The sequence below is a fragment of the Pagrus major genome, chromosome 12 (genome assembly GCF_040436345.1).
Source record: "Pagrus major chromosome 12, Pma_NU_1.0".
Lineage (NCBI taxonomy): Eukaryota > Metazoa > Chordata > Actinopteri > Spariformes > Sparidae > Pagrus > Pagrus major.
In genome coordinates this window covers 21,571,758-21,694,540 of record NC_133226.1, presented here as the reverse complement: position 1 = coordinate 21,694,540, position 122,783 = coordinate 21,571,758, and the positions used below count along the sequence as shown (strand labels likewise).

The following is a 122,783-nucleotide window of genomic DNA, read 5'->3' as shown; positions in this document are numbered from 1 at the left end:
AAGTCTTGTGACGATTCTAGTTACCATATTTTTTTCAAGCTGAATTCTTATAAAATGTGTATTGATACCCAGCGCATCTAGAATGTTTCCACCTGATGTAAAGGCATAAAGACGGCTGCATTTTCTTATTTTAATAATAATATAATAACAAGTGTCAAAAGCTCGAATTTTAACAACGTTTTATGACCTGGGAGAAAAGCTGAGTCACATTATACCAGAACTGTAGACACAAAAACAAGTCCTTGTCCATTTTTGTCCAGTTTATTACAAAAAGAGCACATACAAAAGGATAATATACAAGCCATGAAATAAAATTAAAATTAAAAAAACAAAACAGAACAGTTTGGGTTTAGCAATGCAAATCATTATCATTATTATTAGTAGTAATAATAAATAAAGTACAAAATTCCACCACATGTGAATCTAACATTTACCCATAATATGCTCATCCATTTCTTCATCAACACACTCATCACCATTAATGCGCTATTGCTTTAATATTAATGATAAATAATTCTATTTTCAGATAAAATATCCTATATTGAAAAACATTGCGCAGTCACAGCTAAACAGCAGAGTTTCGTACAAGGATGGCGGCAGCCCTTTCACTGGCACTTTTTGGGATATTTTCTCTTCAGCTTTGTTTTTCAGTTTCAAACAGCGACAAAATTAATAATTTTTTTTTTCTGTTATATTCTTTGTATATATTTTCACCATATACTATTAAACCATTGAGACTATATCGAAACCTGAGAAAACATGCATTTTTAGAAAAGGTTGTGCTTTAAAATCCTCGCCTTCCTTTTTGAACTGTGAAAGGAAACAGAGGACAGAGTCTGAGAGGAGAGACGGACGGTCAAATGAAGAAGAAGAAAATGAAGAGTAGGAGATCGACAGAATAAAGAAGTGAACCGAGGAAGAAGTCGTGTAGTGTTTGTAAAGCCCACAGTGAGACATGCCTCTGTAAAGAACTATTTCCACAATATGTAAATGCTTCAGCACGACACACCAACAGCTGATTTTTGAGAGCAATGGCTTTTGTAGACCTGTCAAATGTTGTCTTGGCTCCTTCGTGACTCATTCTTTTAATTAATTATGCAACCAATAAGGCATGGTGGCTTCATGGACTGATTGTTATTAATGGTCTCAGTAATATGGAAATATCTCCTAACACTTAAAGCGAGGCACTTGTTATGCTTAAAACTACGACAGGAAGAAAAAAAAAAACAACACCAGAGAGATGAAACTTAAAAAGATAGACACAAAGAGTTAAAGCGAAGAAGGAACATGCTTCACAGACGATCATTATTAAGACCCATAGTGCATTGTGAGAAGCAGAGTGTTAAAAAATAAAAGCCAGAGTTCTTCTTAGTGATAAAATTATTTAAACTGTTTTTTGCCAGTGAGAGGGTTCCCATATTTAAACAAGTGAGTGCAAAAAAAAATCAAAAATCAAACTAAAACCAATTCACTTCATTGCAGTTTGTCCACTACATCACAGCATGGGGGATCAGAGAAATTGCATTGAATGGAATGTAACCAAGATCCACAGCACCACATGAGAGAGAGAGAGAGAGAGAGAGATAGAGAGAGACTGAGATAAAGAGAGAGAGAGAGAGACGGAGAGCGGGCTCAGTAGCTCAGCCTTGGACAGTAAACATCGCACAGCCAGCTTGTGGAGATCAAACAGCAAGGGCTCTATATTTTTTTTCTTGAACTTTAGTGTTTCCGAAAAAAGTACAACTGCATGCAAAGCATTCCCATTTAAAACAATGCAAAAATGAGGTAATAGTTTTTTTTCATAGCATTTTTGTGTTATTTCTAAATAAATAAATTATGATTCAGTCGCCCCGGCCCCCAAACAAACTATATAAAATTAAATACATACCCACAATATCTACAGTTAGTAATAAATTATGATTGTTAAATACTTAAGGCATCTCAACTGACAACACCCTGTGTAAACTATGAAAACTTCATCACAGATGACTCCACTACAGGAGGAGGCAGCGTACAACACTGGCAGTGCACACGACAGGGGAGGAGTAATCCTTGTTAATTGATCCCTGGCCCACTGAAAGAGTGTCTGAGCCAAGTCTTATCCTTTACTATCACAGTGCATAGGACAGAGAGGCGTCCTAAAGGCGTCCTTTTCAACCACGTCGACACAAAGGGTTAAAAAAAAAAAAACAGAGAAGAAGATGTGAAAACTGAGTTGTTTCAACAGCCTGGACGTCGTCCTGCTGTCTGTGTGCACTGCGAGAGCGAGGCTGCCTCCGTCGCACCACCACGTTCTACATGTTCTAGCGATACAGCATAGCAACCAGCATAGCAACCACGAGGGGAGGTCTGTCACACAAATAACACAAGATCAATACGCAAGCTCCTCTCTCTGCTGAAACACTGCATGAATCTATACCTAAATATAAACCGGATGCAATACCGAGGAAAAAAACCTTTTTGTTGCTATAACTATTGTCACATGTGCTTGTTCTTTAGGCAATAAGGTAAACATCAAAAAAGAGGATCCCGTCGTTGCCGCCAACAGGGGACAAGGGATGAACACACGCTACAAGTCAGGGGGAGCAGCCACTGACACCGTGCTCATTTTTTTTTTTGTTTGTTTGTTAGTGTTGAGAAGATAGTCACAGCTCAGATTAACTAAGTCATGCAAAGCCATCTCTGTTCCTTTTTAAAAAATCGAAGAAACGCTACCGAAGCTAACAGCCCAAGTCGACGATGAAACATGCATTTTTCAGTTCACGCTGTTCTGCCACTGGCCCCGCGCCAGATGAAGATACAGGTACAAGGGCAGCTAAGTCTTCCTCCCACCTCTCTCTGCAGCGCACCGAGTTTCCTTTCTATCATCCTCTTTTTTTTGGCTTTGTGTTGTATAAGCACTCCAGTGGCCGTTAACCTACAGTGAGTTAAGGTGTTGCCTCGAACCCTTCAAACGCGCTCACATTTACACTTTCCAAACCATCCACTCATTTGTTAGGCAGAGCAAACACACATACACGCACACGCACGCACACACACACACACACACGTGAACCTGCGCGTCAGGCTCAAGCTACACGGTGACGAAATGCATTTTGGTAAAAACACTTTCTACCTATTTTTTTCTTTTTAATTTTTAAAACACACGACGACTCGATCGCTGCTCCGATCGGCTTCTGCGGGCAGCGAAAGAGACCTACTCACACGACACCATCTCACACGACACCAACCCAAGGTAAATGTACAACTGTATTGCAAAATGTCAAAGCTGCATGATAGGATTAAAACACTCAGCTAGCCGGCGCACAACGCGCCAGATATCACTTGTTGGTTACTGCTACTCTACTACGACCACAAATGATCTTTAGGTAGACATGGCATCAGAGCATTTAGTTTCTCGTGTGGCAGAATATTCATTTTTGATTGAAGTGTGTTTGAAAAGAGAGAAATATATATATTTATATATATATAGAAAGAGAGAGAGAAAAAGAGAGAAAGTAGCCAGCTCAGTGTGGGGTTCAGTGTTTTCCACTCTCAGGACATTAAGTCATGGCTTTGAGGACATGCTACACAGCCCGGAGCTACCTACAGTACAACACCACAACAGCAACAACACCCCACTTACGACCAGCAAGCTACAAGTAAACCCTGTGTACATGAGTATGTGTGTGTTCGCGTGTCTTTAGCCTCCAGAGGGGATGTGCTTCTATATAAAGAGAGACCCTCGCGGCCTCTCTCGTGCAGTTAGTTATCCTGGCTTGGCTCAGTAAAGCGTGAGTCAGAAGGGTGATGATGTCACATGAAGTCTGGAGACATTTGGCAAAGCACCCAACGGTGGGGGTGTAGAGGGGGGGAGGGCCGGAGAGCCGGGGTGGAAGGAAGCAGGAACCACGCGAGGGTGATTGACAAGGAGAGGAGGGGTGTTTCATCTCATCAGCTGTCAGGGTTCAGCTGTGTTTCGATGTCAACCCGACAGATTGGACACTTCCTGCTGGTGGCCAGCCATTGGTCCACACAGCCCTGGTGGAAGAGGTGCATGCAGGGCAGTCTCCTGGAGGACACAGAGACAGAGACACATTTTAATTCACTTTGGCAAGCGTGACTCTCCCGGTGCATAGTTGAAGAACTTCTGCAACCAGCAGGGAGTTAATTTTGTTCCTTCAGGCACGCAGAGACGACGTCTGTTGAGTCATCAATCCTACATGCCTTCCAGACAGCTGAGACTCCACACGCTGTAAACCGACCCCCTTCCTTTGCCCCACTTGTTCACCACTGATTTCACTCTCCCACTTAGTTTTGAATGCACATGCACAGTAGGTTCACACAGTCATGTCACTGCTTGTAGGGTAAGTTCACCTATTATTATCTAATCAGCGCTGTGCAGATGGAAAATCAGGTGAAGAAAAACATAAAATGGCTCCATACAGCTCGTCCGCTGTAATCCAAGTCTCCGGAGGCCCCAACAGCTCAAATTGTTTTAAAGAAGATGTTATTTACACCCTTGATGCGCAGTCGAGCTTGTGCACCCACTTCAGATGGTCGAACACTTTTATCTTAGCAGCTTCGGTGAAGGTTTGGCTTAAAAAGGGTGTAAATAACATCTTAGCAAATCAGTTTGGGATCTCAGGGCATCCAGAGACTTGGATTAGGCCAGACAAGCTGTATAGAGCAATTTTATGTTTTTTTAAATAAATGGTTCCGCATTTTGCTTTCTGGCAGAGAGTTAAATGAGAAGATCGCTACCACTCTCATATCTGGCCATATAATTACAGCAGCAGAGCTTTTGTTGATCCCAAGAGAAATTTAGACATATGAAGTGACAGCCAGCAGCTGGTTAGCTTAGTTTCGCACAAAGACTGGAAACAGGTGGAAAAAAATAGCCTGGCTCTACTGAAAGACAGTAACAAAATCCACCTCCTAACTGTCCTATCTACTGTTGTGTCAGCTGTGTCAAGCTGAATCAGACAGATTAATGCTGGACTTGTTATAATACGGAGTGACACTCTATTTCTAATGTGAACAAGAGGGAGGATTTGGCTGTTGGTTAATGGTTTGTGATATAATTAGCATTTGCTGACAATTCCCTGCCCAGGGACTGCAGCTGAAAATTAGCCACGGTGGCTAAACTAGTTACAGAAATGTTTTTAATGTGCAGTACCCCGTAACTCTAAACTGCATAAATAATAAAAAATAGTTGATTAATAGTTGATGGTTTACTGATTTGATATATAATCTACTAATTTAATTAAGTCTAACATTTTTATGTCAACACAAAATCCCACAACATCCCTTAAATTCTGTACATGTGCATCTATATTTCAGTTTATTTATTCAAAAGAATAGTTTGACATTTCGGGAAATACATCTATTCACTTTCTAGTGGAGAGTTAGATGAGAAAATCTGATATAAAGTAGGGCTAAAGCCAGCAGCAAGCTAGCCTATCTTAGCACAACGAATAGAAACAGCTAGCCTGGCGGTCCAAACAGAACAAAATCCACCTCTGAAGCTCCAAATTAACACGTTTTAATTTAAAATGAACCACTTGCTGGCTGTGGCTTCGTATCTATCCTACAGACACAAGATCGGCATCAATCTTCTCATTTAAATCTCTTTAAAGTTAATTTAAAGAAAAGGTGATTCTGAGGCTACGAAGCATTTCTGACCTGACGTCCTCCCCGTCCTCCAGCATGGACAAACAGATTGTGCATTTCTCATCCACATCTGTTTCCTCCTCCTCCCCGATCTTCAGCTGCAGGGGCTTCCTCTGTTCACACATCAGATTACAGACAGACAAAAAGGTAGAGTCAGAAAAACCCAACGAGAATATATTCAGTAGTTTACGTCTTTGTGTCACTGCGCCCCTACCTTCTTGTATTTGTGTGGAAAGGTGAACCTCTCTATGGTTGTCTGAACTGCTCCTCTGCTCACACTCCCCAGCCGGTCCTCCAGCTGCAACAGCTCCTGGAGAGCAGACACAAAGGTAAATAAAAAAAAAAAAAACACTGATACAAATAATAGAAGAGCTTCGAAGGTTTTTTATTCTTAATATGGCAAGTTTTTCATCACTCGAATCGAGGGTCTAAGGACAGAGGATGTCACTCGCTGTACAGATTGCAAAGCCCACTGAGAAGAGCTCAGACTTTAAGCCATGATGGACAAGAAGTCAAACATTTGCAACTGAGCAAACTTGGCTGCTAAACAGTTGCAAGTGGAACTCGAGGTGAGGTTGTTTTTAGTAGTTTGGACCAAGTTAAATTTCTCTATGCAACGCTAAAAAAAAATGCAAATGAGGTGGCACTAGATTTGGAAACTAGTATTCAGAATCTGGTTTACCTCATAACTTTCTCTCACGGCAGTGGCGTGCCTCGAAGGATTCAGACTCTGCAGTGCCAGCAGGTGAAGCTGGGGGTACGGATAGTTTCTGATTTCATGCACAACCTAGAAAAAGACAACGCTTATTATATTAGAGCAATGTTAATACTGTAGTCAGTTTTCCACCACTGCTTTAATGCATCCTGTGTTCATTACTTTAAGGGTCATTATAACTGATTGAAAACTGTGTAATACCATGAAACCCTGATGTTTTCTGAGATGGTTAACGTAAAATAAAAATCTCATACTGCTGTAACCCTTGGCTAGAGGCTACATTAGCCACTACAACCATAGACTCTGGAAAAACTGGAAAAAGTTGTGATATATTCATTGTGAAGAGAAGGCACTGGAAGGAAACTATTTAATTGTGAGTCCAACTATAGAATTGCAATACTAGATCAGTGCAGTACTCTCATAAGTGAATACATTTTAAATTTCATCATTCATCAAATCAATGGAGAAAAATATTAACTTAAACACCAAGACCTCTGTAGAATACAGGACAAATAAGAGAATAATTCTGATAAAACTGAGATCAAACTAGAACTAACGCTGCACGGTTGTATGTCTTTACATCCATAGGTATATATACATATTGTATATATTGTAAAAACGTTAAAGGAATTTAATAAAAGATATTAAGGGAGAAAGGTGCCATCTTCACTTAGAGTACAGAGGACTGATGGAAAGCTTCATCACTTGACCTTTTGGATATAAAATGTCATCACTTCATTATTTTGTTAATTTGTGTGAGACTTGTCTGTCAGAATTAGCGTATGAATACTTGAGTTATGCCCAAAATGGTGTTTTGTGAGATCACCGTGACCTTTGACCACCAAAATCTAATCAGTTCATCTGAGTCCAAGTGGACGTTTGGGCCAATTTTAGGAGCTTTCCTCAAGGCGTTCCGAACATATTGTGTTCACGGGAATGGGACGGACAATCTGATAACATAATGCCTTTAGCCAAGGCATAAAAATAACAGGGTGACCAACATACCACTTGTGCAGAGGATGTGTTCCTGGGGAAGTGGTGCATTCGAGGGGAGGCCAAGTAATGCTGATAGTGCTGCGGAAGCTGCTGGAGCTGGTACTGGTGGTGAGGGAGGCCAGCATCAACACTGAGATCCCTGCAGGCAGACAGACAGGCGACTAAATCATCATCATCACCCGTGCTCGGCAATGTGACAGACAGACAGATGGGTGCGGAGATGAAAGGAGGGGATCGTTATTCGACTTTACAGAACTCTTGTTTATCTACGACGGTGACTCACCAGTCGGTGCCTTCGGCCAGGTACCGCTGCTGCTGCTGTGTCATTGGCTGGGGAACATGGAGGGGAGGGGAGTACTCGTAGCCTGAACGCAGCCGGTGAGGGTTCAGGGGGATACGCTCCTGGGTTCTTCTGCAAAGAGACAAAAGATACAAATATTTGACTTTGGTTTTCTCTTCTCTTGTGCGTATCTGTATTTGCATGGATGTAACTAAGGTACATTCACTAAGGACTTTGGAGTACTGGTAGTAGCTGTACCTGGAGTGTGGGAGAATCCTGCGGTGCTGCGCTTCAAGAAGCTGCTGCTGGATGAGGTATTGCTGGTGTAAGGCCTGAGGTAGGAATGGAGGCCCCGGCACATCCTGGAACTGAGGGGGCGCGGGCAGGGCAGTGAGGGGCGGATGGTGTGCCGGGGGCAGGTGGGTGGCCAGGCCGGCCTGAGGCGGCTGGCTGGCGTGTCCTAGAGGAAACTCTGCTGAGATGGGCGCCTGGGGAGCGCCCAGGTGAAAGTGTCGGCAGGAGGTAGCATGGCTGTGTTGATGCCTGGTGAAGTGTGCTCCTACGGGGGGGATAAACGCAAGGGATCAGAATCGAGCCGGATCAAAACAGAAAGACCAACACAAACCAGTGAAATGACACACAGAAGTGCAAAAACAACTTTCTCACGCACACAGATACACACAAAAAACAATCATACAGAGAACATAAAAACAAAGTAGACCTGACACAGGACGGGACAAGACAGACACAACAACAGATGGAGGACACAGACCCCAAGACCCCCGTGGAGCACCATCTAAACCCACACACAGATTGCACCCAGTGGCCTGCCTCTCCACTTGCCATGGTGCAGCCAGCAGGAAGGATGGATCTTCACTAACAGCCTGGGGTGTTTCCAAGATGATCTACAGCACAGAGGGCTGTCTGTCGACCACTGCTAGTCAATTTTATAGATGCAGACTCCACATCATGTCTGCCGTTTGAGGGAACAAATGTTCAACTGCAGGTTTATCATTAAAACCCTCCACGGCAACAACAAAAGATCATCCGCCTGCATTTCTACCTTCCCCCACCCTTCATATCAAGAGGTGGATGAGACGTGAGATTGCACGGTAGTCCCACCGAATCACCTCGGTATCGAGTTGCACGAAACAATCAATACGCATTACTCCGAGCTCGGAGGAAGGAGGGTGAGGTGGGGACAAACAGTTACTTCTTCAGCTTCCCGTAACTAGCTTTCTGGAACAGGGAGCAGCCAGCCAGCAGGGTCTGAACTGAGGACGGACTGTGCACTGTGCATAATGAGGTATCTGAGCACTGTGCCTTTGAAATAATTGACTCATCTACTGTTGTGTTTTCAAAATGAGTCAGGCAGATTATAGCCGGACTTGTTAAACAGCAATGCGAAGTGGCGATGTATGTCTAATACGAGGAGAGGATTTGGCCTGTGATATATTTAGCACTTGCTGACAGCAGAGGGGTCACCGAGTCAAGATCTAGTTTACGAATTATTAAGTCTGTATTATTCTTATGTCAACTCAAAACCCAATATCTCTTAAATATACATATAAATGTGCATCTATATATTTAGTCCATTGATTTAAAAGGCATAGTTTGGCACATTGGGGGAAAAAAATGCCACTTAAACATGGAATTTGAGGTGTTCCTTGCTTGTAAGAAATCAAAAAAATCCTGTTAAGCCTATTAAGCTACTTTGCCTGTTGTAAGTTTGCATGGTGGCACACTGGTTAGAGTGCAAGACATCCACTGCAACGGTTGTAGATTCAAATCCTGTTATTTCTAGCCCCTATGTTTCCTGGTGCGAATTATCGGTGCCACTTCCAGTACCTCTTCACCGGAACCAATGTTTTCCATAACAGGACCCTGTTTGGCGCTGCGTATCATTAATTTATGAAGATCTAGGTTAGCAAACTTGATCAAGTGAATACAACTTACACTATTATTATTGCTCGTTCACTTGGCTAACACTTCTAAAGGCTTCAATGTGCCATCAGTGCGTCAGTTACTCAGCCAAGCACTAGAAGTTTCACCCGTAATAGTTTCACAAAGCTTCGAACACTTATTTCTAGAATGAACCGACTTATTGTAAGACTTATGTCATGTAGAATTATGTAGATAAATTTGTTGTTTTTAGTCTGTTTCTTCTCAAATCAAGCATTCATTCATTATATTTACTTCCTTCTTTCTTGCACTGCTTTCACTTTCTGAGAGTTAGAGAAGACTGATAACACTCAGATGTCTGCCTATCACAAAGGCCGTAACAACAGCCGACCGTTGGGTACGGCCCTTGTCGGCGTTTTTTTGGACGATTGAGCATGTAGAATCAAAGCCCCTTGAGCCTGTCGCTGTAGTATCCATGACTTCACCAATTTAGTGCAGCCTCTCAACACATTCTCGATTAGAATCGGCTATATTAGCGAGAGTGTTGTCAGAAATTGCTGCTTAACCATATCAACGGTATCAGAGACGTATTTCCTTTCATGCGGGCGCAGAACGTACGACCTTTGCTCGTCTTTGCGGAGTGTTCGAGCACAGCTTTCTGGCAGAGAAAAGTAGACGTAAGGCGGCACAACACCCAGCCTTCATCGCAGCTAGTTCTTGGATGTCGGTTTGGTGTGTCAGGGTCTTGAGGCCACAGCTAGCAGCTGGCTAGCTTAGCTTAGCACAAAGACTGTATACAAGGGGAAACAGCTAGCATGGCATTACAAAGTTACCAGATTTTGTTACCTTAGGCCGGAGCCATGCAACAGAGCCGTTTACTCCCAAATCTAGTCTTTGTGCTAAGCTAAGCTAAGCGGCTGCTGGATGTAGCCTTATATTTAACAAAGGGGTATCAATCTGCTCTAATTCTGTACCAGAAGGCAAGTAAGCATTTACCCCAAAATGTCAATCTATTCCTTTAGTTACTGCGAATATGGTATATTTGTCATGGCTGTTGTTTTTCTCATGTAGCCTCGGGACATGTGAAGCCAGTGAACCTCGAGAGCCGCGAGCAAACTGAAAACAACATTTGTCCGAGGAAGTAGAGCAGAAATGTCAGACTCGGTGGTTTGGATTGGTAAAAGGCTGGACGTCACTTTTGTATAGCGCCTGTGACCCGGTAAGACTGGACTCAGTGTGGAGCTTCGGGTAAATATCACATTATTTGTCTGTGGGCTCTTTCACAGCGTGAACGTCTGACATTAATATTTGACATACTGCAGTGCTGCCAGCAGTAGCAGCCCTGATTTTGTTATTGTTACATCTCTTGTTCCCACTTGGACTTACAGAAAATGCCTGATTGGTGCAGAACAGACCCCCACCCACCCATCCACACACACACACACACACACACACACACACACACTCATCCACCTCTCCTCACCCCTGAGCTGCTGCACAGACAGCCCCTCCCCCACGTTGTGGCTGCGGCATGGTGTCCCTGTTTGAGTGACAGCCTGTAAGCCCTGCCCAGCCGCGACTGCAGCAGTCTGACATCGAACCTGTCTCTCCCTCTCTCTCTCTCCCTCCCTCACCCCTCCTCCCCCTCCTGCTTCCATCTTCCATCACTGCAGCTTTACAATCACACCTCCTCTCTAACATAATCCTGTCTTCTGCCTGGTGCGGTGGTCTTCCACCACGTGACACTGTGAGCCGTGTGTATGCAGACTCTCATCGAAAACCCTCCGCCGCACCAGCTGATATCACTGATTAGCACACTCACAGTCACAGTGAGGGACTAATGAGTGCTATCAGCCTCCATGTTGGACTGAATATCTGCTTACAAATGACTCAACCATGGCACATGCTTGCACGCCACTCTGACCTTGATGCTACACATCGGTCAAATAAGGACAGGGGTGGGTGCTGGGGTGGAAGACAAAAAACATCTGATATTAATGTGTTGTGAGCCAGTGCAGCTACTGTGAAAGACCATATGCATTATGGCTGTTGAGTTATTTAAAAGTCTGTTGCTGTTGTCGGTGGAGAAAGTTGCAGAGCACACATGTCTCAGACACACCTTGTGTCTGCACAGAAATAACTCAAGACTATTTCAGACACCGTGAACAGATGTAAGGCTCAAGTGGCTGGAACGTGACGGCGAAGAAATACCACATCTAAAACTGAAATTGTTGAGTTTATATTTAAAATAACATATACTTGAATTTAGTGACACCAGAGCCAATGCTGCATGTTGTAACGAATTGCCTCACTTTCAAACATTTGACAGAAGCAATGGCTTTTTAATGCATTGTTTTAACAACCCTTAAAAACCTTACATTGAGAAGTAATGAGCAATTGTGGTCTATTATCTATTGTCAGACAATGTAAATATTATTATTCATTAACAAAAAATAATGTTTACTCTAAGCTTTTAATTTAATGATATCACAGACTTCCTGCAATAAATCATCAAAAGCCTCATGTGCGCTTGTAATGTCAGCTGAATTGGGTTTAGTTATGCTGTTGTCACAAGCTATAAAAGAGCGACTGAATGACTTTATTTTTACATTATATACCTGTGAGCAGCGACATGCGTCTTTCTATGACTCAAGAGTTTAATTGTATAAATATGCCAAGGTCTGTTCTGCCTATTAACATGAAAAGGACTGAATGAAAGAAGGTAACAGTTTACACAGAGACACTGGTGACATTTGAAATAGTTGCCATTTAGTGATTGATCCAAATTAATTAACCAAATTAGCGAGACGATTGATAACACTTTTGAGCTGGTTAGCTCAGCTTAGCACAAACACTGGAGACATGGGAAACAGCTAGCCTAGCTCCATCCAAAAGTGGCAAAATCCACCTAAAGCAACTCTAAAGCTCAAAACTGTCCTTTGTTCAATCCATACAAAAATCTAAGTCATTACATGTTCTTATTTTATGGGGGGTTATGGGGACAGACTATCATTTCACAGCCAAGAAATGGTCTGGCACCCAACGCCCCATACAGTAGCTACTGATGTTTTTAAACTAAAACAAGATATAATGTGTGAATTTGCAAGCTTTAGAGGTGCTGCAGGCAGATTTTGTTATTGATGAACACAGCCAGGCCAGCGGTTTCCCATGTTTCAACGGTTTGTGCTAAGCTAAGCTAACCAACTGCTGGTTGTAGCTTCGTATTTAGGACACAGACATGAAAGTGGTATCAATCTTGTCATATAGAGAACTGAAGTCACGCCCCTTCCACTTGACCAACATGGGACCTTGTTTCAGAAGAAATATGTATGGTAGTGAATGATGAGATAAAATAATTTTTGATCCAGTTTGAGTTGTGCCATGAATTACACGTTTGTCAATTTAAAAGATCGAGATTGCAGTTTGTCATAAAACTCATGACTGGTAAAGTATGTAATTAGAAAGACTACAATCCCAAGAGTCATGTTAGGTCATGTTAGTGACGTGAAAAACGCCCAGCAAACCTGATAACTCGAGCCAGGTCCCGTATATTAGCTAGCTCACAGAACTGACTACCTCTCCTTTCGCATAACTGCGGTTGTAAAAATGGCCAGATTTATTGTGAATTTGACCTTTTTTAGAGCTTCTCTTGTGCCGAGGCGGCGGCCATGTTGGGGTTGGTGACGTATATTGAGCGAGACGATAAAGTTCACTGACAACACAAAAAGGTATTTTACTTTCTTTGCGACAAACTGCGACTTTCTTGATATGCAAAATATCTTTCAAATGGAAAAACATGTCATTCATGGCACAATTCAAACAGGATCAAAAATGTACTTGAAGGGGCTCTCTATAATTGTCCAGCAGAAGGCACACAACAGGATTTCCCTAAGTGTTAAAATATTTCATAACATAAACACACAGAATGTACCCCAGTTTAATGTATACAGTATGCAATAAATAAAAAGTTATTTTTTTGTTAAGATACCAAGCAGTCAACACCTCGAAGTAGAGCTCATCGTGAACCATGAGACAATTCATTTGTCAAACCATTTATACCGTGGTGTGTAACAGTTTCATATCTTTGGGTGTATTAGGCCCTTTCCAAGTGCTTTACAGCAATACTGGACTTTTATTTTGTTTTTGCATCAAAGTGAATTGGTTTGTTTGGTATTTATGTTGCTGGATTAGCCAAAAATATTGTGGTTGGTTTATGGAAAAGCAATTTTTCTATTACATTTGCAAAAAATAGAAAATGTAACCATATATAGACATTAAATGCAAAATTACCGTGACAGAGGATTTTATCCATAACGCCTGAGGTTGTTCCAATGTTAAGTGATCACCAATGAACACCAATGAGAGTGGATGTGAGGGAGGCTGTGTTTTGTTCTATAAACCACAGTGTATGGATTAGGAGGGAATGACAGCGTGTTAACATTAAATATCAATGCCGGTGTGTTTAAGAATAAACATGCTTTCTTTTTTTCTTTGAATGCATAGAAATTTTAGTCGTCCCTACTCCAAAGTAAGCAGAGCGTCAACTTGAAGAAACTCTGTCAAAGACAGCTGAGAAATGAGAGCACATAAAGAGTGAGGGGACCGTCTCAGTGACAGCACAGTGTGGAGGGAGGAGGGGAGGAACACATGGAAATCAGCAAAAAGCACACTGAAGGTTAGAAAGAAAACTACAGTCTTTATTGGAAAATATTAGTATGTGTGGCACTGTGTGATAATAGTAATAATAAGAGTAATATCTCCTATATAACCAGAATAATACCATGCAAATAAAGACCAAAGGCAAGGCCCGACCATGCTCTCTGTAGGGTTAACAGAACAGAAGCAGCATCCAATGAGTAGATGTGTATGCTTACAGCACATTTCAGTATAGCAGGGACATCTCTACACAAAGTTTACATTGGAATCTGCTGTTCAATGTGGAAAAACAAAAGTATAAAAATGACCATGCATTAGGATCTAATACAAGAACATAAGGTAGAAAACCACAACCAAAGAATAAAAGACATTTTCATTCTAAAAGGAGATCTACAGCAGTGCAGGATATACACATCCCTGTAAAATGGATAGCATTCTGGAGGTGTCTGAGGAAAAGACTTGAGACGAGGGGCTGTGCATGAGAGTGGATTGAAAAAAGGGGATTTTTTTTTTTCTTCTTTCTCTCAAATGGCAAGATGAGTTAGCCCTGAGTCTCGCCAATTTATTGTGAATCAATTCAGCTAGCTGGGGGGGGAACAAAGGCTTTCACACATGGATAGGATTATGAGCAGCTGTTTGGACGCCACTATAACAGGTGCAGTGGACCATAAAAAGGTGAAAATAACATCACACAAATCAATTTTTTTTTTAGCGCTACAGGTTATCGGCCAATTGGTGAATTACTGTTCGAGAAGGTGATCATACAAGTTGCTTTGCTGATGACTGGTACAATGCACCTTTTGCAAATAGAGGGGGGGGGGATGGAGACGATTTGGAAGAGTTCGATCAAGCCTGGCTGTAATCGAATCGGATCGGGGAGGATCAAAATGTATCCACTTTACAGAAATTTACAGCAGAATGTAGTCTATCCACACTGAATGGGAGAATCACAATGACAAGTCTGTAGTCAAAGTCTAAACGCTACAATGGGTTAATTCACTGAAGAGCAACATGACAGTTTAAATAAAGACAAACTGTTTTTTTCTACAGAAGGTGTTATTCTTTAGTCTGTTACACAGAAGGATACGGTATGAGTGGGAACTCGGTTTTAATGCCAATGTCGTCTTCAGATGGAAAGAGGAAATGAGGAAGAAGGGGTTCACAATACAGCTAGATGCAGAGAACAGGCAGAGGCTACGGCAGACAGCAGCAGATGATCGTTAGCTACACAATGGAGGGGGACAAAGGTCTGAGAAATGCGGAATGTAGAGCCAGCCTCGATACTATGGAACAGGAAAAAAGAACACAAATAAAAGCACAATGAAATCATTGGTGCTACTGCATGTAGTTTTAACAATGCAACGTCAAGTTACTACCATTATTATTACATAATCAACACAGGTAGCCTACTGCAATGGAGGGTGATGTTACTGTTGTTGTTGTTATAAAGCCCAATTCAGCGAGTGTGATTATTCATATTTATGCTGTTTTTTTGTTTTTTTCTTCTTCTGGGCACCATTTTATAGCCCACTTTTTTTTTTTTTTTTTTTGTTAAACACCAGCCATTGCCTCTTATTCAGAGGTATGGCCGATAACACTGAGAGGACCCTTTAAAATTGACATTAACTCATGAATGTTAGAAATCAACAGACTCGGTTGCCAGTTGCGCACAAAGGGGGTTAAACATCCCCCCCCCCTTTTGTCGTGTTTACCAGCACGTCAGCTCAGATCCGAGATACAGCTACACAATTTTTAAAAAAAGACAAATCCCAGACGGGAGATGATGTTATTAGCTAAAGCCGAGCTAAGTGCGATGTGGCTCGCGTTAGCTAGCAGGTAAACACCGCGCAGTGAGAGATAACGAAGCGGACCGCGTTAGCCGAGCACAGCTGAGGATAAAAAAAAAAAAAAAAAGCGGGGCTGCCATTTGACAGCTGCAAGTCACTCGGTTGCCGTAACAGGCCCTGAAATATCCGTGGGTTTTTTTGTGAGATAAAATGTCTCCTCTCATGCTAACTGCGTTTTTTAAAAAAACACATCGGCGCGACGCTACAAGCTAGCAAAGGGAGCTAACGCTATCCACGCTAGACTGTCGCGTTTTTTTTTTGTTTTTTTTTCTTTTCGCTAGCAGGTGTCAAGCTCTGTTTACATCAACTGAGGACATTTAAAAGAGGAGGGGAAATTGCCGAGAGAATTTGTGTTAGGGTTAGGATAAAGAAAAAAAAAACACAGAGAGCTAGTCATACCTCTATTTCTAACTGAGCCGAAGACGGGGAGAACCAGATATCCAACATGTACTAACACCATCCTGGGTCCTTCTTTGTTGTGCGGGCAGCCAGTGGAGACAGATGGTCCATGGAAATGATCCCCCCTCCAGTCCCACAGCACATTCAAACAGGACAGGCTGCGCTGCCTGCACACACGGACCCGAGCAGCCAATCGCTGGACCCCTCCGATCAGGACCCTCCGGCTTTGGCACCCCGCTCCACCAACGGGATGAGCGCCGGGGCGGGGACGTCTGTGTTCTGGACAGCCCGCCCCCCCCTCTGCCATGACTGGATGCGTGGATCCAGCAGCAGCCCTCAGATAAGGTGCTTGATGCTGCTGGTTCCTTATCAGGGACTGTTAAATCACACTGCATGCCAACAATGACACACATGTACTGTTCATTTAGGATCTGAGATGTATGCTACTGAAATAGAGGCATGCTTATCAAAACAAATACAATGGAAATTAAATATCACCATGTAATCTGTAACTTCCACTCCACTGTACATTCATCAGCCAGCCACAGTAACCAGTTACATTGATTTTACAACAAAACCTGATCAGTTTACATCATATGATGCATTATTTAAAGGTGCTATACGTAAGAAAAGTTGATTTTTGAGTCTCCCAACTCGTCAAATACTGAAATAGTACAGAATAAACACTCGACAGTCGAGCCAAACACAAGGAAGTCTGGTCAAAGGTGATTTAAAACAAGAAGACAGAAGAGAAAATGTAAAAAAAAAAGGAAAAAAAAGTGTGATCAATTGATATCATATGATGCATTATTTAAAGGTGCTATACGTAAGAAAAGTTGATTTTTGAGTCTCCCAACTCGTCAAAAATACTGACTTATTGGGATTGTGCCTGTTTCTTATCAGGGACTGTTAAATTACACTTCATCCCAACAATGGGCCACATGTAAATAAATGATAATATAATACACTTTATTTATATAGCGCCTTTAAAAACAGAGTTTTTGACAATCAAGCAAGAGCAGGAAATACAATATTACAGAATAAACACTCGACAGTCGAGCCAAACACAAGGAAGTCTGGTCAAAGGTGATTTAAAACAAGAAGACAGAAGAGAGAGAGAAAAAAAAAAAGTGTGATCAATTGATATCATATGATGCATTATTTAAAGGTGCTCTATGTAAGCAAAAGTTGATGTTTGAGTCTCATTCCCAACGCTTTGGGATGGCGGCCGGCCCAACCGGCCCAATGAGACTCAAGAATCCACTTTTCTTAAAAACAGGACCTTTAAGATTAAAGGATAAGTTCACCCAAAAATGAAAATTCAGTCATTATCTGCTCATCCTCACGTCGATTTAAAGTCTAGTGAAGTTTCGTAGTCCACAAAACTTTTCTGGAGCTTCACAGCAAAACAGCATTGCAGCGTTCTCCTAAACAACTGAAGTAGATGGGGACTTGTTTTAAATCACAGAAAACAACAAAGAGCTTGAGAGTGCTATACATTAGATGTCAAACAGGGGCTATGAGAATTAACTGGGCAAGTCGGAGGCTTGTGTCACTTAACCTCCCCCGGCCTTATCTAGGCAGGCGAGGAATGAATCTCAAATAGCAGAGAATTTTTTTAATTGAATTGGTTCTCAAGAGCCCGAGTCTTTCCATCTGTGCGACTGAAATCCTGTCAGTCATCGTTCTCTGGAAGGAAGGAGGAGAGAGTGATTTCTTTTAGCAATGATCATCCCCAGCATCAAAGATCAAGATTGTTTCACAGCTGTGGGAAAACGCAGAGTGGATTGAGAGCAGCCGAAGATGGAAAGTCCGGCTTCCCTCAAGTGGGATTTTGAATGGAGGACCAGTTCTTGTAGTGTTTTTACATAATGTTTTTTTGTGCTTTCACTTAAGAAAGCACTTCAGCATTGTACACATATTACAGGTTTGTTAGTTTTGACTATTGGTACTCTCACAAAATGCTAACATCATGAGACTTCTAATCAGTAATCATCAGTAATGTGGATATAATGACTTAGCGGGTAAAGGAAGGTATCAGAACAAGTAGAACAGTCTGGCGAGTTCAGAAAATGATATCACTTTACTGTAATGCAGCATTTAAAACCAGAAAGACACAATTCATGCCATACACAATATCTAATGCAGCAGAACCACAGATATCGTCAAAACCTGGTGCCTACATTACCCAAAATACAATGGAATGGCTGACAGTCCGGTCGGACACGGCCGTTGGGGAAATGTAGCTGAATAATCTCCTACAGATCATTAAATAATATTCAACGCTCATCATAACACCTTTAAAAAGCAGCCTCTGTGTCCCTGTGTTGAAGCGTTTTCATTTACAGCAGATATGCTAAAAACTGTCTGTGTCCTGAAAAACTCTGCGCCTTTAGTGTTAAGCCTGAAGGGTGGAGGAACAGATGGGCACGGGGAGGCTGAGGGGGTCACAAAACTCTTAGTCCCATATGTCCTCGTCCTCCACTTCCCACCATCTAATGCTTTAAGCCTGCGGTGCCACACAAAGAGTCTTTCACTGTGCTTTACTATCAGTGCAGGTCACATTACTGCAATTAGTTTCCTTTATTTACAGCTATCACCTTCTACAAAACCTTTATAATAAATAGTATGAAATCAGTAGCTACTGTAATATTTGATTTTCTTGAAAGCTGAATTTTCTTTTAGTCCAAAGTGACGTCTTCAAATGTCCAAAACTCAACATATCCAGTTTATAATGGCACAAGACAAAAAAAAGCTGTAAATCCACTCATTTGAGAAGCTTGATTCAGACAAGATTCAGCTCTTTTTCTCGGTGATTCATCAATTTATTGCCTTTTTACAACAGAAGTAACAAAGATTCATGACAGAAGGAAGGAGAAAGCTAAAGTTGTACATACGTTGTGCTCACTTATAATCAGAAGTAGTCGTATGCGTTTTTGTTGTTGGTGTGAGCCCTCTGGTAGTGGTCATTAGCAAGCGAGCCGTCATTTTGAATAAACCTAGAACACCACTTGTACCACTCAGAATCCAAAGCTGCATCATTTAACACTTAAAAGACATCTGCAAGAGTAAGAATACGTATTTCTGGCTTTTGAGAGTGAGCCAGCACGCTCGCTGCTCTGTGAGGCCACCACTGCCCTGTAAAAATTAGCATACAGCTGATGTTCTGCCCCGGGGGTGAAAAGAGCTGGCTAAAGGGCTTTGGTTTCAGGAGAAGGGCCCCGCGGACTGAATTGCTCCACTCCCTCATTGTCCTCCTCATGTGAACTCCATATGTCCCCCTAGTGGCAGGTGTCACAGTGTGACCTCTGACCCGGCATACCACTTCTGTGGGTGAGGGTGAAGTTGTATTGTTCGCAGCGAGGCAGTTGTCTAGACTGTTTGGCCACAGGATAAAAGCAAACAATGAGACGTGTCAGTACGTGTTGTACCTATGATGGTGATTATTCTCACTTGTGCGCACAAGTACACACTTGTAAAACACTTTTTGATAGACTAAGGCTTCAGATGCATTTATCAGTGTGCTGTAGAGCTGCAACGATTGGTCAATCAAAAGAAAAATAATCGCCAATTATTTTGCTAATTGATCACTTTAGTCATTTTTAAGCAAAAATGTCAAACATTGGCTGGTTCCAGCATTTTAAATGTAAGGATTTACATTACCCTGGGTTCTGGGAAAATGTGATTTTCACAACTTTCTTTTTACTTTTCCTTTGACTAAATGATAAATAGTGAAAATAATGTTTAACAAAAGCTTGAATGACACCGAGTAGAACATATACCTCAGCCTAGGCCCAACAGTCCCCAATCAAGCCTTCATCAGTCCTAATCCAATATCAAACTCAACAGCACTGTATCACTCTCAATTTTAAACCAACTGCTTAATCATAATTTAAGCAGATCTCATTGGGTGTAATAGTTCAAATGCTTGCAAAATGTTAGCTGCTGAATGTGGTATAGTTTGCTCTCCCCACAGATTTGCATCTGCACCAAAATCTGTCATAACTGTTTGGATATACTTCTAAAACTATGAAAGATGTGTTAAACCATTGGTACCCTCCTGAATCTTCATTATCTCAACTGCACATTGGTGGTAGTTGCATGTCTCTATTCCTATTTGTTACCATATAGGAGCTGAAACAAGACTACTCTATGAAAACATATTTAAATCCGCTAGATGCTAGATTTTCCCCTGAGAAATTATCAAAAATGTGGGAAAATGCCATATCTTGCACTATTAAAGAAAGTGAGAAAAAAAAAATCCTGGACCCGTCCCTTTATCTGGATCTGCACCAAATGTTAATGGGGTCTATTCTGGGCTGAGACCCATCCTCCATCCAAGTTTTGTGGAAGTCTGTTCAGTAGTTTTTGTGTAATCCTGATGACAAACCAACCAACCATAAAACAGACAGAGAGAACTTTTAAAAGTAGACTTTAAAGTGGAAGTGTGGCAACAACCAACCAACCAACCAACAACACAGGAAAAAATGTGTTTATTCAATCATTTAGTCTCTAACGGAAACATGAAAGCAGATAGAAATTGTGCCAGTCTGCCAGCCTGACTGGACTGCCACTCAGCCTTCATTTTCCTGCTTGGTGGCAGACAGAGTAGCATGTGCAAACGAGGTTGATGGGGAACCAAACAAACGGCGATGGTGTCATTATCTATTGACATTACATTGTGAAAATCAACATTAAAGATAAAACAAAACACTTGTCTATTACCAGCTGAAGTTACACTGTTTGCAAAAGTTGTTTTTGAAAGGTGCCTGAAAGGATGCAAGGATGTAACAAATTTAATTGTCTCCAGTTCACAGACTTCAGTCCCAATTAGACTTCTTCTGACAGCCACCATGACACGGACCCATCAAACTAAACATGGAACAACAAAGATAAATCCTCACCAGTTCAATTTTCCTTCCCTAAGCCTGACACTAGGCGTCCTAAAAGTCACAGCACATGAGCAAAGACATCACAGCCTGCTTGTGAAATGAACCACTGTGTTTTCTGCAGACAGGAGAATAAATTACAGAACAAAGGGGTCATTAAATAATGCTCTATTTATTTAGCTTTAAAATAGTTTCTTTTTGTTCTACAGACATATTTTCAAGGAAGTCGAGGACTTGCAGAAGCAACAAAATAAACACCTTTTTTTTTTGTTAATTTAAAATACTGACAGTAAAATAAAACAAAAATAACAGAAGAGCGAGGCTAAATTACTGGTAATGAGGATAATATCTGACTTGAGGTTAAAGATGTGACCAAACATGCTATGTGCAACCATAGTCGAGCATCACTGCCCTTATTTTCTACCAAACCTCTATCACTAAAGACACGAGTCTCACTAACAATTCATAATAATCCTAATTAACAATAGCAAAAGGGATTTTGCAAGCAGAAGTGGTCTGGTAAAAGAATTGTTGTTACAGTGGTAGGTGCTTTACGTGGAAAGAACTGGCCAAAGGAAAACAAAAATAATCACATTGTACTGTCTGAATTCATGTCACCTCATTTCACAACAAATGTACGGACTTCCAAATGAAAAGATTTAGACTTACAGAGCAAAGACCGGAAGCAAATTTCAAACTGGGAAAAGAAAACAAACTGAAAACATAAATTCCATTTAGACTTTGGTTTAGTTACTTATATTTAAAATTTCCCTTCCCTTCTGTGACCAGCAGAAGTAAAATAATTTGACTCTACGATTCTCAAACATGGCATTGGAAAGTAGGTGTTATTCAATATGCAATAAAACAAATGTGAAGTGTTAGCACAGTTTGTCAAGTTGGATCATTGATAAAAGATTTACCAGCCTGGCTGCCGTACTGCATGAAGACAAAAATAAGACCACAGGGGAAGAGAGCAAGCAGGCCCTGAGGATCAGGGTAAAAACAGTTCACACAGGAAAAGTGTCTTCTTTTTTTTTTTTCTTTTTTAAACGCCACAAACTCAACTCCACTTTTTACTCTTTTTATACGTGTGCTAAATTCACATCTATTATTAAAATATTTATTGAGATAGCAAAATTGACTTCTTTGTAAGGTAAAAGAATAAGCTTTATACGATTCTAAAAGAAAATAGTGCACATTTCAAGGCATTCAGGCCATCTTGCTTTGCAGTATTCAATGGAAAATGCATTTCCTCAGTTGTTATAAAGGGGTCCCCAGAGGTTTTAAAGGTGTTTGCATCCACTCAGGATAAGCATGCAAACAATAAGTGCACCCAGTCAGCACTGCAGGGTCATACATTCACTGATAACTACGTCACCTGGGACGCTCGCAGACTCCCAACACAAAATATGTCTATAAACAAAACATACATCATTTCTATTGCCAATACACCACCACATATAGTAGTGCTGTGGTGGAAGTGAGTATTATTTTGTAGTGTGTTCGTAACAAGTGTGTTTGTATTTTCCCTAAATCTGGGTATATAACAGTGGTTTTCTTAAAAAAAAAAAAAAAAAAAGAAAAAAAAAAGAAAGAAAAACTTTTTGTAATATGGCAGTAACAGAAACAAGAACTATGGATTGAATTATGATATTGATTGATTAAAAGAAATTTTGGGAAATGCGTTTAATTGCAGCTACAAGGAACTTTCACTATTTGATGACTCTGGCGCCCCCTGTGGCCGAAAGCGGTATGAGCACCACCGCCAGCTAACGGGTGCCTGGTAGAAGCAATTTTGTTGTGAAAGCTGAAGTTAACATACCCGATTAATGTTTTGATTTTAAAGGTAATCTGCCCCAGTGACGGCTTTAGAAATAACTTAAATAGCTATGAAGAAATAGCCAATCATCTTGTTAATGGTTCTGTTTACTTATGTGGGTCCTGTAGAGGCATCGGTGTTAAACTGAGATGGTTTCATAACCAGTTAAAAACTCTTTGTAGTTTGTTTAAATATGAAGCTACAATTAGCCACAGATTAGAATAGCACAAGGGCTGCAGATGGGGAAACAGCTAGCCTCGCACAATGCCTGGCCAAGAAACAGTTCAGCACTTAGACACTTGAAAGACATTTTTTTTACACTTACGTTTTGTATACATTGAACAAAATGAGACAATGCATTAATTAGAGAGCCTTCGAGGTGCTGGTAGGTGGATGGATGTTGTTACCTTTGGACAGAACCAAGCTAGCTGTTCTGCTCTGCTTCTAGACGTTGTGTTAAGCTAAGCTAACCAGCTGCTTGCTGTTGCCTTACTGTGTATTTAACAGAGAGACAGATGAGTGGTGTCAATTTTTCTGGTCGAACTCTTGGCAAAAAGCAATTAAGCCCATTTCCCAAAATTTCAAACATTCCTTTTAGATAAATCAAACTCCTGCTCTGCAGCACCAGAGAATAGGCTGGACCTAGGCTGCACAGAGGATAGTAAAGCAAAGCGATCCATGCAGACTGAGCTAAATGTGAAACCAGTGGTGAGACTTTTGAAAACAAAACTGACCCTAGACATCAATCTATGGTCTACTGTACAACATAAAGTGTACCAGCTGCCATTTTTGTCTTGAGCGCAGGTGACTGCGGGTAAAAATGCCGAATCAAGTCTGAAAAGATGTCATTCAGAGTCTGTAGTGAAGCAGGTCAACAGCCGTGTCATGATACTGACCTGCTCTCAAGCAGCAACGTGAAGTTTTCACTTGACAGCTTGCAAGCACACAACACAAAATTACCACCTACATCCGTTATCAATGGGTAAACTGAGGTATTAAAAGAAGGTAGGATATTGCTATCATTAACAGATCAAGTCACTCTTGCGTATATTTCCACCTACGCTTGAAGTGCTGTGCCATTTTATTAAAACTAAAGTCAGAGCTGAGGAGCCAACATCAGGGAATCACGTCAGTAGAATGGCTTTGATACATATGATTGTTTAACAGTAAGTTAAAAACAAACAGTGCCCTGGAGCAGGAAGAGTCCACGAGCGGTTACAGGCGAGGCCGCAACTATAGGAAGGATTTCAGCCGTAACATGGAGGCAAGGCGAGAGGGACGAGAGGAAGAAATGAGGAGTCTTCAGTGTACAAGTTGTTTAAAGTAGGTATTTGTGTCCGGCGTCCTCGTCGAGTGTGAGGTCCACCACTTCGGGAGGGGACACCCAGTTGGGCTGAGGGGAAACAGTAGTCCAGAGCTGTGGTTGATTTGTGCTGTTTAACTGCTCCACTGAGCTCTCCTTCCAGGTGGACAGACTCTTTATCACCCCGCCGCATGGGTGGGCACATCTGGAGTTAGACAAAGACATTTAAAAAGTTGAAATCATTTGTAACACCAGAGAGGGAGAGGAGAGGGGGCAATTCACACTGTCAGTAAAATGTTTCCCCACTGTAAGTCTTTACCGTGCTTTCTCTTGCACTCCGACTATTTCCACCTCACTGTCAGAGGAAGCAATGTTAATCTGGCCCTTGTTGTGTTGAGAACTTTCCTTGTGCGACAGCTCTGCCTCCGCGTGGCCTGAAACAAACGAGAGGAACAGAGTCACACATTGTGAGGAGGACCGGAGCAGCATAGAGCTTCAGGCCTCGCTGACACAAAGACTGCAGCTGCTTTGACACAGACAAGAACAAAACAATGATGACTCTGACACTTGGGTATAAAATGCTTGCTGGATAGCAGGGACTGACACATTGGACAGAACATAAATTGTGAACTTTATGTTCATGTTTCGACAATGCCGGCTAGTCAGTTGCAAAAGGTCAATTCTGTTGTCTTGAAGCAAGGAGGAAAGACTTTTATAGCACCAAATGTAAGCCAGTAGGATGAAGGCAGTTGTACTTCAAAGGCGTCTTGCTGAGATAAAAAGACCATTTCCCCCACATAGCACATTGCTTACTGGTGACACCCATGCCTCTAAATGTCCTGTCTTCACTGAGAGGAGTGGAAATGATCAGTTTTGGATTTACCGGGTTTGTAACTGACCTGAGATAGAGCTCAGAGCTCTTATACACCCAGAGTGAGCTGCCATATCCTGGCCTCTGTGTGTTTTTAGCTCATGCTTTATCACCGTGGGCCGGACTGTCTCCACACTCATACTCTCCTGGTTAGAATCAGTGTCTGAAATATCATAGTGACCCACTACTGGAGGCCCGTCTGCAGAAAACAAAGAAAACACTTCATTATTCAATTCATGCCTGGGAATAGTAGGAACTGGACACTGCATCCATAGTTCTACTAATAGGAACAAGGAAACACACCATATTTTCCGCAGATGATAGCGAAGTAAAACATGTTGGGCTCATTTAGCTTGATAGCTCTAATATCGTGAACGGTTATAGAAACCTTCCAGGTTTTCCAAGCTACACCAGCGAGGCTTTTCTCTTTTTATAACCAGGGTTGTGTTTGCAGTGTATTAATAAATCTTTTGCAGCAGCTTTTTTTCTCTCCATTTATTGCTTTTAAAATAACAGCCATTCACATAAAAACTACACTAGAATACAGTCATTACAAAACACTTCAAAATGATCTTACTCAGTGAATGAAATGTAGTGGGGGTAATAAAAAGCCAAACAATAGATTAGTAACTCTGTGGAAGAGCAGGTACAGGTATCTTTGTTCTACCCTGTAAAAGAAGTCCCTGGGAGAGAGAGAGACACGCACACACTGCTATCCAGACAAGACAGTGGGTGTGTGTGAGGGGGTTCGTCTGGACAGCATGTACTATGAGAGAGAACGCTGCCTATGAATAGCTGATTGGGCTGAAATAGGCAGGTACCAGGGTTACCAGAGAAACCGAGGACTTGCCAATGTAAAGGCCATGTATTAGAGATAGAAAAAGGACTCATGTAAACCAGGATTATCTCTTTGGTAAACAATGGACTGTCCTTAGTGTTTGTTTCTAATGCACACAGTTTGTGATTGTATGCACAAGGCTCCCTTTAACTGTGTTGATCAAACAAACAGTTGATTTAAAGGTCATTTCAGTCGTGACAAATGCAGGACAGCAGTCGTTGGAGTAATTATGCACCATGAAACAAAAACAACAATTTTCACACAATTTGAAACAAAACCATTAGGCTAAGAGAAAACAACCAAATAGATAAAATGTTCAGTCGGTCACCATTTATCAGCATAAGCAAAGCTGCACCTTGCACACATGCTGCTGATGAAAACTAATTTGGCCTTGCACATTCTAGTTACTAATATAATCACATGCAAACAGGTGGGAGAACTTTCCTTCCAGCTTTCAGTTATGTAAAACTGACAGTCATGGGGCTACATATACACATACAGAAAATGTAACACTCTTTTTTTTCTTTTTTTTAAACATCCTAACTATAAATATGATTAGGCCTGTGATGGTTAGATAGTGTTAGCAGTGTTAAGAACTGTGACACTATGGTCATTTACATCAGCAAAAGGAGTTTGAGGAGAGGGTTGAGGAGTGTGTCCACCTCAAAAGACCACAGGATCTGAACCAGAGAAGGCCACTTGATCTCTAAGTTTTTAGGAAATCGGTAAACATTTGCCATGCACCATACTGCAGCTGTATTACTGCAGTACATTTGTTAGTTTGATGCCTGGATTTTTAGTTTAAAGTCAAGCTGCAGAAACACACAGTGCCTTGTGGAGACACAGGCCAAGCTGGCAGACCAGTGCATAACTAAAGATAAACTAGGCGAGTATTATGTGAGTGAAGATTTGAAGCTCTTGACATCGCAGCTAATAACCACAACGTAGGAACCCATGCCTTATCTGATGTCCATAATCTATACATAGGCTACTAAAAATAAACATTGGGAGTCATTTCTCCCTCACTAGTTTCTTGTTACTGCACAAAGGCAGTGATAGCAGCAAATGTAACAGAAAGGCAAACATTTAAAATGTAAACTTCTAATCTAATTATGTAATAGGATTCTAAAAAGCAAGAAATCGTGTAGGTTAGTATATGTGTGTTTATATTTATAGGCAAATCTGTGTTTTTAAATGTTTTGATGTTAGTAAAGCTATGCCACCAAAATAAAGGTTGTCACAAGATTTTAAAAGTCATGAACCATTTACAAGCAAAGTGCAAACAGTTCAGGAGGAAGAAGAGTAATGTAGAGTGTTGAACCTAATTTCTAAAGAAATAGTACTATGATGCTCTATCGTTCCCAGCATGAAGTTAGAATGACAAGGCACATGCTATTAAGCAGCAGCACGCCACATAGCACTGTCATGATGGCTGCCCAGGTGCTGTAATGCACATTCTGTATGAATGACATATTCAGCTACTGTGTGTGTGTATGTGTGTGTGTGTGTGTACAGCTGGTCAACAAAAACAAACAAGCCATACATTAAGCAATACAATAAGAGCCCTGACTCAACAGTCTATTGAGATTTGCCCCGTGTCCGTGTCACAGATGCTGCAGAAATCAAACAGGTGAGTTGAATTATTCTGAATGTCACATCTCACAGTGATTCAGTGCCAGCAGGTGCACCGGGCCTCAGGTCTGCACACAGTCAAGTCCAAATGACCAGCTCAGGCCCAGCTGCTGTTGATGGTATATCTGTTTAGTGACCTCACATCATTTACCTATATTAATACCCATTGCCATGCTTTCTGCATCCACACTTGGTAAGATCAAAGAGCGAGGAGTGAAGTAGAAGTGTAATCTAAACATTCAAGAGACCAGGGTCTGGAACACCTAGATTTCCATTCTGAGTGACCACTTCAGGTAGGATGTTGTTGTTTATGGGGGTGGGGGTGAGACTGTTGTTCTCTCGTGCCAACATGTAGGCAGCCATAGTCTCAGCAGACTCTGACGAGGGCAAATAGGAACTGGGCGGGGACGGACGTCCCCCCTGGGGGTGCTGCCCTTCCAGGGCATCACTTGAGCGTTTGGACGAGTCGTTGTCCGAGTCGAGGTGTGCAAGCTTTTCCATCCAGATGCGGAAGCGCTCCTCAGTCTGTCGCTGCATCACAGCAAAGCGCGTCATGGCCTCCTCCAGAACACTGCCGATGCCGTTCCTGTCCCACGTACTGGTGTCCAGCAGCCCATGAATCTGGGCGCCCACTCTGGATCTCTCCGATGCACGTCTGAAGCCAGCTTTAAAGACATTGAGGCCAAGCCATAAGAAAATACAGTAGCACGTTCATGCTTCGGAGGTGGACTTTTGTATTAAAAGAGAAAATGAGTTTGTTTTTGGTTACGTGCAGATCGACTCTTTCATGCTGATGGACTACATCATGCAGTTGTAGCACTCAAATCTGTGTGCGGAATGTAAAAATGGTTGAAACATTTCATGTAGTACGGATCCCTAATGTCAGAAAACTGGATGTCTCGGGCGACTGATTCAGTGACTGCTTTGGAGAAAGTGTTAACTGGAAAGACTTAAGGTAAATGCACCCATTTCTGGCAAATTCATTACAAAACTATGATAGAGATTAGTCTAAACTACATTTTCTACTAAAATGAGTCATCTTTGTAAAATATAAGGTAGGGTTAGTATCAGCCAAACCAGGCACCTTGAATTATACCACTACAAAAACAAAAATGGTACTAGATAAAGTGGTTCCACAGTAACAACTGATTTAAACAGAGACCTTGACACAAGACAAGCTTAATTCTGAACTTCATGGAAAAGAAAAACTGCCTACCCGAGGAAACCCAACATGTTATATTCTAAGAAATACAGTGAAAAAGATCAGCCTCAACACCAACAGCAGCAGGCCTGAAAATACCACCCTGAAGCAACTTATGGAAAACTCAACTCACCCAAGAGGTTCTACAACCATCTGAAAACATTACGTATACTGAGGAAACAAACACCGGGCCAATGTACCGTCCATACAGTCACTGTGTCTATTCTTATTAGATACTTCTGTGCTTGAGTTTAGTCTATAACTTACAGCCATCCTCAGTCAGAGCAGTATATGCATTAATATTTTGTAGTCTGTTGCATAAGAGCTATCTGACTCAGGGTTGCTACACAACCCATTACAGGGAAGAGAAACCACCTGTTTGCAATTCTAAAAAAGCTTCATCGCCTCCTGTGTAGGCAGAGTGAAGTGTATGATAGACCTGAGGAATATTCAAACGCTTCAGTCAGAGAAAGAAAAGCAGGATATACTAAATGAGTTGGAAGTTAGACTAGCACAGTGACATTATACATCATTGTCTATTTACAGCAACGGCTGAGGATATAAATGGCTCACTTGTTGAATTGCAGAACTCACAATTTAGGTTAGATTAGCACATCTCCGTTTATATCAGTCCATGAGTTGAAAAATGTCCACTAGACTTCCACAGCATGCAAACGATGAGACTAAGTTCCAACAAAACATATGTTGTCGTACTACAAGTGACTTGGCATAGGCCCTTCTAAAACATACAGTCTGTGTGTCTACAGACAGGGTGAATGAAGACAGGTGATGGGTGAGAAAACAACCAAAAGAAAAAAAGGAAAAAAAGACAGTGATTTATAGAATTAACACAAACAAAACAGTGTTTGTACTGATCTGATGACTTTCTACAGTCCCATTACATTCTTACTATATGTAGCAAGTGAAAAGGTTGGTTTGCCTGAAAATTTAAAGTCATGCAGGCAACCTCTTATTGTTCAGCTCTGTGTTTGACTCTTAAGGCTAATCACCTTTGATCATCAAGCTGTGGATCTATGTTTTTTCTGTTACTATGTGACGTCTTTATATGGGATATGTAAGTGGATGTTACAATTACCCTGAACAGTGGAAGAAGTACTGTACTGTAAGCGTGTGTAGTGAACATGGGATGTTACCTGAAATATCTGTCTTGATTGTCTTGCTACCTCCTGAAGTGTCATCGTCGTCGTCCTCAGAGGAGCTGGTGCTGGAGTCACACGTGAGCTCGCTGTCGCTCGTACTGCTGTCCTGCAGCAGGTTATACTTCTTCCGTGCTGCTGCCTCTCGTTTCTGCCTCAGCAAACGCATTCGCTCCTTGTGTTTCTGGCTCCGGTGACCTTTCACTTTCGCCAACTTGCCGTTGGTTTGTTTTTCCTGCCCTCCTGCTGCTACCATAGTGGGCTGGCAGCGGTTTTTCTTTGCAGCCATTGCATTAGGGGGCATCTCACTCTCCGAACGTGACCGCCGAGACTTCCTCCCCCCTGCGCCCGTGGCAGATGTTTGCCTCCCTGTTGCCTGCCCGGGATCATTTGCAGCTTCCATGCTGCCCCCCTCCTCTGCTCCTACACGAGGAGCAGCACCTTCTTCCCCTGAGGACAGTGTGTCTGAGTCAGCAAGGTGGCCACTGGATGAAGGGGAGAGCATGCAGGGGTTTGAGGAGTCACTCTCATAGATATGACGAGATACAGGCTTGTCACTCCCTGTGGAGGCATGCTGGGACTCTGGGGAGTCTCTGCGTAGCTCCTGCATCAGGCATGGCATGGAGAGGAGACTCTGCTCACCCTCTGTATTCAAGGGGCTGTCTCCCTCTTTTTCCCTCGGTGGTGAGCTGGTACTGGTGGTGGTCTCTGTTTTCAGATGGTCATCCTGCTCTCCCTGAGCAGACGTCGTGGCTGATTGTGCTTCATCAAGGCACTCTATGGGGCACTCAGCATCCACAAATTCCTCTGCCTTCTCTGAATCAGCCATCTTCATGCTATTAAAGCCCAGAGCCCAAAGGTCCAACAAACATGGACCAATGTGCCTGGACCAGAGCTCACCTGCTGGGATAACAAAAACATACCACCAATTACAATTCACAGTTTGAATGACAGCAATATGTGCATCTGTGCAAGAGGCGTCTGGGAGCATGGGGTGTGATATCTATTTGGTTATTTTCACAAAGCAAACTGCGTTGCCAGTCTGGTTTTCTGCATCTGAGGAGATAACCTCAAATATGTGTGGAATAAATCCCAACATATTATAAACGATAAACCCCAGAGTTAGCACCAAGGTTTACCATTACTTCAATTAGTCATTTTGCAATATTTATGGGCAATATTAAATATAGTGGACATTTCTTTTGAAACATGTAGATCTACAGTTCAGCTATATAGATACACACTGGCGGCATGTTCAAGCTTTCTCATCCCTTTTTCCAAACTTGTGTGGCTTTAAACTTATTTTGAACATTTTGTACTGGTTTAACATGCTGCAGGACCACTGACTGTTCAGGTCTCAGAAACAACAGATGACCTCATTCAACTTGATGCAACAATTTGGCCAGAGAGAAATCCCATTAACGACATTGCTAGTATGCACTTTGAGTGCAAAAACGCTACTTCACTTTGATTTTTGATCAACTTTTACATCTCACACAGACTGAGAATGATTTCATGATAGCCTGTTTAATATCCTCAGCCACGATGAACTAACTGTATTTAAAATGCGACATTTATTGGTGATAATTCGTGACTTTAACGTTAGTTAGTTGTGTCTGTGGTTAGCTGAGGCTAACACAGGCTCGGATCCAGACAGTTACTTTTAGCTGCGTAGTGAAGCTAACCTCGGTCATAACCTTACGCCCAAAAACTTGGCGAGAAAAAGACGACTAGTCATGGGAACATTTTCAGGTCGCAGGGCAGCTGCCTCGCAAGAGTCTATAAATGGAAGCAGTATCTATCCACCCAGAGGCGTAACAAGCAGGATAATGTCAGCAGCTAACGCTAGCAGCTAACGCTAGCTCAGTCAAAGCGATAGCCAACTTAGCATTTAAAATCGGCTGCGCTAGTTGTAACTTACCGCGGCGTTAGTTGTACTCTTCTTTTCCCCGCGTCAGACTTATCGACATCTTCGGTAATTTGGAGCCTCTCTGATTTGCGATGCATAAACAATGCACTGATAAATACACTTTATTAATTTGCTACTTGGAAGAATCTGAATGTGTTTTGGCGCAGTGTGCTCGCAGCTTCGCGAGCTCTGTTAGCCGTTAACAGCTAGCTGTATGTTTATTTTAAAATGTCTCCATCATGGCCGCCGTCTTTACAAAGCTACATGCGCCACTTCCGGCCTTTTGTTCACGGTCGAGCGCCCCCGTGGGTCGAGTATTGGTACTACAGCCCAGTCAGTCCAGTCATACTTGAGTAAAAGTAAGGATACTGTGTCAAAATACGACTTTGGTAAAAGTGAAAGTCACCCATACTAATAGTACTTGAGTAAAAGTCTTCAAATCTAATATTTAATGTAGAATACATTGTACTATATAGTATAGAGTATATTATGGTCAAATTCACATCAGCTGCTGTGTACATTATTTTTTACTGAACTGTGTTAATTACCCCAGATTTGCTGTTTGGTAATTATATCAGTCACAAATTAATCTAGAAAATGGCACTATTATCAGCAAAGTATGAGCTCAGATAATAGGCATTAAAACTAGATTTTGATGCCCATTTTTTAAGACAAGACCTCAGGATCAGATAATAAAGTGCTTTTTAATCAAATCTCAAGATCACACTAATTGGACCCATTACTTTATTTACCATCAAAACAAAAGCAATCTATATTTTTGGTGTAAGTTTGGCTTAATCTAAAGCATTGAAGCAAACATGTAAATTATTATAAGATGTCTGTTTTTGACCTATACTATTACATTGTCCTGGAATCAACCAAAAATTGCTGGAAATATCCCCAAGCTAAATTTTGATAAGTCGGATGGTTCATAATGATAAAATCATATTAATAAGTAGATACACGTTTAAATATAATATTTGTCATATCTCCTGTATATTTTGACTTATTGTAATAAATCATGACCTACCTGGCGTTTGACAATATCATACTTCATAACATTTTGAAAATGGAAAGAAAGAAAGAAAGAAAGGAAAAGAAAAGAAAAGAAAAGAAAAGAAAAGAAAAGAAACAGAAGTAGTACTTTATTTTGAAGTACTTCCGGGTCACCGTGACCTTTCTCCTGCTCGCCTCCGTGTCCGCCATCCTTCTCTCTCCGCTCCGGAGCAGGACAGATTGAGCAGGACACCGACATGCTGTCTGTACGCGTCGCAGCGGCCCTTGCCCGGGCCCTACCTCGCCGGGCTGGATTTGTAAGCAACTTTAAATCCTTCGTGTTTCGATTTGTGTCGCATTTCTTCACCTAATCCCGACTTAATTCAGTTAAAGCGCCATGGCGGTGTTGTGCATGCACACGTCTTTGCACCGGAGGACACCGGGCCCTTCACAGAAGTTAGCTAGCTAGTTCCCACATTTGTGACAGACGGGAACCTCCCGCCCACTAAACCGTACATTGCATTTTTAATAGTGACTTCACGATTAAATTGACTTTTCAGCTGCGTGTTACGGTGCTAATGCATTGCCAACGCACGTGACTAAGCTAAAGTGCAGTAATGACGAATGTAATTTGGTAGTGAAGGTCAGGTTTGTGTCACTCCGCATGCTAGCTTTCACTGCAAATGCCAAGTTTTTGCAAAGTTGATTGCAAATAATGGGGCGATATGAAGCTTAATCTCATTCTGTTTTTTCTTTTAAGGCTATTAGCTGTTAGTACAGACTGTCCTGTGACTCTGCAGAATGCACGACCTGTTTTATGTTTTGGAAGTAGGATTGTCTACATACAGATTTTGGCTAGTTGTGAAGCTGTTTCTAAAAATCTTCATTGACTTTCAGTACAATCTGGATTTAAACAGTCTGCTGTAGGATTTAAAGAAAGATTTACAACCGGTTCCCTAAGTTGTAGCTCTGCTTCCTATCCAGATAGTTGCAAGTAATGACATATGGCCTTGTTTTTGTTTTAAAGCATTACTGATCAATGCTCACACATTTAGCTGATATAAAGAAATCTTACATTTTTGGTTCATGTTGTGTTAATTAAGTGAAACATTACAGAGTCACAGCTTAGGAAATGGGATAAAAAATCTTTTTTTATTGTGCAACCAAAACCCAGATTATTAGGATAGTCCTTCGTAAACCTTGTGAACAGTTTTCAAACATCGCAGAGTGTTTATCTTCCATAAAAACGAGCGGATGGTTAGTGATAAATCGCCCTTAAGAATTCAACTAATTAAAAATGTGTTAACCAGCAAAACAGGTATGGGCACAAAAAGTGTCTCTTTACAAAATAAAAGTACTTGTTCATCAAAAATATCAAAGTAAAATACAAAATAAAGGTATGACGGATGGGAGCTCCGTGATTATGGTGCAGCCATTACTTTTTGTTTTTGTTTGTCATTCAGATTACTTGCTTTATCTGTCCTTTTAACTCGTATGTTGTCTATTCTGATGTTTTTCATCAAACATGGTCTGTGGTTTTCTAATGGAAAAACATCCCGACATATATTATTAATGATGAACTGATACATGAAAGGCTCAAGCTGGCTATAAGTGGGTTAGCTCTCATGTACTATGTGACAAAGTCGAGACAAAATATTTTAAACGCCTTTCAGTAATAATTCAACACAAACTGCATCAGAAACTTAAAATGTCCATAAAGTTTAACCAGTTAGCAGTTTAAACAAAAAACTGAACATTGTCTAAGACTGTATTAGTGTTAACAGGGTCAATAAATTTGGATTTGTCTGATTTAATCGTGTGATTAAGTAGAAAAACCAGCACTAACTTCCTGTGGATAATATGATTTCTTTGCTTGTTGTGTTAAAGGTATCAAAGAACGTTGCTGCAGCATGTGTAGGAGCCAGGAATCTGCACACCGCTCGTCCATGGCTGCAGAAAACAGGTGAGACCTTTTATTAACCTGTTGCATAAGAAAATTAATTACCCAATGGGGTTTCAAACCTGTTAATTAGTGGACCTTTCTTGAATAACACTTTACAACCGTTAAAGGCACAGCCGAGGTGTCGTCCATCCTGGAGGAGAAGATCCTGGGAGCCGATACCGCTGCCGACCTGGAGGAGACTGGCCGTGTGCTGTCCATCGGTGATGGTATTGCCAGAGTGTACGGTCTGAGGAATGTGCAGGCTGAGGAGATGGTGGAGTTCTCCTCTGGGCTGAAGGTAAGACTGATGATACCACTGACCTCTACTGCTACAGCTTGAATGTTTTAGGAGAGTAAAAGCTACGTTGTTAAAGGTAATTGGCAAAAGGCAGTATTCTCTACTGTCTCAGAAACTGCTGTCAGTGTTCCTTTGGTAAAGTTCATAGGCACTGCTACTGAATGGTAGTAACTGTTGTTTCTTCTCTTTTCCAGGGCATGTCTCTGAACTTGGAGCCTGACAATGTTGGTGTTGTGGTGTTTGGTAACGACAAACTCATCAAGGAAGGAGACATTGTCAAGAGAACAGGCGCTATTGTAGATGTGCCTGTCGGTGAAGAGCTTCTGGGCCGTGTGGTTGACGCTCTGGGAAATGCTATCGATGGAAAGGTAAATGATGATAATTAGCTATATGATTATATTTCTTTGTACTTATAGTAAAACAATTAAAAGATGGATGAATATATGCATAGACAAGATAGGAAAAAATAATTGGTTGATTTTAAACCCATGAGGAGATAACGATGTCCCTGCGTTCCAATACCCATACTATCATACTATTTAGTATGCCAGAAAAGGATTGAGTATATCCCAATACGAATTATGTAAAATGTGGTTTGCCAAAAATATCAGGATGTCCTACTACATCCGTGGTCGGTGTTTGCAGTATGCAAGCCAACATGCTTTTCCTGCTATTCTGACCCTCAATCCTCTGCGCAGCGGAAGATACATCTCGTGTCACGGTGTGTTGCGAGAAAATAAACTAAGCAGAGAGAGCAAAACATTTGACAGCTCACTGACAGATGACCACTCATTTGACAGAATGACAGACACTGCAGTGACAGATGAAAGCGTGTTTAAGTACCTTTTATTTTGCACTCTAAAATTACGCACTAAGGCTGCGACGGATATAGGAGAAAGGGTCAAAGTTCAAGGCGCACTGTCATGACAATTTTAGATTCATTTAGATTCCCTTAGACCCTCAGACTGTTTAATAGTTTAGAGTCTAATAAACAAAAGCTGCCTCTCCATGCCGTTTGTCACTGACCACAAGAACACTTAACAAGCGTGAGGGAATTAGTAGGCACTTATTTTTTTTAGATAAATCATACAGATAAGATGGAGGAAAGCCATTGACCTTTTCCCTAGTGCTAAGTGCAAATGACTCACTCAAAAAATCTCTCTTACAGATATTTTCCCATTAATTAAAAACATTTTTTTTAATTTCACTGCAAGGAGTCCTTAATCATCCTCAAACGTTATGTCAGAGATACATGCAATCAAGGTGTTGATCATCCAGAGATATGCAGCTGGGTATCATCTGCATAGCTATGAATATTAATGTTTAGCATGAAAGACTAAATTCATATGCCAAGCTAGTTTATCCTCTAATTTCATGGCTTGTTTTCATAAATTTCTCTCTGTTATAGAGTGGATTTACAGTATCAGGCCTTTTTGATTGAATAATTCACTGGTCATGAGAGAAATTATTTGATGCTTCTCCTGATCTTTTTGTTCCGCTATTTACCTCACAGGGCCCCCTTGGTGCCAGCATCCGCAGGCGTGTGGGTCTGAAGGCCCCAGGCATCATCCCCCGTATCTCTGTGAGGGAGCCAATGCAGACCGGCATCAAAGCCGTGGACAGTTTGGTCCCCATCGGCCGTGGACAGCGTGAGCTCATCATCGGCGACAGGCAGACAGGGTAAGAGGACTCTGCTCAAAGGGAATAGTTGAACACATGACCGCTTCTGATGTTGTCCCTAGTGCCACTGAAATGCTGTCACATTATTTTTTCCTTCTGTTGCTGCAATGTAAGGCGGTGTCCTGATTTAACTTTATTTTTAATGAATTAAAACTGGAGAGTTCTGAACTCCAGAACACAAGATTGATATTGTCTAATGTACAACATTTGTGTTGCAGCAAAACCGCCATTGCCATCGACACGATCATCAACCAGAAACGCTTCAACGAGGGAACTGACGAGAAGAAGAAGCTGTACTGCATCTACGTCGCCATCGGCCAGAAGAGATCCACAGTGGCTCAGCTGGTGAAGAGGCTGACTGATGCTGACGCCATGAAGTATACCATCGTGGTGTCTGCTACTGCCTCTGATGCCGCTCCCCTGCAGTACCTGGCTCCCTACTCCGGCTGCTCCATGGGCGAGTACTTCAGAGACAACGGCAAGCACGCCCTGATCATCTACGACGATCTGTCCAAGCAGGTGAGTTGGAGGGGATTTAAAACGAAGAAATCCAGTCGTTAAGGTAAATTTGCAGATGAAGTCAACTTGATGTGGTATCTCTCTGCAGGCCGTCGCCTACCGTCAGATGTCCCTGCTGCTCCGTCGTCCCCCTGGTCGTGAGGCTTACCCAGGAGACGTCTTCTACTTGCATTCCCGTCTGCTTGAGAGAGCTGCTAAGATGAACGACAACTTCGGCGGCGGCTCCCTCACAGCCCTTCCCGTTATCGAGACGCAGGCTGGTGACGTGTCAGCCTACATTCCAACTAACGTCATCTCCATCACAGACGGACAGGTGAGTGTGTGACTCGCTCCAGCCCAATTAAAATCCTGAACCAGTCACTTAAAGCTGTTCTCTCACTCAGATCTTCTTGGAGACTGAGCTGTTCTACAAGGGTATTCGTCCAGCCATCAACGTCGGTCTGTCTGTGTCACGTGTCGGATCTGCTGCCCAGACCAGGGCCATGAAGCAGGTTAGTCTTCCTTGTAATGACCCATCTCCCTATTTCTGTCACAGTGAACGTCTTTGATTCTGACTCGTTGATTTCTGTCAATCATCAGGTGGCTGGTACCATGAAGCTGGAGCTGGCCCAGTACCGTGAGGTGGCTGCCTTCGCTCAGTTCGGTTCTGATCTGGACGCAGCCACTCAGCAGCTGCTGAACCGTGGTGTTCGTCTGACTGAGCTCCTTAAACAGGGACAGTACTGTGAGTACATACATTTAGTATTACGTTGCCCTCAGTAGGCATCTTTTTAAGATGTCTCCATTCTACAGTTGTCTTATGTATCGTGACTGTATGTTTTCAGGTCCAATGGCCATTGAAGAACAGGTAACAGTCATTTACGCTGGTGTGAGGGGACACCTGGACAAAATGGAGCCTAGCAAGATCACCAAGTTCGAGAAGGCCTTCCTGCAGCACATCCTGAGCCAGCACCAAGACCTGCTGTCAGCTATTAAGTAAGTCCAAGAGCTTCTCAGCAACAGCATGTGTGATTTTTGTTTTTTTGCGTGTATGTATTTTTAACCAATCTTTTCTTGATTGCAGGGCTGATGGCAAAATCTCTGAGGCATCCGATGCTAAACTCAAGCAATTAGTGTTGACTTTCCTCTCCAGCTTCGAGTAAAGTGATACTTTTTGATCTGGTTGTTTTCATGTCTTCATAGTGCATCGTCAGTTATACTTTCTATGAACTTTAAAAAACAATTCAAGCAGCACTTGATCTTTAATGTACAGATATCTCTGAACGGAGAATAAAGTATTCCAACTAGTTGACTTGATTGTGTCTTCTTGCTTTTGGAGTGCTGTTGGGTCACTTTCTATTTTGATTTACCTTGATGATGAAACTATTATTTTTGATATATATATATATATATATATATATATATATATATATATATATATATATATATTATAGCCACAACACTAAACAATTTGCATCTTAAATTCCTGCTTATTTGTTAAGCACAGCAGTAAGGTTGAGACGAAGAACTAACGAAAAACGGCTCAGAGAGATGGGACTTAATGTATGAAATTATTGCTAAAATCTTAACGACTTGTCTTAATTGCAGTTTGAGAGCATGTGCACACTTGAGAGCTGCTGTGACTTCTGTATTTGATTCCTTGCACCATTTTAAAACAAAACTGTTGTGGATTAGACCATTTTGAATTAAGTAATGGGGACAATGTGATGGCAATTAGGGCAAACCTCATTCAACTAACATTTTTTTAAATGTATTCTCAATGTTCATCTCCTTTCTGCGGAGTCCCCTAAGGGTCATGGTGAGATTCTGTAGTTTAAGTTACTTCTATGGCTCAAGACTCCACTTTGAGGGTTGTGATGGTTGAAAGATCAAAGACACAATCTTCCTGTAGTGTTAAAAACCCAACAGGAGCCACCATGCTTACTTTTTCTCTATATTATATTCATGACAAGCATTAAGCATTACATCAGGCAGACTCAATATCTCAAAATGTTCTGTAAGCCAATAGTGAATGCATCCACACCAACCATACTACAGTGCCCTCTGCTGGCAAGGAGTAGCATATGGCAGATGTCCAAATCTTGTTAAATTATTTGGATTAATTTAAAAACATGTTTAATGTCTTTAAATCCAACAAAAGTAATCAAAAACCACTGAACTAAATTCAAAGTAAGACTTTATTGGTCAGAGTGATTCAAAACATTTCAAACAATACAAGTGAATATAAATCTTCATGTGAATGTTTGTGAAAACCAGAAATAGTGACTATAATTTATAAGTGCACAGTATAACTTTTATATTAATTTAAGTGACGGTGTGTTGGGAATATTTAACAATTTGAACATATTCAGTGGCAGAGTGCGTTCTTCATCAAAAAAAATATCAGTTTGAACAAGTGTAAAGTCATAGTGATTATCAGTGAGACAAACTTAACTAAATGAAGCTCTCCAAAAAAAAAAACAATATTTAAATTAAATAAATAAGTAAAAAAATAAATTAATATTAAAACCACTAATCACACCCGACAGCTGCGATGCGTTACACCCAGTACTGTTTGGTGTGCACCGCAGGTCTGTGGTGTTTATGTTTAGGGACGTTGTTCTGTTTGACGTAGCACGGGTCATAATAATCCCACTCCAACGCTGAAGCCACGACACCGTTGGACAGACTGTCGCTGTCTGCTGACAGAATCCGCAGGGACACACCTGAAAAGAAACTTTGTTTTTATATTTATGTTTTAATTCATAAGTACTCTCATGTGAATAATAATTTCCACACAGTATCCTCAGTCTAGCTGAGTTTTTTGCCAGTTTGATGCAGCACCAACGTCAGTTCTTAATGACAGCCATACTGAACAGAGTGCAGCTGAAGGAGGCTGAATCGTACCTGCACTTGCACCAAAGTCGCTGTCCAGTCCAGAGCCCGCTGCAGATGTGTTCAGGCAGGACGCCTCTGAAGGCGGGTTGGCGTACTCACACTCCATGTCTACTTTGTCAAACACGTGCACTGCAACACCTGGATTCACATCTGTCAGCATCTCGTAAGTGCTGCTCCGATGACCCACATGGTTTGTCTCGTGCTGCGAACAAAGGACAAAATATAGACCTCACTCTCTGGACAAGGAATAAAGATTTTTTCATGCTTTAGACTGGATCTTGGGTGTTATTTCTGAAGTGATACTCTGAATATTGGTGTAGGGCGTTTGTAGCAACAAAACCCAGATATTTTGTGACGGGAAGTCGTTACATCTCCAGCTCCAAACAGGTATTTGAAAGCCAAAACGTGATCTTTTCCTAACCTTAACCAAGTGTTTTTTGTGCTTTGACCTAACCAGACCATTGACCTGGTGGATTATCAGGGCCAAGATTCAGCATTTTTCTGATCATCAGTATCAGTGTTTTTTGTGTCTGATTGCAGAGTTAAAGTAATGTAATTTTGGCTCTGTGGTCAAAATCATGTCCCCCCCACAACACATCTGATTGGTTACGCGTCACAAGTAGCTCGTCAGCACTGAATAATCTGAATCTGCAAAGTTAGCAGCAACTAAAGGGGCCCGGCAGGTCACTTTTTTTTGCCCTGGGGCCCTCAAGCAGCTTCATCCGGCCCTGCTGCTGAGTGCACTCACTAGATTTGTACCTGAATGCATCACCATCTGTCAACGTTCAATGGTAAAATAACATTTAAGCAGTTTCCTGTAGGTGTTCTTGAATGAATACCCATAATTTAGTCACAATGCCCCCTAACAATGACCCATGAGTCATGAGTGATTCCCACTCACCGCTGGAGAGTTTGGCGGAACCAGGTTCACTCTGATCTCCGCCTCTGAGTCACTGGACTGCGGTAGAACCGGTGCGCTCTGGCACCAGCCTGACGCTTTGCTGACGCTGTATATCCGTGAGCCGGAGGCCAGGTCGAGTCTCTGGCTGAACCCGGCCGCAGGAGACGTGGCCCGGATGGTGCTCGGCGCCCTCAGGGACCCTGAGCCGGTGGCGCCGTCCGGCCTCAGGAGCCGGAACCTGTGATCCACCCCGGCCCTCTCCCTGGATGAAGCCCGGGAGGAGGTGACAGGATGGGGCAGGACAGGCTCCGACAGGGACATGTAGGCTCTCCTCCCGTCCTGCAGAGGAGGGAAGGCCACGTCGGACAGTCGTCTGACCCTGTGCAGGGTGGACTGCAGGAGCATCTCCTCTGTGTCCTCTCGCTTCAGTCTGCGCCTCTTTGACAGGATCAGCAGCTTGTAGCCCAGGAACAGGCAGTTGAGCAGGAGCAGGATGACCACACAGGGGATCAGCAGGAGGACCACCACAGTCAGGGTTGTCACGGGGTAACCTTCAGTCAGATCGGATGCTGTGGTCTGACCTATCTGCGACATTTCATAACAGAGGACATGGGGGGTTAATTTTCAGAGAACTGCTGATCTCAGCTGAGATTCACGTTGTCTCTGAGCGCACAGGTGGCTCAGTGTGTCAATCAATGTGGACCACTGTGTGTTTGAAAGTCTTGTGTATCTAATAACAACACAGCAGCCTGCTGCTTTAATGTAAACGGCCTCCAGATGTGCCTGTCGTCTTTTACCCCCCTCGTCTTCATCATTGTCGACTGACACTGTCAGTGTTAACAAAGCAAAGGCTTGATATGAGACGACTATGCAACGAGGACGAGGACCAGCCACCTGGATTACAGACCAACAGGTGTGTTGTATCATGTGCAGGATGATTCGTTGTCGTAGCGACCAATCGCCGCTGGATGGCAGCAGGTGGCCAGACTCCTGCATCACTGCAGCCATGAGGACTGCAGCCAAGTAAAAGTACTGATACTACACCAGTCCTGCATTTAAACCCTAACACAGATATTTAAGTCTTAAATACTGTTTTAATTTTTTTTTTTTGTGGCGGACCCTGCCACCTCTCTAGCTTCAGACAGTGTTCTGGGGACCTTCTTTTCCTCTGAGAACAGCTTGTTTATTCAGTTATGGAGAAAGATAAATGTTTCTGAGTTTGTATTATTACCTCATTAATTGAGTTTGAATTTCTTCTCCAAAACTACACAGTGACCTTTCAAAGCTGAGATCTCGAGGGTGTAAACAGTTCGGGATCTCGAGGCTTCTGGAGACTTGGATTACACTGGAGCCATTTTCTGATTTTCTTTTGGGTCGTTGTTTCACATTTTAAAACTACTTCAGTTGTTTAGGATAATGCTGCAACGCTGTTTTTCTGTGAAGCTCTAGGAATTTTTGTTTTGAATCCAGTTTTGAATTAATTTCTTCTCCAAAACTACACAGTGCCTCTTTAAAGTATCGAAAGTAATTGATATGGAGAAATGGTCCCAGTTTCATGGTCAGATAATATAAGCTCAACCCCTTTGGATATAATGATTTCGGATGAATCTTACTGGTGCTTTATTGTGGTGTATGTTACATTCCACTGCTGTAGATGTGTAAAGCTGAGCTAATTTCCACTACTTTGTACGCTTTGGGGTCGTTTAATCTACAGCAATGTATGATTATTATTATGATCGTCATATGTTTGTAGCGTAACTGTCCAGTGAGAACCACACATCTCTAAAAAATCAACTTGTCATGAAAAATAAGTGCAATATCTGTTCATGTGACTGTTCATGGCACTGCTCGCATGTGTACATAAGATGCCATTGTGCAGTGTCCCTTTAGTCTGATGAAGAGCAGGTTTGCTCCAAACATCGGTACTTTGGTTCATTAAATAATCTCAATATTGGAGCCCTGCAGTGTGCGAGCTGTCTTTTTGTGTCATGTTTTGCTTACATTTGACTCAGCACCTGGCCGTTTTGGCTTGGATGTGCATGTTCACTCCTACTCTTGCATTTATGTTTATGCATTATTGCCTCCATGAAGCGCCACATGATGTCCCTGCTCTCTAAAGATGCTATTTGTAAGAAAAGTTCATTTTTGAGTCTCATTCCTAACTCGTCAAATACTGACACATTGGGATTGTAGGTTGTGTTGGCATCCCAGTGCTGATGTTTTCTTAAATACAGGACCTTTAATTACTAACTTACTTATTTGCCTTAGACTTGTAGTGGAGTGGCAGTAAAAAAAATGGACCATAAATGTACTTGAGGACTTTTGTAGTCCACTTATTGAAGAACGCTGCCTCGCACAGCACAAGTTTGTCACAAAGAACAGCAGAGAACAGAAGTCTTTAAATGAGTTTTTCTTTATTTGTCATGCCTCCAAACATGTCTCTCTTTCAGGTAATAATAGTACATCAACATTGCTGAATATATACAAACATTGCAAATAATTCAATAGAACATTTGACAGATGAATCTCTCTTAGAGACAATGTTTTTGCATTTTGTACACAAAGTAGATCTTTGTAGACAAGTATACTATGCTATTGTAATAAATCAATGCAAAAGATCAGTCATATGAACACCATATAACTATAATAATAAAGTTGTTGTTTTATTCTTATTATGTTTCTACCATTTAGGTTTAAGGAAGTCTGTACAGACTTGAATAGCACACTGATATCCTGCTGTTGGTTTGCAAGTATAACAGTAAGGATCACCTTTTCATTCAAGAGAAAAGCTGTTGAGTCAATGGACGCCCTCAGATACCAAAGACCCCATTCATCAGTTCTGAACTCACTGCAGCACAGCTGTTGTGCGTCGCGCCTGCAGAAAGTCACCCTCCCTTGCTTGAACACACTTAAGCGCTACTTGCCGTCTCCAAACACAATAAGAGGTTGTGATTGGTTGTGATGCTAGCACCTTGGGCAAGGCTGTGTTTGTGAATTGATAACAACATACACACATGGTGAAGCTGCCTCAATCAGGCGATTAGATGTTTTTTTGTTGTTTTTTTTTTTAATAAAAAGCAGGCTAGCACTGGGCCAGGCTGTGCTTGATGATCTCTCGGGACTGTGGTGGGATCCTGTCGGGGAAGAGCACCTGGAACTCCACCACGAGGTCGCCCCGCTGGGACGGGCTCTTGGGCATGGGCAGGCCTTCGCCCCTCAGCCGCCGGACAGCACCTGGTTTGATGACGTCGCTGCATGGTAGAGGCATCATGCGGTTGTCAAGTGTTGGGACGTTTACTGTGCAGCCGCAGAGAGCCTGGAGAGGGAAAGGGAGGAAGAAGAGAAAAGGAGGTTAGTTATGTAGATGGGTTACATTCAGAACAGGTTTCATAAGGCTTTCTGAATGACTGGGATAGGAACAGTTGGATGCTTGATCTATAAAAGTGTCAAGTTGCATAACCGATGTCTGTCTTAGTGGAAGCATAACCATTTTCTGTGTTATGCAACAAGCCGGTGTTACAGATGTTATAATCGTTGCTCTATTTACTGGCTCTGTATGGGAGTTAAGTGCTTTAGTGACTGAAAGGAGCCACAGGAAGATGGAGGAGCTCTTTTGAAATGCCAGTCTGTGTGACTGCTACCCTGCTAATCTGTGTGTGGGTTGGTAGAAGTGAGAGCCAGCGACTGAGCGAGCCAAAAAAAAAAAAAAAAGAAAAAGCGCTGCCACTCTGGCCTGCCGTGTAGAGGCAGAGGAGTCTGCAGCACACATAGTAGTTGAGAGAGAGTGAAGTGCGATTCGTGGGGGCAGTCAGCGCCGAGGCTAAATTTAGCTCCTGCTTTCTCTCACTCTGCAGGGGCCGATGAGGTAACCGAGGCGTTGGCAGGCTGCTGCTGCTGTTCTGCTAGCGGGGGTCTGTCAGCCCCATTGAAAACTGGGGGGCTCAGATACCCGTAACAGAACACCATGTTCTGTTCGGTTCAAAGATATTACCTTCGCTATATTTGGCAGAGATTGTACCTTCTGCTCCTGTCTTATTGATGCCTTTCACTAATCGATTTTCTCCGGAGTGCATCACTCAACGGTTGTGTAACAGGACAAGAAGTGTTGGATGGATGTGAGCCTCACTCTGTGTAGGTTTAAGTGGTATGTCTACTTATAGGTGTTTCGTAATAAATCATCGCTCTTAACCCTGATCGACCTCTCAGTGTGATGTAAATGCACCAAACTCACCTCTTTAAGGGTGATCTGGGCTGTGAAGACGATGTTGGAGCCGTCTCTCTTGTACTGGGTGTGCTCCTTGTCCCTGAGGATGAAGGTGATGTCGGCAGGGGTGCTGTTGGGCGTCTCGTCTCCCTCCCTGGGGAAGGTGATCCTGGTGCCCGCCTTCCAGCCCTTCTTCACCACCACGTTCAGCACCTTCTCTTCGGACCGCAGGCTGCGGCTGTCGGGGTTGAGGCGGCTGCGCGTGATCTTGACGTGCTTGGTGCAGCCGTGCATCACCTCCTCCAGGGTCACCAGCAGGTCGTGCACCACCTCGTCGCCCTGCAGACGCCGCTGGCCTCGCCGCAGGCCGCCGTCGTGGCAGGCGGACCCGTTCACGTGGCTGAAGGGGAAGCGCCTGAAGGGGTTGAAGAGGTCGTCGTCGTCGGGGTCGGAGCCGAAGAAGATGTCGAAGTGGTCTGAGCCGTGGAAGAAGGAGGAAAAGGTGGCGTGGGGGTCGCCGTGGAAGTTGCTGCGGAAACCTTGGCTTTGGCCTGTCATTGACATCCCATTTTTAAGGCCTGGAAAACACAGAGAAAGCAAGAAGGGGGCAATTAAAATCTGCACACTTAGAAGTTTTGAGGAAAAGTCTTTTACTGCTCGCTGAATAATTCATCATCCCCACAGCTGTCTGTGTTTAGCTACTTTAATCAGAGTGGAAGAGTTCCTCACATCAGTATTTAGCTTTGATATTGACATGAATAGTTAATACGCCAGCCTACGCTACTATAATTTGCCAGATGGCAGCTACTATTTCCAACTCCCTTCCCTCACTCTCACCTTCTTCTCCAAACTGGTCGTATATGCTTCTCTTCTTGGGGTCGGTGAGGATCTCGTAGGCCTCCGCGATCTCCTTGAACCTGTCCTCGGCGTCGGCGTCGCTGTTCTTGTCCGGGTGGAACTTGAGGGCCATCTTCCTGTAGGCCTTCTTGATCTCGTCCTCGTTGGACTCGGGGGTGACACCCAGGACTTTGTAGAAGTCCTTGCCCGTGGGCTTGATGGCGAGGCAGGGCGTGTCCTGCTCAGACTTGCTACTTTCCTATTGAAACAAGAACAAAGATGCACTCATGAGTAAAAATCTGGTCAAAATTCATTTTATTTTTTTTTGCACGTGTCTTAAAACTGAATCACTAGAATCACACGAGCATGTAAACTACACACTATGGGATGGATTGCGTCCAACTGCTGCACAGTTTCTGCTCACGTGCAGAGATTCAGACACTGCATGGGGGAAAATACCCTCATCTCTGCACTGCTGTGCCACTGCATAATCCATGCAGTTTTTCTAAGCTGATGCACAGCACAACGTGAGACAGAGAGAAGAGGGGGGCCAAAAGATTTTCCCCCAACGACCGAGATCCTGTGCAGCGATTGGCTGAGCGACTCTTGCCATTTGAATGAATCCACAGCAACAGACACAGAAAGATGTCGGTACAGCAAAATCGCTTACAATTTACTGATATAACATAACCGACAGTGTATTCAACAAATAAAAGATGATTTTAAAAGGCAGATAATTTGTACTCACCGCTGATGAAGACGAGCCCGAGCTGTCACCTCTGTGCATAACCCGCACTTTGCACTTGACATTGACATTTTTGTGCTTGACGCCGAACTGAGTCCAGATGAGAACCATGATGTCTGCTGGAGAGTTTGGGTTTTGTTTGTAAGTTAAAGGGTTTAAAAGTGGCTACTTGTCGCTGTCCAGTTGCTGCCGGTGCTGAAGTCCTCTGTGTCCGTGCTGCCTGAGCTCTCCTCGGCTGTCTTATAAATACCGGCCGCGGCAGCTCCTTTACTATCCGCTCACCCTCCCACGCGCCGTGACAGAGCTTTCCCCGGGACCGCCCATTTCCTCACGCGCGGCAGGGGATGCCGGTGTCCTCAGTCGGCTCGGCGCGAGGCCATTGGTGCTCCGGAGATGATCACGCGGATGTTGCAGCCCTCCATCTCCATCTCGAGACTTGTTTCCGGAGATCTTGAAGGCAGAGCCGAGCAGACAGTCACGACTCAGGAGGAGTTTTTCTTTTTTCTTTTTTTCTCACTTCTCTTTCACAGACAGACAGAACAGAACAGAACATCCAGACATGCAGCGAAAAGGACCCTGCTGGCTGCCCAGACAGCCTCCAGACAGCCGCTAATGTCCTCAAACGACTTTAGATGCACATTTTGTGGATTATGAACCCACGTGTTTGATAAATTAAGGCTATTTAGATTCACTGCGGGTGAGGGAAGGAAGAAAAATGAACATGATTCTTATTTTAGCTGGTTTTCAGGGCTACTTCTGAATAGTTATCTTGGTAACACGCAAAATGTGAGTAGTTAATGAGGAACGAATCAGGAACGACTTGATAGTTAATGAGGAATTCCTGAATAACTATGATCTGAGTACTATATAGTAGATCATGACTGACTGGGAGATGCTACATTAATGACCCCTTTTCAACCAAGGCGGTTCAGGTGCTGGTTCGGAACCAGTGTGGCAACAACACTTTGCTGGCCTAGAACAAAGAACCACTTACATCAGGGGTGTAATTAAGTTTGTTTAGGCATAAAAAAAAATCAGTCAACACACAGTGCACCTTTTAAGATGAACATATTTCTGCAGTGATACCCGTGTGCCAAGTTATATAGTCAGACATGTGAAGGAGTAGCCTACATCCACGTTCGGCTAATGCTTACATAATGTTTGCACACAATTTTATGAACGCCTATACGGTTTCATGCAATTCAGTGATTCAGTTTAGCAGTAAAAGAGGTGGGAGAGCATTGTGAAAAAAGCCACTTCAAGAATAAGTAAAAAAAAATAAATTAATATGAGGTGTTTATTGCTTGTAAAAAGTAAAAAAACAAGTCTAAAAACAGTCCATTTATCTCACTGAAATGCTCCTTTCTAGTAAGTGTAATGAGATATTTTTGAAGACTTTTCATGGTGACATATCCAGATCCTTTACTTAAATAAAATCAAAACACTACTCAAAGGAGACATTATGCTCATTTACCAGGTTCATAATTTTATTTTGGGTTACTGCTAGAATAGGTTTACATGTTTTAGTGCTCACAAAACACATTAGTTTTCTCCTACTGTCCAGTGCTGCAGCTCTGTATTCCCCCTCTGCTCTGTTTTAGCTCCTGTGTCTTTAAGATTATCATGTTTTTCAATCATATTTATGTGTCAAATAAATGTAGTGGAGTAGAGAAATAACATAAAATTGAAACAGTAGTGCTAATGACTTGAGATTGCACTTGAGTGGATATTGGAAATGGAGTAGTAGTTGCTTTCCACCACTGACTGACAAGGCAATATATATAGAGATACATATACCTTGGTGAAGTATACATATAATTGTTGTGGGCTTGTATTGCATTGTATTTCCACTCTCCTAAATATAAAAAAGGATGTGGGAGAACCAAATGTTCACCTTTTAATTTAACATAATCAAGCGCAGCAAATGACATCCTTAAAAATGTCCATTAACCAGCACTCGAAATGTCGCCGGGTTTATTTCCTGCCACTGAAATTAACTTGGACCCACACTGTTCTGTTAATGGACTTTCACAGTAAAATGTCAATAAGCTTTACAGCCGCCGTGTTTATTTATTGCTTCCTGTATCCATCCGAATGCGCAGGTGTTCATTTAAATGTGTCCGCCCACGTAGTTCTGCATGGCAACTATGTGCATAGTGCCGCAGACAATAATTGCGAACTGATGCAAATGAGGCACCTAATAACCAACAGTAAACAGCTGTGGAAAGGAAAGTGCAGTTCCAAGTTATGTAACTGAATGTGTTAAAAGCCTTGTTCTGTTTGGGAAGTGTTCAAATATCTTCTTGCTGTGAAAATCCAAGATAACACCTCAAAAAGCTTGTTGACTGACTGAACGATGCCGATTACCTAATCAACACTTCTTAGAGTGTCATGTTGAGTCCATGATGAGAGAATATTGACTTGAAATGTGACTTTTTAAAAAGAAGGACTCATAAAACAAGTTTAAGTTGTTTTTTGAATGCGTTACTTCACATGAATGTATTCGATTTTCTTTAAGTAAAGGATCTGGATGCTTCTCCCACCTCTTTTACCACTGTTTCCTTGAATTGCATCAGCCTGTAAAGGTGTTTTTTTATAACCTTTATAACCTTATGCACGCATTAATTGCTCTTATAGCCGAAACCTGGATGTACTCCTCCACACATCTGACTGTTTAACTTGGCACACAGGCAACACTGCAGGATTATAGTCTGCTGAAAATAACTACTGTATTCTCAAAGTAGCCATAAAAGCCTAAAACGGTGAGTTTAATTTCCTGCAGACTCACATCCACAGCGAAGGTACATAACCTTAATTTATGAAGCGCGTGGGCTCAACAAAATGTGAACCGTCTCAAGTCTCAGCGGTGAGGGGAAACACTTATCAGCAGTAGAACAGGTTGAGCTGTGCCGTATACATTACATAATATACACAATCTATATGATACCTCCACTGAAGCTCTGTCAGGGTGCAGAATAGAGTGAACAATGTCATGAGATTATGTTTAATCCCTTCTCATTATGAAGATCCATGTCTACTCTTTCTCAAAACTGACATTATTGCCCTACTGGCAGTTATACAGTGTCTTTATAAGACACGTTACCATCAAAATCTATCACAAATTTTAACCAAATTATTAGAAAACCTGCAAAATAAAATGCGAATGAAAGCTAGTTTCCACCCGCTACCTTCATGCGATTATTAGGAGTTAGTTCATCGAGATAAGCGGTAGGTGGCGTCGATTCTCTCGTTGGAAAACCATTGAGCGACAGGAGGGTGCGACAAGACGACAGGATTTAAAGAGTGCCTGTTAAACTTCAAACAATGAAAAACAAGAGAAAGCAGATTGGAAATGTGACTGTTTTAATCTGATGAAATGTTTGTCTCTTCGGTGGAACAGTGGGAACAGCTGATCAGTCGTGTGAGTTAAGTGTTCGCAATGTCAGAGCTTATTCGGAAAACGTTCCCATCTCCCAGTACAGCCCGTTCTCACTCCTAATACAGTCAAACACAGCAGCCTGGTCAGTAGACCGACACTTCTAGTTTCTGTAGTTACCCCTTTAGCGTCGCTTCTTGAAGTGCCCCTCCAGTGTTGTAGTACAAAAGAGCGAGAAGAGTCTGAGTCAGGGGCTGGTCGGGGCTGGATCTTCCACCCTGAGACTTGAGGTTTGTATCTTGTTATGTAACGTAAGTAAGTTGACAAAGCTAAATAATGTAACACATTTAAGTAACTGATGTGACTGAATGTAGTTATTTTAACCAAAAATACAATGTTTTCCTGAACCTAACGGAGTAGTTTTTGGTGCCTGAACCCATCCAAACCCCACAAACCCCACCACTAAAGCGTTTACATATGACAGGATACATCTTTATGGTTCATAGTGCACACAAAAGGCCTTTTTTTTACTTAAATATGTTTAACACAATTCTTTTTTTTTCAGTAAAACTGGCAAGACCCTCCCCCACTCTCTCAAAACAATCAGGCAACCCTCCCTTCAGCTATAAAAAAACACATAACCCTTCCCTTTCTCTGAACCCAGCTACCTTTTTAATAATATATGTACAGTTCCAAGCCAAAAATATCCTTTGTAGGGATCAGAGAATTCATGGGGAAAGTCTATTTATGAGGGCTTGTGTGGTGTTTCCGATAAATAAAACAAAGAAGAAATATCTAAAAATATCTCACAGACCCACAGTCTTGTCGACTCAGAAAATCATCACTGCACAGCAAGTCATCTGGTTGAATGGCGCTTGAAAAGGACTCACTATCTATTTAGAGCTCACTACTCATACTACAGGATTACCACACAGCGTCGACCATGCAGCCGGCACTGCAGCCATGGATATGGAAATCAGTGTCACAGGGAGCGTACATACATGGCAGTGCTTCCTCTGCTGTGATGCTTCATACATCCAATGAGGGCTGGAGTTTCCTGTGGATTCTCCTTCCGTCCTACAGGAACCGGCAGACAAATTTGGTTTGAATGTGTTGAGCCAGGAGCGTCACGCTCCAGATAGCAGCTCTTACATATACTATTCACAGATCGAGCAGGAGAGAGTGAATCAGAGCAGACTGTTACATAGCGCTCATTTTTTCGTGCCCACGGGAACAGTCTGACTGTGTGTTTGGCCTGTTTTTTTTCTTTTTCACACATTCAAGCTGTCTCTCTCACAGAAACACATACAAAGTTGCCTGTCAGTCTCAGAGAAAATTACTGCTAATTACGGTTCCAAGCTCCACTGACACTGTTATTGTAAGGTGACGCGGAGGCGGACAGCTTACAAGCAGCCCAGTGTTCTTACAGTGCTGCCTGATGTTCTAGTAAATGTACTGAACAGCCACTGTGTCCTTTTGTTACTTACCCCGGCTTTTATCTGGAGGGCTCCAGTTCAAGATGTGCATTTTTATTTATTTATTTATTTTTTTGCCATCAAATAGTTATTTTGTAACTGGAAACACAGGTTAGAATACCTTCTTTTGTCTTCCTTTGCATGTACATAGCAGTCATGAATACTACCCAATGACAATATCAGTTAGTTGGTACACAACTTTAGTCCAGACTGAAATATCTCAACAACTTTTGATGGATTACTGTGGGATTTAGTACAGACATCCACGGTGCCCAACGATTTAATCCTGATGACTTCTGTGATCCCCTGACATTTCCTGGCGTGTCACCAGCAGGTTAAAGCCGGTGATCCCCCGACCCTTCCACTAGCATCACCATGACGTTGACATTTTTGTAAAGACATTCTTGTCCCCCACAGACTGACACAGTTATGATCCCCTGACTTTTCATCTGAGCATTACAACTGCTATCTCAGCTACCTCACCTATACTTCCATTTCACTGCTAATCAGCACGTTAATAGCACGCTAACACACAAAAACTAAGATGGAAAACATGACACGTGCTTAAAATATGTATCCTAGCATTGAAGAAGATGCACTTCATTAATCCCTTTACAGAGAAACTCCGTTTCAGTTTTTTTTCACTCTCACAAACACTACGTTAACACATGCATAATGTATGGAGGAGTGTCAAACAGAGGGGGCTGCCCCATGTGAGGCGCCAGGAGCAGTTAGGGTTTCGGTGCCGTGAACTGGCACCTTTCCAGCTACCAGTCCGGCCACCGTATAGACTGTTCTGAGCGGATCTCTGAACAGGCAGCCTTCTGGTCCCTGTGGACTCGACTACTGCAGTCCTCTCAATGTGAGCATGTTGCCATCAGCATTCAGCTCAAATCACCATTATTCTGAAAAATAAGAACCCTGCAGTTGTTAGTTCAGTGACTGCCGGGCCCTGTCCATGGTGCTGAATCAGTAGGGGTTTTGCACATAATAGGCTATCTTTCCGCCGAATGACATGCCTTAACCCTAACCCGAACATGACACTAAAATATTCAGGCAAAAAGCTCCAGGAAGAGTGTATTTTTGAAACAATGGATTTTGAGAGCAGTTGGCTTTTTGTTTCTGGATAACGGGCCTGGTTCTCGGTCCAAAGGGACATTTTTTGGACGGTTGGGTTTTGGAATAATGGGCTGTCGGAAACAATAAGCAGTCCCCAAAGCACCATCCAGTACAGCCTCACAGAGCTGCTAGCATGGCTTTATACTCTTTAGTCTTGTTCATATTTGATTTATTCAGTTAACTTTCCCAACATGACAGTCTAAATATTATTTCAAAGCTCTCTGCACACTGCAAATATTAACATTCTGGTGAAGAGACACATTTATTTATCTTTTTTTGTAAGCTAAATATATTGAGGCTTAAACTACTTGAATTATCCAACTGAAAAAACAATGAAATGCTGATTGGTGGAAACACAAGAAGGCAGGCTAACGTAGCTTAGCCTTACTTAGAATGAAAGTGGTTTGGGGTAACACGCTGAAACATCCCCCGTTTGAATCTTTCCCATGTTTGCAGTTGTCTTGCTATCTGATAAAGGAATAAAATTCAATGAATTAATGGTGCAACACTCACAACTAATCTTACTCCCCACTTAGATCCACACATCTATATTGCTAACTTGATGGATTCAATAAACAGAATTGTAGAAATTAGCGTGTGTTTGGCCAATGTGCATGTTAACCCTATGACACCAACCATATGTAGGTTTTCTTGTAGCAAAATGTGAACTCCAGACCTGTGATTCAACTCATTTAGACCAAGTCTCAAGGCATTTTTTTCTTGGGCAAGTCAAGTCACAAACGACCTCCGACATGGAAAAGTGCAACGGAACGGCCATCCAAGTCAGAAACTCAGGCAAGATCTGCTCAGCCCGTAGCTTAAGTAAATCAGCCCACCCACTTGCAATTGAAGGCACCATCAAGTCCCAGACAAGTCATTCCAGTCGAGTCCAAATTGAGTCACTGTTCATAGAAAACTGACCTACTTCTCCTGTTCTTTTGTCTTTCCTGCTGTCGTTATCTTCTTTCTGTTGATCCAAATTTAACTACAGTTATAAAATACTTTGGCCTCCATTTTTATATGAGACTTTCTATTCTTAACTGACAGACAGCGGAGGAGACAAACTGCCGGTACAGCACAAGCTCTCTCTCTCTGCATATATGCCGGTGAATGTGTGACTGTGTTGTCTCACTCTTTCCTGTTAGGTTTTGTGGGAGCAGTAGGTGCTGCCTGCAGGTGAATCACACTTCTGTGAGCACACAGCGCTGACACGGGGAGGGTGACATCTCACATCGTCCCACTCTGTCCTTCAAAAAGGTCGGCGGATGAATCAACGCTGTGTAAAAGGCCGAAGAAAATCCACTGATGAAGGTCACTTTAACCTACCAGTGATGTTCTGGGCAGTTTTAATCACCCGCTGTGGAGCCTTCCTGTCCTGGGCAGTGGATGAACCATGCCAGTTTGTGATGTTTCCAGTAAGGATGTTTTCTGTTGCTCCTCTGTAAAAGTTGATCTTGCTTGCAGGATCTTAGCCGGCCTAAGTTTCTGTAGGAGGTAGAGCCTTTTCTGGGCTTTTTTAACCAGGGTGGTGATGTGTGATGACCAAGACAGGTTCTCAGTGATGGTAATTTCAATGAACCTATAACTGTTCACCTGCTCCACCTCAGCTCCACTGATGTAGACAAGGATGTGTCTTTGCTTTCTTTTTTTTTCTAAAATCAACAATAATGTAATGTTCGTTAATGAAATCAGGACAGCTGTTGAAAATATGCATATAATAAAGCTTCTGTACTTAATTTGCCGTACTTTTATTATTTTTATTTGAGCGAGCAATCTTAAATACCCCAAACTCACACATTTAGTGTTCTCGAAACATTTTGGGATCCAGTTGTCCAGTTTGAAACTGTTTGACTGTTTGTGTATGAAACAAACAAACAAACTGGAATCCACATTTGTTTCAGTTGTATATGCAGAGTGAAGAGGGTGCTTTGTACCTCCTTTCTTTATTTTTTGATCAATTAAAAAAAATTGACATGATCAACATCATCTCCTGTGTCTGACAATATTTTTTTTAAGTAAAGCTAACCTTCCCTGAATAAGTAATGGTTAATAAGCCATGTTGTGCAATTATTATTAATAATTATTAAGTAGGTGAGAGTTAATATTACTCACTTTTTATAAGTAATCAGTTGTGTAATGTATTGAAAAATGTTAGGTAGACTTTACCTAATTTCTTTTAGTGTGTCATAGTTGTTAAATTTAGGTACAATTCACTCAAAACATGTGATGAAATCTACCCAAACAAACAGAGTGCAAATTGTTACCTCACGCTTATAGAGTAGATTATATAGGTTGATTCTTACAGTGTACAGGCGGCAGCGGATAAGAGAAAGTAATCTCGAGCAGCATTGAGGAAAGTTTCCCCCTGTGATTCCTTTGGAATATTAAGTAGACAGCTGTCTGATTTGAGGAGGTATTCGGTACAAACGGAGAGCAGAGAGAATAACAAGTCATATTTTATCACCAGGCAAGGAAATGAGATGTTCTCATTTTCAACTTCTTCCCCCTCCCTCGTCTCGCACCTTCCCCCCCGATGGATTGCAGCTCCCACACATGTCCAAGAGTGTGACTGTTACGTGTAGCACTGGCTAGACTGAAGCCATGTGCCTCGGTGCACCAGACAGGCAGGTGGCAATAAAGATTTACTCATCAATGTAAATATAAATGCAGACACCAGACCCAGACAGAGTGCTGTGTGTGGTTTTTTAATCGCTTGACATCTTGGGAGCTTCTTTTCACAGAGATGAAAATCTTCTTGCTGCAGGGGAAAAGGAGACCGGCTGTCCTCGAAGGAGCAGATGAGGACAGAAGATGAGAGAGAGAGAAGTGGAGGAAGGAGATAACGAAAAGGGTTTATAAAAATGTCAAATTGAGGGAGAGGCAGTGTGAGAAAAAAAAAGAGAGGTAAAGAGAAACGATAAGAGGAAACAATAGGACAGCTTGGAGTACAGAAGGCAGAGATGGATTGTGCCTGGCAGAGAAGAGGGTGTTTTGCTGGGGGAGCAGTTTATGAAATCTCCCCTACAGCTCACTGATGAAACGCTCTGGCTGCTGCATTTTAAACCATCTCAAAGTGACCGCTGAATTTGTGCTGTTGAGACTTCGAGGAAATCGAATAACACCACGTTTCATAGGATTTATATTATTGCAAAGTTGGCATACATAATTGTATTCCTCCTTAGTATTTTCCTCAGTGTGATTAGATTTACATGCATCAACGGTGGTTCTCTCTTTCCTTGTCAAGTGCTGCCCTCTGCTGTGGAAGAGAGCTCAACTGCATGAGAAATGATTTGCCATTTCGAAAACATTTCTCACTCTGATGCCAGCCATTTTATATAAGAAATATTGTTATGTAAGAGATGAAATGCCAAAGCTGTATACCGCCAATGCTGTTCCAACAATTAAACCATCCGGTAGGTAAATGTCAGGACAATCATACAAATTCACTGCAGTCCACAAACTGGACGCTTGGCCCTGTGCTCTCCCTCAGCCGGGCCTCTTCTTGGCCTCCGCTCTGCTGACTGTGCTGAGCCTTCTCCAGGGCCTTTAATTGTCTCTGGTAGCGCAGATTCTCCTCGGGGTAGGAGACCGCCGAAAGAGGCAGTCTGCAGATGGCCGGGATCTCGGAGGAAATGAGGAGGAAGATGAGAGTCGACAGGCAGAAAGGCCACGTGCAGGCTGGTAATGCAAGCTGAAAGGGGGACATCATAGGAAGGGAGTGCATGACACATGATATGAGAGACATCTGGGTGTTCGGATGACGTTTATCGAGTTTGACTCAGGAAGGAAGCTTCTTACCGCGGACATCAGCTTTGAGATCGCTGCAGTCATGTATGCGCAGAAAAATGCTGCAAAGAAACATACTTTTTACAATCGTGATCAAACATTTCCAGCGCAGTGATCCTGCTGTTTGTCAATCTTACCACATATTAGAGCCAGGAGATGGGTTTGCCATGTTATGACATAGAAGACCCCTCCAATGGCGATGCAGGATAGGGCGCTGTTATATCCCCACAGCCCTGAGTAAATGTCTTCATGAGGAGCTGCCAGAGCAAGTCCTGCATCACACACGAGAGAGGAGTTAAACATTCCCAATAAAACTCATTATCCAATGGCACAAATGTCAGATTTGAGTCAACAAACACAGTCTACACAGCATCATTCGAGAAAACATCCTCAGCAGACCTTATGCATATTTCTCTGCAAATGAAGAGTCTTTTTACCAGACAGGATGCCAACAGCAGAGCCCAACATGGCATGATAACAGATAGTTGGTGAGGAAAGCAGCAGGGCCAGAAGGATGAGACCTCCTGTCCAAGGACTGTGGCAGCCGTACACCTGGCCAACACCAACTGGCACTGACAGGAAGAGCTGCCAGTGGAAAACCTCCATTTACTTGCATTTGAAATAATAAGCTTGATTTATTAACTAGGATACGACATGTGCAGTATAGCGGTTGTAATGATTTCAATTATGAGGAGACTTTCAAAGACCTGAGAGATGTTGAGACTGTCCATGGAGTCATTACGAAAGTCCAGATTTGACCTGAAATCCACCTTAAATTGCAGAAAAAAGGTTAAAATTTCATTTGCATCATCTGCGACTGTGTTTGTATATAGCAGGGCTGTACTGTACCTCTGGAAAGTAGGGGTGATAGGCTCCTGTAGCTGCAACATGAATACACACCAAAATATTAAAGGGCAGGGTGAATATGGGGAGGTCCCATTTGCTGGCAACTGAGGACAAAGCACTGGAGACCACTGGGCTGTGAAAAACAGGAAGCAGGAAATGGATTATTGATTAGGAGGAAAGGCAAACCATAGTACACACTGACCCCACCAAGATCGCTTACGTTCACCTCAGGGTTGAAGCTTTTTTTAGCTACTGAATTGAGTGAAACGGTGTGTTTGTCTTCCCCAATGTAAACTGCAAACATTAGCGTGTGAAGGTAACTATCTTACTAACAAAACAGTAAGATAATCTAGCATTACTTTCAAAGCCAAGCGTTACTTTAGCTAAATTTAGGGGTTGATTCGACTATAGAAACCAGCAAAAGCTACAGTTTCAAAGTATCCCACCTGCTCCAGGCTGCCTGTGGCTAACTGTATCAACAGCAGGAGGTTCACATATGCCAATGATGCTATATACACTGATTAACGCTGAAAACAAAGTTTCTGAATATCTTCAACCTGGAAGGGGTTTTCCAAAAGACCCAACCTAAAATGCTATTATGTGTGCAGGAAAAGGCCAAAACGCAGAGAAAAAGCTTTGTTTTAAAAAAATCCCTGCGTACATGTGGACAGGGCCTCAGTCAGTCAGTCACACAGTCGTCCGCTGTAATCGGTCTTTTCTTTGTTTGTTCGACCATGACCATCAACAGTAATGCTAACTGTTACCTCCCAACGCTAGCAGAGACCAGGACAAACGAAACTGTTATATTGCGTGCGAACCACCTACTCTCTCTGTCCGACTAACCGCTGCTGGGTGAATGCGTCACTAACTGCGCCCGCTTGTGATATTTTCCAGGAAAGTCGCCACTGACACTTCAGTGTACATCTTTGGTATTACAGCAAATGCAAGGGCTTTCATCAATGGGCCGTAGGCTCAGTCATCCTTGTGTTACCTCATTCGGCGATAGACAGTGACTTAACAGATATTTACATGAAAATCTTCGACATTGTTACTTTAATTAGCTAGCTACCTGTAGCTGATGACAGCATTAGTTAGTTAGTCCTTTCAGCCGGGACTATTGAGCTAGAAACAACAAGCTACTTTTGTTTATCTCTCTCTGCAATTAAGGACCCATTGTTTAAGAAATTACTAAGAACTTCAAGTGGTTAATTTGCCACCGATAATACTGTAGACTGCAATTTGTGAGAAAAGAAAGATCGACAGGCTAGCAACAGTAACTAAGGGGACTAGAGAAATGGTCACCTTTGTCTCTTTCCAGTTTACAGGAAAGAGACAAAGGTGCAGTTTCCAACTGTGTGCAATCAAATGAGTCGGATGAATTTTGAAAGAACACTTACCACAACATGGACATGAACACATTTGGCAGTAACAGCCACCAGTACCAGCTCCCTTTGGCTGAGAAAACAGCCATCAGCATCCCCACCAAGGTGCCGTTGTAGCCATATAAACCGGCTGATACGGCCTCCCTGAGGTGAATGTGACAGATGTTGTCAACATGAGTGAAAAACACAATTAAGAGAAAAACACACTGTGAAAATAGCACAGTGTGAAAGCTAAAGAAATTGTTGCCCCAGGGAATGAAAGCGGAAGAGATGGCGATAATGGCTTTATGGTAGGAGGAGAATGTTTTTTTTATTCTTTGATGAAGTCACAAAAGAAAAGGGAGACGCCATCTGACCTGTTTTGTCCCAGTAAGATGGCGGACGCTGTGGACACTACGGTGCCCAGCAGACTGTTCAGAGCCCACCAAGGGTCCTGCAGGAAGAGGCCGGTCGTGATGAGGAGCCCACTGAGAGGGTTATTGACGAACATGACCTGGGCCACTCCTCTGAAAATCCAGTCCAGCAGTTGGATTACCAAAACCTGTCCTGTCAGAGATGGATGGACTTCATTTTAACCGTCAATTACAAAGAGACTTAAAGGGGAAGTCCGTTATTTTTAAACTTGGGCCTTATATTTACATGTTTTGGTGTGTGAAGACCAATATGAAATCATATAAGATTTAAGTCTGATTTTTTCAAATCGAGGTTATCACCTACGTTTCATCCATTCTCTGACGAGATGCATGTCCCCCGTGAGAAGCCCGACAGCTCTGAGGAGACGGGAGCGAGCTGGAGCTTCCTCATGTGAGGGCTGGTTGTTATTGTCCATACGTACTGTAAGTAGAGTTCATCACAATTGTCATTTTTGTCTTTTTAGTTTCACTGAATGTGTGTTTTATATGTTTTCTGGGTTTTGTGTCTTTTGCCCTTTTTCCAGTGTTCTGTTTTCCCTCGACACCTGCACTGCATCTCCCTCATTAGCCCTTCCTTCCTTCCTTCCTTCCTTCCTTCCTTTTCCCTGCCTATCAGCCCCTTCCCTGTTTCTAGTGTTTTTACGTTCCTTTCCCTCACCTGTGTTTCTCCGCCTGATCCCCTCGTTAGTTTAGTTTATATCCAAGTCCAGTCTTTTGTCTGAGTCTGATCCTCCCTGCCCCATCTCTGAGTGCTTTTTCTGGCTTTTGATTCCTCGTGTTTTCCTGGTCTGTGCTTTGCCTTTTGTTTGCCTTTCTTTCAATGATTTGTCTGCCTGTGTCTCATGCATTTGGGTCGACCTCTCCTGCTTCCCCCTAACCCTTATATGCATATGATCAATATTACACCCGCACGCATTGTCACTGTGTGCATGTTTGCTTGATGTTAATATTTAGCTCAAGGCCGAATGTGCAGCCTCACGGAGCTGCTGGCATGACTTTGTAGACTCTTGAGAGTCTTGTTCTACTTCTATAGCTTTTTGTTTGATGCCCAACAAAGCACCCCACCGTCTGTATGAAATTATTCAGATGTTGTGTTCATTAGCGTTTCTGTTCTAGTAATTTCGACCGTGATATTGTCAGATATTGTCAGCCAAAGTCGACGCCTCCCTGCACAAACTAAATCAGCGTGGGTCCCTTTGCTCCCTGAGGTGTAAACAATTCCAGCAGAGAGGTGTGAGCTAAAATCGAAACCTCGCTGCCAGTTTGCAACATCGTTTTCTGTTCCTTTTATATTTTTATATCTTTTTGAAGGAGTGATCAAAGCAGATTTCCCGAAGAGTTTCCCACTGTTACCGTCAAACATCCTCAGTCACAGTTCTCTGCATGAAAGCCCGCGTGTGTTGATGCTGCCCGGTGAGCTGTGAACCTCTTGATCTCACAGCTCTGTCGGCTGCCTCTTTTCTTCTGCGCCACAATACTTCTTAAGAAACAACAAATATGGGAGCTACTGAACACAACTCTGCACAAACTTTTGGAATTGAACGTGTAATCAAACATAAAACAATCAATAACACCTCTTATAAACTATCACTGAAACCATGAACGTGTCCAGAGGTTGTTCAGACCTCATACTGTTATGGCTTTTGTTATTATTACCTTCCCTTTGTTTGAGCATCTCATGAGGCCCCTGGGAGTTGCTGTTTTTCCCTCACAGTACTGCAGATTGCTGCTTTTGCTGTCAAACTGTGGTCACACTCTTTACTCTTAAATACCAGGCGCAGGGTCAGTGCTGATTTGTTCGTGTTGGGATGAAAATAGCTTGTTGAGTGGTGGCAGCACCTTGTGTTATTGTCTGCTTTCACGCAAATCTGTTTTTTTCAGCCAAATTCAGCGACAGCAACAAAACATCACTCTTCACATACAATCTGCAGGAGAAATTTTTGTTGTTCATGATTAAAGAACTACAAAGGCGTCGCATTTTAGTTAAGCAGTTCGTATTTATATTTTCGTTCAGCGTAACGCTTCGTACAGCCATTGATCACCATTAATCACCATTGATCACCATTCATCACCATTCATCAATCACTCATCCCAACCCAGACCTTCAGTCAACAACAGTCGACACAATCAATAAACATATAGATCAATTATCAACAGATGAATAGAGAAGTCTTTATAACACATAATGAGCATACTTTTAATGCATTATAATGCACCTGTATAATCATAGTTATTAGCACTCATTGATATTTATAATGCTTTATAACAACAGTAATCTTAACTCATTATCACCCCAATGTCTACGATGCATTATAACGCATTAATGACAATAATTGTAATGTGTTATAATGTGCCTTTAGTGCCATATAATCCTAGTTATAAGCAATCATGAATATGTCTTTATTGCATAAAAAAGCATACTTACAATGCAATATAGCGTGCCTATCTTATACAATATTATAAAGCATTTCACAATGACTTATAAGGTCAAGTATCAATACTTCATGATTGCTGGTCACTCACTGTTTTTGCACGGATTACAGTGTATTTGAATTCTACATTTCATTTTAAAGATGATGATTACAGGCTGATTATAAGTGATGATACGTGGTCATTGTTCGCTTTAAGTAAAGTGAAAAAAAGATGAAACACACTAACATACATTATGTTAACGTTTATTCATGTTTGTGATGCATTTTAGACATCAGTGTAATACATAAAAGATTTCTGAATATTAATGACTGCTTATAACTATGATAACACGGCACTATAGGTGCATTGTAACACATTATTGTGCACTGTTGACAGTTCATTATGTTTTTTGCAGCCAGCATTATTTTCTGATTCATGGTGAGTTTGATGTATGAATTTATAAATATTTCCAGCATACAATACAATAAAGTAACAGAGTGGTCAAAAAATGTTCTGTTGTTAAATTTACCAGTCACATAGTATTATGTCTGATTACTATTAGAGCACTGCCACACTGCATCTGTCATTACATTTACAAGTGAATCATTTTAATACAATAAAAATCAAAGGCTTTTTTCTTCTTACCTCTTTGAGTTGAAGATTAATCACAGCACTCTTATCTACCAGCTGAGTTAATGAAGGCCTACATGCTTTCTTTAAAAAGAGGACAGATATAAAGGACTCTGCATGATATTATGCAGCCTCCTTTTGTCGATAATAACACTCCTTATTGTCTCCTTTCTGCAGGACCCCTGCCAGGAGCAGAGACCAAAGTCTCTCTATTCATCTCAGCAGCTAATCAGGGAGAAGAATGTTCTTATTAGGAAAGTATTTGCTGCTGGAGCCAAACAGTGGCCTTTGTTTCGTGTAGTGTCCGCCTCTGAGTGAAAGGGAAATGTGCCTGTTTCAGGAGCACATTAGGGGATTGTTATACGTGGTCATTTCAATGCATTCAGGTGTTATACATGTACATGACTATATGATTTATTGTCCTTTAAAACATGCACACATTTTAGAAGAAAAATAAAATGAATTCTGATAATGTCACCTTTTAAAAGGTCCCATATTATGCTCATGTTCAGGTTCATAATCTTATTTTGGGATACTACTAGAATATGTTGCTTTAATGCTCAAAAACACATAATTTTTTTTTGTCCTGTCCAGTGCTGCAGTGCAGTCTGTTTTAGCTCCTGTCTCTTTAAGACCCCCTTCTGATGACCCAGTCTGCTCTGATTGGTCAGCTCACACATGCCTGAGCCAGCACTTTTTGCAACAACAGAGCAGCTGTGCTAAATCAGTTCTTACCAGCCAAACTAGCCGCTAGGCACATATTATGCAAATGTATGACTCTGTGACGTAGTGTGATGTCACAAAGTCCCGGAATTAAAGGCGGGACTACTGACGAGGCGTTTAAGGAGCAGTATTTTCTGCAGGACAGAGGAGCTTCTGCTAGTGCACAGTTTGACCTTTTTAAAGTTCAAAGATCTTGTACATGCAACTTGTATGAAACACTGAAGGAAACGAATAAGTGTCTTTTAAATCAACATCAACATGGATTTAAACACATTTTAAAGCCCTTTATTTTGACCAGGTTCATGACTACATAGATATGAAATGATCTTTAGGAGAAAACAAGGTTACACTGAGCTTTAAGTTAATCATCTACAGTTAGTGACACAAGGCGCAGTCGGTAAACTTGGTCCGTTCATCCTCTCCACAAAACGAGGAAATATACCATGTTGATGACAATGCAACCAGTTTAAAATCTACTGTGTGGAAGCAAAATACAGTTTTTATAATGATGATGTTACTTTTATTTTGAAATATATGCAATGGCGGTACTGAGATACTGAATGTTAGGATATCCATTATTAGCAATATGTGTAGTTGCATTACAAATTCTTATGTTTGTCATGTTGCATCGTGTTCAGTAAAAAACATTATAACTTACAATCTTTAGAGTCTGTAAGAGATGATTAAACAGGGACAAAACATAATAATATGCACATACAGTACAAACTTTGTGGTCATATATGCACAGGAACTGTACACATAAATACACAGACGGACTGATGCACAAACATACAGTCACGCACGCACACAAACTCTCACACACACACTTACACACCCACACACAGGAGCATTCTTTGGAGATGCGGTGTCATATTTTTGTCTCGACTTTAGAGCGAGTCGACGCCGTGCTGAGTGCTGAACTCCTGGAAGTCCTCTGGGATTGTGTCTGTGGAAGGGAGGTATCATGAGACGCGTTCAGAATCTACAATCGAGTGAGGCCGAACTATTTCTATTCCCGGCTGCAGTCGATGTTTATGCAACAACAAGATAAAATGTAAGTATTAATGCTGTCCCACTTTTCAGACACCAATTAAGAAGACATGTATCGAAAACAAGTTCTTTGAGAACAGCAGGAAGACACTGCAGAAATTCAAAATATAACAAATAATGATATATTTGGACTTTTTGATGATCTCCTTACCATTGCAGCGGTATTTCAGATTGGACCAGATGATGTTTTCTTGAGAGAAACAGAAAACACCAAGTCGTCCTCCTCTCATGGTTGTGTCAATAGTCACGCCGGAGTCTGCCACCAGTTCTGTTCCTTCATAAAACCGGGCCCTAAACAAACAAAAGATGGGATTTTTGACTTCATTCAATCTATGTCAACATTTTAGGAAACACACTTATTCACTTTTTTGTTTCGGCTCTCGTTAGATGATAACGTTTGGAGCACCGTGACATTTTCAGGATTAACCCCGGTGCTACCGACGGCCAGCCACAAATAATGGGAAGCAAGGGGTGCACCACCACTTATGTTTTTACACTACAAGCGCTGAGAAGACCATTCTAATATTTGAACTGTAGCAGCCAGTTAGCTTAGCTTAGCATAATGAGTGGAAACAAGGGCAAACAGCTAGCCTGGCTCAATCCAAAGGTAAAAAAAAAAACCCTCCTATCAGCACCTCTAGATTGAACTAATTTATACGAATGACATACAGTTTGTATAACTCTAAAACACATTGTGAAAAAATATTTATTTGCTGACTTCCTGGAGTTTTGCTGTCCCCGTGATGTTGCCAGGTCAGTTAAACGGAACCACCGTTTTCCAACAGTACCATTCATTCCTGAAGATCTAGTTTAGCTAGATATGTAGACAACTACTTTGTTTTTTGTCGTACCTGATGTATCCAACCTGTGGGCGATGCTGCAGGTACCAGCGATAGGACACCTTGTCCTTCCAGCCCACGTTTCTTGGGTCTTTCCACAGCAGACGAACCTGATCGTTGGTGTCTCCCGTGTGCCACAGCGAGTTTCTCAAATGCTCCCCGGGGCCTGATTGAGACTTCACAGCCTGACAAACAGCGACGGGGAGATGAAGAGAAGTGAGGAGGAGGAAGTGCAAGCAGACAGACAAGAGAACAGCAGAAATGCAGAAAATATGTTGCGGGATAAAAATAGCGAGAATCTGCTCGTGGGGATTCGTGACATGACTTTCACCTTAAGCTGGATGCCGGGCTCGGCCACGGCTCTGAAGGGTGTTGCCTGCCAGTAGGTCTGTTCGGTCTGCTTCCACATCACCACGTAGAAGGAGGACGAGTCCTGGTAGCCAAAGATGAAGCCGGCATAGTCGTCGTCTGTCACTGTGTTTACGTGGAACGTGCCCTCAAAGTCCACTCCGCTGAAAGCAGTGTAACCTGACAAAAGAAAGTGATGAGTATTATTAATATTTAGACTGTTTTTCAAGGACATTATGTATTTTAGTGACTGATAAACACGTCTTACCAACAGCAAGTCCTGGGTCACTGTTCATGGTCTGCACAATTTCCATTCCCTGTTTGAACAAGAGACAGACGGTGATGAGGGATTCTGCACCTTGATGCCCTTATTTTCTGAAGTCTTATTATAAGGGGTGTCACGATTCAATCTGACTTTTTAGTTTAAGGTCACTTTACGTTTTCCCATTCTTCTTTAAAAAGATAGAGGTATTTTACAACAGCAGTTTGACTTTATCCTGGTGCTGTTTGCAGGTTACAGTTAGACAATTTCAAATGGTATTCACCAAATATAAAGAATCCAGAGTTCAACAAAAAAAAACCCACCTTTCATTTATTCAACCATTAACAACAAAAGATAGAGATTCAGTTTTTAATCTGCGAGTGAACCCTCTGCTTATCAATAAAGGATCTCTGAGACATTATCGCTACTACAGTTGAATTAGATTGTTGAAATGGAACGCTCATTTCCATCGATTTAAAATCTAAATCGTGACACCCCTACTTATTATTATAATTAATTGCATTTTATGTTCTATCACATTTTGTTTTAATAAGATTTAATCTGCAATAACAGATTGTTTTGGCCACTTGGGGGCAGCGGAAACACGTTTCGAACACTGACGACATTCCTTCTAAGTTGATATGGTAAACTTGTTAGCAAACAGTTGCTTACTGACACATCCAGCGGTTAAGAAACAACACTATCGTTCTTTTGGAGTCATATTTCTGGCCACCTAGTCAATATCAGCCCGATTTTCACTCTCATTTCGCTCAGTTTTTGGTCTCTACCATTTCCGATATCCGCGTCTTTAGAAGGCACAAAGAAAAAAATATCATTGTGTAAAATTATTGCCAAATTAACAAGAAGGTCCACGTAGTTAAGATTGTGTTGTAGACGGCGTTTCACAAAGATTATATAGATTGTCCGAATGCAACAACTCTCAAAATTGAGCATTTTTTTAAGGGAGTTTGGGGATGAAGTAGCCCATATTAGTTACTGATTACTGTATTTGTAAAAAGTTTACCGTCAATAAGGTGTTGTCATCTTTCATAATTTTTCTGTAAATGGTGAAATCAGCTTAAACAGTGTGTTCAAACAGCTGTTGGATGTAAGACGCACTTTAGACACAAGCAGACAGACTGGTGCAGCGATGCCGTGACTTTCTAACAATTTTTATGAGAGAAGAAACAGCTTACTGTCTTGAATTTCATGCCAAATTTATAAGAAGATAGTTAAGAATGTAGCTACTTCACAAAATGTTTTCCTTTTCAGGATGACAGTTGCATAGGCCGGAGCGAGAGAGAGAGACGGAGAGTGATTCAGGTGATAATTCTCTGTTCACTCATCACTATGACTGACGGCCCTCACGTTACAGGTTGTCATTCATTGATGGCATAAAAATCTTGGTTATAGCTGCTGACTTGCTTTAGTTTCAGCTCTCGGTAATCTCACCTGGTTCAAAACAACCCAGTTGGGGTCAATCTGAGCGTCGCCCTCAGGGTCCAGCACCACCGTCTGATAGGCCCTGAAGTCAGTCAAGGTGACCTCGGCATTCTCGGGACAGTTGTCAATCCTGTCAATGACTTTGTCCTGGTCGAAGTCAGACTCACACACATCTCCGACTCCATCATCTAAGGGACAACAGAAGAAGGATTTAGCTGCCTTGAATTAAAGTAAAAAGAATATTGTTTCGTGATCACGGTTCATGCGCAGACACTTGTTAAAGTAAGTTTTTGATTACAGACACTGGGGGGGGGGGGGGTGATTTTGTTCTGCAAAATGATACGCTCCTTTCACTCCTTTTTTTAAACCCAGCGTGTTTCCTGCCTTGTCACAATGAGAAGGAATTCAACAAAAAATGTCAAAAAGACCTGCCTCCGAAGAAAATTGATGTCCTTTTCAAGAAGCTGCAAGGCCTGAATATAAAACACCGTCAAATATGCTGCCGAAGAGCAAAAAAACTGTCCTCTCTGAAAGGGCTATTCACGTTTTTTTAGCAAAGTAACAAGAATGTGTGTCGCATTTTTGATGTAATTTTGACGGATTGTATTGAAGCTCGCTCTTATCTGTACCCGGCTGAAATTGCTACAGTGCATTTGCAGTGCTGTGGCTTCTCTCGCACATTTAATGGTGTTCTCGCAATATGCCATGTGTAGCTTCTGAATCTGTTTGATGATATGGGTTATTGAATGGTTGGAAATAAATTAGTTTTTTTCCCCCCATATTTGAGTCATAATACACTACTAAGACTGTGAATGTACTACAGCTATGACATAAAAAATGTCACACACTCGGTGGTTCGTGGCATAAAAGCTTCATTCTGTGCTTTTGATGCTCAATGTAGATGCGTCAATGATTCACGTTTTAAAGGGGCACTGTGAAACCCAAACTCTGAATTTTAATATTTACAATATTAATGAGGCAATAATACAAACTCAGAATCTTTTTTTTTTCATTACTGAATAAACAAGCTGTTCTCAGAGGAAAATAAGGTCCCAGAACACTGTTTGAAGCTAGAAAGGTGGCAGGGTCCGCCAAATATAAACAGTAAAGTAAAACAGTATGAGATTGTGTTGTCCTTTAAGGTCAGTTCGTTTATTCAGTCGTGCTTTTTAAGGCATAAAAGAACAGCCAATGAAGATCTCTCTATCATACTTTTCAAAACAAAATTAAAGTCGTGCGTTGTGAGGGACGCCCTGAAGGTCTCTCTCCACTTTAATCACCGAACTCTCTGACTGCCAACAAAAAAAACGCCTCGCCCCACTTGATTTATATTGACACTCCGCTCCCATTGACTTCAGAGCCAATTTTTACACAAGTACTGTCACAATGAGTCACAAAAACAGGCGCAGGCGCTTTCAGCCGACAAAATTGCCACTTAATCTGCTCAAGGTTGTTTTTGCTTGATGTGCGTGGGTGTGAAACCGGGGGCCCAAAAATGCATGTAAGAGTTAGTCAGGAGCAGAAGGGAAAATATGAGCATTTATCTTTGAGCACCAAGCCCTTTTTCAGCCAAAGAGATCAACAATACAATCTAAACATTGCTGTTTTGATTCTGTGGCATATGAAAGTGTGATGTGTTTGAGATGAGCGCTCACTGTTGTCGTCAATCTGGTCAGGGTTAGGCACCAGCCGGCAGTTGTCTGGTCCCGGCGGCAGAGTGTCAGGGATCCCGTCGTTGTCGTCATCATCGTCGCACTCGTCACCAAGCCCGTCTTTGTCGGTGTCCAGCTGGGAGCTGTTGATCACGAGTGGGCAATTATCCTTGGTATCCTGGTGACCGTCGCCATCACTACAAGAGACACAATCACATGACGTAAATAAAAAGCTGTAGTACTGGCGGGAGTAGCAGTGGGGAAAACAGTGCATGTATGTACAAGAACACAACGTAGAGACTGAAAATGTTATGACCTGTCCTGGTTTGTGTCGCAGGAGTCTCCAACCAGATCATTGTCAATGTCAGACTGAAACAAGAGCAGAGAGAGCAGAGTAGATTAACTGGAGAGGAAGGATGGAAGAAAAACAAAGCAGATTTGAATTTATTTTTCTGATTTCTCTCTGACATTTGCTTTTTTTGTACAATACTACTGTAGATACTTTAACCTCTTTGAGTCTTACGTGATTTTTTTTAAAGGTGTCATTTGTAAAATATGGCCAGATTTCGAAAGGTAACTCCAAAAACACAACGGGCAGCATAATACCGGACCGTGGAACCAGCTTTATTTTGTTTGAGTCAAGTTTGAATGAAGTGTTTTACAATGAGTTAATGAGGCATTTCAGCTTGTCTTAGTTTGGTAAAAGAGAGAACCTCTAATTAAGATGGTGCACGGTTGTATTTTTCTATTTGCTGAGGAAAATAGATGTTATTTCCTTTTATTTTTTGCCTTTTTGAGAGTTATTTTGTTCACTTATTACACTAAAAGCTAAGAGAGCTTGTGAAACACAGCAAACCATCCATCCATCCATCTCTCTGGCTGTGACTGACCTGGTTTGGGTTGGGGATGTCGGGGCAGCTGTCGCAGGCGTCTCCCACGCCGTCTCCGTCCCGGTCCAGCTGGTCTCTGTTCTGGACACGCTGACAATTGTCCAAAAAGTTCTTCAGGCCTGCAGTAACAACAGAGGGGGAGGAGATGGTTCGTGTTACATGCTGAATATAACTGATGACTATTGCCATGTATAATATATATTTACCGGCGGAAGGTTAAGCTATGCTACCTTTTAAGTACAGAGAATGTTTGTTTCGCAAAACAGATACAAGAGAATTGTTATGATGAGTGTTGTTTGTCAAATATTGTATTTTGTTTTTGTTGTTGTGTTTTGACACTCAGGGCCACCATAGTTTTGGGCTATTGGTCAGATAAAACAAGCTATTTGAAGACGTCATCTTTGACTTTAGGGGACTGTAAAGGTCATTTTTCAATATTTTATGTCATTTTTTGTGAATGAATGAAAATAATCGTGGTTAATAATAATTGGATGTTTACTTAAAGGGACAGTTCAACACAAAATAAAAAAATATATATATTTACCTCTTGGCTTTCCTCTTGGACAAGAGGTTTGTATCTGTCACAGCACAGGGTTTTCAAATTAATGGTGTCCTCCTCAGCTGAGCTGTAACGTGAGCCAGCTTAGTCGGCTCGCCTCTCATCCTCTCAGTGTAGTTCGGTTGAAAGAAGAAAATACTTTCTCCTTTAAAAGTCATGAAGACGCATCGCTGTTGAGAATTTCTTTCTTTCTTTTTTTTTGGCTCTATTATTTTTGAGGGAAGGTAACTCACACCAAAAAAATCGAAATGGATAAAAAGCACAACTGCTCCTTTAATCAATTTGATTTATTTGAATTGAGCTATGATCTCTATAATCAATCAAACTGATTTTATTGCATTATGGTAAATAAGATATTCACTTTCTGCCGCTTTCTTGACAAACTGAGTTATATCTGTTTAAGTACTTTGTAAATTTTAATTCATACGACCATCAGCGAATTTATTTGATCAATAGATGCTCAGAGAAATTGAGACATAACGCCCAAACTACTGTTTGGTCATCTGAATGGTCTGAATGGTGTTATTTGTAATTTCACCACTAGGTTGCACTGTTGCATTTCCTATGTAGGTGAACAGCAGTTTGTGGTCAGATGCTATTTTTCATTCCTCGCAGGGAGGCAGCAGCAGCACCACAAACACATAAAGGTCAAGCAGCAGCGATAAGGAGAAACTATCTTCTCTCCTGTGGGGCTTTTTGAGGTGTAATCATACTCGTGAATGATCAAAGCTTGTGTTTCGCTCTGGGGTCAGGCTGCTGCTGGCCTTCACTTTGATTTATTTATTTATTTTCTGCAGTGTGGTTTCTGATGTTCACCTGGCTTATAACGAGCATCCATACTACATAACAGGAATATATATCCCAAACATGATTTAGAGAGAAGTGTGCTGGAAAATCCGTCTGCATGACTGCGATTCTTGAATAATTTAATGTAAGAGCAGGGTGGAGATGTGAAGGAGAGAACAGAGTAATAAGTCATAACAGTGAGTGCCTTCAGTGGTGCTGGTTATATAAGCATGAGCGTCAGTGTTAGTGATGTAATTTCTCTCCATACCATCGCCATCCATGTCGTCATCGCAGGCGTCCCCTTTGCCGTCGCTGTCGGTGTCCCTCTGGTCAGGGTTCTCCACCATACGACAGTTATCGCAGGCGTCGCCGTGGCTGTCCTTATCGCTGTTCCTCTGGTCCACGTTGGGCTTCAACCAGCAGTTGTCCTGAGACGGACAGAGAGCACAAAGGTCTCATTCACAGCCTGTGTATTACTGTCAGTATCAAAGCTTTACATCTAGTACTCAGATCCTTCATTTATCAGTGTTATCAGCAAGTGTACTTTAAGTATAAAAGTACTCACTGTGCAATAAAATGATCCCTGTCAGTGTTTCACCATTAAATGTGACATTTTTGGATCAATATTACTGCTGCATTGTTTCATTTTACTGCTGTAACGCCACAGGGCTCAATTTTCCTCAGAAAAATGGCACAAAGTGTCCACAATTGCGCAACCGAAACTGGAAAAGACGTTGTTTTACGCGGTTGCTATCCTCAGGTAACAGTAACACAACTGGAATAACTGTGGAAACGCAAAGAGGGCGAAGAGTGCACTGACGTCAGGGACTCTAGGTAAAATTGGGATTCTTCCTGTTGTTTGCTTTGGACAGTAGTCGGGCCGCTAGCGTTAGCCAAGTCGCTGACTACCACAGGAAAACACTTAGAGGGGGCAGTACAGTACTTGAGTAAATGTGCTACATTTGGGTGTTACAGCAAGTTTGTGCGTCTGTGTGCGTCAGAGCTAAAACAATTAGTTGATTTTCTTCTGTGATGATAATTTTACTGTTTTCGAAGAGTTATACGTCAAATTGATGCCACTCGTGTGTCTGCACTGGCTCAGTTCAACGCCAACAAAATCTGCATACCAGCCCATCTAAAGCTCACAAATTAAGACATTACTCATGTTTGTTTAATTCTTACTTGTTTAAAATTGTCTCTACTTACTAATTTTGTACAGATTACAAAAAACAAAACAAAAAAACATTAATTAGTGCAGCGTAGGCGGAGTTTGTTGCTGTTGGAGGGAGCAAGGCTAGCTGTTTCCACTTTTTATACTAGGCTAAGCTAATCGTCAGCTCGCTGTAGCTTTACATTTAACCAACAGACATGGAAGTGTTATTGATCTTCCAATGTAACTCTTTAAGTAAGTTAATAAGCCTTTTTTTCAAAATGTCAAACTAATCCTTACAGCCAACAGTCTCTGGTTGGTCCATGGTTCTCGACAATGTCCTTCTTTGCATGCGTTCGTTAAAGCAATCCCACCAACCTGCTCATTTGGTATACCGTCACCATCTGCATCATCATCACAGGTGTCTCCATAACCGTCCCTGTCAGCGTCCTCTTGTCCAGAGTTAGGAACGTAGACGCAGTTGTCCTGTGAAGAGACGTTACAGTAAAAGAATGAAGAAACAGGCCTGCCTATCACAGCACAAGTGCATTTTTTACTCTGCTTACCTTTTTACAGTTTGCATCTTTGCATTTAAGTTTCTCATCTGGGTATCCGTCGATGTCGGTGTCCTTCCCGCACAGGTATCCGTTACCGGCCCAGCCAATTCCACACTGACAAGACAAATGAAACCCTTCAGAAACTCAGACAGCACATGTGTGGAGTCGTGAGTGAAAAAAGTGTGAAATCCTACCTGACAAGTGATGGTCCCGTCCCTCTCTGATATACACTGGGCGTTGATGTCACAGGGGTTTGTCAGGCTGTTGCCACAGCTGAGCTCCGGCTTGCAGCCCTTCACCTGATCTCCTGTGAAGCCTGTCTTACAGCTGCCGCAGTGGTACGAGCCCTGCGCAGGAAAAAGGACATCTGGTTTCTTTGGACAGCGATTGAAAAGCCACACAAAAGAAATAACCGCCCCACACGAGCCAAAGTGTTCAGATAATGCTTGACGGCAGTCTCACCACAGAGTTGTGACACTGTGAGTTTGCAGTGCAGCCTCCGTTGTTGGGTCCTTTGCATTCGTCAACGTCGTCACAGACCTGAATCAGGAAAAGTGATCAGTGATGGAATGTAACCAAGTAAATGTATTCAAGTACATTTTTGAGTTACTTGTACTTGGAGTATTTCCATTTCTGCTACTTTATACTTCTACTCCGCCATATTTCGGAGGCAAATATTATACTTTTTACTTTACTTTTACTTTAGTTCTGAGTTACTTTGCAGATCGCATGCAGCATCGGAGTCAAAGTAGCACATTTTAAAATGTACTTAATATATGTATGATTTACTTGTACCTGTACCTGAGCACATTTAATACTTAATACTTAAATATTTTAACACAATATCGTTACTTTTATTCAAATATGACTTTCAGGTACTTGTTATAACACTGAAAACTGAAAATGAGGGACATGAAATAAAAATAAACCTTTAATTTTCTTCTGATTTCAAGGTTACTAATATGACCGTATAAAATACATAATGACCAGTGATGGTTTTTATTTCAAAGAGTGATTAGTACTTTTTACTCCACTACATTTATCTGGCAGCTATAATTACTAGTTTCTTTTTAAAGCAACAATATGTAGAAACTGGCATTTTGTGCGATTTGGCGCCCCCCACAGTTTCTGAGTGCAACACCACTGTTGTAAATACAAATCCCAGGTCTGTAACAGATGTCAGATGTAACGTGGGTGCTAACTACAAACAAAACTCATTACATCAGAACAGTGTTATGTGTTGAAAACTTTCATGTTGAAGTAAACGTGTCTGCAACGCTGTGATCCTACTACATTTATTACATAGTGCAGAAACAAGAGACACCATTCACTCTATTACAAGACACTGTACCATCAAAATGACTTTGAAGATGTTATTTAAGGTAAAAAAGTGGCATAATGTTGCTTTAAATAAAAAATAAAAAAGTTTATAAAATACAACAAACAGCCAAACACTGAAGCAGTGGCTCCCAACCCTGTTTTGAGGTTGTGTCCAGTTGGGGCCTCTTGTCACATTTCAGATGTTTATGAGTTATTACCAGCTCCATCAAAAAGAGATTTACTCTTTAAACTTCTCACATGGTTTCATTTAAATAACTGTTCAAGTCCCGAGGAGGTCAAATGATCCAATAATTCACAAAAAAAATCAAAGATTAGAGAGAAATCCAAAGATTTTTCTTGTGACCTTTGGAACGACTTCCAAACTGTATATGAGCAGAAGGCAGAAAAATAGCCTCACCTCGTTTTACTGCCCACGTACACTGAACTTATTCTGTAATACGGAACATTCCTCCACATTTTTCCTTCCTCCTTATTCCCTCCCCTTTTGTCCTCTCCCCCTGTGCTAAAATATTTGTCCTGGCATCGACGACGAGTAAATATTTCACCGTTATGCAACTAAATAATTACACCAATTATTCACGGGGGAAAACCTTTTCTTTCATGTCCTTGTTGATCTCTGCTGTAATTTGCTTTTAATAGTCTTTGTGTCAAAAGGTCTTTGCGTCCTCCATATTTTACCTGTTTGTTGGTCTGGGCGAACAGAACACCCACACCCTCCACTGCCAGGCCGCTGTATCCCAGCGGACAGGCGTCGCAGCGGTAACCTGGGGCTGTGTTCACACACTTCACTCCGGGGAAACAGGGGTTAAACTGGCACTGCAGAAAAGGAGGACAGGAGCGATATTGAAGCTGCAAAATGTATGTGATTCTCACAGGGCTTCTCCACGAAAGCTTTTAGGTTTGATGACACTTTTGCTCATGCAAAAAAGAGAATGCTGAAGGGGCAAGTCCTCAGAAAAGGGGTCAGCGCAAACACGAAAAGACAGACAGGCAAACACACACGCACTTCTATCCTCACGAGGACATCCCTCATACCTTAACTGTAGCTGAAACTTTTACCTTTACCTGTGGCTTTTATTGCTGAACCTCATTAAAACATATTAGCTTCTGTGAAGTGCCTGTAGACCCTGTGGGCCACTTTGATGATCCCATTGCCAGATTTAATTTCTCATGCCCTGAAAAACTGGTGAAAACTGCAAGTTCTCATGTAGCTTTTTTTTGCTCTAATTTCTTAATTCATGTCACCTCCCAGTCCGGCAAAACCAAACACATTGTGATCAGTATTTGTTATGCGTATGTCACCTCTCTGCAGCCTTCATTTGAATAATGAAAGACCATCCAAAATAAATAACAGTACCTGCAGGCCCAGTTTATTGGTTTGTCTACACGGTGGCAGAATTTCTGTGTGGAAATATACAAATTTAATCAACAGAGCCACAGCCTCCGGCCCAAACTTCCCTCATATGGATTGAAAAAAATCTGCACATTACCAGCCCTCACATTACATGGCTATTTATCTTCTTTCATGCATCAAATTGTGGGAACGGACAAAATGTTGGCTGGTGGACTCCTGCTGTCAGCCGGGTGATTGATCGAGGTATTTACTGCTAAATTGTACGTGAGATATATTTTGCAGTGAAGATGCTCCTCTTCTATACACAGTGCGTCACAAACAGATGCTTCAAGGCCAAATACCTGCAAAGTGTATACTATAGTTCAATAACCTCAGTAAAGTTCAGCAGTATGGTCATATTATTACTTCCTCCTTCGGTTTGGCTGACTGGTAATTAATTAACCAGGTGGCCAAGGTGTGATGGATTTTGGCACTTAACCGTTGAAAACAACCAGGAGAGATTCGCTACTAGAGCAACTTTTAACCGTGCCGTGAAGAAGGAAAACCCACGTCCAGCTCTGTTTTCTACCTTCCTAAAAAACTTGAACGTCACTTGAATCCGAATTTGAAATACTGTCATTTAAAATGTCTTTATATTGTGGTGTAATTGGGTTTATTTTCAAAAATGATTATTCATCCATTGTGTTCATCTGGCACACATAGCGTGTGGAATGATGGCACCTGGGTGGTCCAAGTCTGGGTCGGATTAACAGGTCTGGTGTGGGCCAGATCTAGGCCAGAACAATTTTGCTATCCGGGTACATAATTAATTCTGTGAAGCGATCATAAAAAAAAAAAAATAATCTGCGTCAGTTTGCCCTCCCAAGCAGGTGCAACTAAACCTCTCTGCTCCGGCTCAATCTGCCACTTTTGAATCTGAGCCAACTCGTCCTTACACAACCTTTCATAATGAGTTAACTCACTTTATATTGCCTATATCTGATCTCTCTCTCTCTCTTTCTGCCCCATCATGCTTGTTAGTGCTTTCATCCACTGGTGAAGACAACAACATGTCTTTTTTTTAATTCTCCAACTGTTTGAATCCTACGCTGCCGCATTTGCAACGTCATTCCACCAAGACAGATTCAATAAATTCGCCTACTGGTTTACGATTGTTTTTTGCAAACTGGTGACCTCTCTCCCACTTAAAGCCATATTTCCCGAGCCTTTAACCTCTGTAACTATAATCTAAATGACAAACCAAAGCTCTCGCCCCTTAAAATACAAGAATCGAGATTGGGCCGGGTGGTGACGCTTTGTTAAAATCGACTTACTCAAACACACACAAACACACAGTGAGTCTCACCTCGTCCACGTCGTCACAGTTGAACCCGTCCCCGGTGTACCCATCAGGACAAGGACCACACTCGACACCATCCGCCGTCTCTATGCACATATCGTCGCGGAAACAGACGCCTGAGGCACACTTTGGTTTCACCACTTCAGTACCACCAAGACCTTTAAATACCAAAGAAAGAAAAAACACATTTAATTTAATATTGGTTGTCAAACGATCCGGGCATCACTTTTACTGTTGAGCGACACAACTGTTATTGGACATGATCTTACCGCAGGCCTGACACTCTGAGATGGTGTTTCTCAGGAACGAGGTCTCTTTGACCTGGAAAAGGTCAAACATAAACATGTTTATATGCAGCCATGCAAGCTGTCGGGGGAGGTCAGGGGTGAGAAAGCAGGGATTAAGTAGCCTCAGAGGAACTGTTAGGAGGGTAGTTACCTGCTGAATGAGGACGTCTTTCAGCTCATTAATCACCTTCGTTAAGTCCAGCATTTGATTGGACAGCTGCTTCGTGTTGACCCCTAAGAGAAAGGGACTGTTATTTTGTTAAACCGAGGCAGAGCTGGGGGGATTCTCTGAGTTTGCTCTCGAGTCACTCAGACAAACACTGACTGTTGTTTTCCTAATGCTGGGTTTGTTTTCCTAGGGAACATTTGGCCCACTCTGTGGGCGTTTGCAACGAGAGGATCTTACCCAGAGTTTGGACGGAGTCTCTTTGCTGGAAATGGCAGTCTTGTAATGAAGCAACATTCTCGAATGAATCCCCAACCACCAGCTTGAGCTCGTCTAAACTCTCCTGTTAGAATAAAACGGGTCAAAGTAGACAGCTAAGCCATTTGGAAACCCGGGACAGAAACAGATCCATTATTGTATGTAAATACTGTAAGTGAGGGGTCACCTGGTCTCTGGCTTGCATGGTCTTCAGCTCCACCATACCATAGCCTGCTGGCAAACCCTGGAAGGCCGCTGGGAGATCCCTGACCGTCTCCACCAGCCTGCAGTCCAGATGCAGCTCCACCCCGCCTGGCCCCTGCTGCTGCATGCCCCTCAGGTGGAACAACAGTCGGTGTTGTTGGCCGTCTGCCAGCACCAGGTTGTTGAAGGTTACTGAGCTCATCCTCTTGTCACTTCGTTGGTAGCGCAACACGGCTTTGAGAGGACAGAGCAGGGACGGCAGCAAAGAAGAGACAATGGTGAGAAACAGGATAGGAATAAGGACTATTGGACCACTGAATGCACGCCCTGTTACTGAACACATGTAAATTCATTGTCTATATGCAATTTCCTGCTTTCCTGGTAAAATAAATGTTAAATAAATAACTTTTAAAAGTAAGATTTACAGTGAGCATTAATTTTAAACGGTCGATTCATCCAAATTGCAACAAGACAAAGAGCCTGCAGCCTCGCTAATGGCTATGTGGGGCTGTACTTGATGCTAAATGGTAACGTCAGGATGTTAACATGCAAAAAATGACAATACCTGCACCCAGTACAACAGAGGTACATTTTACTTTGAACAGCAAATTATAATTTAAGATTTTGCAACGCTTGTCTCCGAATAATCCAGACCTCACTGTGACCTCTTTCTATTCTATAAACTACTTAATTAAGAAATGGAAAGAAACATTTGGAAGGAAATTTGTGGATTATACAAAATCGCAGTGAAGTCTATAGAACATGGTAGTTAACATAAGCAAAAACAATAGCCACTTTAGAGTAAACCCAATTTGTCGAAGGTGAACGGTACCTAAGAAATCATTCAGCCATAAAGTGAATTTTGTTTTGCTGCCATTCTTCTTTTAAAACAAGATGCCGGTGCTGCGAGCAACACAACCTAAGAGGCAGAAATCTCAGAGGCATCTCAAAACCTTAACATATTAATCTAAAGCGATTAGCCAATAAAGGTAACTGTGGTCAAGTTTTGATAAAATCAAAAATGTGGAACTGAGAGAGATAAAATATCCACTGATAAGTTTCTGACTGAGATTTGAATATTCACCAGCTAGTCCCTAATTGTTTCCATCTGCTGTTTGGTGTTGAGGATATGGTGTACAGTTTTCAGCGTAGATGGGATGTAAAACCAAAACAATGAGCTGAAAGATGCTAAAAATGCTCCACAGAACTGAGCGACCCCTTCCGCTTTTACACACAGTTATTTAACCCACTGTTAATATAAGATGATTAGTGCGGCTTTAAACGATACCAGAGCCTCTTTCATGTTCTCCTACCTCTGTTGAGCTTCCCCATCACAGTGAACTCAAAGTACTTGCTGTTGTCCCTGGGGTTGTACAGGCTAAACACAGAGGTTCCGGTCTTGGGCTGCAACTTGAAGGTGGTTAGGATGAAAGCCTCGTTCACCCCTTGCTCAGCCAGACCCCCCTGCAGCAGGTCTGGCAGGCAATCAGGCGAGGTGAGCAGATCATAGACTGTTGACAGGGATGGGGAAAGAGAGAAGTGGTAAAGCACATGAGTAATGGATGATGAGATATGAATATTTACAAGCTGCAGCCGCGCTCCAATCCCAGAGTAAACACATCCTGAGTCGACAAGGAGAAGATGATGATGTTGACCCAGTGTTTGTTGCTCTTGCGAGATGCTGTGTCAATCAGTCGGCGCAAACTTGGCAGGCGGAGTTGGCTCGGAGAAATCACAAAGCTGTTCGGAGCAAATCAGAGCTGTGTACTGTGACGGTGAAGTGCATGGTGTTTATTATTATTTATTGGGTCGACACCGAGGCTCTTTAGCTGGTAAAGTGTATATAACCTCACAATTCTCGCACTGTTCTACAGGCAGAGGTATGTTAGTATTGGTGGGAGTGAAATGCCGGAGAGACAATGTACACTTGCTCACATGGTTAGAGTCTTCCTTTAATACAGTGGCTCGGGAGCTGGGCAGGCCATGAGAGGATGTGCGGTGAATCTCTAGTCCACCATCTGCTCGCATCATGAATACACAAGTACCCTGAAAGCAGTCTGCGAGGCCCGCTGTCGTGAGGGAGCAAAATTGCTCCCAAATGCTCAGAGATTGGCCATTGTCAGCCAAGATTGCGAAGCATGATCCCCAGATGAGATCTTTCCTTTTCCCCCCCCCCCTTTTTATCTATCTCCTCTGCGAGTGGTCCCTCGTGTTTTGTCCAGCACATGCTGAATTTCAGAATTACACGGGGGCTTTAAAACTGTGCGCAGCTAAATGTGACTAAGCCACAGACAACGCCTGCTTACATGAGATGAGCCTTTTGTATTCGTGATTGCCAAGATCACCTGGTGAGAATTACACAAACAGATAGATCACTTTATGACTCGGTGGGACTTCGTGCTCCGTGAAACTGGCGAAAGTCCAAAAACGAACAAAACAACAAGAGAACAAATCAACCTCGATGCACGCTTCATGTTGTTCGAGTTACTGTATCGCTGCGAAGACACACAGTCAGATGAACGCTCGCACATAAAGCACACAGTCCTGCTGCTGTTCATTAATCTTCTGGACAGAGGGCTTTCTGGGGGTCAGGGTCGTCTTCCACCAGAGATGCTGAGAAAGTGCCTCATTTCACCCCATGATTAACCTCAGGTTTCAAGCTTCGTAAAACTAGTTCAGCTGAAAGCCATAAAGTAATCCAGTGTCTTGTCCTCTCCTTAACACCAGCATATGAATCTATCACAGCATGAATGGTCGTATTCCTCATTTTACTGCTTAACAAATCATCAATTTTGAGTGCTCGCACGTTGAGAGCTGTGATATATTGTAGTGTTATGGTTAGAGGTACCTAGTCGAACATTAGCAATGATGAAGCATCATCAACATCAGCTTGTGATTAACATAAACAGTGAAGTCACTTTTTCTCAACAGCCATGAGTAAGCTACAGAGTAGGAGCAGAGATCCATTATAGGTCATGATGTAATGGTTTAACACTAACATTATGCTCTCTCCGTTGCATTCGCTGGCCTGAGTGAAAAATATTTATACTTCCAAAGGTCATTTATAGGTGATTTCTGGCAAATGTAAGTCCCAATTTCACTCTCTTTTCGCTCTGTTTTTGGTCTCCACCATCTCCTGAAGGAATTATCTGGCTCACCGGCAAGATGCTAACTTTATCTGTCGGTGGTTTGATGCTGAGCAGGTAGTGTTCAGCGGGTTTATAGTGCTTTTTTGTTGTTGTTTTTTGTGTTGTACCCTTTTTGGGCCCTAGTGCGTCACGGGACGTTGTAATTACACGGTTTGGCCACTAGGTAGAATTGGCTTCAATGCATATGTTCTCTGGAAGTTTTAGCAACTATAGGACATAAAGGAGATATGTCCTACGATATGAAACGCACTGTAACTTTGAATAAAATTAAGAATTTCTCTGGGTCTGAACTTTGTTGGAAACATTTGGGACAATAAGCACACAACTCAACAAAATGAGACAGTCTAGTAATTTTTATGCTCTGTAATGTGGAGATTTGACATGATATACCTTTAAAGATGTGCTTTACCCTGAGCAGAGAGCCAGTGCCAAAAGTAGAAAGCGAGTTTTGAATTCCAGGAATCTCAGCTCCCTGTGAAGTCATCCTTGAGACATTAATATTGATCAATAACCTCAATAACCCTTTGCAGAGACAGAATGGCTGTTTTTGTGCGTCTAAAATCTTACTTACAGCGGCTGTAAATTGGCCTCCCTGTTTAAGAACGCGGTGAATTCCAGTCATGCAGACAATGAGCCATTTGCAAAAGAAATGGTGGATGATGAACTCCATTAATTTGGACTCGTTTTATATATAACATTAGGCAGCCATTGCCAAAAGATTGTCGGGATTTATGGGCGCACGAAAGCTCTGCCATCAATCACCGGAGTGGTTTATAAGAAGCTGATACACTATAAACACCAATGCTTCCACATGTCGTCTGCGGCTCCGGTCTGTGCGTGACCTTGAACAAATTTGTGTGACCGTAAGTGGGTTTCAGAAGGAGAGAGAGAGAGAGGAGAGTTTCTGTGTATGTGTGACTTGAAGTGCAATACTGCGCACAGATCATCTCTGATTATTCCCATGTGTGTGACCCAGCCGGGACTTTGAATTAATACGAGCCAGAAAGCTGAACCTCCTGAGCCGGAGTAATCAAGCAGGATCTGGCTGGATAGATATGAAAAGCAGGGTGACTTTACTTCAGCTGGAAGATAGTGGGCTTAAAAGTCTGTATACTTTTATTCCTTATCTTTGTCTCCCTCCTGTCACAAAAACAAAAAAATGTACTCCAATGCCTCATCTCTCCTACAGCTGACAGGATATTTAGCATTTTATTCGTACCTCAGTGAGTATCACACGCCATGTCTAATCCTTTGTGTTCCTTGGGTCCGCATATGATATTCTCTTTCACAGTGTCTGCTTTATCCATTATGCATTGAACTCATACATAGTGTGTTAAAATACCCAGTGGTGGAGCCATTAAATCTTTTCTGACAGATAATGAAAATGGAGGATTACATCACAGCCAGGATGTCAGAAAAATGCAGCATTCAAATGAAATCAAAGACATCTATCTTTTTATTGTGTGTGTGTGTTAAAATTTAAACAAGCAGAAGACCTGAAAAGATTTTCGTTTTGTGTCATCCCCACCAGCAACCACAACTGCTGCAATCCGTTATCTCCAATCAATATGACACATTTTTGCCAAAAACATAAATAAAAAATGTAATGATGCTTAAATAATTGAGAAAGCAAATTCAAACACTTCAAAATAACACTCACCCAAAGCTTGAGCTTCCACGTGTAAGCACAGTTTTAATAGCAGCTGTGAGGCCAGAATCAGGGCCGTCCAAACACCCATTTTGTCCTTCCAACTGGACCCAGATCAGCAGTTTCTCTGGAGTGTCTTATCAGTATGTGACACAGTGGCGGTTTCCCGTATGTCTGCGCCTGCTGTGAGTGGTGCCTTTGAGTCCTTGCCTCCTATTTGAATCATAAGCGACACAAGACTGTCATTTTAAGCCTAATAAAGTTTGCTTTTGTGTGTGTGTGTGTGTGTCTGAATTGGTGTGTGAATGTGAAGATCGCAGGAGTCTCACTGAGGGAGGAGCATCGGGGCCAGAACCTGCTTTTAAAACCTTCCTCAGACGGCCACATGCAGAGAAGGAGTGACCTGGGGAAGCTTTTTGCATTGGCTCCCACTGGCTGCTACCAATTCCCACCGGCTCTTAGACAAATGTGCTGTACATGAGTAGCTCCTAATCCAGTCTGTCTGGACACTGAAATCATGTTTCAGCCCATAATATTTTTAGACTCATGAGTTCATGCTTGGGGGGGGGAGCATTTCTGAGAAAGTGTTTCCAACCCTCAGCAATCAGATTTTGAGTTTTTTCTTCACACTCTCTGAAACACAGGGAGATTACTTCACTTTCCTCACAGGGATCAGATGTGACACCTTTTCTGTGCGCCCTTGCTCCCCCCCCCCCCCCCCCCCCCTTCATCTCCGGGCAAAGTCAGGAAATGAGCGCTGTGGAGCCTGCGCCTTAAAGGTGACATAATATACCCCCTTTTCCACGTGTTAACACAGTTCCCTGGGGTCTCAATGAAATGTCTGTAACACGCTTCAGTCAAACTACCAGAAAGGATCAATCACCCTTTCCATCCTGTTTAAACAGCCTTGTTCAGAATGGCTGTGTTAACCGGCCAGCCGAGCTTCAGACAGGCTTCTGGCTCAAACGGCCTCCGGGTCGTCAGCATGTCTGGCACCACATTTGGCAGAGATGTGGAGGCTCAGGTCCTAATGATGTTTGTTTTTCCCTTTTTTAACTCGCCTTTTGCATCTTACTTCTGAAGCCGACCGAGCCTTATTCCACGGGTGAGCAACTGCCATTGGGCATAAAAAAACCAACCTAAATCTGTATTAATGATGTTTCAATCCTTCACTCATACAATAAAAGTCCCAGTGAGGTCGAAGTTCCCACTTAAAAGGGTAAACAGGAGTATCTATAGCAACAAACAGTAGCAAATGAGTCATAGTTTCCATACGTCTACCACAGGTGTGCCTTGTGGTTCGTCTGTGCGCTTTGGTATTTTGCTGTGCACCAATCTGAAGTCATCAACAGGACACCCAGAGTTTTATCTGCCATCTGATTGGCTTTCAGAATGAGCCTTTACAGGCGTTCAGGTTCTGGATCACAGAACGCCACACAGACCTCCATGCATGATCTGCAGCTGCGGTCCTGAGCTCAACAGCCCACATCAGTCTGCTGGAGGACCTGGGCTGAGTCACATTCATGGTGCGGTTGATGAGGTCAGACAGTGAACGCTGCAGCCGACTAGGAGATAAAACCAAACCCCAAATGTCTCTGACACCATCTCCTGACTATTTTAATACGTGGTACCAACACGACCCGATCCTGAGACTCGGGATATTCACGCTCAGCTTCTTCACAGACATTAAAAGTTATAGCGTTGCTGCAACGGCGACGACAATAAAACGTATTGCATTACCGATGAGTTATGCACGGTCCATCTGAGGCAGAAGTTGAAATGCAGCACAGAAAAGACAGCGAGGGCTGTTTGTGCTCTCGGGCTGACAATTAGCATTTTTCAAAACCTTTGAACCGAAACGGAAAACAAGCCAAACTGGTCAGAAACAAGGATGATTAAAGGTGAATAATAGGAAGCATGTGGTACGTTAACAGCAAAACAAAGAAAGATGTTTTGGAAGAAGAAGGAGAAACGTGCATGACCTACAAATATTGTATTAATTGTATTTATTCTCAGACCCACCCGACTTTTGGGGTTATCCAAGTTTCTTCAGCTAAACTCAACATTTCCATTAACTCATAATAAACAAATTATTGTTTTACGATACAGTCATGATGTTGTTATTCTTCTTCTGGTGCATTGTTCCAGGATCATTTGGATTTATTTGTCTGGTGTGCTGTTTAATTAATTTACTCATGCACTATATAAAATAGTATTACTCACTGTCACTACAAATATTCTGCCTTTTCCTACCTAATCTATTCCCTTTTCTTCTCTACGCACACGTAATGGTGCCAGGCCGTCCTCATCAGAAAAGCAACCATGTAGGTCGACTATAAAAGCAGCTTATTATGACCCATATTTACGTTTCCTGTTAGGCGGCAACCTCTAGTGATTATTGCAGCCGAGAAAGCCAGTCGGGTTAACCAGGCACAGGGCTTTCATTCAACAGGGCGCCGTTCATGTCCGCTTTGAAACCAGAAGTCAACTATTGCTGTCGCTTTTTCCAAAAATCAACGAGCGAAAAGAACAAATGTGAAATGACACGCAATGACACTACATTGTTCAACCCAAAATACTTCCACACACTGCTTCTCAGATATTTGGTGTCCTTACTGTCCGCTCAGGACGGCTCAACTCGCTATATCCCTCCATTTTCCTGGCAATTACATTTCAAACAGGTTATTATAGCTGGAATATGAACTTTTCACCTCAGCTTCAGTGACAGCCCAGTCAACAGTGAGCTCTTTTAACTCACTAACACAGTTAAGTCAAGTTACTTATGTAGCGTAGGTATGTTTCTAACAGAAGTCATAGAAGTAACACATTTATTTGAAACCTAACCATGTTCTCTTGCTTAAACCAAACTGCGAGCGTGCGACGAAGGTCTGGTACACCTGTCCCCGGTATGCTGCCAACGCTCATGTTGTTTTTGGAACGGTGATATACAGCATGTCGTTCCAAGAGTCTCGATTTGTTCAGCCGTCTCGGTATGAGGATGTGTTGAATGGTACACATGAAAATATTTGTCAATGGGGCATTATTTGGTGTTGACTCTTTGGGAAAACAAACTTTTAATGTCAAAGAATACACAGTGTTAAAGAAATAATTACTTTGGCTACATGAAGGTTCCTTTTCACAAGACGTTCTTTCATAAAAACGACTTACATCAGAAGCCTTATGTTTGAGGAACGGACGCAGACTTTAACAACACGGCAAACCACAGCTGGTGGTGACCATAAGTCTCCTCGCTCCTGCGCTGAGTGCTTAAGTGCTCATTACACTGTGGGATGCAACGTCTTACAAGCTCTATACTGTCGTACCTGATGAAGTTACGTAACGGCAGCCAGTCAGCAAGTCAAAGGGGCCTGATCCAACACCTCATTAAATCTGCAGCATCTATCAAAACCTTTACCCCGTCTGGTCGAAGGGACACACTCCAAACCTAAATTACAGCATTAAATTGCCTGAATTTTTTAGTGTTAGACAGACTGTAACTCTGAACTCAAGGCACAGGCTTAATAAATGGACCCACATCCTGCAGCATATTTAGGCTGCAAACTCTTGAGCCAAATTGGTATGTCATGGTGGATAAAGCTGTTGAGTTTCCTGGAATCGTCTAACACAGCATGGAGGGCATGAATACAAATTATACATCAAGTGTTAGAGATCCAAAATTAATCAGAAAATTTATTCTGAACTAATATGGAACAGAAAATCTTTAGAAACGAAGCGCTGCTCATTACAATTGTAGATTGTTATTGAGTCCTTTGCCTTGTGGTATTCAAACCAAATTAATGCATAAACACATATTTGTTGGAGAGGAATCTGAGTTTAACTATTAGTCTGGGTTGTGTTTAAAAAACAGGATTTTTCACATCCTTACGAAACCAACTTTTGGAAAATTACAGGGAAGGGATGAAACCATCGCTATATTTCTTCAATTCCATTTACCTGACCGAATCGCCCGCCTTCACATCTCTCTGTGAAATCACTCAAAATGCTCTCAGTTGTGGACACTGTAACATAAACCTGAACGCCCTTCTTGGAAAAACATGGCCATTACGCTAGAAGATTGATGATAGGTGCATAAGAGCATTCTCGGAATAGCCTCGGTGCAATGGGGGAACGTATCGTTTCTAAAACAACAATGTGGTTTCAGTGTCTCACTGAATTTCTCAGTATCATGCAAGTGTACTTAATGAAGGCCCCCGCAAAGCCGCGGGTCAGAGTTGCGGTTGATGGTTTTGCCATGTGTAAGCTGTGAGTTCACTCTCAGACCATCTCAGACTATCCGGTTGCTCACTTCAGTCACACACACCAGCTGGATACGTTCACACTCACTCACTCGCTCTCGATGCGTGTCTCACCTACACCTTACCACGTCATGCCGTCGACGGAGACGGCTGTAAATCATCGCTTTAGATACTTGACACCAGTTCAGCCACGCAGCTCTCGCTTTCTCTGTTTTTCACACTGACACTCCCAGTGCTACCTTTTCTCATTTTTATGACCTTTCACTTTTTTTCTTTTACTCTTTCTGCCACGCTAGCAGCATGGCCCTAAGGATGGCAACATCAGATCACAGCTGTGATTAAATCTGATTCATGGTCTTCAGAGAATTAATCCAAATGGCCGACGTGGTCGCCGTTCTTTTTCTGTAGCTCTACACAGGATTGAGGATTTGGTGAGAGATTTTGACAAGTTTTGGATGGATTACCACAAGATTTTGTACAGACGTAAACCATGTTCACACAACCGCCATTTAAATCTGATGTTATGCTCAGGGTGGGAAGCTAACATGCTGTTGTCAAAAGGATCATATTGTATGTAGGTAATCTGACATATCATTATCACCTCAGCTCCCCGGTTAATCAACAACCGATAAGACAATGTATTGTGACAATCTGCAGGGACATTCGGGCCACGTTTAAAGCTAAAAGAACACATTTTATGACCCATTAGCTACCGTTAGCATACTGTAGGTAACGTAATGACTTTCGTTGACGCATCACGATGCATTTAAAAGCCTGCTAGCCATCTACAATGCCGCCTCTTTCTTAACTGGTATTGTATCGAAACCTCCTCCACTGTCGCCATTGCTTGTGGTCGAATCTCTCGAGATGGATGTATCTATTTCCAACATAAAGGGGACATAAATAAGCTTTTATGCTCCAGAAGAACTGACGATGATTTACCATCCAGCAAGCAGTTTGTTTCCTCTCCTCAGCATCCATTATAAACCCACGTACACTTAAATGTCATAAACACTGGCCTATTTTACTCAGCTCAACATGTTTGTGAAAGATTCTTTGCAGCAAAAAACATATCAAACAATTGCTTCAGGATGTGAGGACAAAACACGCCTACGCATTATTGAGTAGCGTGTTGACACAGCACGAACAGCACTGCATTGTGCTCCATTGAGTCTTATTCCAGGTGCTCTCATTAATCCTTCATAGTTCTGGCACATTGAGACCGAGCGTGTCTGGTCTAGGAAGGTCCACTGTATGGTGACAGACGGCACATAGTGGGAGAACATAATGGGTCATTTGTTCAGACGCCGTCAACACGCTGGTGCGTTCTCAAAAATGACACACAGTATTAAAAATGCAAGAAACTCTGTCTGAAAACAACCATGTTTCCATCTAATTAAGTAAATTAAAGCCAAACTTGTCGCTAACAGTTAGCATTGTCCTGGTTCCCTTGACAAAAAGCCTATAGCATTTCTAATTAGAAGGAAAACACCTCTGTGGCAAACACAAGTCTAAAAATGAACACCACTTATTTGCTGTGGGAATGAAGTTTTAGGGCTCATTTCTATCAACACTCCATTTTCTGAAATAGATGTAGCAATGGAAAAGTTTGAGTTTGAATATTTTGTGATATTGTGTTATATTTTTAAAGATGGACAATGAGTAGATGAGTGTCGGCGCAATGACGTTTAATATCTCTGACAACCTCTGTAGTCTCATTTAGCCACTTGTTAGCAACCGCCTTTTTTGAGACATGTAGACGCTTTAAAATTCACCAGTGGGGTATTTACTGGTGGTGGTCGTATTTTATGGAACAAAACCACAGCCCTTATTTCAGGCGTCTAATCAAAAAACCTATTGACTTTGAAACAAGGGAACCAGAAGTGCAGAAATGCTAACCTGTTTCTGCATTTTAGGACTCCTGCGGCACTATAAGTTACCCCTCCTAGCGTTTCCCTGTAGTATTACTGTTGGCACAGCTGTCGCAAAGACAGCTAATGGTAGCAATGTGGCTACCGTTAGCAGCCTGGTTACTTTCCAAAGCCAAAAAACAACCATAAGAATGCAAATTTGACCAAGAAAACCAACGTCAGTGCTATTAAAAGGCAAAGAAAAACAGCTGGTGGTATTAATAAGGCAGGTTTGTTACGTACTGATCTTGTTGACTGACCGAGTTATACCTGGAGACCACAGGAAAACAATGCCTCTTCCTGTTTTGGTTGACGCACTTCCTTTGTGCCGTAATTCAACCTTCATAATTCCAGGAAAAATCCAGCCCGGTGGCGGGCCGAATAGCACAGTGAAAGCGAGGTTTATAGGGAACTAAATATATATTGGATGGTGCCTTTTTTACTGTGCAAAGCAAAAAAAAGTTGTCGATTACTAGTTCAAGTGTTCAAAATCAGCTTCAAAACGTGTATAAAACATGTTGATGGAAAGACGGCTAATGTTTCCAGCAGTTCAATCATCATACATCATCACTGTCAGATCGCAAAACACAGTGATCTGCCCCTACAGACTGTATTTACTGGACCACATATCAAATAACGGAGATTGTCATTAATGTGCATGAGTGGGACTGTTTGAGCCCCACACCACGAGAACATAAAAGTTGTTCACTCGTGTGGCAGTGCAGTGGTTTAGTAAGCTATTATGTGTCTTGATTTCTGAGAGGAAGTACGTCATTTTGTTACGTGGAATTATAACCTACTATTCCTTATAATAAGTGGTCATGAGCGGGATGTGGGCCACATGTGGTAAAGTGAAGTTACTTGAGATGGAGGCTCAAATTAGTGACCTTGTTTGAATGTTAAGGCGCGGACGCCGTGCCAATTCAACCGAATTTCTTTTGTTACATCCAGACTCTTTGAAACTGGACTCTTTATTTCCTGTCTAGCAGTATAGGAGCAGGAATATAATGCATTTCCCAGAGAGACAGATGTCAGATCTCTAAACTGCAGTCCAGGAAATGAATAGATTTCTTCCACATTTCAGCCTCGGTCCCCTCCACCTTCGACAGCATGAGGTTAGGATTCAGACTTTATTTCGTAATAACCAAAATGCCCAGACTCCTGCTTATCACCACGTGCATGCGAAAGTCTGCTATTTCACTTTTACGCTCGGAAAAATCACATGTGGCATTTACGGCTGTTCGCTGTTGTAACTGTCCCCGTTTTTCAGGGAGGACATTACAGGGTCGACGGATCTTAACGCAGTCCCCTGCTAAGAAGAAAGTCACGAAGGTTCACAGCAACAGGGGATGAAACTGTGTAAGAACATGGTGATTTACAACAGCCTGTCCCACCTGTGACTGCCTGTTTGCTGAGGATAAATGGTTTTGGGGGGGGGGGGGGGGGGGGGGGGGGCTGAATCTGACACAAACCGCAGGCCAAAATCCACAGCTTAAAGGATAACTCTGGTCTGTTTGCATAGCTTTCATTTCTCTTCTTCATCAGTGGGGCAAAAGAAAATGATTGGACAGGTGGGAATAAAGCCAAGTTAAGCCAGATTTGTATTCATTTGATTAGTGTTGGTTTTAATCTGGTTTTTAGTCAACACAAACTAGAGTCTGCAGCTGTCACCAACCTTGTGTACAGTTACAGTACGGTTAAAGCCAGCAGCTCAATAGCTTAACTACTAGAAGGTGTCTGTGCCGGCGTGTGTGTTTACATGGTCCCAGCTCCTTGTCTAATTTAAAAGGGACTGCGGATGCATTTATTCTGTAAGTACTATTTCCGGAAACGGTTACGCTAGCCAACATTTCTGGCAGAGATATACTGAAATGAAGGATGCTGTATATTAGTAAACACGTCCAGCAGCTAAGGCTTTTGAAGAAGAGACATTTTGGGCTTCTATGGTCAATTAGGAGCGTATTATATGATTCTGAAAGTAGAGGCGGGTTGCTGAATAAGACTGTTTTAATGTGGACTGTCTGAATCTGAACCCCAATTGTCAATATAATAATCCCAGTGGACCGAAAACCCATTTGTCCAACAGCTTGTTGTCCCGAAAACAAAAGCCCACTCCTCTGAAGGCCCACTGTGCAGAAATACAAAGTCTGCCTGGAATTTTTGGCCTTAAATTCTCAGCGTATTTCATATTTTTGTCATATTTTAGTTTTGAAAGGTTATATCTTTTTTACTTTAAGTCTTGTTTAAAAGACTTAAAAGAAAAGTTCACCCAAAAATGAAAGTCAGTGTCTACTCACCTCATGCCAATGGAAAATCGTTGCTGTTTCATAGCTATCAAAACACTTCTGGAGATTCACAGCAAACCTGAAGTAGATGAGGAATGATGTTTGAATGCATAAAAAACAACAACCGTAAAACTAAGAATGGCTCCATCTCAGTTCTCCTGAGCCCCCAGAGCTGTAGACGAGCTGTATGGAGCCATTTAATGACTTTTTGTTGTTTTTTTTTTACATTTTAAAACAAGCCCACATCTACTTCGGTGGTTTAGTAGAGCGCTGCAACGCTGTTTTGCTGTGAAGCTCCGGAAATGTTTTGTGGACTATGAAACTTTACCTGACTTTCCATCAGGATGGAGGTGAGTAGATAATTACTACATTTTCACTTTCGGGTTGACTTAACCTTTAAAAGCGATCTAAAAATACTTCATTAAGTCATTAAAACCCAAAATGAGCCCACCTAAAGTGTTGATAATCGTCATCTGATGAGTACAATATCACCAAAAAGTCGCCCAAAAGCAGTCCAGGATGATGAATGGACATTTTACAACCACTCTCTCATCAAAGTACTTCCGTTTGTTCCTTGTTGTGTTCAAGTGATGCCCAAACATGTACTAGTAACTAGGCATCGTTCGCACGTGTGCATGTGGGTGTGTTACGTGAGGATGCCTGTGAATGGAAACCAGGTGCTTTTGTGCTTTGCCAAGACGGGCTTGTTGTTGCATCGTCAGCTCGGTGTGTCTAGAAGTAGCTTAATGAGCTCAGCAGGACCCCTCACATCAAACACTCCGCTAATGGCTGATAAACTCATTGGGCTCGGTCAGGCCGGACAACAAATGGGCACGTTTACGTTCGAGGCGGCACAGAAAAGGACCTCAGCGTGCTTCTCGGGCCCACCATTCAGAATCCAGGCCAAGTGTTTTCATGAGATGTTAAGAGGAAACGGGCTTCTGCTTTATGGGAAGGCAATAAAATGTGAAATCCTTGACTGGTCAAAGGAGCAGCTTGTTTAAAAAAAAGAGAAAAAAGACAGACTTATGTGAGGTAAGGAATGACAAAGGCAGATGGAAAGAGACACGCTGGTGTGATGTCATAACGTTTCCGTAAGAGTGAGGTTAGACGACAGGAAGAGTCAGCACTGGTGGGGTATAAAAAAACACCAGTGAAACGCACACCAAAGAGCTTATCGGGACAAATCAACAGTGATTTGCAGTGATCTACCTCGTATGGAAAAGAGAATAAATGTTAAACAGATGCTTGTGGTTCATTTGCACGTTGTTAACAACACAGTAGGTTGTCTTTCCTTTGAGTTTTCTACAAATACTCTCCAGAGGACCTAAAAACTAATAACGTTGTACACATACAGTATAAGTTACTGCCCCGAGCTTACCTCAGCAAATCTTTGTGCTTTCCCTGCGTTTATTCACCAAGATGAACATGTGTACAAAAACCACTGCCAGGATGGGACAGGAAGAGGAGAAAGAAAAAAAGACCCAAGAGGCACATTAAGGTTTTGAGGAGTGAAGTTTAATGGGATCATGATTGTCTTTGTCAGAGGTCAAATATTTAATTGGTTTATGGGACAAAAAGCACAACCAGAGCCACTTCTACATTCACTCAGCCAACTAAAACTCTCTACATTAGATACACCATCAGGGCATAAAACCCACATGAACCACTTTTAGCAGCTCAGTCTCACAGAGGGTCATTACTTTTGACAAATGACAGACATTTTGCTTTTTCAAAGGTTGGGGCGAAAGGCTACCACATATTATCTTTCTCATTTCGTCTGAACACACTGTTCCCACCGAACCGTTTTCATCTCTTCCTATCAAAAGGATTTATTGTTCTTGCTGGGTGAAACTCTCTCTCTCTCTCCTTTTCTCTTGTATCTGGGCAATCTCCTCTCTGATTATGCTTTAGCTGGTTGAGATCAGTGTTACTCTCCGGGAGAGTAAAAATGACCTCAGTCTGACTCATTGGTCGGCATCCATCCGCTCCCCGGGCCCTACGACATGCACAGACTGACAGAGAGGTTGACAGAGTTAGACAGACATACAGATGAACAGAGAGACAGAGGGACAGACAGGCAGGGTCCTAAGGATGACCCTTGACGAAGAAGGAAGGAGGCAAGTAAGTGCAGTAGAGAGGGCGGACTGTGACCTTATTGGCCAGACTGTGAGCGGATGAGGTCACTGGGCTACAGCCGACGTCACAGCGTGCTAGTTGTCGAAGCGGCCAGTCGCTTTCCGATGTAGATCCTGAAAAGAGAAAGACGCAATCGATTAATGTCCACCCAGCTCAAAACACTTTGGATTTCTCGACATGTTTAAGCTGTGTGAACGAGGTTGCAGTGAAATTAACGTCTGTATATGAAGAATTTGTAGGGTGGTGTCTTTTTTTAGACTCAAACCCAAGAGCAAAAGTTGTAGGAATGCATTAAACAGTGTGTTTATCTGGTCTAACAGAGCGGTTCTGAAGTCGCAACCACAGAAAAATCAGGATGCCGTTCACGTCTGAATAACGAGAACTTTTGACTTGCCAATTGCAGAACCCATCAGCTGTTGTCTTACGCCGATAGAGCCACCAGAGGCAATGGCCAGTGTTTCGGGGCTTCCGGTGTGGTCAGCAGATGCCAGATAACAAATATCTGGGCCAAGAATTCTGCTTCTGTGTTAACAGTCTGTTTTAAACACATTGAGTCACGTCTGTCGTACGTAATGTGCTATATAAATAAACTTGACTTGGTTAGCAACCTGAGATACGAGAATGGAGTTGGAGACGACCTTCGGGCTGATCTCTATAAACAGGTATCTTACTCATGAGTGTAAATAAAACAATGTGTGACCAATGAGCTCCGTCTCTTTTGTCTCTTCTCCACGATGACCTAAGCCCGCTTAGACACGATTGTTGCTACGGACTACAAATAGAAACGAGACCGCTTCCGTAACCAAAATACCCCTTTTTTGTGTGTGTTTTAGAGGTTTATATTATATTTAATGTGTCTTTTTTTCTGTATTTTGTGGGCATGTAAACTTTTATGTCATCTCATCTCTTGTCATTTCTTTGTTTCATTATTTTTAAGTAGTTTCACCATGTTATTATCTGGGTCATGTGATTGCCTCCTACTGGCTATTTCTACTGTACTGGTGAAGCCACATCATGTTGTTTGTTGGAGCCCTGCTGAAGACCTACTGGTCCAAACAAACTTTTTGAATGACTTGCCTTGTGATGATTTAGCACCTATAATAAAGGCTTTAAAATATTTCCTTCCTCTTTTGATACATTTTCTTATATTTAGAGTGGCTGGATCGCCTCTGATTTTTTAAATCCCTTGACTAAGAAAAACTACATGAGAATCTGGAGTTACAGCTAACATTAAAACAACCTTGTTCACTAATAGCACATTTCCTTTTAAGTAATACCTTATTCGGTACTAGCCGCGATGCTATCAGAGTGTTTAAGCTAACGTTAGCATCTCTGTCCCGCTCTTTATTGGTTTTAGGGAAGTCTGCATTCCAGAAACTGCCCCATTCATTTTATTACTCAAGCTAACGTTTTTATTTTTTTATTTGATCTAAGTTTTTTCTTTTACTAGGACTAACTAGCTGCATGCTGTTTAATTCCTCTTTTGCTACAGTTTTTTTTTAGCAGGATAGCACTTAGCCACTTAGCCTAACACAAATTTAAGACCCTTTTACAGGGATGTAATTGGAAACACGTCAGCTGGAAAAATTAAAAAGTCAACCACAGACAGTGTTTTAAATCGACTCACGGATCTCCCATTAATTAGCTGTCTAGCTATAGTTGATGAACTTCTGCCAGCATCACTTGATATTTAATCCAGGAAAATGAATAGTTGCCAGCTAGAAATGAGAAACTTCTTTTGTTTACCTCTCTCTGAAATCAAGAACCAGTTGTTTCAAAAATGACTCAGAGGTCAGTCTCCTGTCTTTACATACCATGTGAGAATGACTATCTCGACAGGCGTAGCAACAGTAATTAAGCGAGTGGGGCTTGCTACTGTCACAGTTAAGTCACATACAATGGGGGGAAAAAAATTAGTCTATGTGTGTGTGTGCGTCTCACCCGACTCCAAGTGTGAGCAGGTGTGAAGCCAGCAGTGAGGGACCAAGGATGAGGAGGACATCGGAGGAGAAGATTCCCCTCTTCATCACCTCTGTCTTCCTAACGCTGAGGGAGCTCTGCTGCTTCGGGTGCTGAAACACAAACTCTCTGCAGAGAGGAAGAGAGAGGACGAGGAGCCCGAGATGAGAGATGCAGGGAAGAGGGAAGATAGAAAGTAAAAGATAAAAAAAAAACAAAAAAAACAAAGTTAATGAGAACACAAGAGAGAAAACTCAGAATGCAAGGAAGGTAGCAGAGCTCAGAGAGTCTGAGACCATTAAGAGCTACTGCCTGTCAAACAGACTTATTGTATTGCAGAAGATTAAATGTCAAGTGTGGCAGTGTAAATGAAAAAACAGGGTGATTCATGTGTTTTTTCAAGACTCAAAGGTGTAAACAAAACTTAAAACACAGAACTGCTGTCAAAGTCAAACTGAGGAGACACAACAGACAACAACTAAATCACAATTTTTTTTTGGGAGCAAAACAAACCTTTTTTCAGCCGGTGCCAAAAAACTAAAGCGCTGAATGTTTCTTTAATTAAACATGAACACATTTTGTTTGGAGGGATTTATGTAGGGTAACTTTTTCTTCACAGTGTCTCCTCTGACAACTCACACAGTAATGATGAGACTCACTGTGCCAACAAACTGTTACAGCATTTAACTAACCATAAAACCACAAATTGTTGTTTTTATATACCGGTTTGTATGTGGATTAAACAAACAACATGTTAATTGGTGAGATTTAGCGGTGCTCGTAGGGTGAGTTTTGAACTTGAGAGTGAGAGACTCGCTGTTTTCCACTGCTTTCACTCTTAGGCGAAGCCAAACGAATCACTTCCTGTCTCCAGCTCCATGCTTTAAGGGCAACGCCACCAATTTCACACATTAAAGTGTGTTTACAGGTCTTGGGGAGGACTACTGCATATGTAAAAAAAAAAAAAAGAAGAAGTAGTAAATAGCCTTTTGTGGCTCCAGAGGAAGCTGCATGTAATCTGATAAATTGTCTCCAGTGATGTCACTCAGTGGCTATGTTGCATTGTGGGTAATGTAGGTGCCATGGTTTGAAAAGCAGTCCACTGGTCGAGCATTGCACCTTAATAACACAGTTGGACTCATTATTGACGGTTTTAAACGATCTTTTTCTTTTTTAAAACCTGGAGCCTACATTGTCCACAATGCAACTTAGCCACTGAGTGACATCACTGGAGGCATATATACATATGGTGTAGTACTCCTAAAGACCTGTAAACACACTTTAATGTGTGAAATAGGTGGAGTTGCCCTTTAATGCACAAGAAATGCTACTTCTTCAAACTGTCACATACCTGTACATCTTTGCAAGTACTTATGAGTACTCTAATGACTTATGGGTGTAATAAAATACTACTGCAAACATAAATAAATATAAAATAAAGTACAATGAATGACTTTAAATGAGCTGGCCTCACTTTGGTGGCATATTTTCAGGTCTACTGGACCAATCCCAGACCCAGTCAGTGTCTCCTCGTCGGTCAGCCTCCTCCTGCAACGTATCGGGTCAGATGAGGTAAAACAGGCAACAGACAAGGAGGAGGAAGGAAAAGTCAACACACAAGAGAAAATCAGGTCAGAGTGATACAATGCAAACTCAGCACATGTATATTGCTGGTGTTGATATTCGCTTTGAACATAAGTTCAAACGAGGAAATATCAAACAACACATCATTGAGCAAGAAGCAAGCGCTCACATGCAGCGCAAAACAGCAGAAAACTGGTTTGACTTTCTTGGATGTCAGTGGGTTTTTAAAAGAGATGGATTAACTATCGAGTGAGCAAGTAAGTAAATATCTCTGCAGCCTGCTTTTAAACTGGAGATGATGGCTGGAAAGTAGGAAAAGTGTCTAAAAAATGTTCCCTGTGTTTCGGTAAATGGTCGCCAATAATGTGAAATAATATGTAATTAAATTATACAGTGTGATTTGGAGTTAAAAGGGTTATTAAACCACCAGTATGGTCCTTTCACAACAAAAATACATGTCTGTGTATTTTTCTTTTTTTGTGTGTGTGACATATTAACTTAAGGGAAGATGAAGTCATTTGATTAATATTAACATGTCAGTCGCCGTGGTTACATGACAACATTTCTTCAATCTGAGTGAAATCTTTCTGATTAGAGATTCCAATTTAACGCTTTACATGGACACTAAACGAAGTGATCAGATAAGATCTGCATTTACACGCCTCAAAGCGTTTAATCAGAACTGAACTTTTTTGACATGTGCAAAGTGGTTCTGCCGGCTGCGAGGCGGCTAATCTGCCGGAAACATAACAGAAGAAGAAGGATGAGAAGTTTTCGTTCAAACTTTATCGAAAAAATTCAATGCATTAATTTTCTCCGTCTGCCAATAAAATTTACAAAGAACCCACTTTGTATTCTGGGAGCAATATTTGCGTTTCCGGTTCGGTGGATTCTGGCTTCGTTAAACAATTGTTTGAACATTTAGTTGTTTCGAGCCTTTTCCAAGATTGAGGCGTTTAACAATCTTTAAAACACAAAAAAAACCTCCACGGACTAGTTGTGTTTTGTTTTTGTCCCTCCCAACATTGGTGAACATGCAAAGAAAGAATTTATTTATGCAACCAGGGAGAAACGATCGGCTAAAGCGTTTATGGATGGATAAATGGATACCTGTATGGTGACACAGTCACTGTCCTGATCGCTGGAAGGTCTTTGGGAACCAGTGGACTGTGGAGTCCCCACCTGTGGAGGACTGTGGACCGGAAACAGACATTTAACAATGTGGGTTTAGTACGAAGCAATGAACACCGCAATTTAATAATTCTACATTTGGGTTAGAACAAACAAACACAGATAAAGTAAACACATATTGTGGAAAAACAAGCAGAGTTCCACAGAGCAGAGAACGAAACTCATTACTGTGCAAATTATTTTTACACCTCGCTGTGCAGCTCCAACCCCCCAAACCCCCGAACAAAACAACAAACTGAATCCACACGAACAGTCTGCACTGTTACCTGTCTCTACTCCTCTCACACTCAAGCTGTGCCTCCAGAAGGATCCTCTCCAGCTCCCCCTGCAGGGCGGAGGAGATGCTGTCCTCCGGCCCCGTCAGACTCTCCCTGCGGCTCACGGCTGCGATCAGCTCCTCCAGCTCGACCCAGGAGCCTGATGAGGAAACAAGACGAGCAGCAGAGTTTGTAATGATGCTCAGACAGTCAGAGGAGGCAGAGAACAGTAGGGCTTCATGCACATATGTTAGACTGCAATGAGCCAGAGAGGAGTCGTGATGAGGAGAGTAAACAAATCTATGGCCTTAAAATTGAGTGTTTGCATAGAGTGGATCTGTCACTGGAATCAAATTATGGCATTAATCACATACAAATCAACTATCAGCTGAAGTATATTGAGCAGATATGAGAAAATAGTGCCACTCCACCCCCCTATCACGTTTCTGCACTATGTAACTTCAGTGAGAGGGTCGGATCACAGCGTTACATACATGTTGACTTCAACGTGCAAGTTTTCAACACATAACATTGTTATGATGTAATGAGTTTTGTTTGTAGTTAGCACCTACATTACATCTGACAAACTGTTACAGACCTGGGATTTGTATTTACGACAGTGGTGTTGCACTCAGAATCTGTGGGGGGCGCCAAATCACACAAAATGCCAATTTCTACATAATGTTGCTTTAAGTACAATTTTGAGGTAGGCCTACATGTAAGCATTTGCATTTGCCGCTACTTCCACTCCACTACATTGTGGAGGCAAATATTGTACTTTTTACTCGCTACGCTTATTTGATAACTTTAGTTACTAGTTACTTTACATATTCAGACTATTATTAATTTATTATTATTTTGCTCAAGAGTCACAGTAGTGCGTTTAAAAATGATTTCTCTGATAAAAAAAAACCCCCACAGACTTCGATTGCGTTCAGATCCGATAATCTGCTGATATTTCGTCCGTCCCTAGCAAAATGACGTTGATGATTCTGAGCAGATTACAAAATCAGTTATTGAAGTTTCTGCAATGAAAGTTTTGTTTGATAAATGTGAATAATATCTTTTTTATATATTTATATTAAAAATATTGTCAACGGCATTAGATTTTCTCTGAATGATGCACAGATATTTTCTAACTATTCTCCATTTGAACACCCACACACACATTCCTAATTTTTATTTCACTTTCTGGATAATATGAAATACATGAAATGCATAATATGGAATTTCTGCTGCTCGGGGCTCACTCAGTCAAAATTCTGACGACAAAAGATGTAGTTTGGCGACTTCATGATGTAAAAAAAACATGATTGCTGATGAAAATCCTTCTCATGTCACTCACTGACATATCCATCTGGTGTTTCCCCATAAATTATAGCAACAGGTGACCAAAGGAAATGGTTTCCTCTGGGTTCGAACAGTGTTGGAAACTTGTGGGATAATGTAAATACACTACCCCAAAAATATAATTTAATGCAGAAATGTTTGTTTTTTCCCTGATTATTCCTTTGTATTGTCAAAATCTTTGGTTCTTTTGTTTGTCATATTTTTAAGCAGTATTTTTAAAATCACTGACCCCTGCAGCTTGCGTTGTCCCCAAGTAACCGATTAATCCTATTCTGAGGCAAGTGGACTTATTTGAACCATATTAAAACGTAACAGCATTGCTGTGAAGTGGACAGTGAGTGGACAGGTGTGTGCGCTGACATATGGTGACTTATAAGCGGCACCACAGATGTCCTGACGTGACATCCGATGACCTGAGAGACGCCGAATGCAGGACGGACATCCGGCTGGACGCTGCTCTTACACACACATGTACAAACACTCATGTGCTAAAACACACACGCAATGAACTCAAGAGTCTGATTCCCTCTTTTATCAATGAGTGCCGGACACGCACACAGCACATGAATGACTGGACGCAGGTTCACCGAGTACATGAGCAGGAAGCGATTGACTCATGCACACACATGCACACTGGTGTGTATGGCGTGTACACATACCCAGAGCCAAACAGTAGGGCAGGGCTAACTCAGGCTGACAGCATGGTTGCTTACGTAAGATCTTATTTCTGTTAGAGATTAGCCATTCACCCTCTCTCCCATCCTCCCCTTGTTTCTCTCTTGTCATGCTGCCTGTATCCCTCTGTGACACAGGCAGCATTTACAAAATGTCAACACCTCATCTGCCTACCAAAGTATCACTTGTCATCTCTCTAATCTTCACTTTTTTTGGGTTTATGACACTGCAACAGCAGCAAGAGAGGGTAGAGACATGAGTGGGAACAGAGCTGGAGGGAGGCAGGGGTGAGGGAGGGGGGGTGAGGGAAACTGTGCCATTGCCCTAGTTATTTTTCAACAGAGGGGAGTTATGACATAACAAGCGCCTTGTTGCCTGACTTATCTATCTGTCGCCATTCTGCGGCACTAAATCAGTTTCTATGGTGCAATCCTGTACACATTCATCTGTGCCACTGCCAAATCAGCTTTATGTAATGTGGACGAGCGCTCGACGCTCAAAGACTCAATGAACTGCGGCGCAGCGGAATCATTTCTGATTTCTCGGGCTATGAACGTCAGCTTCTTCTCGCTGAAGGGAGGGCAGTCAGATTGTTCTAGGAAAACGTGTTTTTTCTTGACTCAGATTTATATTTTATTCGTCTTTTTCTCGCATGATTTACAGACAAAGAGGCTGAGTGGTTACACCGAAATGATCCGAGAAATGCCTCTTGTGTATGACACGAACCGCAAAGGAGCATTTTCCCGTATGAAAGTGACAACAAAATAACTTTAAGTGTGTTTCCATCCACCTATGTTATGCTCTTTTTTTAACTTTACAAGTAAATAATGTCGTTCATAAAGCATGTCAACTTACGTAGCATTGCTAACAGTGTTTATACTGTTAACGGTGGAATATTTCTATTCACCTGTTTGTTCATTTATTCTTTTTCTGGTGCAATATTCTGCTGTTGTTTGTAGCATTTACTATGTAGCATTTATTTATACTGTTTCCCACTGCCAATTATTACATAATGCAATAATCCATATTATCTACACTGTAGTTATGGTTTAGGACAAGGCACATGTTTTACATCTCTATTTCTGGTAGCAATTCGATTTCAGAATGTCAATACATGTATATCATTGTAACATTATAGTTTAAAAGGTACGCTATGTGACTTTTTATGGGCCTATGAACAGAGACGGGGTCTTGATACTAGGAAGAGCAGTTTGCAAGACCTAACATGAGTTTTAAATCTACTTTAAAGGCACATTTTTACATTTGAATTTGTAAACAATAGAGCAAAACAGGCTTATATTTGGATTTAGGATGGGGTGACTTACAGTTATTTTATACTATTTATTTGTGTATTTTATTTTTATTTACTGTACTCTTATTTCTGTATTCTCCATTTATATTTTATTATCATCTCCCTATATTGTGGTATTTCTATTCTAGAAGAGCAACTGTAACATACATACTAAGTATTTTTGATTCTGAAACGTCACTCAAGCTTCCACTGAAGAGACGATCAGGAGACTTTAAAGGGGCACTATGAAGGTTTGGATAAGAAATTTTAATATTTACAATCTTAAGGAGGTAATAATACAAACTCAGAAATATTTATTTTGCCATAACTGAATAAACAAGCTGTTCTCAGAGGAAAATAAGGTCCCCATAACACTGTTTGAAGCTAGAAAGGTGGCAGGGTCCGCCAAATATAAACTAAGTAAAACAGTACTAAGACGTGTTGTTCTTTAAGGTCAGTTTGTTCATTTAGTTTATCCAGTTATGAAAACCAAGAGTTTGTTTATTTAGTTTGTTGAGGGATAAAAAAAAAATCATTCGATGAAGATCTTTCTCTTCTGATTAAAATATCTTCCAAAACAACATAGCGTGCCTTTAATGTCAATAAACAGAAACAAACAGGCCTCATTTTCACAATGATTTTCCGTCGTCTGAGCTTTGATGGTGCTCTGTTAATTTTATTTTGTCATCTTCTTCTCCAGTGATCTAATGGCACCCAACTGGAGACAAGGCACCACCAACTGTTTATCTCAAATCACCAAACTCCTTGTTACTAGAGCCCTGCTAATACTTTATTTTGTGAAAAAAGTGATTGTGATTTTCAATACCGACATTGAAAGGTAAAAAATTCCAATGTCGATATCACACATTTTATGCAATGATCCATCAGATGTGGTTATCAAACAATTATTTAGTTTATTCAGTTTAACAATACACTTTATTGTCTAAAATCACCAGTGTATTGAAAGAGAGAACATACTGGGAATTTAATATTTGGAAATTATCCTGAGCATCTGTTTCTTTTATTATTATAAAAAGAGAGTTTTCATACGGGCACACATCAGCAACATAAATGCCGATACCGATGTATTTGTTATAGGTCAATATCAGCCGATAACATTGCCCAACCGATATATTGGTCGGGCTGTACTTACTCTTGTACATCGTCTAACATTAGTTGGTGGACACTTGGATTAATTCACTTTAGTTTTTTATGGAAATTATATTAAAATATGGATGTAAACTTGACTAACAACCATCCATTCAGTAGATCTCAGTTGAAAAAACAGAGAGAAGCTGGACTTCTTCTGTAAACACCACGCGCTCCACTCCTGATGTTCACATTCCCACATCCAGGAAGAAATCCACGATCGGCTCCCTTTTTGAAGTATAATCCTCAACCCCCTTACATCATTTTCATACGGCCCCTCGGTGCCCTGCTCTCCATAACATTGCACCACATGTTTTTACCCAGCATCCCTTGTGCCAAGCAATGTGCACACAGCACAGTGGGGCTATAAGCGTCAGGAAATCTCCACATCTTAATTGGCTTACAGAGATACAAACAGGTGAGTCAGGGAATCCGTTTACACAATGACACTGTCAGTGGCAACAACAATGACATCTATTAAAACTGACAGTGCCTTTCTTTCCTGTGTGGCTGCTGCTGCTGGCACCATGTCTGCAGCTGCTGTTTGATATCTGCACATCAGTCCTGTTAACACACTGAGCTGATGCATGGAGGGGAGGGGAGGGGAGGGGATGGGGGTCATTGCTCACATTGTTTATATTTCTATTTTCAAAATAAAATGCAATAATGTGCACACACATGGCAGCTTTCACACTGATGCTGGTTAGCTGTTTAGCAGCTGCATGTGAGCAAAAAAACAAAACAAACAAAACACCTACGTCATGGCTGTGGAGGTAAACAAAACAAATATGAGGCTACAACAAGGAGGAGGACAACGGCCTGGTCCGTGCACCACCACCACCACCACCACCAACACTCACCGTAGAGTCCGTCCTCGGGTGTCTGCGAGCCGGACAGAGACATGCCTGAACGCCGGGGGGTGCTGGATGGAGGCAGAGAGAGAGAGATGCTGATACTGAGCGAGGAGGACAAGCAGGTGCAGACGGGCTCCTCTCCTGTGCGCGTTTCTCTCAATCACTCTTGTGTTTGTTGTAGTCTAAAAAGGACACAGGGCACCGACGCTGCGCTAATCCTCCTCCTCCTCCTCCTCCCCCCTGCCCTCCTCTCCCTCCTCCCCCTCCCTTTCCCCACGTGTCAGCAGCGAAGAGGTAAACAAAACAGGCTCATGACAACAACAACAGGGTGCATGAGGCAGCAGCAGGTGAGTGCCCTCAAGTCTGCCCCTCAACCGCCAGCTGCCATAAAGATTCATTAAAAAAATAAATATTGATTTACAAAAAGTGATCTAAGATATAAGATTATCTGTAAGCTGCAAAGTGCTTATGTAAGAAACTGTGAAACAGTTTTATAATACACGTTTGATACACAAACAAGCGCTTTAAATCCTACATACCACACACTCAGTCTTCTCTCAGCTCACTGATGATGATGTTACATCATCTATTGGAGCTGTTACAAAACTGGAGGGATGAAGTCAGGTCACTTTTATGGTAAGATTGGGTAACTCTGCCTTCTGTAAGCGGTAAGTCATGGGTTGGGTTTCTGGTTTGGGTTTCCAGCTTTACAGATTTCCGTCAGGCTGGTCTTTATCCTTTATATCTGCTGATAAAAATAGTTAATCAAACAAATATAGTTATGGATGTTGGGATGTTTCAGTGTTTCTGAACTTGATGATTGTTTATTCTGTAACACTGTATTTGAAATGTACTGCCCCAAACCCATCCGTGGTCCTGAGTATCAGCTGTCTGAAAGTCGCTCAGGTGAGCTCAGGTGAGAGCAGGCTGTTTCTGCGCCTGCGCCTTTAATGCTAATGAGCTCCGTCCTGCTACACGCGCCTCTCAGGGAGAGGATGCCGCTTGGCTAGCGGTAGCATGCGCTAATGTTTACGGTGGATGTATCACTGTGGCTCGCAGAGATGCTGTCGTTCAACCGCACCAGTTTGACCCAGAATCGGAACCAGAAGGAGAGGCTCAGAAAAATACAGACTCTGCGGCTGCAGCAGGACTCCCCAACACAACCACCCGGCTCCCATCCCCCACTCACCTGCGACAGGTAACATCTAAAAACAGCTAGCGAAAGCTGCGTTTGTCTCCAACACAGTCTCCAAACTCTTGGACACTGTTCGCATAGTCTCTGTCTCCAGTCTGCACATGTTTCCAGACTTTTTACTGTGACAACCAAGCTCCCTCGTAATATTATTAACATTAAACTCGCTTCAGACACCGTTGCATAGCGACCGAAGCGGAGCTAACTAGTTAGCCAATGTCAAGCTGACGTCACCATACTCGTAGGCAACTGTAAATACTATCAACACGTGGCGACACTTACCTGTGGCTCGGCTCCTCTCGGGTATCTCCGGGGAGAGGGGGGGCGTGTTTTCGGCCTATGACGTCACTCCTGTCGTTACGTCACAACAGGAGCTGGATCTGCCTGTAGGAGCCTCGTTTTACCAGCGGGTGGGCTGCAGAGAGATGCAGGACTCATTTGCTTTCCTCATTCTGGGAGTTGGGAGGCTCAGGGAGGACCAGTTTATATATGTAGAGACCAGAGAAAACGTGTTTTTCATAATATGGGACCTTTAAACTCTGCGTGGGAGTGACCTTACAGAGTCATTAATGCCACTTGTGGGTCGTTGACCCAACCGGCCTTCATGTGGGATGTTAGGGCTAGGTGAGCTCAGGTGTGAATGGTTTTTAAGCTGTCTGGGGAGTGAACTCAGTACAGCACTGGAGGTGGGTGATAGGTAACGTCGTAGGCCACCTCCTCTGTTCAAAGACATAGATGGATTATTTTACTCCGCTTTCAAACCATCTGTCTTCTTCACTGGAAGTATTTGTGTCATTCGCCGAGCTTGAATTCACGCAAAATATTTGCGTCCTTGCACTGTCTTTGTATGCAATCTGGACGTGAGTTCAACATAAGTGAACTTTGCAGAGCGAAGTTGCAGCGACAACCGATAGCACAGACGTGTGTGTGGTTGACCCCTCGAACTGAGTTTCGGTTTGGTGTGCGTCACTTCCTGCTCTGCCCAGAGTCAGCACTGACAGGTGATGGCCAGTCGCCTCAATAGCAACCCCATGTCCCATTTTCTTCATATACTCACAGTATATTTCCCAGAAAAGAAGCAGTTTTAATTTTGTTATAGTTAGTTTATAGGTTTATAGGTAGTTTTGTCAGGTTGTCGCTAAAACCAATGGAAAACGTCCTCTGAGGACCATGAATGTCAATATAAAATTTAATGGAACAGCATGAACACTTTTATATAAAAGATGGACGTGGAGATGAATATGCGTGAAGATGATATTAAAAGTAAAGACATGTGTACCCTTTTCTTGAGGTGAAAGCACATCCACTTACCTGGAGCTACCAGAGCTTCATGATGATCAACAAAACAGTGAAGTCAAACCAAAAGAGCACAGACATTATATAAATAAATACAGTAATTATGCCTTTAGCCTTCATCATTGAAGTGCATCTTGAAACTGAAGACACGGCTTTTTCGAAGCATTTCTTGCGTGTGTAGTAAAAAAAAAACAACTTAAAGATATGTCACTGGAATAAACAACAAAATTAAAAAAATATTTCAACAAACACATGCAGTAAATGTGGTCTGTTTTTGTTCTGTGATTGTTTAGATTTTCCTGAGCTAATGTTAGATCCCCGGGCTGAATTATTATTCCAGTCCAGCCCCTGCATAACTCCACTGTCGAGCAGTACACATCATTTATTTGTCAGGTTCATGGATGGATTATGATCCAATGAGCCCCTGGGCACAGACACGGAGGCAGGCCTGTGTCGTTTTCAGCCGCTTCGCTTCTCTTTCAGCGACATTTTGCAGGTCATCCATTACTCTTAACTGCTGCTGCTGCTGCTGCTGGTTGAAAACTACACCTGAACTAAAGCATTTTGTTACAGTAATGACAAAAAGAGGCTGGCATGTCGATTTATTTTCAAAAACATTTTAACGTAAAATGAACCTTCATCCTCGGTGTCATCAAAAACACATAACAAACAAAGACTTTCCTCTGAAGGGCGACCATTAGACCCACCTGTTTTTATAACTAATACTCATGTAGAAAACAGTGTTATGGCCGTTGGTGAAATAGGAACAAATCAAAGTGCAGGAATGGGACACTAGGATTCCTGGTTTGTGTCCAGTCTGTGGTTAGTTTCAGGCAACGTGAGCACTTTGGGTGAGGTTAGACTCAGTTTATCACTCTTGGTTGGTCCTGTCTAGCTCAGAGATGATAAACACCTGTATGATTTCATCCACAAATCCCTTATTGGACAATCACCACCCGACATAACAGCTATGCCGTCCTGGACCACGGGACCCTCTCAGACTCACTCTAACTGTCTTATGCTTCGAGTCCTGTGGGTTTATTCTGAACTTGGAAAGTCTGCCTCTCTGTCCCTGGACAATTCAAGATGATAATCACAAAACACTTCAACTCAGTGTGCAGTTGTTTTCGCTGAGTATTGTTCTTTTGAAATGTTTTAACTGCATATTTTGGTGTATCTCGACATCATTGCGAGGCTTAAATAAAGGTCTGAATGAATAAAAGGGTTAGAGAAAGATCTTTTTTGTTTATGAAACAGTCACAAAATTGAATCTAAAGGATCGGCCTTGGTTAAAGGGGCTCAATGTAACGGTATTAGTTTACATATATTAATCACTTTTTATTGGTCATATGTGAGCGGATTGTAACGTGAAAAATGAGACCTTCCCCCGTCTCTCTGCTGCTGGACTGTGGATTTCTTTGTGAAGGACTGGGATCGGATTTTCTGCGACAGTCCAAAGGATGTGTCTGTATGCATGCTCTCGAGTGCCTCGTCTAAGTGCCTGTCTCTGCTCTGCTGACAGAGAGCAACAGTAGCTAACGTTAATTTAGAAATGGAGTCCACTAACATAAACTAACGACCGGCTTCCACCACAACACAGAAGTCCCACAGAGCCCATTGAAGGTTAGAGATAGATCGTGATTTCAGTTATTCTACAGGATTTGTATTATTTGAAGTTGTGCTGTCACGAAAAAAAAGGTGTCCATGAGCAGGAATTCAGTAGATTAGGTGTCTTTTTTATTGTGATAACACTTCTATTTTTCAGTACTTGAGGTTATGTTGAGCGTGACAGCAAATCATCAGCCTCTGCACACATCAGTACTCTTGTTTATCCACATATATCATGAAATTCATCAACTACCTGACATTTTGCCCCTCCAGTCTTTAGAGTTTCTCCTCCCTCCTTCAATCACACATGGGTAAGACAACCACGAAATGTGAAAAGACTAAAATATGGAATAAAAAAAACGTATACTCACCAATACTCATAGATATAAACGGATATGTACACAAATATATGTGTCAATGTCAAAAATCTGCCACAGGAGATCAATGTAGTCCATATCTTTGTAATGTAACATTTCACATCTGAGTTATATAACTTGATTTTACTTTTCCCAGTGCCTCGGACAAGGTGTCAGTTGTAATTCCCTTTGCACCGTTGATTTGAGTTATAGAGACTTCCAGAGAGATAATGTCTAATAATAAGAGACTCCATTGAGAAATCTGAAGTCTATGTGGAGCCTTCCACCTCAGTCCTTCACTTTTCGGTGGCTGTCAGACCGAAAAATAGAAGGTGACAGAGATCTTTGACTTTTACGTTACTTTTCACATTTTCACATTCAAATCATCTTTCCTCGTCGATGCGTGAAAAGATTAAACCACAACCTGTTTTGAAAAAAATAAACCTCTTCACCTCTGTGGTCTATGCAAATTGTCCTCATTAAAGATCTTTCTCGCCGCTGTTCAGATGTGTGTCTGTTCGGAAGCCAAATTATTCCGAGTTCATCTGTTATATTAAAAACAGTAATGCTTACTATAATAAAATTAGTTTAAGCTTATTGCCAAAATCTAGAAAATATTAAAAAACGCTCTCCCTTTTTAATCTCTGGCAGGCTGCAAAAGGCTGGAGAGCCTTTGATGTGTGCCTTAAAAACATCAAATGAAATGGACCAAAGCAGATCAGGATGTTCATGGTTGCTGCATCATCACTTTATCAGCATCACATACCTGGAGAACATGTGAGAACCCGGCGCTATATTTAAACATTTCTTTAATGAATTAGATCAAGAAGTGTGTTTCAGATCTCTCTGTTTGTATCGAATGAGCCCTGCGGCCAATGATTCATCTATTTCTGTGACATTCCTTTAAGACGCTTGGCATCGGTGACATCAGCAGTGCACAGACTCAGTGCTGGATTTCATTCATGTAGCCGAGAGCAAACAGAGACATAACGCAGGAGGATGCGCCTCTCATGCAACAGCAGTGCTCATCATTGTAATGTTTATACCCTTTTTTTGCTTTAGTGATTCAGTGAACACAAAAACAACAGGAGGTCAAATGAGATATTTGCAGGAAACACTTTTTTTCTTCCCTGAATCATTTGGAAAGTGAACCCTTGCCTGATACTTTAAGAACAACATCACCACCTGGTGGAGAGAGCCACCAAAAAAAGCACATGTCTTGAGGCAATTTTATGTACCGGCAGCATCGAAATGAAAACTTTCATGTTGCTCAGCTCCGCAGTGATTGAACTACGACTGCGTTAGATCCTCTAAACTTTTCTGCAAATCACTTTCCAAGACTTATCCGAGGTGGACAAGAAGACCGAGCGCTGAGAATGATGCAATGCATTGTTAGTGCCTTCTGATACATAGCAGCAGCCAGAAACCTCTCCACTCTCACAGTCTATCTTCTCACCCATTTATTATGTTGCCAAGCAGCATTTCTCTTCTGACCTCCAGCCTTGTTTCTAGACAAGGGGACAGACACAGAAAGTCATTAATCGGCCCAGAAACAAAGCAGCGAAGTTCTCTCATCCATCAAAGGAACTTAAGATCTTTGACAATGTCCTGGGCCCGGCTCAGATCAAAGAGGGAAATGCCAGCTGTACTCGGTCCGGCAAATGGCTGCCAGCCGTGCTCATCCATCATGCTTGGAACTGAGATAGCAAAATAATAAAATCTTTTCAGGTAATGGCCACAGTTAGATCTCACCATTAGACACGTCCCCTAAACTACAGCCTTGTATTAGGCTGTGATTGATGACTTGATCCGAGTGTACATTAAAGGATCTGCTTAAAATTCACCTTTCTGCAGCGGGTCACACACAGAGGCTGATTAATGAGTGCCAGTGAAACTAGTGCTGGTCTTTGGTGGCTCTGTGGGCACTCCGAAAACACAGTCTGATTGGCTAGATGCAGGGAGCTTTTGGATTATTTTGATGAATAATAATTACATTTCCCGGGCTCGCCCCGAGAGGATGAGGACTGATTCATGTGGACACACAAAGCCAGGGAAAGAGTGAGATGAAAATAGATTAAAAACAGCTACGATGTGCACTACAGACACTTTAATATGACATGTTGGCCATTTGTAGGAGAACAAGACATGAGTTTACATGCTAGCGGCTCTGTTAGACTGCATGAGGCACAACAGTGATTTTAGCTAAATGCAAACACCAGTGTGCTAACATGCTAACCATTATGCTAACAGTATGATGCTACACAGGCTCCAGGTATAGGTATACTTTAGTTAGCTATTTAGTTACAGAGAGTGGCAGTGATGACATATTTCTGTTGGCTAACCAGAAGTTAGCATCGCCCTGGTTCCTTCAACAAGAAGCCTATGGGATTTTTGAATTGGGAAGATGGGCTCTGTAGCAAACACAAGTTTATGATACTTACACATTTTGTTCAGCAAGATAATCTTCACAGATTACCACACAATTTAATGATTTTTTAAGCGTAAACTCAATTGCCAGGAGTAAAACGCTAACGTAAGGGTATGCTAGGCTACACCACGGCCGCATAGCTTCAACGTCAGAACCGCTAAGCTTCCTTTTTACACAAAACCATCCACCCTTTAAGTTGTAATGTTGTAGTTAGAATAGTTAGCAACTGCAGTCTGCCTGTAAAAATGGACTACTGGGAAGAGTCTCCACTTTGGAGTTAATGACGCTTAACGAGCCCGACATCTTCTGTAGTCTCATTTAGCCGCTTGATAGCAACCACCTTTTAAGATACGTAAATGTTTTAAAATTCACAAGTGGGGTATTTATAGATGTATTTTGTCGTAGAGTCAAAACTTGGAAATGGCTCAAGCTTGTGTTAACCACAGACCTTATTTCAGGCATTTAACCGAAAACCAAAAGTGCAAAAATGTGAGCTTCTATCATGTTTTAGGACCTCATCCTTACTTTCGCTGCCATCTAAGCTTAACATGTGAGCATGCTGTATAATAAAAATATATTGCAGTGATATGACAATGCTATCTTATCCACTGTGTCCTGTAAACATCTCCAAAACACATCTTTTCAGTCTTGTTTCAGTTCCCCGTCCTGTCCTCGTGTGTTTCCCGCCACTGTGATTTTCTGCCCTGCCCTGATGTGTTGCACCTGTGTCCATTATCCCCTCCTGCCCTGTGCATAGTCTGCGTGCTCCCCTGTTGCCAGTTTGTCTTTAACTCTTAGTAGCGAGCGTTCCAGCATTCCTCCTGCTTTTCGTGTTTTTGACCCTGTTTTGGATACTCTGCCTTTTGCCCAGCCTTGTGATCTGTTTGCCTGATCTTTTTGGATGTCCTGTGTACCGACCTTTTTTGGCCAGTAACCTCAATTTTAAGAAAAACCCTGAACTGTGTCTGAAATATGCAATAAGTGCATCATATGATCAGTGAATATATGGCTCTTAAAATGCTGTGATGGTAATTGATATGGTTTTGAAATGGTATTTTCCAAATATCTTTGAAGGAGAAAACAACAGTATGAGTCTAATGTGGCCTGTTAGCATTCTCATCTCTGTTTCATCTCACCCAGCCATGTGTGGACAGCTGCTGTCTGTGCCTTGAAGTCTCTAAAACTATAAAGAACGATGTTTTTTTAACTCTCCTAAGATGCCTTGACCTTCACACAATATAATCCCCACTATAATCACCAGTGGGACAGTTGAGATGGTGGAGAGCTTCAAACGTCGTCAAAATATAATGGACGGTAAACTAAACACCACCTATAAACGCTGCCAGAGGAAACTCTTTGTCGCCTGTAAACTCAAGGTCCTCTCTGTAGCCGATAGACGCCTCCTGTTTGGAGTCTGTCCTCCTTTCATACTCCTCCACCGCTCCATCTGCTGCTTCAACAGGCTGACGGTCTCCAACAGCCTCAAACATGCACTGATTCTGACATCACTCGTCTTTCAACTCTCACAGACGTCAAATGAGCTGCCGAGCAAAGATCTCAGTGCAGCGCACGACCCTGACCACCCCGTCGACCAACACGTCACTCTGCTTCGATCCGGCTGCAGGTGGAGATTGTGGCGCCTGTTCCTGTGTTATGTGTAGAGGTTTGCACAACAGATATTCATTTTTATAATAGTCCATGTTGTAGATTTATGAGGATCCATGTTTTACTGAGCAACAATCTCCAGATCTTGTACTGCTTTTTGGAACAGGCACGTGAATTGATATGAAATTAGCTCCACCTTGACTAACTACAACATTTAACCAGCACTGACGTATGGGACCGAATATTTTTGGTGTGGCATTTTTGCTTTTACCATAGAGTGATACATGGCTCTGGATCTGTAGCTGCTAAATGTGTTAATCAGCTAGTCTCTGTGTGTCTGCTGTTTGCTAGGATTGTTAATTATCACCATAACCGTGTTAGCGCGCTGATGTTGGCATCTTACATCAGTCGAGATCCTTTTAACATTATAACAAGAGGTATTGGATATTATTATATATAATCTCATTATTACTAACAAGATTTATTACAAATTATACTTCTATTATTGTTTAACCCATACTTAACTTTTGTGTTGCTTCATTAACATTACAAACTTTTTTATAATGCTCTTATTAGCAGTAAATTATTTTTGCAGCTGCCAGATCTAAAGCAAAAAATACACCTTGGTGGGGTTAATAGATTTTTAATTAATGATCAATACAAGTGCTTATAGATGTCTTATAATCTAACAATAAACATGTTTTAGATAATTAACACTTACATAGACTTATTCATGTTAAAAAGCATTTTATAAGGACTCTTAAGGGCCTTATTACCTATTAGCTAACGCTTACAGGGACCTTTTATATAAAGCGCTACCTGGTATGTTGTTATAGCAGGACATCTTCTGCAGATTTATATTGATCACTTGTGCTGCTGGATCGTTACCACAGTGTGTAAGGAGAGATATATTGGCACTTGTAAAATATAATGTAGCCTAGTTGTGCATTCACTGTGTGGTATATTTGAAATAGCTCAAAGGCCTGACTCTGTATTCATATATACTCCATGTATTGCATAGGCATGTCTTATTATATCCTATTATGTCTCAATATGGCGGCGGATGGCCCGTCCGTTCGGCTCCTATTACTGTAAATTCTGTGGGAGTAATTGTGCACTTTCCATGAAATTGTATGTGAAATCCATTCAAATGACGATTCCCAGAAACGGGGTTTGAAAGTGTAAAAGTAGAACATCTGAGAGATGTAAAAACAAGATTCAGTGGGATGTTAATGTAAGTCTGATAGAGAGAGAGAGAGGAGATAGGACAAGATAAGTGATCAGAGCTGATAAAATGGGATGAGATGTCTCAGCCCTTGAGGCATGTAGGTGTAGACTTTATCTCTCTGTCTCCGCTGTATGGAGTGGTTTCTACTACCCGGCCTCAGGTGACAGCGATGATGGGGTCGACGTACGACAATTAAAATGAAAAAAAAAAGAAAAAATCAATTTGTTCTAGTCATCAAGCCTGGACAAAAACAACACATTCCCTCATGCTCAGAACTTCAGAGCAAAAACTACGTGATTAATTTAATACAGATTTTCGCCCGTTTTAATTTGCATGCACAACTGCGAACACTTACGCATATTAATTTAAAAGAGGCCTGAAAACCCAGGAGCGCTTTAACCTTCGATGACTGTGGATCTGCCTCTGCTTCAGAGGGCCATTGTCCATGTGTCTCTATTATCCTGCTGGTCACGGTTCCCCGGCTCTGCCCCCGTTCATATGGGAGATATCTGTAGAATAATTCTACCTGTCTGTTCCTATCTCCTTCTCCCTCCTTCTCTCCCCCCTTCTTCCTCTCCCTCTCTATGCATGACCTTTCTGCATCCCCCTCCATCTGACCGTGGTGTCCTGTCAGCTCTTTCCTTTCCTCCACCTCACACTACTAGCTGCTCTCCACCCTAAACCTCCAGTGCCCCTCATTTACACCCCCTACTGACTGCCTCTTCCCTCCCTGTCCCTTGGTTCCGCCCCCTGGATCACTTTGCTCCCCTCTCTCCTCCCCTCTCCTCCTCTCGCTGTCTCCCTCTTTGCCCTCTGCAGCTGTACATACTCTGCTTTTTAATTAGACCGACTCACTAGCTCCACCTCCCTCTGCCTCCTACTCTCCATCCCACACTCCTCCTCCTCCCCCCCCCCTCCATCCCTTTGCTCACAAGGATACAGGGGCTTGCATGGCGACACAGAGAGGGGGTCATGATGGAGAGACGCAGCGAGAAAGGGGGAGAGAGGAAAAAGGAACAAGACAGGGAGAACTGAGAGGAGCATCTGAGAGGATAACTGCCTGTTTGCTCACTCTTGTCTTCTTGCTCCCCCTCCTGTCCATTCACTTCCACTCACAGCACAAACGCTCAGACAGCTAGGTAGGCACAGCGTAGAGCTCAGAGCTCTGAGGGATGGATAAAGAGGTTCCCACGTGAAAGGCATGAATCCACGGGAGGAGAGGAGGGCGAGCTAGAAGAACACACAACCAAGAGAGGAGAAAGAGGGGAGGAGGAGAGGAAAAGGGGAGACAAGAGAGAGGAGCAGATGGACTCTGCACAGAGGAGAGGCAACGGTGTGAAGCTCACCGAGCAGCAGTGACAGAGAGGTGGGAATAAAAAGCAAACACGAACGCCAGGAGGGATGGAAGAATGGGCTGAAGAGCGGTGAAGGAATAGCGGAGAAGAGGAGCGAGCGTTTGTGGGAGACAACACAGAAGAGGGAAACAGGAAGAGAGAGATGTGGTATGTGTGACTCAGTTCTGTGTCCTGATGGAAGATAGTACAGCAATCTCCCCCATCAGCCTCCTCTCAGCATCACCATAGAGATAACGAAGTGGGAAAGATCCGAGCCCGAGACAAGATTTAAAAAGCATCACAGAAGTATCTGTTTTTATTTTGTGCAGCGATGAGTGTCTCTCACTTACTGTTTTTGTTTTGGCTCTTTCCACATTTGGCTAAATTACACAAGGGGGGAGAGAGACGGGGTATGTCCTTGCATGTGTGCACACACGTGCATGCATACATTCTGTTTATGTGTTGGGAAGGTGTGCGTGCGAGCGCGCGCGTGTGTGCGCACATATTTATCCTGACAATGGGGGTGTGTTAATGCACTCACAGTGTGCGCTGTGTTTGTGTGTGTGTGTGTGTGTGTGTGTGTGTGTATGAAATTTAGTGAAATGGGATTGTACGTGCGTCTGTGTGTGTGTGTGTGTGTGTGTGTGTGTGTGTGTGTGTGTGTGTGTGTGTGTGTGTGTGTTTGGATGCTGGGATTTGCTTTACTGCAGGTGTGGGAGTTATTTTCCGAGATTGTGCAGCTTTATGAGGAGCTTTAAAGAGTGAGGAGCTTAGATTGGTCTGTCAGTGATGTAGCTTTGCAGATTCCAGCAGCGTGCTTTCATTGCTTATTTGTCATGAGAAGGACTCTGTGTGTGTGTGTGTGTGTGGAGGGGGGTGTACGCAGAAAGTTTGAGGAGGAGGAGGAGGAGGAGGAGGTGGAGGAGGAGGAGGCACTGAGTGAGGGAATTCCATTTGTATGGATCTCTGTGTGTGTGTTTATGTATAAGTGCAATGCATGCTCCTCTGCCCGCATTAGCATCTCATTTTCGAGCAACGTGGGAAATTATTAATGCATTTCAATGGCACTAATACGCTTTAGCATTATGATAACTCATTTAAGAGTTTAACATCCCTCTTGTTTCTCATTAACTCATCTCATAGCAATCTCCTCACTGACACGGATAATACAAATATAATTGCACATGCGCTAACTCACGCGTGCACGCACTCTCCACGCGCAGGTGCACATTTACACACACACGAGCACACACATTCGGCGTGTGAATAAAAATGCTGTGCTGTTAATCCTGCCTGTCGTCGCACAACTCTTTCCTCGTTCTCTCACTCCCACTGCTCCACATTACAGTATATTTCCCTTTTATCTTATCTCATCAACGTGTCTTTTAAGGGGTCAGCTATCTCCATCTCGCAGCTTCCTCTTTTTTTCTTGATCTACTATTTAATCCTCTCCTCACATTGCTCATAAATCTGTCTCCTCCACTTACACGTCTCTGGAGCCGACACCACACTTTTATACTTTTGCCGTCCTTTACTTTTCTCCGCACTCTAAGAATCCGTCTGTCAGCTGGCCAGGTGTTTACGTCAGACTGACAGAGGCTTTGCTTTATAGGTAACGCACTATGATGTACTCTTGGGACATTAGTTTGGACAGGGACATTGCAGCACGACGGCCCAGCAGAGAGTAACCCCCCGGGGAGTGGCTTTCGCTGTACGTTCCTACATGTTGAGTGCCGCTGTGCATCGGACGTGTCAGTCGAGCAACCTGTTCTGTTTTGCTGCTTACATCCGCACAGAGACCTTTGGAAAATGTAACCTTTCTGAATCCTGTGGCAGAGCGTAGAGAGAGACACACAAAAGCCGAAGCATAAAAGAACTAACCAGCCAGAGAAACAAGACAATTAGGCATCAAGAGAGAAAACAATGTTTACTCTGGCTTCCTTTCACCAGATACTCAAACATCCTCAAATTTGCTCACAGTTGGCTAAGTATGCTTATCACAATCCATTGGCCTACATATAGGGATTTCATATTAGGCAGAGGATTTTGGTCAAAAGAGGACAGATGGAACAAATCATTTCTGGCACTCACACTCGAAAAAGTTAGAAGTAATCCGGCCATCCTTCAAGGAAACTGGAACAAGGAGGGTGGCCGCACTGTCCTCTTCAGTGATGAGACGGCCGGTCACTTTACAGGCTGACGCTCGTGTCTGATCGCGTGACAATGTGAGGGGTGTTTAACCTTGTGTTGTTAAGTGAATTATCGCATTGTGAATTATAAAAGTCTGCTTTGCGACAAGGCTCATTGAAGTTTTCACATCCAAAGCGGTAAAGTTATGCACAATAAGACTTTTTGCGTTTTCACCTGTGTAGCTTGTTGTTTGGTTGGTTTGTCAGCAGGATGACACAAAAACTACAGAACGGATTTTCATGTAACTTAGATGGAGGATTGGTCTCGGGCTCAGCCCAGAATAAACCCCATTAACTTTTGGTGCGGATCCTGGACCAGGAATTTTTTTTAACATTGCGAGATGTTTTGCAACATTTTCGTTAATCTCTCAGGGAGTAATGCTTGGATCAGGTGTATTAAGGTGGTTGGTATCTATGAGCACAATTTGATGCAGATCCTAGATCTTGTGAGCAGTTATGGGTAGTTTAAGAATTAGAGTGGTACAAGGCTATCGAGTTTGATATCGGCTTAGACTTGATTGAATTAAAGGTGACTGTTGGGCCTTAACAGAGGTATGCTCTTTACCGAATGCATCAGCTTTTCAATTAATTCACACACATTTCCCCATGACCTATGAACCCCTTTTGTAAGTGATTCAAATAGATATTTGAAAAATGGTGTATGAGAAGAAAAGGAAATATATCAAGCTATAAACATTAGACTGGGGCAATATGATATTGTCCCGGCCAAATATCGCGAAAGCCGATATTATCATCTTGATGCAAAGGCGACTGGTAGTCTCATTAAAATCCCTTGGCTTGCCATTTTTTCCCGCTTTAAACCTGCAATTCTGCTTAACTGGTGATCTGGCGTTCTTCTCAGAAACTAAGTCCTCCATGTCTGTATGTTAAAGCGCTGCGTGCATGACGCTACATCGGGCCAATTAACCTGTGGTAACCTCTACGAGCCTGGTCCGCAGCTGCTGCCATGACAGTTCAGCGTGCATTTTCTTTTCAAAATAAAAGCCCGGAGATTCCGTAACAGCTGTTGTAAAAAATAAAGTGCATATGATAGCAAATATTGCGATATTTCGCTAATATCTAATATTGGCTCAAGCCTAATGAACATACATGCTAACCTGACTTCTTAAACCTGCAATAGCTGATTTTTCTGACATTTGGTGGCGGTAAAAACACAACACTGACATATTATTACCTTGAAGTTTGTACGGCAAAATTACTAGAAAGCTGTGTCATATTTAAACATGATGCAAAATGATCATTCATATTTAGTCTTTGGAGGTTTCTGGCCACCTCCGTATTCACTCTCTGCTGGGTAATATTCATTCTCCACCAATTCCTGAGGGAAATATTTGGCTCTTTAGCTGCTTAACACTTCAACGGCTAATGTAACCGTGTCTGTCTTTGCTAATGTTAGTGGCTAGAGCTGCGGGACTAAAATACACGTAGACACATACTTGTGTGGGAACTACACCTTTGTCACACTGTCGTTTACAGCTCAGTTGGCACCTTCTGCCGCTTCCATGTTTGCTTTAACGCTCATGCCAGAAACTTCCAAGCTTCCTGTTTGTCGATTCTGATTATTTAATACTCACTGCAGATAGCACCCGCCTGGTGAAATATGGCTCGCTGCGATGTCTGACTCTAAGTGCCCAAATTGGATGCCAGTACACAGTCATAAACAAACAAACAAACCAGCGTTTACATCTTGCAGCTATTACACAGTAAGCATCTGACAGGAATAACAATGGTTGTGTTCGCTACGTTGCTTCAGATATATAATGAATTAAAAATCTTAATTTAATTTGTGTTTGTGTAATTTAATTTGCCATTAAGCATGATCGGGTTTAAGATTTCATCAGTCAGAGGCGGCTAACTCTGTAACACTGCATACACACTCTGAGTATCAGCAATAAAGGATTTTTTTCTGAGGAGCAGATCCGATACCTTTACCTATTTCAGTCTCTTAAAGCCAAGTTGACCTCTGCCTCAGTATTGCTTATGCAGGCGTGTGGATCTGTTTACACACAAATCTTTGTCCCCACAAACTCCTTTATGGGCTTACATCTGCATTTTTTAATGTGCCCGCTGGTTTTATTGTATCAAATAAAACGAAACATCCTCCCGTTTGAGGCATCGCCGCCCTGCACTGCACTGCACTGCACCGCACGCAATGCTTACCTAACAAAATATTCATCTACAGGCGACTCTGAGGGAGTTGTACCTGAATTTGAGATCTCTTTGGACAAGAACCCAAACACCACAAAGCGTTCCTGCACTTTGCATCTGTTCCGTGAGCTGACTGCGCCGCAAATCCCTCTGACAGAGCGCAGGTATAACTCTTACCCTTCCTTTTGCTCACAGGGCCAATAACTGATCATATAGCTTTTCTTAGTTCCTCTCCAGTTCCCCCTTAAATGCCCTGACACGCTGATGCTCCTGATTTACCACTTCACTGAACCCTAACCATGACATTTCCTCTGCTGCCAGGGGTTGTTCCCTCCTGCTTTGCTCCCTGTCCCCCCCTCCACCACCACCACCTCCGCCTGTCTGCCTCCCTCCCTCCGCCTCTTCTCCCTCCTACTTATTCAGATTCCTACTCCTCTCTGTTTGCTATGTGTCTCATAGCATCTCTAAATATAACCGAGCATGTCTACCTCCTCTCCTTCCTCTTCCTCTCTCTGCCTCCTCTTCATCTCAGTCCTGTCTGACAAATTTAAGCGTGCCTAGACAATCTGATCTGACATGCCTTTACATAACAATTCAATCCACAGCACCTTCCACCTCCTCAGCACAGTGAGACCCAAAGGTGTGTTATTGGCATGGATGCAATTCTCAACATCCCTGAAAGACTCAGGCTCGGAATATTATTAGATCTGCGCAACCAGAGTCGTGGCTTCTTGTGTTGTGAATGCATCAGATATGTTTCTCAGAGTCGGCACGGCTGAGCACAGGGAGATCAGATGTGACCTTAGCATTATCATCTCACACGCACACACACGCAGCCATAAAACCACACACACAGGGAAGAGGATAGGAGCCTATAGTCACAGGAAAGCCTTTTTCCAAGAGGTAGGCAGCTAGCAATGAGGCTGTAGTAAATCTTAAATAATAACTGAAAAGAGTTATGACCCTTGCTGGCATTATGCCGTCGCACACCTTCCTCCTCCTGCCTGGTGATTTATCTCTTGTCTGCCAATAGAGCTCGACATGAAAATGTCACATGTGGGAAAGAGCTGGCCTCAGCCACACGAGTGAGCCCATGCAGCATTAAGAGGGTCCGGATTCATTAAACTGTCAGCGTAAATTTTGATCCGAGGGGTAGTTTGCAGATCGAGAGGGAGGAACTGTGGGGACGTGGGACAAAAAATAGAGGCAGCGGGAGCGAGGAGGGAAGGAAAAAAGGAGATAGAAGATAGAGAGAAGGTAGCATCGGGATGACACTCCACTGAGGGAGTAAGGGTAATGGTCCTGCGATGGATGGATGAAACTCGGAGGAAAATCTGTCAGGGAGAATGTTGAAAGTAGAGAGCTTTTTTACAAGAGATGGGTAGGAAGAGCGACGACTGGAGTGAAATGGGATATTAATGAAAAAAAAAAAGGAGTGGAAACGTGATTTTTTATCCAGAAAGAAGAAAGACAATCATCAAGGTCAAATTGGGCAGTGTAGATCAAAGCAGGTTAATAATGTGCTATAGATGCACCTTTTGCTTTTGTCTTTCAGCCTCTGTAGTGCATGATTCAGCCCTCCTCAGTGTACTATTACTCAGGGCAGTTAAACAGCTCATCTGTATACGCTGCAGTGATAAGAAAGTAAAATGAGAAGGAATCCCTTGGTTTGTTTCTTATTCCGAGTGTGTATGGTTGATATTTTCCCTCAAGGCTCATGTCGGCTGTGACTTTAATCACAATTTATCCTAATAACCATGTTTTTAAAGGGGGTTGACGGTGGGGGCGCGGTTGTAACAAAGATCCTACTCTTCGGAGCCACGAGAAGAAAGAGAGGAAAACAGAGGACGTAAATAAAAGTGGCAGCCCCTCGGGTATCTCTCTCCCTAAATAACCTGGGAGCTGTGAAGGAGTCACTAATTACCCCTCCCACAGAAGAGAAGGGGAGCAGAGTAACGGCCAGTCACACTCGCACACAGAATTAGCCCAGGCCTGTCAGTGTCAGAGGCAATCACAAGGAGATAACAAGGCGTGGATCCATAGATCGTGTAAGGCAAACGACAGCATCACGCCTGACTGCCAGTGGCACAGACAGGAAATGGAAGTGATATATATACATATCAAGGCCATAGATCGTCAAAAACAGAGCGCAGAATCAGAATGACGAGAACATACTACTAAATACAGCAAGGCAGACAGACTGTCACACAGTGACCAGATGAATCAGAAAGGATGTCAGCATGGCAGATCATCAAGGACTGATAACAGGGCCACAGACTGTTAAACATGGAGGAAAAGGAAAATCTGTAAGACACACGCAGACGAGGAATACAATAACAGTCTGACTGGGCACCAACGAGCAGGAATAATACTGAATACCACCAGAACTGCTGCTGCTACCGCAAGACATGCACTTTAAACAATAATGTTAGTAAATGTAGGGCTGGGTATCGAACTTCGATTGGGGCTCTGACTGAATGGACTAAATTCGGGATAATGTTATGCTGCAGTGTTCCAGGTTGTAACGCGTATAAACGTAGACAATCTGAAAAAAATGTTATCTTTTCACCACTTCCTGATTGATCAGCAACTAAAAAGATGATGGATAGTGAAAATCTAGTGGGACATCGGCCATATATCGGCCGGCAGTGTTGGTGGTAAGGCGCGACAAAAGTAACATGTTACAGTAATATATTACTTTTATCAGTAACAGAGTTTTATAATGCATTTCTAATAGGATTTGTGGTAATATTATTACAGTCACTAAGTCCGGTAATGCGGTACCACCGGAAGTTAAGACCCCCCGAATCGCTGGCAACTCGTTTAAGCTCCTTCACAGGCGCATAACGATATAAATGTTTTAACTTTTGTCATATGGACATGCTATATATGGTTAGATCAGTTAAATTCATTTAACAGAAACCAGCAGAACTGAAGAGTCATTCATTCAGATTTGCCAGCATGGTAACAGAAATGGAATAAAGTGTTGACTCTCTACCTTTGAAGTGGTCATAAAGCCCGAATATGTGTCCACCGATCAGTAATTTATATTCCTTTAGTCCGTAAGGGTCCGTAGATCAAAAGAATAAAAAATTGTTTTTCATCAAATTCATCTAAGTTGTGAATATTGTCCTGTATTGTCCATCGCTCACTGTCTGCCAACTTCATTCATCATTTCTATTCTTTCTGCCCGATGTTGTTGGGTATGTTTGTTTTCCTATCAGCTCTGGCCAGACAGAGTGCGGTTTTATCACTTGTTTTCCAAGCAAAATGACCTCAAAGTTTCAAAGTTTTGAATGAGAGTAAAAGGTTTTATAGTCAATAAAGACCAGGTTAATCCGAGGCTAGAGTAGTGGAACAATATTACTCTCCATTGGGAACCGGTTTTGAGCTCAAGATATCGGTACCAGTATTGAAATGTTTTTAACAATATCCAGTAAGTAAGTAAACACATATGTACAAAAGACAGACGTCACATGTAAAAAAGGGGGAATCCCAGAGAAAGGAATATGAAATACACATTGAAAATAAGTATCCCCTTCAGCCACTGTGAATAGGTCTTAATTAGGTGGATACTCTTCTATTGTTGATGATATACTTGCTGTTTTTCCTGCACTCTGTTTTTCTTTTGCCACCTACATCCTTTCATTACTTTCTCTGAATTGATGTCTTCTCTTTTTCCAGTGTGTGTTGACCCCAGCGCTCATGCATTTTTAAAATAGCTGCCTATCTTATATCTTCCTCATTATCCTGAGGAACAAGCACATTGTGTCTCAATGAGAATGCAACAATATGGGAACAATTACGGTCTCTTACTCGGCTTCCTTTTCTCTTTGTCTTTCTGCTCTCTTTAGGAGCTCACGCTGTCTTCAACCATGAGAGGATGAGTCACTGAGAGAAGAGCTGAGAAAAGAAAGAAACCGAGAGAGATTGTGATAAAAAGGACGGGAGGGAGAACGAAAACGCGCT

At 42.2% G+C, this 122,783-nt stretch overlaps 8 protein-coding genes across 13 annotated transcripts; 1 reads left to right on the top strand and 7 right to left on the bottom strand.

Annotated features, from left to right (window-relative positions):
• Nucleotides 1–3,933: 3,933 nt before the first annotated feature.
• Nucleotides 3,934–16,523, bottom strand: ark2ca (arkadia (RNF111) C-terminal like ring finger ubiquitin ligase 2Ca). 2 transcript variants are annotated; one of them, XM_073478648.1, is made up of 9 exons: nt 16,432–16,508; nt 13,178–13,191; nt 7,929–8,202; nt 7,647–7,775; nt 7,373–7,502; nt 6,335–6,439; nt 5,867–5,962; nt 5,665–5,765; nt 3,934–4,051 (listed from the first exon to the last, which is right to left on the bottom strand). In XM_073478648.1, the coding sequence occupies exons 1-9, from the start codon at nt 16,506–16,508 to the stop codon at nt 3,934–3,936; spliced, it is 1,044 nt and encodes a 347-aa protein (XP_073334749.1). The 2 variants fall into 2 exon arrangements, with proteins under 2 accessions (XP_073334749.1, XP_073334750.1); XM_073478649.1 differs by lacking the exon at nt 13,178–13,191 and having other exon boundaries at nt 7,902–8,202; nt 16,448–16,523.
• A 4,966-nt stretch (nt 16,524–21,489) lies between these two features.
• ark2n (arkadia (rnf111) N-terminal like PKA signaling regulator 2n) lies at nt 21,490–32,280 on the bottom strand. Of its 3 annotated transcripts, XM_073477749.1 has the most exons (5): nt 32,079–32,280; nt 30,155–31,060; nt 25,358–25,528; nt 24,778–24,892; nt 21,490–24,663 (listed from the first exon to the last, which is right to left on the bottom strand). In XM_073477749.1, exons 2-5 carry the CDS (start codon nt 30,990–30,992, stop codon nt 24,474–24,476), a joined length of 1,314 nt encoding a protein of 437 aa, XP_073333850.1. In that variant the 5' UTR covers nt 30,993–31,060; nt 32,079–32,280; the 3' UTR covers nt 21,490–24,473. The 3 variants fall into 3 exon arrangements, with proteins under 3 accessions (XP_073333850.1, XP_073333853.1, XP_073333852.1); XM_073477752.1 differs by lacking the exon at nt 25,358–25,528; XM_073477751.1 differs by lacking the exons at nt 21,490–24,663; nt 24,778–24,892; nt 25,358–25,528 and adding an exon at nt 25,538–28,464.
• A 965-nt stretch (nt 32,281–33,245) lies between these two features.
• atp5fa1 (ATP synthase F1 subunit alpha) lies at nt 33,246–38,792 on the top strand. The gene is made up of 11 exons (XM_073477838.1): nt 33,246–33,379; nt 34,950–35,025; nt 35,133–35,302; nt 35,497–35,670; nt 36,816–36,982; nt 37,201–37,501; nt 37,590–37,814; nt 37,885–37,992; nt 38,081–38,225; nt 38,326–38,476; nt 38,565–38,792. Exons 1-11 carry the CDS (start codon nt 33,320–33,322, stop codon nt 38,641–38,643), a joined length of 1,656 nt encoding a protein of 551 aa, XP_073333939.1. The 5' UTR covers nt 33,246–33,319; the 3' UTR covers nt 38,644–38,792.
• An 868-nt stretch (nt 38,793–39,660) lies between these two features.
• hwa (huluwa) lies at nt 39,661–42,405 on the bottom strand. Of its 2 annotated transcripts, XM_073478509.1 has the most exons (4): nt 42,077–42,405; nt 41,280–41,864; nt 40,388–40,580; nt 39,661–40,206 (listed from the first exon to the last, which is right to left on the bottom strand). In XM_073478509.1, exons 1-4 carry the CDS (start codon nt 42,092–42,094, stop codon nt 40,040–40,042), a joined length of 963 nt encoding a protein of 320 aa, XP_073334610.1. In that variant the 5' UTR covers nt 42,095–42,405; the 3' UTR covers nt 39,661–40,039. The 2 variants fall into 2 exon arrangements, with proteins under 2 accessions (XP_073334610.1, XP_073334611.1); XM_073478510.1 differs by having other exon boundaries at nt 41,280–42,404.
• A 1,956-nt stretch (nt 42,406–44,361) lies between these two features.
• LOC141006135 (dnaJ homolog subfamily B member 5) lies at nt 44,362–47,176 on the bottom strand. Of its 2 annotated transcripts, XM_073478264.1 has the most exons (5): nt 47,082–47,176; nt 46,780–46,795; nt 46,321–46,567; nt 45,511–46,061; nt 44,362–44,595 (listed from the first exon to the last, which is right to left on the bottom strand). In XM_073478264.1, exons 1-5 carry the CDS (start codon nt 47,174–47,176, stop codon nt 44,362–44,364), a joined length of 1,143 nt encoding a protein of 380 aa, XP_073334365.1. The 2 variants fall into 2 exon arrangements, with proteins under 2 accessions (XP_073334365.1, XP_073334364.1); XM_073478263.1 differs by lacking the exon at nt 46,780–46,795 and having other exon boundaries at nt 46,321–46,579; nt 47,069–47,176.
• An 8,565-nt stretch (nt 47,177–55,741) lies between these two features.
• Nucleotides 55,742–62,584, bottom strand: LOC141006096 (urea transporter 1-like). Its single transcript, XM_073478213.1, has 10 exons — nt 62,520–62,584; nt 59,767–59,883; nt 59,406–59,595; nt 59,065–59,193; nt 57,671–57,800; nt 57,529–57,591; nt 57,259–57,406; nt 56,959–57,093; nt 56,834–56,883; nt 55,742–56,726 (listed from the first exon to the last, which is right to left on the bottom strand). Exons 2-10 carry the CDS (start codon nt 59,876–59,878, stop codon nt 56,469–56,471), a joined length of 1,215 nt encoding a protein of 404 aa, XP_073334314.1. The 5' UTR covers nt 59,879–59,883; nt 62,520–62,584; the 3' UTR covers nt 55,742–56,468.
• Nucleotides 62,585–64,104: 1,520 nt separating this feature from the next.
• On the bottom strand, nt 64,105–82,600 carry thbs4b (thrombospondin 4b). The gene is made up of 22 exons (XM_073477942.1): nt 82,522–82,600; nt 79,026–79,223; nt 77,696–77,946; nt 77,491–77,593; nt 77,236–77,318; nt 77,067–77,118; nt 76,804–76,955; nt 74,783–74,920; nt 73,226–73,303; nt 72,958–73,110; nt 72,773–72,877; nt 72,585–72,692; nt 71,325–71,484; nt 69,712–69,830; nt 69,138–69,190; nt 68,825–69,018; nt 67,179–67,357; nt 65,733–65,781; nt 65,448–65,644; nt 65,129–65,301; nt 64,429–64,568; nt 64,105–64,173 (listed from the first exon to the last, which is right to left on the bottom strand). The coding sequence occupies exons 1-22, from the start codon at nt 82,598–82,600 to the stop codon at nt 64,115–64,117; spliced, it is 2,823 nt and encodes a 940-aa protein (XP_073334043.1). The 3' UTR covers nt 64,105–64,114.
• Nucleotides 82,601–92,456: 9,856 nt separating this feature from the next.
• Nucleotides 92,457–103,553, bottom strand: LOC141005962 (BCL2/adenovirus E1B 19 kDa protein-interacting protein 3). The gene is made up of 6 exons (XM_073478029.1): nt 103,416–103,553; nt 98,100–98,250; nt 97,753–97,834; nt 96,533–96,606; nt 95,041–95,187; nt 92,457–93,212 (listed from the first exon to the last, which is right to left on the bottom strand). The coding sequence occupies exons 1-6, from the start codon at nt 103,456–103,458 to the stop codon at nt 93,164–93,166; spliced, it is 546 nt and encodes a 181-aa protein (XP_073334130.1). The 5' UTR covers nt 103,459–103,553; the 3' UTR covers nt 92,457–93,163.
• Between the last annotated feature and the right edge of the window lie 19,230 nt (nt 103,554–122,783).

Excerpts from the sequence above, each read along its gene's own strand:
- atp5fa1 (XM_073477838.1), top strand. The coding sequence starts at position 33,320 with ATGCTGTCTGTACGCGTCGCAGCGGCCCTTGCCCGGGCCCTACCTCGC. Across the intron at positions 35,303-35,496 it reads AGTTCTCCTCTGGGCTGAAG|GGCATGTCTCTGAACTTGGA; the intron begins GTAAGACTGATG and ends TCTCTTTTCCAG. Across the intron at positions 37,993-38,080 it reads AGACCAGGGCCATGAAGCAG|GTGGCTGGTACCATGAAGCT; the intron begins GTTAGTCTTCCT and ends GTCAATCATCAG.
- LOC141006096 (XM_073478213.1), bottom strand. The coding sequence starts at position 59,878 with ATGGACAATAACAACCAGCCCTCACATGAGGAAGCTCCAGCTCGCTCC. Across the intron at positions 56,884-56,958 it reads TCTCCTGGCTCTAATATGTG|CATTTTTCTGCGCATACATG; the intron begins GTAAGATTGACA and ends GTTTCTTTGCAG. Across the intron at positions 56,727-56,833 it reads TCTCAAAGCTGATGTCCGCG|CTTGCATTACCAGCCTGCAC; the intron begins GTAAGAAGCTTC and ends TCCCCCTTTCAG.
- hwa (XM_073478509.1), bottom strand. Across the intron at positions 40,581-41,279 it reads TTCCGCCAAACTCTCCAGCG|CACGAGACAAACCATGTGGG; the intron begins GTGAGTGGGAAT and ends CTTTGTTCGCAG. Across the intron at positions 40,207-40,387 it reads CGACTTTGGTGCAAGTGCAG|GTGTGTCCCTGCGGATTCTG; the intron begins GTACGATTCAGC and ends GTTTCTTTTCAG.
- ark2ca (XM_073478648.1), bottom strand. The coding sequence starts at position 16,508 with ATGGTGTTAGTACATGTTGGATATCTGGTTCTCCCCGTCTTCGGCTCA. Across the intron at positions 6,440-7,372 it reads ACACATCCTCTGCACAAGTG|GTTGTGCATGAAATCAGAAA; the intron begins GTATGTTGGTCA and ends GTCTTTTTCTAG. Across the intron at positions 5,963-6,334 it reads CCGTGAGAGAAAGTTATGAG|GAGCTGTTGCAGCTGGAGGA; the intron begins GTAAACCAGATT and ends TCTGCTCTCCAG.
- LOC141005962 (XM_073478029.1), bottom strand. The coding sequence starts at position 103,458 with ATGTCTCTGTCCGGCTCGCAGACACCCGAGGACGGACTCTACG. Across the intron at positions 98,251-103,415 it reads ACCCGAGGACGGACTCTACG|GCTCCTGGGTCGAGCTGGAG; the intron begins GTGAGTGTTGGT and ends TTTCCTCATCAG. Across the intron at positions 95,188-96,532 it reads CCTGAAAATATGCCACCAAA|AGAGTTTGTGTTTCAGCACC; the intron begins GTGAGGCCAGCT and ends TCCTCTCTGCAG.
- LOC141006135 (XM_073478263.1), bottom strand. The coding sequence starts at position 47,176 with ATGGTTCTCATCTGGACTCAGTTCGGCGTCAAGCACAAAAATGTCAAT. Across the intron at positions 46,062-46,320 it reads CGACCAGTTTGGAGAAGAAG|GCCTTAAAAATGGGATGTCA; the intron begins GTGAGAGTGAGG and ends TGTGTTTTCCAG. Across the intron at positions 44,596-45,510 it reads CCCAGATCACCCTTAAAGAG|GCTCTCTGCGGCTGCACAGT; the intron begins GTGAGTTTGGTG and ends TTCCCTCTCCAG.
- thbs4b (XM_073477942.1), bottom strand. The coding sequence starts at position 82,600 with ATGGGTGTTTGGACGGCCCTGATTCTGGCCTCACAGCTGCTATTAAAA. Across the intron at positions 77,594-77,695 it reads CCATGCAAGCCAGAGACCAG|GAGAGTTTAGACGAGCTCAA; the intron begins GTGACCCCTCAC and ends TTATTCTAACAG. Across the intron at positions 74,921-76,803 it reads ACTGTGACGACGTGGACGAG|TGCCAGTTTAACCCCTGTTT; the intron begins GTGAGACTCACT and ends CCTTTTCTGCAG.
- ark2n (XM_073477749.1), bottom strand. The coding sequence starts at position 30,992 with ATGAAGATGGCTGATTCAGAGAAGGCAGAGGAATTTGTGGATGCTGAG. Across the intron at positions 25,529-30,154 it reads AATCAAGACAGATATTTCAG|ACGGGCCTCCAGTAGTGGGT; the intron begins GTAACATCCCAT and ends TGTTTTCTGCAG. Across the intron at positions 24,893-25,357 it reads AGCTCTGAGCTCTATCTCAG|GCCACGCGGAGGCAGAGCTG; the intron begins GTCAGTTACAAA and ends CGTTTGTTTCAG.